The sequence below is a fragment of the Pogona vitticeps genome, chromosome 6, assembly GCF_051106095.1.
Source record: "Pogona vitticeps strain Pit_001003342236 chromosome 6, PviZW2.1, whole genome shotgun sequence".
NCBI lineage: Eukaryota > Metazoa > Chordata > Lepidosauria > Squamata > Agamidae > Pogona > Pogona vitticeps.
In genome coordinates, this window is record NC_135788.1 from 98,940,167 (window position 1) to 99,071,267 (window position 131,101).

The 131,101-nt window shown below is 42.9% G+C and overlaps 3 protein-coding genes across 7 annotated transcripts in view; 2 read left to right on the forward strand and 1 right to left on the reverse strand.

The window, feature by feature from the left end:
• The first annotated feature begins 2,109 nt into the window (after window positions 1-2,109).
• Window positions 2,110-82,266, forward strand: ITGA3 (integrin subunit alpha 3). Of its 2 annotated transcripts, XM_020794021.3 has the most exons (26): window positions 2,192-2,643; window positions 42,609-42,736; window positions 44,844-44,926; window positions 46,422-46,671; window positions 48,853-48,936; window positions 50,033-50,237; window positions 51,513-51,706; window positions 53,610-53,698; window positions 54,104-54,237; window positions 54,640-54,726; window positions 56,849-56,916; window positions 57,787-57,923; window positions 58,111-58,257; window positions 59,525-59,622; window positions 60,551-60,716; window positions 65,564-65,632; window positions 66,649-66,728; window positions 68,074-68,151; window positions 69,575-69,677; window positions 71,437-71,625; window positions 73,711-73,827; window positions 73,939-74,049; window positions 75,245-75,343; window positions 75,578-75,703; window positions 77,147-77,308; window positions 80,468-82,266. In XM_020794021.3, the coding sequence occupies exons 1-25, from the start codon at window positions 2,420-2,422 to the stop codon at window positions 77,255-77,257; spliced, it is 3,177 nt and encodes a 1,058-aa protein (XP_020649680.3). In that variant the 5' UTR covers window positions 2,192-2,419; the 3' UTR covers window positions 77,258-77,308; window positions 80,468-82,266. The 2 variants fall into 2 exon arrangements, with proteins under 2 accessions (XP_020649679.3, XP_020649680.3); XM_020794020.3 differs by lacking the exon at window positions 77,147-77,308 and having other exon boundaries at window positions 2,110-2,643.
• Window positions 82,267-85,919: 3,653 nt separating this feature from the next.
• PDK2 (pyruvate dehydrogenase kinase 2) lies at window positions 85,920-121,380 on the forward strand. 3 transcript variants are annotated; one of them, XM_020793965.3, is made up of 12 exons: window positions 85,920-86,176; window positions 93,037-93,178; window positions 100,655-100,726; window positions 102,103-102,287; window positions 103,135-103,224; window positions 104,493-104,570; window positions 106,864-106,893; window positions 109,213-109,289; window positions 111,144-111,242; window positions 112,200-112,307; window positions 117,308-117,421; window positions 119,381-121,380. In XM_020793965.3, exons 1-12 carry the CDS (start codon window positions 86,056-86,058, stop codon window positions 119,519-119,521), a joined length of 1,257 nt encoding a protein of 418 aa, XP_020649624.3. In that variant the 5' UTR covers window positions 85,920-86,055; the 3' UTR covers window positions 119,522-121,380. The 3 variants fall into 3 exon arrangements, with proteins under 3 accessions (XP_020649624.3, XP_020649625.3, XP_078234086.1); XM_020793966.3 differs by lacking the exon at window positions 106,864-106,893 and having other exon boundaries at window positions 85,921-86,176; XM_078377960.1 differs by lacking the exon at window positions 93,037-93,178 and having other exon boundaries at window positions 86,045-86,176.
• A 3,993-nt stretch (window positions 121,381-125,373) lies between these two features.
• The window catches only part of SAMD14 (sterile alpha motif domain containing 14), a 28,667-nt gene continuing 22,939 nt past the window's right edge, over window positions 125,374-131,101 (reverse strand). For both annotated transcript variants that reach the window (XM_020794065.3, XM_020794063.3), the window contains exons 8-10: window positions 129,907-130,026; window positions 128,260-128,415; window positions 125,374-126,424 (exon numbers count right to left, since the gene is read on the reverse strand). In XM_020794065.3, coding sequence (XP_020649724.3) covers window positions 126,269-126,424; window positions 128,260-128,415; window positions 129,907-130,026 — 432 coding nt within the window. In that variant the 3' untranslated portion in view covers window positions 125,374-126,268. The remainder of the gene's footprint in view (window positions 126,425-128,259; window positions 128,416-129,906; window positions 130,027-131,101) is intronic.

The following is a 131,101-nucleotide window of genomic DNA, read 5'->3' on the forward strand; positions in this document are numbered from 1 at the left end:
GGTCAGAATTGATTCAATGGCACGTTATTGTTGTTGTTATTATTGTTATATGGTTCTGTCTCTTGGATTTGAAAAATGTAAGTCTGAGAAAGCATGAATATTATGCCAAAGGGTTCAATGTGAACCAGAGATTCCTAGCTCATTGCCCAGTGTGAGACCCTGCCCTGATGCCCAGAGTTTACTGCTTTTATCAGTCATGCTATTGTTATCTTGGAAATTCATATCCAGTACGTGCTAACTGAATTGTTTACACCTTAGTAGTCCTATTCCTGTACTAATTTACTACTGTCACTTAATTCATTATCCGTATTCTCACCTGCTCATGGAGCATGTATAAATACGCCAGTCATACAGTTTCACTGTAATATCTGAAGAAGTAGACATGATCCATGAAAGCTCAAATTACATATAATAGTTAGACTATAACGTGTCACCAAGTTTTTGTCTTTTATTGATTTATTTGTTTTTGTCTATGTGGCAAATCCCTCTGAAGCCCCTATTCCCTCAGGTGTTCACGAGGTTCTCGCTCTTCTTCTTTCTTCGGTGCCACCAGGTATTGCTGCTTCAATACCATTCAATCAAGGAGACACGTGTGCTTTTAAAACTTATTTATTTGATCGAGGAAGTTAACATCAGATTAATATTCAATAGGTAAATCACAGGTTGCTAATCACTTGCATCTAAGTCAATCCTATTTTAACTTTAAAACTCTATGAACTCTCTCTTCCATTCAGTGTTCTTACAGGCCTCTAACTCACTCTAAGTTCACTTTTGAGTTTCACACTGTCTCTCACTCACAGAATCTCTCCTCATACGCCATACACCAGCCTTTATATCCAGCCCCCTCCCTCTTGGTCTCCACCTTCTGTCCTCTCATTGGCTCCTACTCCACTGTTCTGCTGTGACGGACAGGTGAGGGCAGGGCTGTTCGCTACAGTCTGATATAAAAATTATGCATTCTTTAAGTAATGCAGTTCATTACTATTTGTTAGAGACAGTGTTAGCAGGGGATCTGTTCCAGAACCTCGGAACTAGAGAGTGTGGGATGCTGGCCAGAGTGCTGGACCAAGAAAAGCTTACGAAATTCCTGCTCACTCCCAAAGTTCAGTGGGTACCTGTCCCTTGGCTTGACCTACCTCGCAAGGTTCTTGTGAAGTTAATATGGGCAGAGAAGGGAGGAAGCTCTTTTGAGCTTTCTTACTCAAAAGAGCAGGGCATCACTAGAATAATCACCTAAATAAGCCTTGCAAAATGTATGGCTTCCCCAGTAAATCACAGGCACTTGGGAGATAGATACATCTGTGAAATCTCCTTGATCCATTCTTGGTTCCGGAGGTCAGGCGAACTTCTGCTTCCTGTAGATAAGCTTTGCCGTTCACCAGGAAAAGTAACAAGAATGATCAAATGTGCCCAGGACTGGTTCTTATTGGGATCTCTCCAGACTGAATTAGTCATCCTTTGTCCCTGGGGAAATCAATGGGACAACTTAGTCATAACTATCTTAAGCTCCATGAATTTTGCAGGAGTTAAAAGCCCTAGAGCCAACCCACTATTTCCTTTGTGCTGCATTAATGAAAACCTGTGTCCCTGGTGCATGTGCAGAGTGCACTTCCATCGTGTTCTAAGCCAGCACCCTGCAACCAGCTCCAATGCATCTACGTCCAGTTGGCAGGGCTTCACATCCATCCATCCATCCATCCATCTATCTATCTATCTATCTATCTATCTATCTATCTATCTATCTATCTATCTATCTATCTATCTATCTATCTATCTATCTATCTATCTATCTATCTATCTATCTATCTATCTATCTATCTATCTATCTATCTATCTAATATACTACCCACTCTACCCATGCCTGAGGTTTGCAGATCAGCGTGGGACCATTGCTATTACCATCCTTATCGTCGTTTTTTTTCAGTAATGTAAAAACCGGCTGCTACCTTTAAAGCAGTAACGTTCTGGCTTGCAAGCTGGGCAGGTGTCCAACCTGTCGGGGCCCCTTTAAGGCGCCAAGTGCCGGTCGCTCCGGCTCGCTGCCACTGTTTTCTCTTTTCCCCCGGAAGAAAAGGGCAGCCAGTAGCGGCCGCTTATACGTTCTGTGCAAGGTAGGGGAAAGAGTGGGGAGGTGGGGGGGGGGAGACCCAGCGCGCCTCCCCTTTTTAACCCTCGCCGGGCCGGCACAGACGGCACCGTCGGATCCTTTGGGAAAGGGAGGAGAACTGGGGGATCCCCCTCGCGTCGCAGAGGCGAGAGCTGGGAGTTTGCAACCAGGACGCGGAACGGAGGAGGAGGAGGAGGAGGAGGAGACGGGCAGAGGAGGAGAAAGGAAAACTCCAGGCACTGCGTGCGACCCGCGATCCGCCGTCCTCGTCCATCCATCCAGCAGGCAAACGAGCGACCCACCAGACACGACATGGCCCTTGGTCCCTCTCATCTAGCCCAGACCGGCGGCCGAAAAAGTGGACCGAAAGCGCTGTTTTTTTTAGGGTGCACCTTGTGGATGTCTTTTTGCCCCTTCCGATCTCTTGCTTTCAACCTGGACACGACGTACGTGGTCCTCAAGAAAGGGAAAACCCCGGACAGCTTCTTCGGGCTCTCCGTGGCTCTGCACCATCAAGCGAATCCGCACAAATACCTGTAAGTGAAAGGCAGCGGCGGCGGGGGATGAAGCGTCTCAGGTTCCTTGTTCTGAAGGGGAGAGGGAATGGACTCTTGGGTGAGGTTGGAAACCTTCTTTTCCCTCGATTTTCTTTCCTTCTTTCTCAACCCGAGGCGCATTTCTGGGATTTAAGGGGTTTAAGAGTTTTAACCGAGCTAACGGTGCAGGCTTTTGAGTTACACAGAACTCTCATCTAACCGGAATCTAGTTCTTATTGAGAGAAGATGTGTTTGGATTGTGTGACCTTCTTTATTGCTTAGGACTGCATTATTTTACCCTTTTACCTGGGTGTAATCCTCTGCTAGATTTCGAGAGACTTGATTGAACAGAAAGAAAGATGATTGCCTTACAGTTACTCAAAATTAACTGCAAGGCAATTACCTTTCTTTATGTTCCTTCAAGCACTGAATATTTTAAGACATTGCTCAGTAGAATAAAAGATGTGAGAAGCTGCTATTTCTCCATTCATTTCAGCGTAAATTCTGACAGTCCCAGGTCGGCTTTCAATTAAACACCATGCACTAGGTTCTTTTTCTGGAGTTAGAAAGTTAGTTTGATTCTGAGTTTCTTGATGGTAAAAAAAAATGGAGAATTTTTTAAAGTGCATCCTAGAAAATGGAGAAGTTACGTATTTTCAGGTTTGCTACTCTTTGGGTCTCTTTGTGTTTCCCTTCTCAGTGTCACTGGGAGTGCGTGTTTTTACAGATTTTACCATAGAAAAAGACTGCATATTATGTGTGTCTGAAGCCATTTCTATTCCACTCATGAAGCCGTGAATGGGTGCATATATAGACTCTACTTTTTTTTTCTTTCCCCGCCCTAAGATGTTTCATTCATTCATTATTTTTTAGTAGTCACATATATACAGGTACTCCATCTTCCCTTCACAATGCACTCACCGAGAATTACTGTACAGTACTTGATAAGCTTGTGACGAAGCAGAGATGCCTGAGGGATATTTTGCATCAGGTGCCAAAAGGACTTGGCTGATTGTTGGTAATATTTATACAGGGTTAGATCAGGAAGGAAAATACATTTACTGTTCTCCTTCAGGCTTCAAAATGTCTTGGGATGATGTCCCTGTGCGTCTCATTCACTGAAGCTGGACATTCCTTGTAAATGGAGTTTGAAACTTCATCTCAACAACATGGGGGGGGGGGAGTCAGGGTGGATGCCGAAAGTGGGAGTCATCTTGTCAAATGGAAGAAAGAATTTGGAAAAATTACTCTTTTGGACTACAGCTCCCAGAACAGACAACTCTACTGGTCAGCCGGCTGGACTATTTTGGGAAGTTGCCATCCTAGAAAGTAACTTTTCCCAACGGGGGCTGAAAGCATGGCACCAGAGGAGTGTTGGTGTGCACATATTTATTTGTATTAATAAGAAATTGCATAATTGTTCTTTATCTTCAGAAAGGAATCAAAGCAGTTAACGTTAGTGCTTTTTAAAAACATATAGTTAAGAAAAATAAATGAGATCGCAAAAACAGCAGATGTTTCCTTAAAAAAAGAAAGCTATGAAATATAAAATCATGCCTCAGGATAGGTAAGGGGTCTATTTGTCAGGTCAAAACCTGAGGGAATATTTATTATCTTTCTGTTGCTATATTTATATCCTGCTTTTTTGCCAATGATCTGAAGGTAGTATAGGTGGTCCTTCTTCCTCCTGCTTCATAAGTTACCCTTCCAAGGACTCTGGGTGGTAGGCCAGGGTGAGAGGGAGTGATGGCCCTAAAGACATCCGGTGTGTTTTGGAGATTTGGAGTTCAGTTGCTCCAGTTCTAGTTTGACACCAATTGTTACACCCTCTGCTGATACTGAGAGAGCTAGATATGCTTTCCTGTGCATGGGTTGCAAAGGGTTAGAAAAGTAAATATTATCCATATGCTGAATTCCTTCATACCCACTGAATTAAATCAGGGGTGGGGAAACTTTGGCAGCCTGTATGTTGTTAGACTACAAATCCCATCATTCTTGTCTACTGGCCATCTGGTTGGGGCCCCTGAAACCTGCCATTCAGCCTGAACTAAACACTTGGAGCCAAAAGTGAGACACTGCTTAATTGCTATGCAGTGATCTTTAGGAACAGCCTCACTAGGTGGCTGAGTGTTAAGTTGTGCAAATGAATGCGATGGGGCAGGGATGGGCATCCAGCTTTGGGCAGGGGGGCTGTAGGCAAGGTGCCCTTGTTGCCTCGCTCGTGTTGCTGCATTTTTGGACATAAAGACAGAGATGACAGCAGCTGCTGCTTCGCCGAGGTCACTTCACTTCTCTGTTGGGTTCCAAGCTTCATTCCACTTCTGCCCATCCATTGCACCCAGGGCTTTCCCATGCTGGGGAGAATGCGAAATCTGATGCTGGGGCAAAAAGTGCCAGAAGAAGCATGTAAAGTAGGGCCAGCCCAAAATCTTTTGCTATATTGAATAAGAAGGTGCTGTCAGCTTTCCTGTCCTTATATAGAAACTGGCTGGATTAGTAGTTCAGCGCATCAACAGGATAGTGTCTTTCACTGTATCTGATGTGTCAAGCTAGTTTACGGCAGTGATCTCCAACCTTGGGCCTCCAGATGTTCTTGGACTTCAGCTCTCAGAAATCCTGAGGTGGTGGTGAAGGCTTCTGGGAGTTGTAGTCCAAGAACATTTGGAGGCCCAAGGTTGGGACCGCTGGTTTAGGGCAGTGGTTCTTAACCTTGGGTTAGTCAGGTGTTTTTGAACTGCAACTCCCAGAAATCCCAGCCAGCATAGCTGGTGGTGAAGGCTTCTGGGAGTTGCAGTCCAAAAACACCTGAGTAACCCAAGGTTAAGAACCACTGGTTTAGGGGACTCAGTGCACCTTGATTAGTCAACACATCTGTCCTTCAGCAGAGGGAAACAGCCAAAGAGTCCATGACGAACAGGCAGGAAATTCCTTTCTGTATTTGCTACCTGAGAGTGTTGATATACAATGCCTAATGGTAGGGCCGGTGGTACATCTTCCTTTTCTTGGAATGCCTCTGGATGGTAAGAGCATCATCCAGACACTGTGCTTCATACTTTTCTAATAAGCATCTGGAACAGAAATGATTGGTATAGGGATAAAGCTTGGGGAAAACTTACATTTCTGGACTGTCCAGAATTCTCTTGACTAGCATGGTCAATGATATGTCTTATGCAGTTTGTGCTAATTTGACATTTATTCCCAGAGTAAGCAAAACACAAATCTATTTATGTCTCTTCAGGATTAAGTCTCAGTGCAACAAGGCATGGAAAGCTGAGGTCAGTTTTGCACAGCAGTTTTCAGGGCTAAAGGTCATGGCATGTTTTTATAAAAAACCTCCTTGGTTTTTTTCTGGCTTAAAAAAAATCTATTTTCAGAAGTTTGAGAGCTGCATGCCCACTTACCTTTGTAGGCAAATCCAAACATCAGCACAGATTTCCCCAGCTCTGAAATGGGTGATAATAACAATGTGTCATCAAGTCAATTCTGACTTATGGAGACCCCTTTTCAGGGTTTTCCAGGTAGAGGATACTCAGAACTGCTTTACCATTCCTGTCTTCTGGGGGTGCCCTGGGACTGTGTAGCTTGCCCAAGGCCATGCAGGCTGGCTCTACTCGCAGGAAGTGCAGTGGCAAATCAAACTCCCACAGCCAGATACCTAAACCACCGAATGCAAAGAAACAAAACAAAAACCACGTTGCACTTTAAAGACTAATAATTATATTTAAATGTAAGCTTTCGTGGACACATTCACTTTGTCAGACATATGGAAACAGAGTGAAACCACTGATGATCCAGGTAATCGCCATTATTTCTAACTTTGTGTATAAGCTCATGCAACTCTTAATGTTATGCAAATACTGTATGTGACCTTATTTTTGGTGATGTTACCCCAGATGCTGTAAGCCGCCCAGAGACCTTTGGGTAGTGTGGGCGGCATATAAATTAAATAAATAAATAAATAAAAAATAATAATGTGATTAATTAGTGATACTTCTGATCAGGGCTGGCTATTATCAAATTCTAGTTCCTGTGCTGGTTCATAACAATACTGCCTTTCAGGTAATATGGGTATTTTTAAAAAGCAACTACAGTACCAAACTGTTCCAGCTCAGAAGAGTTTCTTTTCTGGGTGACAATGCTCAGAATCTCGAAGCTCTTATGGATACAGGCTGCCCAGTATCAAGGTAGGCAATGTTGCTTAGGACCCATGAGGATCTTTTGGGACATGTTTCTTGTCTCCTACTTGCTGTTCTAATGAGTTGGCCTTGCCATATTTGGGAGTACAGGAAAAAACTTGCCCAGGGGCCAGAAGAATTGGTGGATGGATTCTGTTCTTTTTTGCCTTTCTTCTTGCACGTGGCACATCATCTTTGTTTGATCCCTCTGGGTTTGTTTAAGCAAGCACACACGCCCAGTCTTGCAGGCGCTTCGCTGTGGCTGATGCCTTCTCATTCAATTCTTCCTGCTGCTTGTCTGTTCGCCATATATAATCACAGTTGTGATGACATGAACAGAGATGGTTGCTGAAGGGGAACCACTGTCTTAAGGCAAGTTGGATGGTACCATCTCCAGACCGAACCTGCAAAGATTTTGAATTTTCTGTGGAAGGAGCAGCTGCAGCACTTGGGAGTTCTTGTTTGAAAACTGCTTTCCATCTTCATTTTCAGCAAAGTGAAATGCAGTGAATGCGAGTCTCTGTTCTTTAATAAGACTGGCTCCCATATATTCTATGCTGGCATTGAAAAATCCAGTGCTTTCCTTTGGTCTTGCTTAAATGGGAATTTTATTTATGGGGTTTTTACCCTCTTTCCTCTGTTCTTTTCTCCCTCTGCCCATATGTCTCTCATAATAACTGTGTATGGTTGGAGGCTCTGGCAGTGTGGTTGGTCCAAGATTCCCTGCCCCTCCCGGACATCCTTGGCTTGGAAGGATTTTGAACGGAACTTCTCCCCTGACCATCCTTAACCGCTACTCTGGGTGCTAAGCTTCTTCTTCATGAGTGGAAAATCATTTTATCCCACCTTTCTTCTTAAAAAGGACCCAAGGTGGCTTACATTTTCCCCCTCCTGGACGTACTATAGCCATGCACCAGATTTTAATAAGGAGAGAAAGCATCTACTTCTAGTAGTGGCCATGAAGTCTGGAAATCCCATCCTTGTAGGGTGTTCATTTTTGAGTGGTCAAAGCAAAGGCTATTACTTTGGACTGATTCAGTGATTCATATCTGAGAATGAGGGTGGGAAGTCCAGGCTGCCAGGAAGAGATTAGGTGAGCAAGTGATCAGGACAGAAGGAAGGGAGCTGGCCTTTGATCAGGGGCAGCCATAAAATGCAGCCGGAGGCCAGAATTTCATTTCAATTACAGTGCTTGCAGGGAACAAAGTTGAAAGATGCCTAAAGTGCCAGTCCCTGAAGCTAGCCGTCTGAAATTTGGCACCTTTATTCCCCCTCTGTAAGGTCTATTAAGTCTCCGAGCTTTATGTATTCAATCAATGCAGCACTTATGGGCATGCAATTTATGTCCCACCATTTATATAAAACAAGATCTAGCAAATGACTGAGATGATGCTATTGAAATAACCCACTTCTGGTCGAAAAGAATCTAATTATCTTAACATTTTAATTTATTTTTACCTATGTTTCATAGATCTCCATAGTTTTAAATTGTGCAAAGCTCTGATGCAAATAAAGAAAAGAAAGTTTAGAAAGAAAAGCTACCTTAGGGTTTGTTAACACCTAGCTGCTCTGATTTTCTTTATTTGATCATTTCTCTTTAAATTGGGTATGAACTGGGCAGATATTCAAAGAGGACACCTCTAGGCTGAGGACTGCCCTGTGTAAAGTAGGACACATGGGCATTCTACTCCCATGTGAGGTCATGGGTCCTGCAACCACTTTTATCATGCAGCAAGGCTCATTCTGGGGAATGTGTGATGGGACAATTTCACTTGGATATTTTCCCTTTCTCTTTGATAAGCTGGCTTGCATCTTAAGAGGGTCTGAAGTGTCTGATATGAGTGCAGTGCTAGAGTGTCCAGCAAAGTTAAGATGTGTTATAAATAACAATTTTAAAAAGGAAAAAGAGAAGAAAATAAGAGGCAAAAAACAGCACAGAATTGCGTAACATTTTTAATATGTCATATGTGTAGCAGGTATGTTTTATATGCATAGAAGCAATTTTAAGGATAATTATTGTAATTTAAAAAAATGAGGCAATGCATCTCATCCAAGTGAAAAGACCTTGACCAGACAACCTGGTTGCCTTCTGTCTGCTAGGCAGGTACTGCTGACGAGTGGATTTAGGCCCCCTTCAGTTCTTCCATTTTATGTTATCCTTATCTTTTGTGAATGAGACCTAAAATGTGATTAACCTAGTCTAGACTTGCTCTCTATGCCATGGACTCTGTTTCCATACATGATCTCCAGAGATGGGCACAAATCAGAAAAAATTGTGATTTGTGATTCAACAAATTATAAATTGCAATTTTTTTTAATTTGTCAATTCATTTTTTACTTCAAAGTCCTATAAAACAGTCCCCCCCCCCAAGCACCTAGATATACCAAATTCACAGGGAAGCTTCCCCTGACTTTCCCCTACAAGCCCTACGTGGTTGGTGAAGTTTGGGTTTTGGACATCTGAAATATACACTCACAAGGAGAGTCCCCCCAGAAAAGTTTCCCCTAGGAACCTAGAGACATCAAACCTACTGAGAAGCTTTTCCTGAGTTTCTTCTACAATCCCTCCAAGTTTGGTGAAGAATGGGTGTCAGACATCCAAGTTATACACCCATAATATGGGCCTGTCCAGGAAAGTGCCCTTTAGGAGCTGGCGTGGGGAAACCCAATCTTCACCAAACAGGGAGACATTGTAGAGGAGAGTTACAGGAAGTTTCTCTGTGATGTTGGTGTCCCTAGGTGCCTGGGGGGAAAACTTTCCTGTGGGGCCCCTCATTTTTGGTGTATAACCTAGACATCTGAAACCTAATCTCCACCAACCTTGGAGGGACTGTAGATAAGAGTCAGAGGAAGTTTACCTGCAATTTTGGTGCCTTGGGGGCTCTTTTATAGCCCAACAAATCAATAAATCAAAAAGTGCTAAAAATTCATTGATTCATATTCATCAGGGGCATTCTTACGAATATGAATTGATGAATGAACAACTTTTGAACAAATGTGCTGATAAATTTTTTAATTCATGCCTATCTCTAATGATCTCATAAACTTGTACAGGAAACTACGTCTACATTCCACTCATCCAGCAGGCTCTCCTTCACACACATCATTCTGCACTTCTTCTTTCTTTCTTTCTTTCTTTCTTTCTTTCTTTCTTTCTTTCTTTCTTTCTTTCTTTCTTTCTTTCTTTCTTTCTTTCTTTCTTTCTTGCAGAAACATTCTCTTTTTTTCTTTTGATGTGCACCTAGTCTGATTTTTGTAGTGCGGGCTTGTGCCACAGTTAGGGCCCAGTGGGTGGGAGAGGGTGCCATTTATCCCAGCTGTCCAAATTAAAAATTACAGCTTTGCCAGAACTGGCTGTGGAGGTGTTGCATCTTCCCAATTCAAACTCGTGTGAGTTTATGTGTGCCCAAGACAAGTCCAGACATGGATTTACTTTTTTTTTATCTCACATTGAACTTACAAGAGGGAGCTCACATTTTTTTAAAAAAAATGTTCTTGGATATAGAAAAGTTGAATGCCAGGGGAAAGGGATATAGCTTGATATATATATATTTTTTTGCCCTTGATGTATTTATCTTTCTATCTGCAGGGAGTTTTCAATTTTGTTTTTCAGTGGAAGGCCATTTGGCTATGTGACTCATTCACCTGCAGTCCAAAGTGGTATAGCAGTTTACTTGCTGTTTCTTAAAAGAACAAAGCCTCTTGTAAAAGAACTGTATAAAGAAGGGGAGGATAAATTCCTTAGGAGTCAGGCAGAGCTTTCAAAGCCTTTATGTTGTTGTTGTTGTTTTTAAGCAAATTTTCCATTGCATTGCTTTAAATTCAGCATGATGGTCCTAAAGGCCTTTTACAACGCGGATTCACTCGGGCTGGTTGGGGCTTGTTCACTGCAACACAGAGGCCTACTGGCAGGCTCATCCATGGAGGTCAAGGTATGAGTTTCCCATGGACCTGTGAACATTCTTCCAGTTCTTTGTCAGATTGGCTAAATTCTGCTGTGCTTTACAAAAGACCTTTTCAACCACCGGATTTTTCCTCCTGATTAACTGAACTGCCTCTCTTAGCTAAGGTCTTGGTTGCCATGGAGATGTGTGTCATATTGTTGAAGAGGCAGTCTCTCTCTCTCTTTCTCTCTCCCTCTCTTTTTCCTTCTATTTTTACTTAACTGGATATAAATCAAAGCTAACTTCACTAATGTTAAGTGCCCTGAGACTGTATTTACTGTAGCTGATGGTGTGTTTGTGTTTGTGTGTGTACACACACACGTGCACATATGGGCTCACCAGCCACATATTTGGGGAGGGGGTCATGCTCCTCTGCCTTTCATAGCTATCAGCCTAGATGGAAATTGGTTGTGAAGTGGAGCTTTTTGTAATATGGCGATAGAAATAAGAGTGATAGCCCTAATTTTTCCAAAGGCACAGCAGCCTTGCCAAGAAGAAAAACTGGCAACCCTACTGATGCCCATTTGGCATTCAGTCAGTGTGGGTATTCTGTGCAGTTGTTCCAAATAGATTCTGTAGTTAATTCTGCAAAGTTCTTTGTGATTTTAGTTTGTTTCGTTTACTTTACATGACTGGATTCCTGTTTTGCTGACATTGTAAAGATTGCCGGCTGGGAGGAGAGAGACAACATAGGAAGAAGCATTAAACTGCGTTGTATGAGTACACCTTCTAGCTCAGTATTGTTTGCATTGTCCTTAATATGCTTTTATTAGTGCACTTTTATCATTTTAAATGTTTTTAAATCACTTAACAGATTTTTAATAAGTAGTGTAGTTTAAATGCTTTTTAATCAGTAATTTCTTGTGTTTTTAGTTTCACCTTTTTCAGCGTTGTGAGCCACCTTGGGTCCCTTCACCAGGAGAAAGACAGCTTACAAATGATAATGAATGAATGAAGGCTTGCCCATAGGCTATGGATGCTAAAGAATCTGCTTTATTAAACTGACTGAATATATGAAGCCCAAGAAGGCTTCTGAGCATATATAGAGTGCCTTTCAATTTCCCCTGGAGTAACTGCACCATATCTAGGATTAGCTTTGAGGGCTTCCAGGGCAGATGATTTGACATCAGAACTAGCTTCTCTTTGAAGTACTGCCTGAGACCAATTTGGAAGGCCCTTCTATTTTTATCATTTGACCATCCATGTTTTCCAATGCAGCTACTCCTGTTGTGGGTTTTAGTGTCAGCTTTGGAAAAGAAAAAAAAGCTTATTAGCACCACTAGAGCAAAAACACTGGGAGAAAACAGAGGGAAGACGGGAAGAGGGACCCAGGCTCAATGTCTTGTACATTTCCAAGACAGCTGAAGAATCTCTTGTCTGTCCTCTCACCCCCCCCCCCCCCCGCCGCCTTTCACTTGCTCTTACCCATTTAACAAGGATATCTCGTGCCCTGGAGTGGATTTTGGACAGCAGCAGCTGCACAATTTGAAAAGCCTCAATGGAGGCATTCCAAATACGTATTCATTTGAAAAGCTCTTGATGAAGTTCAGGATGATCCTATTTTTCACTCTTTTTTTCCCCTTGAAGAGCAGCCTTCCGGTAGGCGAAAGGGAAGAAAGAAGGAAGGGGACAGCTGCATTGCTGAACGTGACCGTGTGTGCCCAAGAAGGCTCGCAGATGATGTGAATTGTGGGTTGCATGTTAGGAAGTGTGGGATTTCCCTGGGTTCCAGATGTCCACATTCGTCATGTGTTCCTGCCAAGAGAGGAGAGTTTAACTAGAGTCAAAGATTAATCCCAGAACCAATTTTCAATGTTGGCATGCATGGAGATTTTTGCTTTCTAGTAAACCTGAAGAATGCCTGGCTTGGACTGGTTTGGGGGAACATAAGAGGTTGCTTTATCTTGAATGAAACCATTGCTCCATCAAGCCCAGAAGTTTCAACTCTTGACAAGCAACAATGGTTCTCCCAGGTTTCATACGGATGTTTTCCTAGCCCTGTCTGGAGATCCTGATGATCTCTTGTTCAAGTATTAACGTGTACAGTGGTGCCTCGCAAGACGATGTCAATTCATTCCATGAAAATCGCTGTTTTGCGAAAACATCATCTTGCAAAATGCGGTTCCCCTTTGGAATGCATTGAAATCCATTTAATGCGTTCCAGTGAGGAAAATAGTCATCGTCTTGCGAAAATCGCCCATAGGGAAAACTGTTTTGCGAGTCGTGGACCTAGCTGTCAAAATTGTTGTCTTGCGAAAAACTCCTGAAAAAAAACAAAAAATGTCTTGCGAAGCACGGACCGAAACACTGTCCAGCAAAAATCGCCCATAGGGAAAACTGTTTTGCAAAGTGCTATAGTGATTGCAAAACCTCATCGTCTTGCGAATAAACCGTTTTGCAAGGTAATCGTCTAGCGAGGCACCACTGTACTAATCAGCAGTATAAATTGAAGATGGGGAAATCTATGTGATCAGTGCTTACAGGGTGGTATGTGGGCTAGATCAGCTAGACTGCGAAGTGTAACTGTTCCAAACTTTCTGAGATGTGACCATAAACTCTTGTGGCCACTGAAATATATAAAAGCTAGAGAATTAGGAATGGTGTTTCATTTTGGTTTTTTACATGGCAAGATTTTAAACTCCATTCACTTCCAATACTCAAAACAATTTTTTTTCATCCATAATGCATCTTTTGCACCAAGTGAAACGAAGCAACAGAAAATCCCCAAACCTGAAATCTGCCCACTTTGGACTACGAATCTTTTTATCAGATGCTTGATATGTTGTTATGAGCTGGGATGTCTGGAACACACTCTGTATTTAGGTGAAGTGAATTCTAGTCTTTATAAATTTGGTTTTCTTTAAGAATCTTGGTGCTTGTCTGCATAGGGAAGTGAGTTAGGTCAGGTTAAATTGGGTTCCTTCCTGTGGTAATGAACTTTCTGTTCATTCCGGAAAGTTATATTTTCATTCACACACACTGTGACTTTGTAGAAAGATCCTCCATCACCACATGAATTATTATTGTGAACTAATATGGAGAAAATAAAGTAAATCCATGCTGATGAGCCAGAAAAGTACGAGTAGTGACTGGAAATATGCTTCAGGATTAGCTTTTCATACTGTGGTTGCTTAAAATTAGATTGAACTTTACTGTGCTGTGAGTGGACCAAAACAGGGAATAAAATCATGTTCTCGCCATCCTCTGAGCTTGTTGGAAAAAGAAGAAACAGAGGCATCACTCCCTCAAGATCACCTTAGAAACTATCAATGTGTTTCTCTCCTTTCTCCTCTGGAAAGCTCAGGGCAGTATATTGTGTCGCTGCTGGAGCTTTACAATAACCTTGCAAGCTAGATTAGTTTGAGAGGCTGGCTGAGGATCAATCAGTGAGTTTGTGTCTAAGTTAGGATTTGAACCCAAGTTTCCCTAACATGGCACTCTAACAATGACACTGTGTTGGAACTTCTTCCCTCTTTTTCTCACCATGAAAAAAAAATCATTCTGTACCTGCTATACAGTATATGTCTTATATGGGTTCTGCTTGCAAAAATGATCCCTGAGAAAAAAAGTCAGGAGGAAAGAAGAAAGGGCAAGCAGGTTTGTTTGAGAAGTGTAACTCTGAGGCTCTCGGAAATGCTTTTTTTTTTTTACCTTTGAGAAGAGATTAGGTTGCAGAAATCAGATGTTGAAAAAGTTGTGTTGTAAAGGCAACTCACGGGTCTTTTCTGCTCCTTTGCCCCCAATTGCTGCTTGACTCATATAACTGTCTTATCTGGACTGGGTGTAGGGGCTCATCTTGTATAATTCCACGCCTTTTAGAGCTCTCTGCATTAAAGCTTGTAACCTGGAGCCGATTGCAGATTCCCCCTTTCCACAGATTCTTGTGGTTTTCAGCTTTTCTGCTCTAGGCAAAGGTGCAAGTTCTTAAACCAGTGGTTCCCAGTTTTTGGGACTGCAACTCCCAGAAACCCCGGCCACATAGCTAGTGGAGAAGGCTTCTGGGAGTTGTGTTACCCAAGCTTGGAAATCACTGTAGTCCATATGGTTCAATACATATTTCAACAAATAAGAAGTCTTCCTGAATCTGAAGCCTGCCTGCAATTAATGTATTTTTTCCCTGTTTTCCCTCCCCCCATCTCCAAACCTTACCCCATCCCTTGGCAAAGCAAGTTGTTTCTCTTTCACCAGGGCAACCAAGCAATAACTTCGGACACCTTCCTTTTACCCGTTGCCTGGCAATTGGTGCTTTATCAGCCATGTGTCGGAAGGCTGGGTAGATTTTTTTTTTCAGATGTGTCAGTATGATCAGTGGTGTGCATGTGTATCGAGAGATTGGAAATCTGTCCGTTTTTGCTTTCACTCGCATCTCAATATTGGAACTCTCAGTTTTCTTCTTTCTCAAATGTGGAGGAAGTTGTAGACACGCACCAGTTACTGTATTTTCCCGTGTATAAGATGATCCCCACTTTTCTAACCCCACATTAGAAAATTTGATCGCTGCTTTCCCCTTCCACTTCTTAAGCCCCACGAAAGCAGGATTAAAGGGCTGCGGAAGTGGAGGGGGAAAGCAGCCATTTTAGGAAGGGGCAGGGAAAGCAGCCATCAAAGGGCTGCAGGATCAAAGGGCTGTGATCCTGCAGTGCTTTGATCCCTTCCCCCCTTACTTCTGTATATAATACGACCCTCAATTTTTAGTCTGAAGATTTTAGATAAAAGTCTCGTACATGGAAAAATACAGTATCTTTTAAAAAATGATATTCTCCTCTGTCTACCTGCAGATTAGACAATGCTGTACTTCCCCACCATAAGCTGCAGAAGACAGGGCTATAATTAGGGCAGGGCAATGGAGATTTTGTCCCAGGGCACCAAAATCTAGAGGTGTATCTGCTGATGAGCATTAGGAAAACAAATGGAAACCCTTCCCAGTATTATTCTATATACAATGGGGTCTTGACTTAAGAACGGCTCGAGTTAAGAACATTTTGACTTAAGAACCACTCTCATAGGAAAATATTGACTTGACTTACATACTTAGATTTGAGTTAAGAACTTAAAAAAAACCACGTGGGAGGCAGGGAAAGTGCAAAATGTGAACTTTCAGTTAACTGTTGGCCAGTGAAAAGGGTGCCTGTCTGCTTCCTCACTCCTCCCAGCGTTTAGAGAGTGGATTGGGAGACAGTCTTCAGACTGCCTGGTACTGTACTGCCTGGACTGTATTTTCCCTGCCTTCCCTGAACCTTTCTTGACCTAAGAAAAAAAGAAGCAAAATATCCCCCTCTAGTGGTCGAAGGCGGAATAGCAGCTTCCCATTAGTTTCTATGGACGGAAAAGAGCAGATACGGATCAAATGGTTTTCAATGCATTCCTATGGGAAATGCAGATTTGACCTGAGAACTTTTTGACTTGAGAACCGCCTTCCAATACGGATTAAGTTCTCAAGTCAAGACCCCACTGTATATATATTTAAATATACAGAACACTTTCAGTGGCACCACATCCTGCTCCTGGGTTCTTGGTTGGGGCTAGTACTCATGTGGGTAAAAGAAAGGGGAACCCTCAAGAAAAAAACAAACACGTGGTGGCAATTGTGATTAGGGGTGTGCCATTCATATCTTTTTCTCCTTTGGACTCAGAGAATTGTCCAGAAAAGCTGAAGGCAGAATTCTGGGAGTTGCAAGTCCACAGACACACCTAAATTTCACTAATCTGGGCCATATTCCATGCTGCATGGCTGTCTTGGGTCCACTGTTGTTAATACACCAAAGAAATGTGCCCCAAGGCTTTCTGGGAGGCCTAATAGTGGAGACTGTAGTCTCACTTCTCTTTAGGCTCTATTAGAAGACTCCCAAAAGAACGACACCTCCCACAAAGACGTAGTAGACCTTCCAGGAAACACTGGAACAGTTTCCTTTTTTGCATTTTAGCAACAATAGGTATGTATGGGTTTGCTAAAGATAATAAATAAATAAGACAAGTAGTGTAGAAGGTAGGCCTCATTCCAGGTGAGTGAAATATAGAGTTGTGGGAGTCTGTAGGTGTGTGTCTGTGGGCTGGAACTCCCAGAATTCTGCCTGAAGATTTCTTGGACAAGCCTGGGAGTTGAAAGGGGGGGGGGGAAGGAAAGGAAAAAGAAAGGATATGATCCAATTGTAATTCCTTGCTATCATGGTTCAATGCAGTAGGATTCAAACTTAGGCTTGCTCTAGTTGAATACTCAGAACTCTGGACCTGGATGGATTGATCTTTACATTTCAGTTTCTCCCACATTCAGTTTGTCAGGATCTGGGTGGTGGCAGGACTTGCCCTGCACCATTGCCCTGGCAGCTGCAGGATCGGGGCCAGCTAGGTGGGAAGGAAGAGCCCAACCTTTGCAGAATCAAGCTCTGTCGGGCAGCAGCTGCCCAGGCTCTCATGAGGTCCACCTGGGAGTCCCGAGGGAAGGACTACTTAAGGAAGGACTCTCCCTCCCAGAAGTGGTTTTAGCAACTTAGGTTTTTTTCAGATCCTGCATTCCTGCTCTGGCTCAGTGCTCACACTCCTGTGCTCTGGTTTCTGCTACTATCCTGACTAGTTGGTCCATGTGTGAGTTTGGGCTTGGCCCTCTGTGCTGTTGGCTGGGTCCTGGTGCCCTTGCTGTTGAAGGCAACTGTGCACAACCTGGACCTTGACATGTTTCTTAAATCTCAAATTCTTTCTGTCCAGAATATGAAACTATTTACAAACTGTAATTTCCTATTTTTAAAAAATTAGCTCAAATGAAATCTCACCTAGTCCTAGTCAGGAGCCAAACTCTGAAATATCTTACCTCCCCTCCCGACCCCACTTCCCCCCCCTTCAGTACAGGTCCACAAAAGCTGTGATCTGAAAGCTGTATCTCTAACTTAAAAATTATTTTTTGCAATCTCTGGGCAGGAAGCGCAGCTCCATTTACCATCTCCCACAAGGCCTCTGTCCTATTTTTAAAAGGGTCACCCAGGTTTTCCTATTGTGTACAGCATCTGATGCAAAGCAGATGCTGACTAAGGGGATATTTTTTAAAAGGAGGAGGCCTGGTGTAAATGTGGAGGTGACCCTGGATTTCACAACTTTTATATGTGGAACCTGAACCACTGGTGCACCGAAGTCTAGACATTGTTGTGAGATGGAGCTTTAATGACCAAGAATGGGACATCGTGGCGACTCACTTGATTATGAAGCTTTTTGCATTTATGGCTTGAGTAGCAGCCCGGGCTGTGGATTTAACTTTTCCAGCTCCATCAAGAAGCTATTTGTGCTCTCTCTCTCTGGCAAAATTTACAGAACCTTCAGCTGGTGGGGGAAGGGGGGGGTTACATCTTTGTTTTGTATGTTTGGATAGGGTCCAAAGTGGAAGGAGCAAATCGAAAGGGAACAGGTGCTCCGAGGAACTGCTGCAGCACCCACAGTCTGGTAGCTATGCTTTGGACTAATTGTAAAATCCAATAAAACAAAACTTTATTATTGTGGTCATTGACCAATATCCAAAATACAAACCAACCACAGATACATAAAATGTGTTATTATGAGGAACTGCATTGCTGTCATTCTAAGATCATAACCTAAAAATCTCCTAGCAGCATAATTAGTAATGTGGGTGTGTTTAGCTCTTAAAAGGCTGCTACAGTTAACTAAAACTGATTATAAATTTGCTAAAACCTTTCTTTCATGAATTTTGACTGCAGCTACACCACCTTTTGCAGCAATTAAAGAAAAGCAAAAAAGCATGCTGCTTATATATCACCCCATAGCTCTTAAAGCGCTCTCTGGGCAGTTTTACAATTTAATTAGGGAGACTACACAGTGCCTCCCCCCCCCCCCGCTAGTATTTGGGTACTCAGTTTACTGACCTCAAAAGGATGGAAGGATGAGTTAACCCCAGGTAGCTGGGATTGAACCCAGATCATGAGCAGAGTTTTTGTTTCAGTACTGCCATTTAATACTGCGCCATGAAGTTCCTTCATACTTGTATTCTGTCCTGAAACCAATACAGTGGACCCTTGACTTACAGACAGCTTGACTTACAGACTTTTTGAGTTACAGACTTCTCTGGCCGCAAAATTTAGGTTTGACTTGCAGACTGAGATTTGACTTACAGACCAGAAAAAAACCAAAATGGAACAAAAACGGCCTGTTACGGGATTAATCGGTTTTCAATGCACTGTAGGTCAATGGAGACTTGACTTACAGACTTTTTGACTTGAGAACCGCCTTCCAATACGGATTAAGTTCTCAAGTCAAGACCCCACTGTACTGTAAAAGGTTTTAATGTGCCTCTGATTGTCCAGAAAATTACTTTAAACATGGTTTGATAAAAGTTTTCTGAATATCCAGATGAAATGGGCAGCCCAAAAGAACATGAGTTATTGTTTCTGTTCCTCCTGAATTACAAGGACATTTGTGTTGGCATTATGGAATTTCTTTAAAACTTCCTCTCCTCGACTGCGGATGACAGAGCATTCAGCTGGGCAAGAGTGAAAGCTAAAGCAAAAAGCAAAGTGTGCTGCTTATATATACTGCCCCATACCACTTCAAGTACTCTCTGGGTGGTTTACAAGTTAATTATGCAGGCTACACATTCCCCCCCCCCCCAGCAAGCTGGGTACTTATTTTACTGACCTCGGAAGGATAGAAGGCTGAGTCAACCTTGAGCCGGCTACCTGGGATTGAACCCCAGGTCGTGAGCACAGTTTTGGCTGCAGCACAGCAGCCTTAACTACTAAGGACAAGAATTGCTCTCTTGATTTCTGTGCCACGAAGGCTCTCCAGTGTTTTTGTACTGAAAGTAAATAAAAAATAATTTGCTGGTTAAAAAAAGCAACAGTGCTGTATTGATTAGAATATTGTTTGACGTTGCACCTAGATCCTGTTGCTCTTGGCCTCTGCAATTTGTTGTCTGAAGGCTAATCTAGGTGCATCATATCCCATATGGACAAAGCCTTCCATAGAAAAGCCATACCTTCTAAATTTGGCAGGTACTGTAGTGTTTTCTTCCAAACCGGTGTATAATAGTTCTGTAATATTAGAGGGGTTAAACCTATTGGCAGAAAAATTAGCTTCCGCCAAAAATTGAAGATGACTAGTCAAACCCTAGTTTTCAACCTTCAGATATCCGCAGATATCCCATCTCCAACTGCAAAATCCAGTAAATGGATGACTCTTCTCCAGTTGTTGCTGGGAATTCTGGAAAGAAACCTTCAAAGAAAGAGTCTTGCTCCCCTCCCCCCCACCCCAATAGCTTTTTCCTCAAGCAAAACCTTAGATTTGTGTTTTAGGACTACAAGGAAGGCAGAAGCCGTGATCAAAGTTCAGATGAGCTGGCAAACATTTCAGCATACAGGAAGGAGATGTTACGATAGGTTTTTGGCTTTGAAGCTCCTGCTCCCCCATGTGCCATAAAGGTTGAGCTGAACAGATCGGCCAATCTGTGGTGTTGTCATGTGTTTTTACCCATGTTTCTGTTTCATTTTTACATCAATCAATGCTACCCTGTTTCCCCGAAAATAAGATCTAACCTGAAAATAAGCCCTAGATTTTTCAGGATGCTCATAATATAAGCCCTACCCCCCAAAATAAGCCCCACTTAAGTGAAACCCCGCCCTCCACCCTTGTGCAGCAACCAGAAGAAGAGGACATAACTGTATTTGAATAAATGTAGATGGTTGTCCATGGGAAAAAAAATCCCCTGAAAATAAGCCCTAATGCAGTTTTTGGAGCAAAAATTAATATAAGACCCTGTCTTATTTTGGGGGAAACACGGTACATTTTTTTAAAAAAACTTCTCCTTAGATTATATATTTTAAACAATTTATGTCCATATTAGTTTTATGAATAAATCTATAAAAAATATAAGCCTAAAAAAAAGTTAGCAGCCTGCTACAATACTAAAAGCTTGCATTTCCAGAAAGAGCTTTTGTTCCTCAGCACTTAGTATAGAAACTATTTGAGCAGAGGTGGGGGGGTAGAAACCTCTCTGTCACATTTCCTTGCCTCCATGAGGGAGTGCTTGATTGTTTCCTGCAATGAGATGATTTGATAAATTGCAAGAGTGCTCTAAAACGTGCATTTAACATTTTTCTACTTCTAAACTGCCAGCATTTTTGAAAATGTTAAATCTGGTAGGTAACTAAATTCTGATCTTTGATATTAGCCCACAAGATGCAGATTAGGCAATTTCAAATAGGAACTGGCAAAAATTAAATACAGTACTTCAAACATTCCTACTGGATCTGTGCTCTCCATATCTCCTTGCTTCATTTTTATGGCTCTGAATTACTGTCTTGTCCTTTACTTTTCTTTCCACGCCTCCTTCTTTCCCACATGGAATGATCACACTCCTCTTTTGCACAGTAAACCAGGCTGAACTGAGATGTGGAATGTGGATTTTATACACAGCTATAATAAAGAGATTTTATACACAACTGTAATGCAGGGGTGAGGAATCTGTGGTCTGCTTGGTTTAAGCCTACAATTCCCATCAATCCTAGCCAGCAGATCCAGTGGTGGCAAAGGATGGGAGTTGCAATCCAGCAAAATCAGGAGGGCCAGAAGTTGTTGCTTCTGCTCTTATGTATATTTTCCTTTATTGGTAGTATCCTGGGGAGTTTTAATGGGACCTACTTTTGAATGGTTAATGGGTGCATTGTCTGCTTCGTGTCAGATTCAGGTCAATCTTTTCCTGAAACAGATAGCCACATCTGGTTGTTCCAAAGTGACACTGACAGTTGCCATAAATCTTGGAGGATTTCTTTTAAGACTCTGTATTAAATTTTCATTTTTGTTCCATTAGCAGCTTCTAGGCTTCAGCTGCCTTTTTGCAGAATGCATCTTGCTTATCTGAACTAACCTGTAGAGTGAAATTTGCAAAGTACTATAGCCTGGTGAAGATCATTTCTGGAGAATTTCTTGACAGATCATAATGTTACACTTCACATTTTGACCTGTTATTATTAATGCCTTTACATTTCAGTCTTGGGTGGGAGGAAGGGATCCTGGTATTTAAGCAATGGATCCAAATCTGTTATTATAATTTGGGATTTTAATAAAGTTAATGTTGGCCTAATCATGCGTTTACAAAGGATAGTCTTACAAAGCACACTACTTCAAGTCTTGGCAAAGCCTCTGGTTTACCTCAGATAGTAGCTGCCTCCAGAAGAATTATACTCCTACCAGCTGGCTGGGTAGCTTGGTGAGATGGAGCATCTGGCTGTGGGGCCAGGAATTTTGATTTCTGAGTGTTCAGAAACACTTTCTGATTTCTGAGTGTTCAGGCAACATTGGCAAGAATTACGAGAATTTAGAATCAACTTGACAGCGTGTTTTTGTTGTGGTTATATATTCCACCCATCTCTGGTTTTGAGTCTATGGCTCTGGGAAACCCTTATCTCCCTGTTTGTTTTGGGGAAATGCCTATTTAATTTTAAAAAATTGCTAATAATGCCCTTCAGCATTTAACTCACTTTCATTGGAAAACTGAAACATAAAGGTGGTAGATGCCTCTTGTTTCGAATGCACATAAAGAGAAATGCACTTGCATGGTCACTTAGGCATTCTAGCACAGTGGTTCCCAAATTTGAATCCCCAAATGTTCTTGGACTGCAACTCCCAGAAATCCTGGCTAGCACAGCAAGTGTTTTAGGCTTCTGTGAATTCCATTCCCAGGAACATCTGGCGAGAACCACTGCTCTAGCATACCAGGTGGAGGACTACAGCTCCAGGAGTTATTTTGCTTCTATTCAAGGGGGGAATGATCTGTTTATCTGCTGGACCATCAGTGCAACTGAGTCTTCCTTGCTGAGATGGTAAAGGAGCTAATAATGAGGCTTTCACATTTATGACCCCCCCAACCAGGAAACATAGAGATAAGAGAGTGTTAAGAAAAAAGGAACAATAGAACTGAGGATGAGCCCCCTCCCTGCCCAGCCTGGACAAGTCAGTGCCCAGGCATGACCCTCCAGCTGGCATCTGGCCCTGCTGACCGCAAGTTTTCAGAGTAGTAGTAAAAAAAGGAGGAACTTTTCCAAGCTATGCTTCCTAGGGTCAAGTGCAGATCTTAGGGTTGGGTGGAGAAATTTCCCACTCAGCCGGGAAATTAATGCCCCCCCCATCTACCAAACAAAGTTGTGGTAAGGAAAAAGACGAGAGGAGGAAGACTTGAGATCTGTGTAGAAACAGTAGGATTAAAGCTAGAACAGGACATTTTGCTGCATGAGGCGGAGAAGGAAAAGACACTCCATGCCACTCTACCCTCCCCCACAATCAAGGCACCTGGAACCAAAGCCAGTCAAGTTATTTTGGCAGATGAGGCCAAAATCAAAGAAAACCGAACCCCCTGCAAAAGTGCCTCTTCTTACCTCTGGCCATTAAAAAAAATCTGTGAAAACAAATTAAGTAACTACAAATTTGTTCCCCTTTCATGACATTCAAAATCTCGCGCCTGAGAGATTTTCCTTACTTTGCCTAAATCCCCAGTGTTGTGTAGTGGATAGAGTGACAAATTAGGAATCTGGAGAATGGGGTTCAAATCCCAGCTTGACCATGGAAACTCACTGAAGGGGTTTGATCTCTCTCTCTCTCTCTCTCTCTCTCTCTCTCTCTCTCTCTCTCTCTCTCTCTCTCTCTCTCTCTCTCTCTCTCTCACACACACACACACACACACACACACACACACACACACACACACACACACACACACAGACAGACAGACAGACAGACAGACAGACAGACAGACAGACAGACAGAGAGAGAGAGAGAGAGAGAGAGAGAGAGAGAGAGAGAGAGAGAAGGGGGGCAGCTTTGTGTGGAATATAAGTGTAACTAACACTGCTCTCTACTTGAATAAAATGCACCAGGAATAAGAGAAAGATGCATGTCATAATTCCTCCCACCCTCACCCCATGCGCCTCCTCCCTTGGCGCCAGGGTGGCACAGCTACCCAGCCAGTCACAAATAAATATGCAGCAGCACCAACAAAGCCAAGTATAAACATAGCAAAGGAGCTGCGTCAAGCAAAGCCTCCCTCCGGGAAGCACAACCTCTGGGCAGACATCAGTCTTCATTAACCTATCTGCTCAGAAGGCAGCCCGTCTCAGTTAGCCAGGGAATCTCCTGTGAGAGGAGAATACTGCCTGAGGAGAAAAAAAAATGATAGACAAGGGCGAGAGGTTGCAAGGTAGGAAACGAGAGAAGGCAAAAGATTATAGGCGGTAGCTTGGAAATGGCAAAATGCCAGCCCTACCACCCTGAATATATTGACCACATCTATCCAGGTCTATAGAGCTTGTGTCCTGAGCACACCCCTGTACTGCAGTGAGTCCTGGACCCTTTCTGCATGGCAAGAGAGGAAGCTGAGCACCTTCCATATGCGTTGTCTCCGACGCATTTTTGGTATCACCTGGCAGGACAACGTTCCAAATAGATTAGTCCTAGAATGAGCTGGGATTTTTAGCATATATACGTTACTGAAACAGCAACATCTATGTTGTCTTGATCATGTTGTGGGAATGGCTGATGGTCGGATTCCAAAAGATCTCCTGTATGGAGAATTAGTGCAGGGAAATCGCCCCAGAGGGAGAGCACAGCTGCAATACAAGGATATCTGCAAGTGGGATCTGAAGGCCTTAGGAATGGACCTCAACAGATGGGAAACCTTGACATCTGAGTGTTCGGCCCAGAGACAGGCGGTACAGCATGTCTTCTCCCAATTTGAAGAGACGCTTGTCCAGCAGGCCGTAGCAAAGAGGCGGTCCCAAAACCAGCAAAATCAGGGAACTGCAGAGGGGACAGATTGTATTTGTCTTCAGTGTGGAAGGGATTGTCACTCTCAAATTGGCTTTCTCAGCCACACTAGACATTGTTCCAAGACCTCTATTCAGAGCACGTTACCATAGTCTCTTGAGACTGAAGGATGCTTACTATCTGGTTTCAGAAACTAAGCACAGTTGGGCCTGGTAATTACATCAGCGGGATACCATTAGGGAATCCCAGGAATCTGCAAGGAGGGACAGGAAAGAATCCTGTCTGAAACCTTGGAGAGATGCTGGCAGTCAGAGCTGGTAACACTCGGTCGGATGAATCAACGGCCTGACTCAGTAGAAGCCAACTTCCTGTTCCTATGCAATAAAGTCATGCCGTCTTCCTGATGGGAAGGTAACTATTGGAGTTTTTACAACCTCGAATGCTGCCTGGACAAGATATGGCTGGGAGGGAACTTTCTGTGCTGAGATGACTGTTAATCTGTCCAGTAGTAACCAATCATTCCATCCCAAAGAGAGCTGTGCTGAGCTTCACCCCTTTAGAGTCCATTGAAGGCAGTCATGTTTATCAGTTGCTGTTTGATCCATTCAAAGAATTTTTTAAGTAAAGAATTTTTAAAATTCTTTCTACTACTAATGTTTCAGAGTGAGTTATTCAAACTGTAAACATCAGTTAATAAGAAAAGGAGTGGACTACTCTGTGGAACTTGAAGCTATTCTCTTTTGAGAATCCTTGCACTTCTGCAGCACAGCTAGAGGAATTTAACCAAAAATTGAAAACTCTGCAAGAGTAACAAGGAGTAACCATGTTACATTTGAAGTTACTGTAATAACAGTATTCAGTAAAGTGAACAAAGTTACTTGATTGGTACGACTAGTAACATTTTAACTTTTCAAAAGTACATTTTAGAGGGGACTTTCAGAGTGATTTTGGCAGGACTTCTTTTTTTTCTTTTTCTCTTTTCAAGTCTAAGATTTATTTTACTTTATTTTTAGAATAGCAAGAAGTGAAATAACAACATCACAAGTAATTTAACAAGTTATTCACTGAGCTCCGCAAGGAGAAATAACCAAGTTAAGGGAAAAAAATCCTTATACAGTAATCATTTCTTTTTGATCTAATTTCCCATGCTCCGCTATTAAGTCAAAAACCGTGAAGTCACAAGACAAGTATTTAAGTCAATGTACTACAAGGGAAAAAAGTAAGCCAGGAATTAAAGAAAGGAAAAAACCCATCCTTCCATCTCTCCAGTCCAAGAGGCTAAAAATGTACTGTATTCCACTACCATTCCTGTTTCTACTTGGAAGCAGGTCTTCCAGCCTATGTCCTGGGAGAAATCCCTAGCACAGCATCATTTCTCTATCTTTTCCAGAGAAGGAAGGGTGGTCCAAAACTTCAAACAGATTCAGATACCCTGGCTGTTATTGGTTCACACTAATCCCTGCCCAAGTTTATGGGCATGACTTAAAATTCATGCATGACAAACTAGAGAAGTAAAGTGGGAATTAGGAGAGGTCTCACTGACACCATTAGCACACATCTTCATACTTCCTCCTGCAATCCATATATGTTTAAACAAATGTCAGTATATTTACTAAATATATTTTATATTTAAATAAATGTAAACATGATTGATATTTGAATGTTTAATATTTAAGCAAAAGAAAACATATCTCCTATTTACTATGATCTTAAAGAAGTATAAATATATCTAAATAAATACTTCATCCTGGATGACAGGCGAAACTCTCCTAAGAACATTGAGATCAAAGAAACAATGCCTATGAAAAGAAAGGTGAATATGGAGCCAGGGAATCTGGTTCTGGTGGTCTCTATGAATGATTGATCTCTATTAAGATTTTCATGAGAGGCCCTATTAAGAATACCAACAGTTTCTCAGGGCCACCTAACAAACACAACTTTCTTCTTCTGTGTGGGTCCCAGGCTGGAATGAACTAATAATGGAGGTTTATGAGCACCAACATGCAATACAATAAAAGTCTGGGTTTTGTCATTTATGTACTACATTTCTGTTGTGGCAGGTTTATTAAATTAATCCTTTTGTTTATTTCACTTTGTTTAACATTTGGTTACGAATTGTAAGTTTGAATTATTTTCAAATGTGATATTGTAGGCTGATGTTTACTGTGAGCTGATGTAGGAAAATTCCAGAGCAGAAAACAGACATAAAAATAAGCCAAAATAAGCTAAACTGCATCAGCCTCTCGCCTCTTTGAGTTGTATGAAAATCAAGGAGATGAAGATTTTTAAGGGGAGAACTGGAATAAAAAGAGATGGGAGGAATTGTGGTTAATTCCTCCAACTTATGCTCTTCCAATTTCCCTGCCAAGCACATATTTGGAGTGAAATCTTGGACTGCTGGGCAGTATGAACTTCTACCCAAAATTTAACTGAGTGCTATTATCTAGATTATTGCTGATGTATACATGGTAAACATGCACTATAAATGGCAATTGCTGCATATTAATGAAATGTTGGTTGCATTTTTGAATATGCACTCAGTTGCACCTTGTTAATAAGCAATAATTCCAACCAAAAATATACATTTCAGTTATGCAAATACAAATCAACAGCAGGATTAAAGGCATTATGTTTCAAATGTACATTATTTATTTTATTTTATTGAGTTCTTTGCTCATTAAGCACTTTTGCTGTGGTGCACTTGCCATTCAAAAGTGCCTGCCTATGTTCATAGGTGCTGTGTGGCTGAAGAGAGCCCTGTATTTAAGGCTTAGCTACAGATTACCCAGTCTTCTGGCCTCCTCCAACCATATGATGCCATAAATCAATATTAGGGCATTTAGGAATAGGCCCAGGTTTGAGGGAGTCCTCAGTGAAACATCCTCTGGTGTTTCCCCCTCTTATGTCACTGAATCCCTCTAGTAGACTTACCTTGCTATTATCTGAACTAACAATAATGTCCCCTACTCCCATGCTAGGGTCTGAAAACTGAGATTTCAGTGTCCAGCAATGGCCTAGACTGAGTCATGTTATATCAAGGACATGTGGGAAATTAAAAAGGCAGCCACACATCCCGGATAAAATAGTAAAAATGTACCTAAGCCAGAAATCATTACCATATTTTCTAGGCCTCCAGTAAAAATGATTCTGCTTGTGTACCAAGGAAATTTGAATTCTTGGCGCAAAGCATGGGTAGAATCAAAAAGACGTTATAGTAAATATGCCATTTGGCATGCAAGAGGTCCCACTATGCTTTCATGTTGTGCCTAAATGGCAGAGCCCTATTGTCTGCCATCTCATACAAGAAAAAAGAAAGATGAAAGAAGGCAATATTCCTTCTTTCAGACTACAACTCCCAGAAGCCCTCAGGCAGTACAACCAAGAATGCAATGGATCCTTTGTTTGGTGATATGCAGGGGGTGGGGTGGGTGAACGTTGGCCAACAGTTTTTTTTATCAACAGCTCAGTGTCCACGTTGGCAGCTTTAGAGTGCAAATGGCAGAGCAGGCACTGCATGATGATTTCCAAGCAGTACAGTGGGGTCTCTACTTAAGAACTTAATCCGTATTGGAAGGTGGTTCTCAAGTTGAAAAGTTCTTATGTTGAATCTGCATTTCCCATAGGAATGCATTGAAAACCATTTAATCCATATCTTCTCTTTTCCGTCCATAGAAACTACAGTACAATGAATTCAGAATGAAGTTACTTATTCTGATAGCATCCCCCCATTCATGTCCCCATGGAAGAGCTATAGTTAGAGCCCCCGAGTATGTATGTGTACACATGTGCATAATATTATACATGCATTACTGTTATTTACATGGGCCACAGGAAAGGGCCTTCTCTGTTGCTGCTCCCACGGTCTGGAACTCCCTCCCACAGGCGGTCAAGCTGGTTCCATCTTTGCTGTCTTTCTGAAAGCCTTTCTTTTCTAGCAGATTTTCCTTTAGTTACTGGTCATCTGAGAGGGTTTTTTTTTAATGGATTGTTGTGCTTTGTTATTTTTAAATGTGTTTTTAGTATTAAGTTTATTTACCCTTTATAATACATGTGTTTAATTCTTTTTAAATATTTGTATATTTAGTTTTTGGGCTTTAAATATTGTCTTTTAATTATGTAAGTTGCCTTGGGTCTTTTTTAAGGAGAAAAGTGGAGTTTAAATATTCTAAATGAATGCATGAATAGCTGAGCTAAGGTTCCATTATAAAACAGGTATCTTAAAAAAGACATAAACCACTAGTAAAAGAAGATATTTACAAGGCATAACCACAGTCTTATGTATAAGACGTTCCACTGAATTCAGTGGTGTTCACTTCTGTCTGCGTAGGTTCAATTTGTGAACCACAACATGAATGAGCAATCCATTCAGCTCACAGTTCAGTGAGAACTTATCAAATACGTCCTTCCCAAAGCAAACATAGACTGGAATGCATTTAAATCTTTAAAATGCATTCTTTTCCAATGTTTGCAGTGCAGTTCATTCCCCTCAAACCATAGATAATTTTGAAAAAAAGTGTGCCTTTGGAAAAATGCAGATAAAATGCATAAATGTAAAATACACATACAAAAATACACATAATTTGAAAACTCTGCACAAAAATATACATTTTTATGGACCCCCCACATTCCCTCAAAAGTGGGTAGCTGCATAAGTGTGTTCGACTCCAACCCCCTCTGTTATACATTGAAATACTCCTGGGGTTGCATCAAATTTAAAACGCTTATCAAACCCCATGTAATCCCCTCAACCAATATACAACACAACTTAAAATGGATTAAAAGTTGTCCCAAGAGGGTGCACACTCCGACTCAAAAACCATGTGACTTTAAACCAACTTCAAAACCCATGATCCACTTCCTGATCCATTTTAATAGTGTGGCCTTGCCCTTAGATTATTTTCTTTATTTTGTGACTTGCTTTACACCCTGGGTGGTAAAGTGCAGCCCTGGGGTCATATGAAGCCCCAAAGCTCTTTTTGCACTTTCTATGCATCCCTTTCAATAATACTGGAGATAAGAAATTGGTCCCAGCATGGATGCCTATACTGTACCAGCTTTATAGATTAATTTGCTACCATGTTTCCCCGAAAATAAGACAGTGTCTTATATTTTCTCCAAAAACACATTAGGGCTTATTTTCAGGGGATTTTTTTTTCATGTACAACAATCTACATTTATTCAAATACAGTTATGTCATCTTCTTCTGGGTTGCTGCCCAAGGGCGGAGGGCGGGGTTTCACTTAATTGGGTCTTATTTTTTGGGGTAGGGCTTATATTCGGAGAAACTGCATTCAGTTGAGCCAAAGGGACAGATCTGTAATCTTTGAGAAGCCTGGCCTTTGAGTAAGATGATGATCTGTTGTGCTGGAATCTGAATTCCACAGTGTTTGAGGACAGAGCAGGCTTTTTCAGCCTACTCCCAGTTATAGGGCGGACAGAATTCTCCACATTACATACCGTAGCATTCCCCCCCCCCCCAACAAGCCAGCTTTCTCAGTTTGAAAAGCCTGCCGAAAGGAGGCTGCAGCAAAAAGTAACTGAACTGTGGCACGCCCAGGCCACCAAATGCATCTGGCCAGAACCATAAGGAGGACTTTTCTGGATCTATGGGTAGGTTTTGAAACTTGAAAGGGAATTCTGTCTTGCTTACAACTCTGTTGGCGGTTTGTCACAGTGGAAGTCTTGATCTTCTTGAAAGTCCTTGCAGGTGGGGAACCAGGGCTGTGCACCGTAGGATATTTTGGAGATCACATGTTCATAATGCTGTGAGTCAGAGGTGGCATGTAACAACAATAATTTAAATAAATTGGCCTTGTAATATACCCTCAAGTTACTTCTGACTATTTAAGGAGTGCTTTTACCATTGCTACCCCATCCTCCCGTGAGTTTCCATAGCCAAGCAGGGATTTGAAGCCAGGCTTCTGAATCCTAGTCTCTGGTTCCTCTGCCCCTTCGAAATCCAGCTTGTACTTCTGGGAGTTCTCAGTCTACATACTGCTGAAGCCTGCCTTGGAGGAGTTTGAGCATAACCTTGCTAATGTGTGTGAAATGAGTGCAATTCTATGGTAAGGTAAAGGTTCCCCTTGACAATTTTTGTCCAGTCATGTTCGACTCTAGGGGGCGGTGCTCATCTCTGTTTCCACGCCATAGAGTCAGCGCTTGTCCGAAGACAATCTTCCGTGGTCACATGGCCAGTGCGACTTAGACACGGAACAATGTTACCTTCCCACCGAGGTGGTCCCTATTTATCTACTTGCATTTGCATGTTTTCAAACTGCTAGGTTGGCGGGAGTTGGGACAAGCGATGGACACTCACTCCGTCACGTGGATTCAATCTTACAGCTGAAGATCTACAGACCTTACAGCACAGAGGCTTCTGCGGTTTAACCCGTAGCACCACCACATCCCTCTGCAATTGTATGGTAGTTGGAGCATTCTTTGGCACTGCCCTTCTTTGGGATTGGGATGTAGAGTGATCTTTTCCAGTCCTCTGGCCACTGCTGACATATTGAGTGTAGCACCTAACAGCGTCCAAACTTGCTGGCATATTGAGTGTAGCACCTTAACAGCATGATATTCTAAGAATTTAAATAGTTCGACTGGAATGCCATCACCACCATTGGCCTTGTTGTTAGCCATGCTTTCTAAAGCCCACTTGACTTCACTCTCCATGATGTCTGGCTCAAGGTCAGCAACCAAACTATCTGGGTTGTCCAGGACATCCAGATCTTTATGGTACAATTCCTCTGTGTATTTTTGCCAACTCTTCTCGATGTCTTCTGCTTCTGTTAAGTCCCTCCCATTTTTGTCCTTTATCATGTCCACCTTTACACAAAATGTTCCTTTAATATCTCCAATTTTCTTGAATAGATCTCTGGTTTTTCCTTTTCTATTCTTTTCCTCTTTTTTTTTGCACTGTTCATTTAAGAAGGCCTTCTTGTCTCTCCTTGCTATTCTTTGGAAGTCTGCATTCAATTTTCTGTAGCTTTCCCTATCTCCCTTGCATTTTGTTTCCCTTCTCTTCTCTGCTGTTTGTAAGGCCTCGTTGGACAGCGACTGCTTTCTTGCATTTCCTTTTCTTTGGAATGGTTTTTGTTGCTGCCTCCTGTACAATGTTACGAGCCTCCATCCATAGTTCTTCAGGCACTCTGTCCACCAAATCGAGTTCCTTAAATCTTCCACCGTGTATTCATAAGGGATTTGCTTTAGACTATACCTGACTATTAGCCCTCTTGAAATTGGGATTCTACATAATTTGAAAATCAGATTCAGATTTTGCCTGACAGATGTTTGGGTGAACTCCAAGGAACACAGTCAGTTGTAAAGGATTATGGGAGTTGTAGTTCAATATATCTGGAAGGCTAAGGGCTCCCCACCCCTGTTTTATACCAACTTAGAGTCTCTGTGCCTTACTACCTAATTTGACTGGTACGTGGGTTAAGGATTTTTTTATCTGCCTCTGCAGGGCCAGCAAAGACTTGGTTTTCCTCTTGATCCTTTGGAGAGAATACTGTGTCATTGCATGTCTTTAAAGGCAATGGATCAACAGAGGCGGAACAGAGGTGTCTCTGAAGTCTAAAGGGTACAGCTGGTGAAGGACACAGCTGTCTGCAGAAATAATTTGGGATGGGTGGGGCAAAGTTCATCAGTGATACCTATGGATCGTTGACCAGACTGTAGTTTTTACACTGCTATGTTATCACTGTATGTATAAAGGAGTCCGTATCTTATAAACCTTGCAGCATCATTTGACCAAAACTAAGCTGGCTCATTCAGTTCTCCACGGGGGGGGGGGGGGGGGGGAGGTCTGCCTGCTATCTCTCCCTGATCACTCTACCCACCATTTTGTGTAGTTGGAGTGTGTACAATTGTTTAATGTCCCAGTGTACTGTTAGATAAATAATACATTTAATATTTGGGTGCTCCATCTGTTGACACTCATGAAGGAGGCTACTTTTTTTTTCTTCCCTAGAAGCTTATCCAAAGTTGTTGTGGTCTATTAAGCCACAGAGAAACAGGTACAAGTGCCCCAGCTGCCCCTGCTTCCTACTGGAGGAGAAATATCTGCTGTTGCCAACAAGATCAAATGCTGCAGGGGGCTACCTGAAACCCCTGCCCTGAAGAAGTCTGCCCAATTCTATATTAGACTGATATTTGAGGACCCTAATCAAGCCTGTAATCTCCTTTGACTCATTCCTCCTCCCCTTCCCCTCTTTTCAGCCGTCTTCACCTCGTGTTGGAACACACAAAGACTGCACAACTCTTGCCCTGGGAAGATTGAATATACCGACCGAGTCAGAAAAAGTCCCACTCTCTGGCTCCATCCTTGGAATTCCACCTCCCCTCCTTCCTCTCCCCGCCCTTGTATGGGGTGGGGGTTGGTACTCTCCCAGCCTGGCACTTGCTCAAAGCTATTGTGTTTTGTCCCAATGACTTCCTGGTCATGCCAGTTGGACTTCCTTGAGCCTTGCCGCCACTAGATTGATTGAGGGTAGAAAGCTTTTCTTGCTTGTCTTTGAACACTGCTTAGAAATACAGGATCAGAGGGAGCCCTGAAGTCTAGTTCTCTCTTGTAAGAAAGGCGTGTGTGTGTCAGCTGAGTTATTAGAAAGTGTGAAACACGTGAAGTTTTGAAAGGCTCCTAAGAAAACAAAGAGTCCTCCCTCCATCTCCATGGGCCTTAGTGAACTTTCCTGCCACTTATTATCTTCACCTATACATATCTTTGGCTCTGTTCACGTGCTTTCCGATGGGATCTATTCGTTTCTCAGGCACAAGTAGGGCCTTTTCCGTGGTGGCCCCATTCTTGTGAAAAGCCCTGCGGCAAATTGGTATGGGCCAACTGTGAGTTTAAGGTTGTAGGGGTTTGTCCTGGGAGAGATCCAGTAGATTGGAAGGAGAAGAAAGGAGAAAAGTGAAAGAGGAAGAGGGCCCCCCGCTGTTGTTCAGGGAGATATTTTTTTTTTGCGAGGAGCTACAACTTCCAGAATTTCCCAGCTATCCTGGTGAGAGGGTTCTGGGCAATGTAGCCCAAAAACGTAATATTTTGAAGTGGTGCTATGTTGACAGTGTTCTCTGAAATATAATTGGAATCTCTTGCTAAGAAAGGGGTAATAGGTGAAACTCACTGGATGATCTCGACCCATTCATATTTTCCTAGTCTAATGTACCTCATAGGATGGGTGTGAGGATAAATCAGAGGAAGAGAGCCAGGTACATTGCCTTGAGCTCATTGGAGAAAAGGCAGCATATAAATCTAATGAAACAGATAATGTCAGAAATGGTTACTTTCATGACTGTTTTTAAATGGGCCTGTTAAAAAGACACACAAAAGCGTGCTGCTTGTATAGCACCCCATCGTGCTTAAAGCACTCTTTGGATGGTTTACAATTTATGCAGGCTACACGTTGCCCTCCCCCACCCTCTGCAAGCTCATTTTACTGACCCCGGAAGGATGGAAGGCTGAGTCAACCTTGAGCCAGCTACCAGGTTGTGAGCAGAGGCTTGACTGCAGTACTGCAGTTTAACCACTGTGTTAGAGGTCACACACTGCAAAAGGATGCAGTATCTTGGGGAAGTCAGCAACTAAACCCTGGTTTCAGATCTTCATCTGGGTGTGAAGCTTGCATTTGGCAATTGCGCAGTTTTACCCTAGCTTAATTTCCAAAGGGTTAGCTGTACTGTAGCAAAAACAGTAAGAAGTCCCGTAGCAGCTCAAATCAGTGCAGCCAGATGCCCTCCTTTACAGAGAAGAATCCTCTGATTGAAGGCTGACAGATGACAGTCTTTTAAAGGTGTCTTCCATTTAAAGGCTTACCCAATCTGATTTAAAGATTAAGAAACAGAAGGAGGGCAATCAAAGACCTTGGAGTTTCCCATCCCAGAATCAGTACATGAATAGTTGTACCTATGGGCATGCAGCTTATTTGGTCACAGTTTTCCTCTCTCAAGTGAAATGCACTGTAATTCCATTTTAATTGTAAAACTCATTTCTAATTTTGCGTCTGTACAATTTGCAGACTAGCATATGCAATTGAGTGCAGTGAGCACTCAAGCCTGAGTGCTCACTGGAAGGACTGATCCTGAAGCTGAGGCTCCAATACTTTGGCCATCTCATGAGAAGAGAAGACTCCCTGGAAAAGACCCTGATGTTAGGAAAGTGTGGAGGCAAGAGGAGAAGGGGACGACAGAGGATGAGATGGTTGGACAGTGTCATCGAAGCGACCAACATGAATTTGGCTCAGCTCCGGGAGGCAGTGGAAGACAGGAGGGCCTGGCGTGCTCTGGTCCGTGGGGTCACAAAGAGTCGGACACGACTAAACGACTAAACAACAACATATGTAATTTTAAGCAAATACATGTTGTCTTTTGTCTACCCTCTGCATGAGCCATAAATGACCATGTTATCTGATTTAAACATTAAGATCCAAACCCAGCTGTTAATTCCAGCCAGAGTAGACCTACTGAATCAATGGGGCTTTGGTAATTCAACAATTATGTAACATATGCAATGGGTCTACTGTAATTGAGCCTATCAATTGAATGTTGTCCGAACAAATTTATTATAGCATGAGCTGTTGTGGACTCTGGCCCTCTGTGTCAAGTACATAAAGGATTATCTAGAATTTCAGGTCTGTCTACTCTACACATTGTTGGGAGGAAGGGTTGTAAAGAGGGAGTTTAGAAGGAAACTAAATGCAGAACATCCTAATGGCGACCTTGTGAACATCGGCTTCTCTGTGTTAACCACAGAAGTGTTACAAATCTGAAATGAATGACAATGTCAAGGTTGCCCCCTCCCCCCGTGGAGGAAGGGTGTGACACAAATGTGACAAAGGCCACTTCCTGTCTGTCACTTCCCAGAACTACTGCCAATCACTGAAGCTGAATAATTTGTTTAGCGGCAAATTGAGTTTGTCATCAAGGGATTCAAGTGCTTTCACAGGCTTTTCAAGGAAGGGCCTGTAGCTCAATGGGTGGTGCTGACTTTTAAATCAAAATAGTTCAGTGCTGATTCCTAGAAAGCCACCTATCTGAAACCCTGGGGTACAATCCCCAACAGTACAGTACAGCCATCTCTAACTGTCTGGGAGCTATTGGGAATTGTAGTCCATCAACTTTGGATAGCCCCTGCTTAGGGAAGACTAGTATAGGCAATATTTAATGAGATAAATGATTGTCTGACTTGACAGGAAGCTGCTCTCTTTTCAGCATCTTTTCTTTTTCTTACTTAATTTCATTTTAATGCTTATAGCATCTGTATCCCACTCCTCAGTCAAACAGGACATACTATCAGTAAACAGTAGTCCTTGCTTATAGGTTGACAGGGCAAAAAGATCTGATGCAAAAGTAAAAGAGGATGGGGAAGAGAGGGGGGGAAGGCAAGTTGTAATATGAAATATAATATGAACAGGCTTTTTGAAAATCTGGACCTGCTCTGGATTATTTTCCTTCCTCATTTGAGTTACTTCTTCCTACGGCCACTAGCAAAATACATGTAAGCTTGCTTGCTGTGTTAATCTAATGAGCTATAATTTTGTTCTGTTGTTTACATCGGTGGTTCTTAACCTTTGTTACTCGAATACTTTTGAACTGCAACTCCCAGAAACCCCAGTCAGCAGAGCTGGTGGTGAAGGCTTCTGGGAGTTGCAGTTCAAAACTCCTGAGTAACCCAAGGTTAAGAACCAGTGGTTTACATCACTGGGAACCTCTGAGATCCCATCTTCCCAGGGCTGGCCCTGCCACTAGGTAGAATGTAGCGGTTACCTTAATTGCCGAATATAATTCATTCATTTGTTTGTTCGTTCATTTCTTTGTCACATTTATATACCGCCCATCTAGTGGCAAGCCACTACTCTGGAGCCCGCAACAGATATCGGGAGCCAGCAATAGAAGTGCGCTGGCCCAGTCTCCTGAGACCCCTCCCCGGGGCCTTCTGTGGGCACTGTGGGTGCCGGCTGCCTTCAGCTGCGATGGTGGAAGCTTTTCTATTGCCAACAGCGTCATGAAATTCAGCTGCCAGCCCACTCCATTTCTGAATGAGGAAAGGGATGCCTCATTGTGTCACACTTTCTTATCATTTGTGCTATTTAACATGTACATGAAACCTTTCGGAGAGGTCATCCAGAGATTGGGACTCCAGTGCCAACTCTGTCTGTCCTTTCTGCCTAAATCTGAGGAAGCTGTTTGGGTTCTGAACCAATGCCTGGTATCAGTAATGGACTAAAAATGACAAGCAAGTTGGAGTTTAATCCAGAAAGGAGAGAGTCGTTTCTCATCAGTCGGAGGAAAGAGGCGGGAGGGGGTTGCCACCATTTCTACAACTGCCTCTGCCTCACCTTTTCCGTCCTTACCAGAGGAAGTGGTGAAGTCTCACTTGCAGCGGGCTGGCAAACAAAGAGCCTTCCTCTTACTCCCCTCCCCTCCTTCCCTGGCAGAGGAAAGATGAACACACCTACATGCACAGGGAGAAGTAGCACACTGGAACTGGAACTGGAAAGTAATTTCCCGCAGTAGAGGAGTGCACATTGGCAAGTTGATTCACAAAACGGTGAGTTTTAACTGGATTAAAATGAACAGCTGCTGGTGAAGGTGTTAAAATAATCCCCTTCTGAACAGAAGAAAACAAGTTTGGGGGTTAAAAACCTGAGTTTTCTTACACATCACTTAGATGCCTTTTTTTTAAAAGCAAATAAAAACTTGCTAGACCGTATTCAGATCCCATTTCTATTATTAATGAGGTCAAGCTCTAAGTCAATTTGCATAAAGCATGGAAAGCATGGTGGCAATTTGCTACTAATTAATAAGTTGCTGCTTGCATTTGTGGTCACATGTCGATTGCATGATTTGACAAGTGACCATGAACGCAAGTGGCAACTGATTAATGAGCAATGAATCACTGCCGTGATTTATGCAATTGGACTTGCACCAGCACAAATCCCTAATAGGATTCTGACCGATAAATAAATAAGCAAAAATAATTATCCTAGGGAAATGTTATGAGTGCAGCCTTCAACATCATAATAATGTGTATATCTTAAGAGGATGGGGAGCCAATGGCCCTCTAGGTGTTCCAGTTTCCAGTAGTGAGATATAATGAGTGCAGTACTGCATAGATCTCTAGAGCAGCAGTCCCCAACCTTATTCGGACCGCGGACCCGTTGGGGGGTGCGGTCTCTGTGCACAGGGGAGCGAGGCACCGCTGCGCTCGTGGGGGGGCGTGTCACCCTCATGGGTGGGCGTGCCGCGCTCGTGTGCATGCCTACAAACATAACACGCCCCTCCACAAGCATGACATGCCCATCGTGCATGCGTGGGGGGGGGCAGAGATCCGTGTCCACAGCCCAGTTCAAGGAAGCCCACGGACCAGCACTGGGCTGCGGACTGGGGGTTGGGGACCCCTGCTCTAGAGGCCAAAAACTCTAGTTGACAAGGCCTGACACTTGACTCTTACTTGTACCATAACAACAGGATACTATCCTGCAATTCCTCAAATCTCACAGCCATGGTTTTGGAAATTATACTCCACAAAAGGAGCTTTTCAAAACTGGGGTTGTGTGGTGTGCACAGCTCCCAAAAGAACAGAACCCTTGGAAAACTGAGGGAGATTTCGGGGAGGGCAGGCTATCACTGGTACCTTCCTTTTGCTGCCTGAGGCAGTCGCTTCATGTGCCCAAATGGTGAACCCAGCCTGTGACTAAATCACCCCCCTATACCTGTGCCTCTCTGCTTGGGCAGGATGTCACAGACTAGATTACTAAGTGCTGGCAGGAAACAGTGAACGTTGCCACTTATAAATAGTCAACTTTATTCACTCCTAGACATCTGAGGAGGTTGGTGCAAGTAAAAAGCGCCCGATCATTCTACTGTTTCACTTCCATTGTTGGGAATGAGGCTGACGATGATGAAGCATCCTGGTGGGAAGTGGCAAAGCATCCTTTCACTCATGACTCAGGTGCTTTCTATCCAGGAAGTGAAATATTTTCCATACTAGTCACAGAGCACAAGCAGGAACACAAGGCTGGGCTGAAGGGGGGGGGGTCATCCGTGAGTCATTGAGTCAGCATCTTCATGCCAAGGTCTCTTGGCAAAAGCTTGCAGGGGTGGTGCCAGAACCTGAACAGTTTTTTAAGCAAAAAAAGACGTCATGCATTAGCATTACTGGGTACATTCTTGAAAGCGTGATACTACCTGTTACTTCTTTCTGTATGACTAATGTTATGCCAACACATGAATTTTAAGTTAGTGTTTAATTTTAAAAAGCACACAGATTCTCCCTGTGTCCACCATCACCACCACCAGTGGCCATCCCAATATTACTTCAGAAGTAATGAATAATCACTATTCATGAACCCCCCCCCCCCAAAATGTAAAGGCATTACTACAATGGTAATGGTGCTGGAGAAATGTTGTTACGTGCTGTCAGGTCATCTCCGACTCATGACAGCCCTATGAATGATGGATCTCCAAAATGCCCTTCCTCGACCCTGAATTATCTCTGGAGGCAAAAATGTTGAAGCTGAGGCTGTCCTACTTTGGGCATCTCATGGGAAGGCAAGATTCTCTGGAATAAGACAATAATGCTAGGAAAGGTGGAAGGAAGCAGGAAAAGAGAAGAACCAAATACAAGATGTACTGAGTCCTTAAAGGAAGCCATAGGCTTGATTTTACAAGAGTACAGCAATTGAGGACAGGACCATTTGGAGATCGCTTATTCATAGGGTTGCCATGCGTCGGAGGCAAATTGACAGCACATGCCAACAACAATGATGGTGGCTGGTGCCCATTGTAGTCTACAGCAGAGGCCCCCCCAACCCCCGGTCCGTGGCCTGAGCGGGACCAGGCCGTGGAGACAGACCTCCCACCCCCTGCACGCATTCTCCCCTACATAGCCCCTTTGTGCATGCATGCACCCATGCAACCGCTCCCCACCCTTTTGCACATGTGCACAAGCGCTGTGCCATTTGCGCATGCACACAAGTGCCCGAACAAGCACCGCACCACCGTTTGCGCATGCGCATGAGTGTGCCTGGACAAACACCCTCCCACTCCTTCATGCATGTGCGTGAGCACAAGGGGGTCCCCCGCCTTCCCCAGCCAGTCCGCGGGGTTCAAAAGGTTGGGAGCCTTGGTCTACAGGACAGAAAGCACACCAGCTAATGTTGGGCAAAGCCAGGGGCAAAAGAGGGTATTCATGCACACAAATACAGGTACTTTTACACAGAAGTAGGCAGTCAGAACTTGGCTCAATCCCCTTCCCCTCATTCATTCACCCTACAACTCAGCTAAGGAGGAGGAAAATGCATTGGTGCCCACAAAGGTCATCTATCCTTGCCTCCTGCTACTGCTGTTCTTTTCCTCCCTTCTGTCACCTAGTCTTACAAGTTGTGTGAGGTTGGAAAGTCAAAAGGAGGGGAACACAGATGGTGCCCTTCTCTTCTGCCTCAGGCAAGGAAGCAGGCAGGAGCAGTCTGGATGGGACCCTGTGTTACTTGCTCTCTATTGCAATACTAGCCAGATTGCTTTAAAAAAACCCAAACAAATCAATATTCCAAATCCATTCAGCACAGTTTATCCTCCTAGGTCACTTTTGGGAGCTCCCCTTAAGAGTTTTTCTTTCTTTTTCCTTTCTTTACTTCCTCACTTCTGCAGATTTTACAGTCCTGCCCTCAGGTCTTCTGATATCCCCCTTTTATGTGTGGGTTTTGTTGCTTGGCTACAGAATAATTCAGGGAACAGAGGTTGTTATTGTGTATGGTTCTGTAGTATAAGTAATTGTTGTTGTCGTGGTCTTTAATCTTTTGCACTTTGACTTTAAAATCCCTACGTTTTGTTCTGAGATGTATACAAAGAGTGTGTGTGTGTGTGTGTGTGTGTGTGTGTGTGTGTGTGTGTGTGTGTGTGTGTGTGTGTGTGTGTGTGTGTGTATCTGGTAGTTGCTGAAGCCTTTTGACAATTCCCTTTTTCCTGTTTGTGTACATTTCTCTCTTTCGCTCTCTCATATTTTTTGCTCCTAATGTTTTCTTCCACCATGGCACCTGTCACTGTGAAATGTTGCCTTGGCACGTATTTGCTTGTTTCTGTCTTAACGCAAGAGGTGTCGTGGTCACAATGCTGAAAAAATACAGCTGTGTTTTAAAAATACAATGGAATGTGCATCCCAGCTGCTTCTATAATCAGGACAGAAGTGGTGTTTTGCTAAAATGCAAGAAGCCAAACAGAAGAATAAGCTAGTTGATGGCCCACTAGCAGAGCTGTCTTACCATTAGGCAAAGTGAAGGAGCTATTTTAGTCAGCCAATGCACTGGGGCAGCAGTGGGGGTCCCCCCTGCCATTCGCCTCTCTTGAAGACCAGAGAGGTCTTTTACACAGCCTGTCTTGCACCTCCTAAAATGGCCTGATGCACATAGGTGCAACAGAAGAACTTACCCATCTGTTGAGGTTCAACTGCCCGTCCAATTGACTTCTCTATATAAAATGGAATGTGGAAGTGTAGCGTGGATCTTGTCTTTTGCTTCAAGCAACAAAGTTTCTTTGGCCAATCCTGGTTAGCTGATGCACTGTGATTTCAGGGTGTGTTTGGTCACATTTGAAATCAAGGTAGGCATTGGGATGAAAGAGTGGGTTTCAGAAACCAAACACCAATGTGATATACAGTAGTCTCCTTGGACCCAGAAGATGTGGGTTCCAGTCCCCCACTTAACCATGAAACTCATTAGGTGTGTATGTACATTGTGGAGGGGCTTCTCTTGATCTACACCAGGGGTCTCCAAACTATGGCCAACGGGCTACATCCAACCTGCCTTGCCTTTTTATCCAGCCCGGTGAATGCCACAGGCTCGGGTCCATTTCCTTCAGCCCGTGCATGCGCGCAGTGTGCCCCTCATGCTGAAAATTTTGGAGACCCGTGATCTACAATGATGAGGATATTTCAGTCAAGGGGGTCATGTTAATCATGCCTAATTGTGGTTTGATGTGATGTCAAAATTGACAAACCACAAGCCAAAGTTCAAACAGGACGTGGCTAGCTACAATTCTGCGTGATGCCAGAATTAAGAAAACAGAGTTATGCCCATTGTCCTGTCTCCAGAGGCCACCATGTCTAGAAACTAGATGTGCTGCACTAGTTTGTTTAGAAACTTAAACCACGATTATTGCAAATCATTCTTTGGTTTCTAAACTATAGTTATCGCACATGAGTTAGTGTGCCACTTCTGCTGGCTCCCTGTAAGCTTCCAAACCTAATTCAAGATGATGGCTACTTCTCAGTAATTCCATTAACAACCTAGTGCCGACAGCTTCTAGCCGGTGTTCTTCTGCATAGAAGATCTTTAAGGTGAGGCTTTCACCCATATGAACTGTTTATTAAAGATGATTTTTATTATATGTTGGAAACTGGGTCTTTGATGCAGAGTGCAATTACTTTTCCAAAAGAAAAAGAGGTGACTCCAAGCCTTGGCTGGAACTTGCACCTCTGGGGCTGGGTGTGCTTTCCTACAAGATTTTATGGGGTCGGCAACCTGTGGTCACATTTCTCCTTCTGCCTCTATTTACAGCTCACAACAGGGTTGCCAGATCTCCATCCCTGAATTCACCACATTGGCAAAATTGCTGGATATTTTGTCCATCTGCTCCCCAAAGACTCTTAAGAAGCCCTGTTCTCTTTCTGAAAAGCAGGAATAGTGGCAAATGTAAGGCTAGATTCAGGAGCCACTTGTTCCCTGACATGAAAACTAGACATGAGTCAGCAGGTTGGGCCACCTCAGTGACCAGAGGAAGGCGCTCTGCTTGTGATAACAGAGTTATCTTTCATGGCACATCTTCCAAAATGGAGATTGGCTGGCATTGAAAACTCTGATCCTTGCATTTGATCAGATGAAGCTCTGGTGACTTATAATGTGTGGAATAGTTTTGTGACTTTTGCATTGCCAGGTGGCTGTTCTCATAAAACAAAGTCTGTCCTTTCACCTCTTCCTGACTGCAATTAGAAGAGGAGTCCTATAGTGAAATGGAAAACAGCCAGTGGTTTTAGGAGGTTAAGAACAGTCTGCCTTCTACATTCTCTCACCCAACATGAATTTTCCCTCCTCTCTAGGCTGCTTACTGGAGCTCCACGGGATGTGGCTGTAGAGATGGAGAACAGCACGCGGTTGGGCGCCATGTACGCTTGCCCTTTGACAGCGGCCACTGACGACTGTGAACGAGTGGACATTGAAGTATCAAGTACGTGAACGGCTGCAAAAGAGGGCTCCTCTCTTTTCTTGGCTCAGGGACTGTGAATTTTGGATAAAAGATCAGAGCCCATTTGTTATCTAGCTGACAGAACACAGAGATCTAGTAGGTGTGTGACTGGGCAACTATAGGCAAATGTCTGTCCCTAGATTTCCAGTTACTTATTTGATCTTAAAACTCTTTAGCTGTGTACTAAAGATCTTTGCACACCAGCCTTACTGGGTAGCGCACTCAAATAACCAAAAATAGCAAACAAGACCCTTGTGACTAAGGCACTTTCTTTAGGCATTCTCACCCTTGCCTCCAAGAATCATGCTTGGGTAAAATATAAAATATTTATTTAAAAAGATGTAAATCAAAGAAAATACAAAAAAGATATACTTGTACTGGTTAAATGCAAAGCATCTAGGTATTAAGTAAGCTCCTGTAAGGCTTTCCCATAAAACAATAAAATACTAACTCATAGCTTTACTGCTTAATTACTAGGCTCTTCTCAGTAACTATGACTAAGTCTCCAATTAGTCAACAAAGGATGTAAACCTGTCGTCCATCTTCTTCTCCTTCTCCAACTTCCCCACCCACACCAAAACCCATGTACATTTAAAAAAAACCCCTCCTTTCTATAACTTAAATCAAAGTCCTTTCTTCACGATGTTTTCCAATCAGCATATAGTCCTTTGTTCACAATTCCACACCCATCTTGTAACTTTCCACAACTCCTTCTCTCATCCCAGGCTGGTACACTGGTACACCAGTAGCAAGGAATGTTACGGTTATCAGTCCTGTGAAGTGGCCTTGACTCCTCTTCACAGGAACAGTTAAATCTCTGGTCAAGATGATACACCTGCAAGGCATGGGAAACAAGCACTACAAAACCCATATCCTCACAGACATTTTGTGCTTTCTCCCATTGGCTATACTGCTAAGGGGTTCTCAGAGTTGTATCCATCAGCAATTGTGGAGCCTCCTGCTTATCGTTTTGTGTTGGTTCCTGAAACCAATCTGGCAGTAAAAATACAATAATAGCTGTTTGAATAACTCGTAATGTGATGCTTTTCATGACAGCCAAACTCTGTTGCCTAACACCATAACATCTCTAAACCTACTGCTAATCAAGTTCAGTTGGTGACCCCTGATTTTAGCACTATGAATGATGGAAGAATCTCAATCATCTCCTCTTTCCATCTAGTAACCCAAATGTTTGCCTTTTCTTCTTCAAGTGATTTCTGCTCCCCATTTGTAGAAAAAAAAAGCAAACCATTTGGGAATGCTGTGAAGGTAGTTGGTGTCTATCAAACCTATTTTGCAGGTGAAGTGGTGTTCACCAGTCTGTTATTCTTCACTAAATGTCTCTCAGGTACCCAGATGCAACCCACCATCTGTCAGAAATATTTTTCTTTTATCTATAGCAACTAGAGAGTTTGATTATTTGTTTTAAGTAAGGTAAAGGTAAAGGTTCCCCTTGACAATTTTTTGTCCAGTCGTTTTCGACTCTAGGGGGCGGTGCTCATCCCCGTTTCCAAGCCATAGAGCCAGCGTTTTGTCCGAAGACAGTTTCCGTTGCCACGTGGCCAGTGTGACTAGGGAAGGCTGTTTTACCTTCCCGCCAAGGTGGTCCCTACTTATCTACTCGCATTTGCATGCTTTCGAACCGCTAGGTTGGCGGGAGCTGGGACAAGTGACGGGCGCTCACTCCGTCACGTGGATTTGATCTTACGACTGCTTGGTCTTCTGACCCTGCAGCACAGGCTTCTGCTGTTTAGCCCGCAGCGCCACCACATTCCTTCAAATCCCATGCTCCTTTTCAACATGTTTCTTTGATGGAAATTCTAAAATTGTTCCCCCTTGTGGGAGGAAAGCTGGCAACAAATGGTAAGAAGGAGCCTCTGGATCTTCAGATGTTTTTGGCTTACAACTCCCATCATCAGTGATTGTTGACCTTGCTGGCTGTGGCAAATGGGACTCCCCCCCATATCTGGAAGGCCAAAAGTTCTCTGTCCCTATGGAGGATTGATGGAAGGGAGGGAAGGTTGTAGGAAGGTGGAGCCTGTCCTAACTAGATCCACTCCCTAATCTTTGTCCACTATTTTCTAAACAGGCAACCCCCGGAATAACATTGTTGAAGACATGTGGTTGGGGGTGACAATTGCAAGCCAAAGAACAACATCTGGGAGAGTGATGGTGAGTAAGTCGGCTTGTGGAGATGGGAGGGCTTCAACTGCCCTAACCCTCTCTCCACTAAAACCACTCCTTGGGATGAGGACCTCAGTCCAAGCAGGATCGTAGGCTTTCTCTTGGGAGGAAGTTATTACATGTATTTATTTATTTTTTGCATTGGGTCACTCTTTGATTTTTGTCAATGCTTATGTGCTCCCGTGAGCAGAATTGCATTTTAAGCATACAAAGAAGATGCCACTTTTCTGTTTTTCCCAGTCCCTGTAAAAATGTCGGATCATTTATCCAATGTTATGATACTCCTTGCTCAAATTAAGGAAAACTTAGAAAATACATTCTTAAAAACAAATGTCAACAATTTTGCTTTGTGTGTATTAGTGAAGGGCTTTTGTTCTTTCATTCTTGACTAATAATCTTTCATCATTTGGAATGTTAAATGTAACAACTTGCTTAAATGGATGTTACAGTTTTTCTTACCATTAACGAATTAATTGTTCATTTTTTTTCATTTTAACATTAATGCATTAATTATTTATTCAATGTCAACACATTGCTAGCTCTAATATTTTCAAGATTTAAGACTTATGCAAGATACTTTCTAATTCCATAGTACCATGACATCTGTTCTGTGCATGATCAGAGGAATACTTATATTTTTCTTACACCTTGGGTTTTGGGATTTGTGTTGGGCTACAACCCTGCAGCAGGGGGCTGTGTCCTAAAGCAAACATTCAACCTCCACCGCAGTGAGCCCATTGAATCCATGGGAACTCGGTAAGTCGACACTAACATAGATCCCATTGATTCAGCGGGGCTTCTCTAGATGGGACTAAAAACTGGATTTTGGCCCATGCTGGAAACTAGTTTCTGTCATAGACTGGGAGATTTAAAAAAGGAAGGGCACACAAGCAACAATTGAGGGAGATCCTTCAAAAAAAAATGAAGCCCACCAGAAAAGGAACCTTGTGGTTTGGTTCTTATGGGAGAGACAATCAGCATGGCTGGCATATGGCATTTTCTTTCCAAGGCGCCTGGCTGTCTAGCTTTTGCTGCCTACAGCTCTTTCTTGAATTTCATTTAATTCCACCGAAAATGGTTTTTGAGGCATTTAAAGGTGCTGAGGGTGTAGAGAATCAGAATAGCAACTAGGAGAAATTCGAGGAAGGAGTGGTTCTTTGGTGGGAGATGGAAGGGGGTTACGTGAGGGCCAGGGTAGGGGAAGAGATAAGGAACTGAACACCTAGATGGACTATAGCTGGTACCTCTTTGAGCTTTTTGTTTTATTTCTTTGTTTCATTTATTTCCCACCTTTCCTCCCATGAGCTCAAGGCAGTGGTTGAGGTTTTCCTCCAGCCTGTTCTATCTTTACAACAGTCTTGTGAAATAGATCAGGCTGAGTAAGGGTTTGAACATAGGTTTTATGCGTCTCTGTCCTACATTACATTGCTTCTGCCAGAGTTGGAGCTTGCCCTGTAAAGTCTTAGTGGGTTGCTTTTTCCAGGCTTGTGCTCACCGTTACACCAGGATCTTGTGGTCCGGCAATGAAGGCCAGAGGCGCATGGTGGGGAAGTGCTATATCCGTGGCAACGACTTGAGCCTTCAGGAGGAAGATGAGTGGCAGACGTACCATAATGAGATGTGCAATGCCAACACTGACATCGAGTCGACCGGCATGTGTCAGATGGGAACCAGTGGTGGCTTTACCTCCAACAGTGTTTATTTTGGAGCCCCTGGTGCTTACAATTGGCAAGGTCTGTGGCACTGCATGTCTCACCTCTCTTGTTTTCCTTTTCATGAATGTGACTCAAATAAGTGTTGTAGTTTAATTTAGAGAGTTATAATGGAAGTGCCAGAAATGGTCAAAATTAGAAGGGTGTTTTTTATTGTTGATTTTTTGTTTTTGTAAAAAGAAACATCTCCAGTGGTAAATAGTGATGGATTTAGGCATTTTTGTGGGTAGGTGGAAGAGAAAATTAAGAATACAAATATTGTATTGGAAAGTTGTTACTTAAATAGAAGATCGAGGCAAGATCAAGATTTGGGCATATTAAATTTGCTTAAAGTTGTCAGACAAGAACATTTCAAAAGGCAACAAGTCTCTGATCTCCAAAATGTACACATTTAAATCATAAATCATAATTTGAGACTAATATAATTTTAAAAATCTTTGCTTATACCTTTACCCCAAAATCAAACTTGTTATTTCCAGAGAGTTCTTTGCTTTTAATACTCCTTACTTTTCCAAGTCCTTTCCCGTGAACAGCATCAACCTGTTCTTCATCTTTATAAAAGGTTTTCCCCAAGACTTCTCTTCCCTTCCCCCACCACTGCTCTTGACTTACTCAACATTTTTCCTCCAAGGCTTTTGCTTCCTCCAGCTGTTTCCTCTCAACATCCTTGAACTCACTACCATTCTTCTAGAACTCTGCTTGCCAATCACACCCTTTCTTCAGATTCTCCCTGCTCTTTGCAGCTCATTATATTGCTAGTCTTTTTCTTCCTCCGCAGTTTCCTCAGTTCTTTTCCTCCTCCAGTTCACCTTCCTTCCTTCCTTCCTTCCTTCCTTCCCCCACCCCACCCTCTTGTTCTGCCTGCTTTCTTGCAAGCAAAGGATGATTGTTTAAATGTCACCAAAATAAAGGAAATGCCAAAAAGACCACAAAAGAGTATTCTGATGTACAGTTTGCATAAGATTTAGAAATAATTGTTACAGATCAAAGATAAATATATTTCAGTTTAGTAAGGAAGACTGTGTCCCAGAAACTTGGGTTTCCGGTCAGTTTACGGAACATCATCATCATCATCATCATCATCATCATCGCAATAATTATGTGCCATCAAGTCAATTCTGACTTATGGCAACCCTTTTCAGGGTTTTCCAGGTAGAAGAATACTCAGAAGTGGTTTCCCATTCCCTTCTACTGGGCATCCTGGGACTGTGCAGCTTGCCCAAGGCCACACAGGCTGGCTCTACTCACAGGAGGCACAGTGGGGAATTGAACATCCAACCACATACCTAAAGCCACTGAACTATCCAGCCAGTTACTGACCATAGAGTGATATAATGTTATAATGAGGTAATTTTTAATACTTCACTCTGGGGATACTGAGGAAATAACATTGTTCCTTTTGAAAGTATCATAATGGACTTGGTTTTAACTGCTGTTGGGCAGCTTCAAGGCCTCTCCTCTATTTTCTTTATTCATTTTAAAAAAAAACAGGCATATATTAAACAGGCCCTCAACCAGATGATACTTTTAAATAGAAGATTGTCCTCTGTAAAGTATGACACATGTGACCGTAAGAAGTACAGTGGGGTCTTGACTTGAGAACTTAATCCGTATTGGAAGGCGGTTCTCAAGTCAAAAAGTCTGTAAGTCAAGTCTCCATTGACCTACAGTGCATTGAAAACCGATTAATCCCGTAACAGGCCGTTTTTGTTCCATTTTGGTTTTTTTCTGGTCTGTAAGTCAAATCTCAGTCTGCAACTCAAACCTAAATTTTGCGGCCAGAGAAGTCTGTAACTCAAAAAGTCTGTAAGTCAAGCCGTCTGTAAGTCAAGGGTCCACTGTAAGGCGAATTGCTTTGGGCACATTTAGTAAAAGTCTTTGACCATTTAATGAATTCTCCTCTAGTATACAATGCAGAAGGTGTAGTTTCCGTCAAGAAGTCATAACAATTACTTTTTTTGATGGCACTGTTCATGCTGGCAGAAGAATTCTGGGAATTCATGTCTAGAAAAGTAACTTTACAAAGCTCTCGATTCCAGGCTCACCTTGGCCCGAACAGCTCTCTTTGCAATTAATTCTTGGCTGGGGCCAAAGATTGATCCTTGCTGATAAAGGCAGGTAGAGACAACACAGTCCCAAAGGATGTTGAGAGGTTTTGCTGTATTGGTTTAAAATAAGGCACATTACTTTTGTCTTGCACAGGAACTGGTTATGTGATCCAGCGCGAGGGCTGGGAACAACATGATTTCTCCTATCCCGATGAGAAGCATGGGAACAGCTATCTGGGTAAATATAACTAATTTTAATAATCATAGGCTGGCAATATGAACCCAGCTTCCCTACCATCAGAAGACAGTATAAAATATTTGTTTCTTTGTATGTATGTATGTATGCATGCATGCATGCATGCATGTACCCACCTTGTTTCCCTGAAAATAAGACCTAATCTGTAAATAAGCCCTAGTATAATTTTTTGGGATGTTTTTAATATAAGCCCTACCCCAAAAACAAGCCCTAGTTGAGTGAAACTCTGCCCTCCACCATTGTGCAGCAACCAGAAGAAGATGAGAGGGCCGTATTTGAATCAACTTAGATTGCTGTACATGAAGAAAATAAGACATCCCCTGAAAATAAGCCCTAATGTGTTTTTTGGAGCAAAAATTAATATAAGACTTTGTCTTATTTTCGGGGAAACATGGTATGTATGCATGTATTTCATTTCACTAAAAGATAGGTGGCTTACAAACTTTCCAAGAATAAAAGAAAGATTCTACAGTTAGAATCACATTTCGTTGAAAATCAATACAATCTTTATTAAAAAGTAATAAATCTTTATTAAAAAGTAAGGAAAGTAAGCAGCCTAGAGTGGTCGTATAGACCAGATGGGCGGGGTACAAATCAATCAATCAATCAATCAATCAATCAATCAATCAATCAATCAATATATTATGTGTGAATGTTATGCACCATTTACTGCGGTTTGAAGTTGGTTTAATATCCTGATCTGTTCTGAAGCTGTTACCTTCAATTCAAGTGTTAGTCCTAACTAGAGTAAACTCACTAAATGAATGAAACGTAAGTTGACATAAATGTAAACCCGACTAATTTAATAAATTTATTCTAGTAGGAATTAACAATAGGATTTAGCACATAGATTTCCAGTACAGATACAATGGGAGACTATTGTTAAAAGAAGTCTTCCTTATTGGTTTGCCAAATTATAGGAAGGCAGGAAGGATGGCACTTCAGGTTTAAGACATTTATTCATATCTCATCATATGAAGCTCAGGATAGCTAGTGATGGAGATGGTTGTGGTGATGGGAGATAAAGAAGGACAGAGTAACGTATAACCCCTTCTTCTCTGCCATTTTATAATTTTAGGGTATACCATTGAGGCGAGCACTGCTGTCCTACACAGACAGATTACCACCTTCGTCACAGGAGCCCCCCGCTTTAATCACACAGGAGCTGTTTTCCTGATGGTAAATGGCAGTGAGACACTTCAGAAAAATCAGATGCTCTTTGGAGAGCAAGTGGGCTCCTATTTTGGTAGTTCTGTTGCCCTGGTCGACCTCAACAATGATGGGTGAGTCCTGGCGGTGTTTGCCTCTATTTGACCAGGGGATTGGAAAGGACTATTAAAGGCTAACTGGCCCTACTACCTCAAGTGGCAGGTGCTGGGTGCTGGTGGCAAAGTGTTGAAAGTGAGAACTCTGTACAGTCGTGCCCCGCTTTACGATTACCCCATTTAACGACGAATCCGCTTGACGGTGAGGTTTTTGCAATCGCTTTTGCGATCGCAAAACGATGGTTTGAATGGGGTTTTCCCGCTTTGCGATGATCAGTTCTCTGCTTCGGGAACCGATTTTCGCTTTACGACGATCAAAACAGCTGATCGTCGGGGTTTCAAAATGGCCGCCGGGTGTACAAAATGGCTCCCCGCTGTGTTTAGGAACCATTTTTCGCTTTACAGGCACCCGGAAATGGCCGCCCCATGGAGGATCTTCGCTGGACTGTGAGTTTTCAGCCCATTGGAACACATTGAAGGGGTTTCAGTGCATTTCAATGGGTTTTTTAGTTTCGTTTGACAACGTTTTCGCTCTACAGCGATTTCGCTGGAACGAATTAAGGTCATCAAGCGAAGCACCACTGTACTGTTCTGCATATCCAACAGAGCTTGGAAGGAATATATTGCAGATACGTACTTTGTTGTTTGTAATTCCTTTCCTCGGTAACAAAGGTATAGCTACATTACATTACAATTTAACATAAGGAGAGATACCACCACTCCTTGTGTAACTGTAATTTTAATTTCTTTTATAATTACAGGGGTGTGGCCTTATTAAAAGGTGCAGAAGTATCACATGATTCATATTCTGGTTTATGTTGTACCATATGTTACTACCTTGTGCTGTTCAAGGTGTTCAGGTGATACCAAGCTAGACAGGAGAAGTATGCAATACATACCATTGGCTTTGGCTTGCAATATTCAGTTGTTACAAAACCCACAACAACCATTAGATCCCGGCCGTGAAAGCCTTCGCGAATATATTTAATTACTCTTGGAAAATGAAAAAGAATTGCTTAATGTAACTGTACAGTGTAACTGTAATAGCAACTAAGTATTTTTAAGGCCTTGAAATTCTCTACTTTTAAAAAATAACGTCCAATGTTCTGTCAGCCTGCTGCTTTCAGGGGCACAGAGAATGCTGTCCTCATCACTGATAAAAAGAGAATCAACCCAGTCATCTTTTGTACATAGAATGCCATCTTGTTCTTTGTCTCAGGCAGCAAAATACTTGGGGGTCCCTGCATCCAATATACAGATGACGATTCTTCTTCTTATTTCTCTCTTTGGTAGGTGGAAGGATTTGATCATTGGAGCCCCATATTACTTTGACCGGAAAGAGGAAAAAGGTGGGGCTGTCTATGTGTACATGAATCTCGGTGGGATCTTCCACACCAGCCCAAATCTCACCCTGACGGGCCCCAGCAATTCTTCCTTTGGCCTTGCTGTGGCCAGCATCGGAGACATTGATAAGGATGATTTCCAAGGTTAGGCTGCTTTGCTTTCGGCTTGACTTTATGTTTTGGTGACCAGCCTCTTCTATCTCCTGTCCAGATGCTAACTGTTGGTAGTCAACTCTCTATTGTCTTGGTAGTCTTTAAACTGGTGTTGTCCATTCCTTCAGATATATGAGGTCTTCAACTAAAGGAATATCTGATGGTTGCTGTGGGTTTTTTGGTCTGTTTGGCCGTGTTCTGGAGGTTTTTCTTCCTAACATTTCACCAGTCTCCGTGGCCGACAGAGACTGGCAAAACGTTATGAAGAAAAACCTCCAGAACACGGCCAAACAGACCAAAAAACCCACAACAACCATCAGATTGTGGTGGTGAAAGCCTTTGAGAACACATTAAAGAAATATCCTTTAGTCTTCAAATAGAGGAATTTCCTCTTAAAGCAGGGTAGTTATCCATGCTGCATATCAGTGGAGCCCAGAGTTTTATTGCAGAATAAGGTGCCAGCTGTAGTATTCTTTCTATTGTTTGGCTCTCAGGCAGGGTGAGGAAAATCTTTGCCCTCCAGGTATTTAAGGCCACAGCTTCCCTTACCATTGGCCATGCTGGCCAGGACTTCTGGGCTCAAAATAATGTGGAATCTTAAAATTTGGTTGATTCTTTTAGTTAGCAGAATATCAAGTACAAAAATCCAGCACACATGGAAAATGTGAAGAGAAAATTGCTAAAAATACAGCTTCCAACCCAGCCCCTTTTGTCTGTAAAAAATTACGCTACAACTAGCTTAAAGTAGAAAAAGAAATTACCTTTACTGATAGTTTGCAGTATTCATGCACACAGCCCAAAGCACAAACCAACAGGAAGAGGGGAGGGGCAAATCTCAAGCCCAGGAAAAAGAAAATTTGCTGATTGATTAGTGGGAAAAGACAGTAATATTAGTTTGTGAAAGCTCCTTCCTCCCACAAAACCAGTGTTAGGTTGCATGTGAGATTTTTTAAATTGTTCCAGCACAAAACATATGAAGGGCCTAAAGGTAAAGGTTCCCCTTGACAATTTGTCCAGTCATGTCCGACTCTAGGGGGTGGTGCGCATCTCCGTTTCCAACCCAGTGTTTGTCCGAAGACAATCTTCCGTGGTCACATGGCCAGCGCAACTAGACACGGAACGCCGTTACCTTCCCACCGAGGTGGTCCCTATTTATCTACTTGCATTTTTTGCGTTTTGCATACTTTCAAACCACTAGGTTGGCGGGAGCTGGAACAAGCGACGGTGGCTCATTCTGTCACATGGATGCGATCTTACGACTGCAGGTCTTCTGACCTTGCAGCACAGAGGCTTCTACGGTTTAACCCGCAGCGCCACCACGGCCCTCTATGAAGGGCCTAAAGCTTCACATTAATAAAACAGCAGAAAGTCCATTTACCCCAAATCCTCATTCTGTGAGGAGTTCTGGACCTTTGCCCTGCATGTTCTTCAGCACAAACTGGGGCTCCCAGTTCCCCTGCTCCAGCGTGAGGGGTTTGAAGCAACTTTGTCAAACTTTAGCTTTTCAGCAGAGTTTGGGCAAGTTCCTTTGTTGGACTACAACTCCCAAAATCCCCCAGCCAGCATGGCTAGAGTTGGTTTGCTGAGATTGGCTGTACTGACAGGGAAATCCTGAGGTCCACAAACATAAAATTTCCAGAGTTCAGTGCTGGTCTGCTGGGCCTGCACTAGAAACGCAGCAGAGAAAATGGTTTTTCAGCAGGGGTTGCAGCAAGTCAGGGTCAAAGAGAAGCCCTTTTAAGCCTTCTGGGATTTAGAGTTTATGGCTGGTGATTGGGAATGCTTGAATGCTTGGTTGTGGAAAGGTACTTTAGAAATAACAAGTTATTTCACACATCTACACTACGAGCAAGTCGATATTTCTTTTTCCTTCTTCCCCCTGTTTTCCCCACAGATATTGCCATTGGGGCTCCATTTGAAGGTTCCGGAAAAGTATATATTTACCACAGCAGTGTGGGAGGACTTGTTGATAAACCCCGGCAGGTAAATGACTCCTTTCTCTTCCTCATTGTTTTTATTTGCATGAGGTGAGGAAAATGCTTCTGATGAAGCAGCCTCCTGTTTTCCCAAGGATTTATATCTTTGGCAGTATGGTATAACACAGGAGATGTCTTCCGGCTGCCCTTTTAATGTTCATAACCTCTGAGCATGACTGTGCTGGGTGGGGCTGATGGGAATTGTAGTGTAACAATCTAGGATAGAGCACCAGGTTAACTACTACAATTATAAACCCCAATGGCTCTCTCTCCACCCCACAATCTGCGCTGGGCCACCCTCAGCCCCTGGAGCACTGTCACCACAGAAGGCAAATTCATTCCTTGTTCAACAGAGTTCTTTCTCACCTTTGCAATTGCCCTCAGTCCTCTCTCATTTTATCCATTTCTGCAGATCATTAGTGGAGAAGAAATTGGCCCCGGCATCACCACCCTGGGCTACTCTTTCAGTGGTGGAATGGATGTGGATGGGAACTCCTATCCTGATCTTCTCGTGGGAACCCTCTCTGAAAATATATTGCTGTTCAGGTGAGATGTGCGTGAACCAAAGACTTGGAGAAATAGCTTTCCAGAGACCTCTGTGGGAGAGGTGGGGAGCCCCCATAGGTTTAAAGAAGACTACAGGCAGTTTTCAATCCTAAAATCTCTTTTCTTCAAAAATAAGTGTCAGATCACACAGTAAGGAAAATGTATATTTTTTGGTATCATTTTGGTTACTAGAAACTCTGTTCCTTTAAAGCTCCATGCCAGAGCAGTCAGAATTGCAAATGAAACAAACAAATGTCTTCTGCTTTTTAAAGGAGTTCAACTTTTAATGACATGCTGTCATTGTATACGTAGTTTGAGCCTGAGAGGTTGGGTCTATCAACCGTGAGGTGTTGATTTCCTCCTCCTCTATGCTACCTTCTACTTGTCTCTACCTTCCTGCAGAGCCCGCCCAGTGATCAACATCGTATCCAAGACTTTTACAGTTACCCCCAGCACTCTGGACCCAGCCAAATGTACTAAGGACTCTTGGTAATTGTCTTTGCTCAACATGTTATTGTGCTTGTTTTTTTCTTTTGATCCACTCACTTGACTGCCAGGGCATTTTGGAAGGCATGTGACAGCGCAGATGTTGGGGATATGCTGGGTATATTTAGCCTACAGAAAGGAAGATGAAGGGGAAACACCGCCAGTTTTCAGCCTATTGAAAGAGGATGTAGGAAAGAATTGAGAACAATTGTTTACCTTCCCTACCAAGTATAGGAGGGGCAGTAGTGTTTACATAAGAGAGGAAAAGGTTCCGTTTAATTTTTTTAAAAAACACCAAGCAGTGAAAGCAGGAGAACACATTGGAACCGGCTGTATAGAGAAGCTGGACAGATGTTTTAAAGTAAAGCACCAGAGGTTGTTGGAGTAAGCTTTTGGTACAGAATATCCTGCCCTTAGGAGGGAAGATAAGCTATTGGTTTCCTACTAGGAATATTTACACCTCAACTTTCCTCCATTGCACTAAAAACTGTGAACTTGATGCCTCTTCTCACCATGTAGTCATCACAACAGGCCTGTGAGGTAGGCCAGGCTGACAGACAATGGCTACCTCAGTCTTACCCAGTGAGTTTCATGGTTCAGATTAAGGAATGAAGAGCCGAATCTCCCATTCAGTCCATTCCAGCAAGATGAAGCCAAAAGGACGACAAATCTTTTAACAAAAACGATCTGTTTGGCAGTTGCAAATTGTGTCTGAAGGGGGGTCACCTCCATAACAGAGTTGGGTAATTAATAGGCACCATACCTATATCATTTTAGCAGTGCTAGTAAAGGTATAACCCAGTGCTTACAATTATATTTACTTATAAGCCTACTTTGTTTTTAAATGCTTTGGAAAATGCAAATAGAATACTTTGGAATTTGCAAGTGTTATGCAATGTAGAGGAACCACCAGCTGTGTCCAGTCTGTGACATACTGACTGGCACTTTCAGGGTTAATTAATGTGGGTATGAAACAGGTTTATAATTCAAGCTGTAATGCACAATTTTGGCACCTAAGCACCATTCCCTATCCCCAGCTCTATGTCAAAGCATGGGATGAGTCACCCATGAAAACAAAGGAGAAGAATATGGTCTTCTTTGAAGGAAAGGGAATACAGTAGGACCACAGGATTTGTAGGATCAGTGTCCACGATTTCACTTATCCACGGTCTGAAAATATTAAAAATATTAAATGAAAAAGCCCCAAAATATGTATTTCCACAGTGTAATTACCAGAACCTGCCACTAGAGGGAGTCATAGACCATGCTGTGTACAGTGGTGCCCCACTAGACGACAACCTCGCTGAACAATGAAACCGCAGGACGATGACTTTTTGCGATCGCTATAGCGATTTGCAAAACAGTCATTCTTATGGGGGAATTTCGCTGGATGTCGATTAGGTCCATGCTTCGCAAACCGTTTGTTCGCAAGATGACAATTTTGACAGCTCCCTCCGCGCTCTCAAAATGGCTTCCCTATGCTTTTAGGCCCATTTTTTGAAAGAGCGATTAAAAACAGCTGGTTGGCGCTCAAAAAATGGCTTGCCTATGGGGGATTTTCGCAGGACAACGAGGTATTTTCCCCATTGGGATGTATTGAATGGGTTTCAGTGCATTGCAGTGGGGAAATGCTTTTCGCATGACGATGATTTCACAAGACAGCGATTTTGACAGAACAAATTATCATCGTCATGCAGGGCACCACTGTATAGAGTTCAGTATTATCCACAGTTATCAGCATCCATGGGGAGTTTAGAACCGATTCCCGTGGATGCTGCAGTCATACTGTATTTACGATTTCAAAAAAGGGAAGTAAATAGGTACATGAGATGTAGCTGTGTATTTTCCTAATAACCACAAGTACATTCCCCTTTAGATTTTGGTGCCCTCTTAATTTAGGTATCCTGGAGCAAAACCCCTGTTGCTTCATTGTAGTTACAGCCCTGCTTATACGACGTCCCTCCTTTTAAATGTAAGCCTAGGCCTGTTTTGCTTGTGTTTGGAGGTCTTGGTGCCTATTTTATCTGTGATTTCTGCCCCATCTTACAGTAAACTCATCTGATCATCACCATCTCTCTGTTTCTTTCTTACTCCTTTCCCCATTTCCATGTCTTCTCATTAACAGCATCAACGTGAAGTTCTGTTTTTCCTATTCCCAAAGTGCTGGAGACCCCAATTACAAGGAGACTATCAGTAAGTCAGATGTTGAAGCCCTGGTCCATTTCTTGCCATATCTTTTTGAAGGAAAGAAGTTGAAGGGCTCAGCCACTTAAGCCCCTTGACCTTGACACCTTTCTCCCTAGCCTTAGATATGTATGTGCAAGCTGTGTGTGGCAATATGGAACATGCCCAGGGACGTTCCCATCCTCTTTCGGTCTTGCTCTTTCCTGAATTCCAGTGATGCAGCGTGATACTGCATCCCTGGAAAGATGGGGAACATGTGACCTTCCAGATGCAGCTGAACTATAAATCCCATGATCCCTCACCATTGGCTATGCTGGCTAGGGCTGCTGGGAGTTGCAATCCCGTTAAATCTGGAAGTGAATGTTCTTCATCCCATTGTGAAACATGTCCATTCTTCCAGGAATCCTCTATATTTTGGAGTTCTCTTTGAACTTAATTTAAGCTGGTCCTTGAAACAGCTTAGGCCAGTGGTTGCTTATCCATTAGGGCAAGTAAGACACTGAGCCGCCCCAGTCTCAGGCTGCCCCCCCTTGCCTGCTCCTGCCTGCTTCCTTACCCAGTGACCAAGGCTCTTGTGTATGTGTAAATGAATACTTGCCTGCCGGCTTGTCTATACGGGTGTGTAAGAGCAAATGCTTTTGTATGTGTGTGTGTGTACCTTTTGTCCCTGATCCCACACACCATGGGTTGTTATACCTTTCACAGTGAGCATCAACCTCTTTTGGTTTGGCTCCAGACATAGCTCAGTTGTGCCAGAAAACTCGGGGAAATGTAGTGAAAGAGACGTTTCTCCAAGCACAACCTCAGTTTTCCTGCTGAAACTCGACCCTTCCTCTGATTTGGGTTTTCTTCCTACTTCCTTTTCTCTCCTCGTATCAGAACTGAACTATGTCATAAAGGCTGATCAGGACCGTCGTCCACCTCGAGTACATTTTGCTGGGAGGCAGTCCGCCGTCTACGAGGGAACGTTCTCCATGCCCAACAAGCAGTGCCAGACTCTGAAGGTCCTCCTATTGGTGAGGAGAAGGCAGCCTGGCTGGTAAAATTGGGCAGCAGGGAGGGTGCCGAAGGCTATCTAGTCTGTCCTGGGTGTATCTGCGCTCATCCTCCTCTCCTGTTCCCACAAGACAGAATTCTTCATATTGCACATGATGGCAATTTATTTAAAGTGCTCTCTGAAATTAACTCTCACCTACCCTCCAGGATAATGTGCGAGACAAGCTTCATCCCATTAGATTCTCCATGAACTATTCTCTGAAAGAAGAACGAAGGAGTTTCCTCTTGGGTCTGCACTCCCTTGATGCCTTTCCTGTCTTGAATGAAGATCAGCACCATGAGAATCACACAGAGGTTAGCACTATGTAAAAATTAAAAGGATTCCTGTTGTTTCCCACAAATTCTTTTGCTATGGAGTCTCTGTCTTTTCTAAGGCTGCTTGGGGAGAGGGGCTATCTTGATTCTTGCAAACTGCTTGTCTTCTCTCTAGGTGGAGTGAGGATCCCATTTTTGTCTCATCACATTAACCTTTCATTTCTCTCACAAATGATGCACTGTTTATCAACAGTCTTTTACTGGCTTCTTCTGTTCTTCTGTTCATCCGTTAGAAAATCAGCAAACAGTCCACAATAGTGCAAGAGATCAGCTAGTGATGAGTTGAGGGGGTCTTGCAAATGGGCTGCCATATCATACATACACGCTGAAGTGAGTTGTTATTATTTCTGTGTGTATACAGACGCACTCACAGAGAGAAAGAGTGTCTGTAATGCCTTGTGTCCAGTTTTTCATCATCAGTTGATAGTACCATCATCCAAGTTCCACACTGGCACCATCTGGTGGAAAGACTATTCATCACAATTTTAAAAGCAGACTAAAATAAGAGCATTCATGCTGTACCTATGGCTAGACTGGTTTGATGTAAGCATGTGTCAATATCTATGTCTAGTTATCGTGCAATGGCTTTGGCATGCAATCACATTTCATTGTGTGCCACGTTAAAGTTTTGAAGTGATGCAACCCAATCCAGGGAGTTGCTTTGTGGGGCATCATATGGCTCTAGCTATGGGGAGCAGGACTGACATTGGGGGCCAGCATCAATAGGGACTTGCAAAGGTCTGTATTTAACAGCAGGGGCCCCACTAGGAAATTTTGGAGCTCCTCTGATCAAGTTTCCATCGCCTCCTCCTCCTAGTTGTTCTACCAAGTGCATGGAAAAGTTACATGGGAGGCCTATAACTCTCAGAAACGGATGGATGGATGGATGGATGGATGGATGGATGGATGGATGGATGGATGGATGGATGGATGGATGGATGGATGGATGGATGGATGGATGGATGGATGGATGGATGGATGGATGGATGGATGGATGGGCGGGCGGGCGGGCGGGCGGGCGGGCACACAATTTCATTTGCATCTGTTTTTCTCTAAGGAGCTCAAGGTGGAACACAGCCAGTTCAATCCTCAGGATAGTGTTAAGAGGTTATAAGGTCAGGAGCTGACTCCATGCCACTTAAATGCATCAAGTATGAGGGTGGCTCTGAAGCTCCCTTGTCCCACTCTAGCACTCTGCCTCTACAAGACAGTTTCTGTTGGGCTGACTTGGAAATTCTATTTTCAGATCCAGTTCCAGAAAGAATGTGGGACTGACAACAAATGTAACAGCAACCTGAAGATTCAAGCTGTTTTTCTGAATGATCAGAACAAGAGGCTGCCCAGGTGAGAAAGCACCACTTGCTGATAATAGAGAGGAGTCAAGGGTCATTCCCATTATCCATATCTTGTGTGAACCTGCATGTTTTTTGTGAAAGTGCCAGGTCTTAAGCCGAGAAGATGGGAAACAGTAATCAGAAATAGACTGATCCTAAGCATGAACAAATGTGGATTGCACATAGCTGATATGAATATAAACCCTTGTTGAGTTCTATAGGCTAAAACTGTGCACCACCAAAAATGGGTCTTTCCTGTGGAATTTATCCCAGGAGGATGAAAAGCCTCCTGTTTCAGGCAGCTGCTGAGCAATAGCTAGAACCCTGTCATCCCAAACCAAAAGGGATTTTCTGGTTGCCCAGAAGTTCCTTATAATCCTTCCAATCTGGCTCCATGGGACATAACTCCATTCCTGGTGCATAGGAATGCTGTATAAGATGCTGTGCAGCTCTGGTGGGAACCCTCTGACATGAACTCCCTCCAGCTCACCACTAGGGGTAGCAACAGCAGCACACAGACCTACATGCCCCGAGCATGTCCCAGAAGCTAGACAGGAAGAGGGAGTGGGAAGGGTCCAGGGCCAGCTCCGTAATTGTGCAGAGTGAAGCAAAAGCCTCCAGCCTCCTTTGGCTGTTCCTCCTGAGTTCTCTGGCCATTTTTCCTCCATGAGACAGCTCTGGGGATGCCACACAGCCTGGTTTATTATGCCCCTAAAGCAACCTGCTGCCCTCAGATCTGGCAGAAGAGGTTATCTCATCACCAGTATCAAAACAAGATTCATCTTGAAGTCTGGTTAGGTTCTGTAGGTGGCATGAGCAAGAAATGTAATATCTTGCCATTTGCCTTAGGTAGCAAGTTCTCGTGAGTTGGCCTTGGGTGGAAAGGGAGCCCTGCCATTTACAACCTCTGCTTAAGTGTACGATCTTCCCCATGACAGGCGGAATGGTGTGCAGGTGTTACAATACAGCCGTGATGTCAAGAAACTGAACCTGAGCATCAGTGTCACCAATAAGCCAACATCGCCTACTAATGGAGAGGATGCTCACGAAGCCCTTCTCAACATCACCTTCCCGCCCTTCCTGCTGCCTTCCTCTGTTCGGCCGGTAAGAGATGCTTCCTCTCATGTACGATTGTCTCTGCTACACCAGGGTCCTTCTCTATCAGTCACTTCTCAGAAGCAATGGGGAATCTTGCAAACTCTGCACAAGGGCAGTGGCTCTTCCAAGCATTTGGTTAACGCTGTTCTGCCAGGAATGGGCCATTTGCAGTCCTCTAGAAAATCCAGCCCCTTCATGGATTGCTGCCTTGTCATGGCAAAGGGGCTTGAGTAATTCAGAGAAACTATGGGCTATGCAGTGCAAGGACACACAAAACGGACAGGTCATAGTGGAGAGTTCTGACTAAACGCAATCCACCTGGAGCAGGAACTGGCAAGCCGCTCCAGTATCTTTGCCAAGAAAACTCCATGGACGGGAAAAAAAGATTAAAAGATACGACACTGGAAGATGAATCCCTCAGGTTGGAAGGTGTCCAACATGCTACTGAGGAAGAGCGGAGGACAAGGACAAGTAGCTCCAGAGCTAATGAAGTGGTTGGGCCAAAGCTCAAAGGACACTTAGCTGTGGACGTGCCTGGAAGTGAAAGGAAAGTCCGATGCTGCAAAGCAAAATACTGCATAGGAACCTGGAATGTAAAATCAGTGAATCTTGGTAAGCTGGATGTGGTCAAACAGGAGATGGCAAGAATAAACATTGACATCCTGGGTGTCAGTGAACTAAAATGGACAGGAATGGATGAATTCAATTCAGATGATTATCATATCTACTATTGTGGGCAAGAATCCCATAGAAGAAATGAAGTAGCCCTCATAGTCAAGAAAAGAATGGGAAAAGCTGTACTGGGATACAATCTCAAAAAATGATAGAATGATTTCAATACGAATCCAAGGCAGACCTTTCAACATCACAGGAAACCAAGTCTATGCACCAGCCACCAATAAGGGAGAGGCCGAACTTGACCAATTTGACCAAGACTTACAACACCTTCTAGAACTGACACCAAAGAAAGATGTCTTCTCTTTCTAGGGGACTGGAATGCTAAAGTAGGGAGTCAAGAGATAAAAGGAACAACAGGGAAGTTTGGCCTTGGAATTCAAAATGAAGCAGGGCAAAGGCTAATAGAGTTTTGTCAAGAGAACAAGCTAGTCATCACAAACACTCTTTTCCAACAACACAAGAGGCGACTCTACACATGGACATCACCAGATGGGCAATACCGAAATCAGATTGATTATGTTCTCTGCAGCCAAAGATGGAGAAGTTCTGTACAGTCAGCAAAAACAAGAGCTAGAGCTGATTGTGGCTCTGATCTTCAGATTCTTATAGCAAAACTCAAGCTTAAACTGAAGAAAGTAGGAAAAAAACACTGGGCTAATCAGGTATAATCTAAACCAAATCGCTTATGAATACACAGTGGAAGTGAAGAACAGAGTTCAGGAACTCGATTTGGTGGACAGAGTGCCTGAAGAACTATGGATGGAGGCTCGTAGCATTGTACAGGAGGCAGCAATAAAAACCATCCCAAAGAAAAGGAAATGCAAGAAAGCAAAGTGGCTGTCCAACAAAGCCTTACAAATAGTAGAGAAGAGAAGGGAAACAAAATGCAAGGGAGATAGGGGAAGTTATGGAAAATTGAATGCAGACTTCCAAAGAATAGCAAAGAGAGACAAGAGGGCCTTCTTAAATGAACAATGCAAAGAAATAGAGGAAAAGAATAGAAAAGGAATAAACAGGGATCTGTTCAAGAAAACAGGAGATATTAAAGGAACATTTTGTGCAAAGATGGATATAATAAAGGACAAAAATGGTAGGGACCTAACAGAAGCAGAAGACATCAAGCAGCGGTGGCAGGAATACATAGAGGAATTATACCAGAAAGATCTGGATGTCCTGGACAACCCAGACAAAGTAGTTGCTGACCTTGAGCCAGACATCCTGGAGAGCGAAGTCAAGTGGGCCTTAGAAAGCATGGCTGACAACAAGGCCAGTGGAGGTGAAGGCGTTCCTATTTAAAATCTTGAAATATGATGCTGTTAAGGTGCTACACTCAATATGCCAGCAAGTTTGGAAAACTCCGCAGTAGCCAGAGAATTGGAAAAGATCAGTCTACATCCCAATCCCAAAGAAGGGCAGTGCCAAAGAATGCTCCAACTATTGTACAATTGCCCTCATTTCACATGCTAGCAAGGTTATGCTCAAAATCCTACAAGGTGGGCTTCAGCAGTATGTGGACCAAGAACTCCCAGAAGTACAAGCTGGATTTCAAAGGGGCAGAGGAACTAGAGACCAAATTGCTAACAGGCGCTGGATTATGGAGAAAGCCGGAGAGTTCCAGAAAAACATCTACTTCTGCTTCATTGACTACGCAAAAGCCTTTGACTGTGTGGGCCACAACAAACTATGATAAGTTCTTAAAGAAATGGGAGTGGCTGACCACCTTATCTATCTTCTGAGAAATCTATATGTGGGACAGGAAGCAACAGTTACAACTAGATATGGAACAACTGACTGGTTCAAAATTGGGAAAGGAGTATGACAAGGCTGTATATTGTCTCCCTGCTTATTTAACTTATATGCAGAATACAGCATGCGAAAGGCAGGACTGGAGGAATCGGAAACCAGAATTAAGATTGCCAGAAGAAATATCAACAACCTCTGATATGCAGATGATACCACTCTGATGGCAGAAAGTGAGGAGGAATTAAAGAGCCTCTTAATGAGGGTGAAAGAGGAGAGCGCCAAAAATGGTCTGAAGCTAAACATCAAAAAAACTAAGATCATGGCCACTGGTCCCATCACCTCCTGGCAAATAGAAGGGGAAGAAATGGAGGTAGTGACAGATTTTACTTTCTTGGGCTCCATGATCACTGCAGATGGTGACAGCAGCCATGAAATTAAAAGACTCCTGCTTCTTGGGAGGAAAGCAATGAGAACCCTAGACAGCATCTTAAAAAGCAGAGACATCACCTTGCCGACAAAAGAAAATCCAACCATTGGCTGTGCTGGTAAGGGATGATGGAGCAGCAGCCTAACAACATCTCAGGGATTCCCATTGACTTTATGCCTGTGATCTACTCGGCATCATGTCCCAGTGAATTCCATAGATTACCTACATCCTGGTGATAATAAACCTATTCTATCTATTTTTCTTCAACCTTCTGACCTTTTTGTCTTTTTTTAAAATGGAGAGCGATTCAGTCATTTCTCCCCTGTATCCCTCCTGTACCCCATTCAGTCATCAGGGTGTGTTCTTTCTCATTCATTCCCCTCACGCAGCTTTCTGATATTCTCTGATCCATATTTTTTGTGAGCTGATGAGCAGTATTACCTTCTGTATTTCCCGTTCACTGTTTTACTCTATTCAACAGCAGCAACTAGGTTTAGGTAGGGGAGGATCAATGGAAAACTGCAGGCCCCATCAAAAGCAAGCAGCATTTCATAAGCAGAAGGACTTGTTTTTGTCAGTAGCTATTCCATCCCCTCTTTTTTCCATTCACTTTGCAAAATGCAAGCTTTGCATTTGTTGTAGAAAACAGTAGCCCGGGTCTGCCTGTCTGTTTTCCCAGGGAGGGAGGAGAGATCTGCACTTTATACTGAATTACTTCCCACCTAGAGTTGTATGAATGAGAGGATGTATTAAATTTTAGAAGATCCACCCATCTTTCTTACTCCTTCCCTCACTACCTCATCTCTCTGTCTTTCTTGTTTTTAAAAAGGCAAGACTTGTAATAAAGAACATTATTTATAGCTCCCGTGAGCAAAGCTTTAATATCTGCCAGGATACCTACAAGATAGGAAAAATGTATCAGCTACATGCGGAGTGAAATTTTGCTGAACCTTTTCTGCCACATGTTTCCTGTGGGGAAGACATTGTAAGGGTGAATTTCTCAGATGAATGCACTGCATTGTCAGTACACTTGAAAATATTCCTATCCCAGTGATCCTGCAGAACAAAAAGCACAGAGCAACTGAAAAAATATATGACATTGGACTGATCAAAGACCTAAATTCCCAGTGTAAGCAATACTGATACATAGCTCTGCTGTCTATACAGGAGGTATGCAGGTTTGAACCCTGGCATCTCCTTTTAAAAAGATTTTGACAGAAAGTCCTGCTTTTGTTCCTGAAGAATGGATATCTGTCTGGAGTTTCTAATAATGTTCTTGATAGGCTAATCATCTGGCCTGTGAGTTGCCTGGAATACAGATACAGGAAACATTTGGGGGAGGAGGCAATTACAATTCCCAGAATTCCATAGTTTGTGGAATTCTAGTCTCCTAAAGTAAATGTTTCCCATCTCTGACAGAACAATAAAATAATTTATATTCTCTAGCTCTAAGGTCTCAGGGATGTGGTTAAACCGCAAAAGCCTCTGTGCTGCAAGGTCAGAAGACCTGCAGTCGTAAGATCAAATCCATGCGACAGAGTGAGCCCCTGTCGCTTGTCCCAGCTCCTGCCAATCTAGCAGTTCGAAAGCATGCAAAATGCAAAAATGTGAGTAGATAAATAGGTACCACCTCGGTGGGAAGGTAAATGGCATTCCGTGTCTAGTCACGCTGGTCACGTGACCACGGAGGATTGTCTGCAGACAAAACGCTAGCTGTGTGGGTTGGAAACAGAGATGAGCACTGCTGCCTAGAGTCGGACACGACTGGACAAATGGTCAAGGGGAACCTGTACCTTTACCTAGCTCTAAGATAGGGTAGTCTGCTGATTTGCTTTAGGCCACAGTCAGAGGGGATCTCTGTTTGAACACATCTCCCCCCTCCAGCTGCACCACTCCCAGGCTTTCTTTGTAAAAAAAAAAAGTCCTATCTAATTTGATGTTAATGAAATCAAGGAGCCACCAGTCAGACAGTAAAACTAATTTTTTTCCCTTTTCTTTTTTTCAGAGCGGCGCCTGCACTTTTGAGGAGACAGTGTTGTGTGAAATAGGAAACCCTTTCAAAAAGAACCAGCAGGTGAGCTGTTTCTGGCTATAAATGGTCCGGGAAGGCTAGTGCTTTTCTGTGGGTCGCTCACTTGAAGGGATATCATCCCACAGAGGACATAGGTTTAAATTGTGGTGTTACTGGAGTAGCTGATGGCCCAAGACATTCGCCCCGACCAGCTCCCTTCACAAACCCTTTAGCAGTGCTATCTCTGGCTCATTTGGAGTTCCTTTGGGGTTTGAAGTTCAGAGAACGCTGGAATCCCTACTGAATAGTCCCTGTTCCCAAGGCAGCCATTTTGGAAAGGCACTCAGTGTGGTTTCAGAGGCAGGATGGCAAGTATCTGCTACTTCAGTGCATTGTGCCCTCATTAGTGGGAAGTTTAAAAAGTAACTTTAACAAATGGATAGATTATTAGCCACCCTGGACTAAATCCATTTATTAATCCCAGCTGGAGTAGAGTCCTTGAAATGGTAACCGTAAGTTTACAAAAGTCCCCACTGGTTCAATGAATCCACAGTTGGGATTATCAAGATGGATTCAGCTCTTCCCAGGAAAAAAAAGTGGGGCAGAAAAATAAACAGTATATATTCATTGTTATAGAATTATATCTTGTTTTTCAATCAGACTTCCAGTGGCTAAAATGTTAAAATAAGTGGAGCTGATTTGATGGATGCCTTCACTATGAATATACTTCTAAATCAAACACTTTTTTTCTTTCACCAATATATTTGCCTAAAACTCAGTTGTAACATTCACACGTGCATCCTAATAATTGTTCTGTTACTTAGGGGGTTTTGCGGGGCAGGGGGCAAAATGGGTCATCTCCCACTCTTTCATATAAGAACTGTCTAATGCTAAGTAAGTGTTTGCTAAAGATAGCCTGTTAAAGTTTCTTCCCCTTCTTCATGGCATATTGTTAAATTAATAGATCTAAGCCCTTAGGAGTCACAAGAGTATTTAAGTGCGAAAGTGAAATTTGCTTCTGCCATTTCCCACAAAGCAGGTTGGATTAACCAAGTTATGCAATGTTGCCTCTCTTCCAGGCAGAACTCATTATCACATTTGAAGTTACTGCAATTTCGCTGTATACTCAGAATGTTACTGTACAAGTGGAACCGTCCACGTGAGTCTTCTGGCTAGAAAGCGGGGGGATAGAGCAAGAGGTAATGGTGGCCAGCTCAGGTGGGAGAAATTGGTAGCAGTGGTGGCTCTTCCTTTGCACCAGTGTTCCACCACCTGAAGCAACCGCCTGAGTTTGACTAATAGATGGGCTGGCCCTGCTGCATTGGAATGTACCACAATATTTGGAACAGAGGGGACAAACAAAAAACGTGCATTACAGATGATACATATGGTAACAAAGCTAGCACAGGAAGAGAAAAAGGTCTGGATTCCTATGTGTAGGAAGGTTCTCCATGTTGTGATTAAAAATTCAACAGATGCGTTCAAAAAGATGCTCCCTTTGGCAACTTAAAGTGGTCCTGTCCATTCTAACTCCTCATGATTCAACTTTTCCATGTGGAAGAGTGGGCTGCTCCAGTTGACTGTCATCAGTAGTGCTGGGTTCATCACAGAGAAGCCACAGCTGCACCACTTAGATGATGATGGTGACAGTCCACTTTTTGTCCATGAAAGCTCATGTAAAAGCTCATTTTATATATATATATATATATATATATATATATATATATATATATATATATATATATATATATATATATATATATATATATATATATATATATATATATATATATATATATATATATATATATAATTAAAGAAGAACAATAAGAACAATACTAACATAAAATGTGTGTACATATATAAAATGTGTGTATATATATAAGAACTGCAGCGTTGGAAGGGACTTTATGGCTCATCAAGTCCAGCTCTTGTCAAGGAGGCACAGTGGGGAATCGAACTCCCAACCTTTGGCTCCATAGCCAGATGTCTAAACCACTAAGCTATCTTGCACTGCTTGGCAATGCAGGAAGCCCCAGCATTCCAGAAAAGGTTCTTCTGCTGTCACGCCATTCCTCCCCAAAGGAACTGGAATACAGTGTCTTGAGTAGTGATGCTGCACCATTTCTTACAGTACCTCACTCTGATTCACTGAGATTGGTTTACACCAGATTTTTAACTACCAAGGCCATCAAAATGTGGTCTGCAGATCACTGAACTTACCATACTGAAAGAAAAAAAAATAGTAATGAATGAATGTGAATGAATGAAATTTCTAAAAAGCTGGTGGTTCTCCCAGAAGGTTCCAAGGCATGCAGCTGGACATTTAAAGGCCATTCTCCCCCTCCAGCTTGCTTCAGGCCCCAAATAGTTAAAAATGGGTAAGTTTAGGCAACTGAGGGTCCATGGTGCCTGCCTTCTCCTGGTTTACACTTTGCTGAAATACCTTGAGAAAATCACCTGATGGGCTCAAACTGAACTATGAATATTATTTTCTCCGGCAGGATAAGTATTCAAGCGGATCTCGTGCCTGTGTCAGCAGTTCTATTGGTGGACTACACTATTGATGCATCACTAAGGATGTGAGTATTTACTGACATGTTGATTCGGGTTTTGTAAAGAAAAAAAAACTTGGGAATGGCCTTTTTGTTGCAATGGAAGCGAAAATGCTAAAATATGACAAGTGCTGTGTTGGTACATCTTTCTCCTTGAGAAAACCTCCTCTCAGAGCATGCTTGATGTCTTGATAAGAGTGGCTGTGAGACTTGGACAGTTTTAAAAGAATACTGGATAAATTCAGGATGGATACATATTCCTTTCAGTGTCACAAGACAGTATGACACCTTCATATTTCAGTTGCTGGGAAGCACAAACAAGGGAGGCAGATGTTCTCATGCTCATCATGAGTTTCTTATGGGCTCTACATGGGCATCTAGGTGGTCACTAGATGGAAAAGATGCTGCTGGACTAGAGAGGCCTCTAGTTTGATACAGTACTGCAGGTTTCTCCTTAGGTTCCTCGGACTTTGCTTCTAAACAGACCAGTGACATCCAGCTGGCCACTGCTGACAACAAAATGCTAAACTATAGGTATTGCTGGTCTTATAGAAAACAGAAATTATTTGGTTTCTGGCATGCAACCTTGATTATGTTTGTTTGCCCATTAAAATACAAAAGTGGAATGCAGGATGATGATGATGATTAAATTCAGTGCTTACCTGCAAAAATGTTCACATACAAAATCTGTGTTTGATTTCCTGGAGTTTTTGTTTTGCTTTTGTTTTAAATTTAGCAATCTCATTTATGAGGGATTTTCATGAAAAAGTAATTGCCGTTGAACCATTGGGAGTTGGAAATTCATTCTGATCGACTGTGAATCGTCCAGTAGATCTCAACATCTGGGGACCCAAGATTGGGAAGCACTGCAAAATAATACACATAAAACAATTTCTATCTTAAGAATTAGCATGTTTTGCCTTAAGTGCATTAGCATACTTTGCACTACAGAAGGAGATGGAACTCCAGGAATATTCTGTGTACAAAAAGTGGACATGATATAGCCTTCCAGATGTTGCTGGACTGAGTCTCCCAGCATTCCTCTCTACCAGTTATGAAGTGTGGGACTGATGGGTTTTTTAGTCTGGCAGCATCTGGACGGCTGTGTTGTGCTCTGTTGTCCTAGTAACCACTGGTGTCATGCTGGCTGAGGTTGTTCTACTCTTCCTCCACCTTCCCTGTGCCTTCTAATGTTTTTAAAGAATGATGCCATATAAAATCAGTTTTAAAATTATTTTTAACGATTTTAAAAATCTTTTTTTTGGGGGGGGGTGCATAGCATTGTGAGCCCTAATGGGCTGAAAAGTGAGAAACACTTCTAATAAAGAAATGAAATTTTAAAAAAACACTGTGTGATACAAACAATTAATTACCTAAGAATGCAGCCTTCTAAACTTTCGAAACCTCTCCCTCACTCTCAGTTTTCTCTCTGTTCTCCTCTCCGTGGCAGAATCCAGTCATGGCAGCAGTCATCTTTTAGTGGGACAGTCGTAGGTGAGTCAGCCATGAAACACGAGCAAGATGTGGGGAGTCCGATCAGCTTTAACTTCCAGGTAAGTTACTATTATTGCAACAGGCCAGAATCCTATTACCTATAGCCCCTGGCATTAAGTCCAGTGGTGTGAATCTCAGGGGTCAAGTTGCTACCAATTAGGATGTTGTATTTTGTGTTGCACGCCAGTCATGTGATTTGGCACCGAACAAGAAACTTAAATAGCGACTTCTTAATTTGTGACAATTTCCTGTATGAAAGAGGGAGTTTGACTGTACCTTCCACAAGGCCCCTGCTAGCTTTGGGATTCTGTGTTTCTAATTTGCAAGACTGTAGACAAGTCCAAGAATTCTTGAAGGCTGCACATGCCCACTTATTTTTCTCTGTGCAGAATCTTAGACAAAAATGCCTAAAAAACACTTTATCTTTTCTAGTTCACATCCAAGGTTAGCAATCAGGCTACAGCAGGACCCCCCCCCCTTATCTGTGGAATCAGTATCTGCTGATTCACTTATCCACTGGCTGAAAATACTAAATTAAAAAAACCAGAAATACCTATTTATATGTATTTCCAAGTTATATATACCAGAACTGGCACTAGAGGGAGCCAGGGACCATGCAATGTACTGTATATTCGACCGTTCTTCATATTTCAGCATTTGCGGGGGAGGGGGCTTGGAACCGATACAGGGGTACTGTAATTACACTGCTTTGCTTGCAGTGAAACTGACCAGGTCTTTTTATACTGCAGATCTTTGGAGATATTATTAGACTCTTTAATTACTATGTTAAGCTATTTGATTCTGTTTTGATTGTTGTAATTGGAAGCATCCCTCTTCTACCCAAAATTTGGTAATAAAGATGGACTTCATTGCAAGGCTGAAACTGTATGTGACTTGCAGTTGAGCATATCACTCCATTCCATTAGTTTTAAAACCAGAAACAGCCTTCAGCGGAAGCCAAGTAGAAACTGGGGAGGGTGTTTAACCCCTTTTCCTCCCTTTATTTTTTTTCAACTCACAGTGCCCTTAACTGTTTCTCTTTCCATAGCAGAAAAAACTATTGATAGTTTTACCTTGTCCCTTGCAAGTGAGCGAAGCAAGGGATGGGGTGGGTGAGCATTTTGATCTGAAAAACAGTCCAAGGAGAAATGGTTAAGTTCTCTCAGCTTAAGGGTCTGCCTCCAGAGGCTGCTTTGTATTTTTAAAGAAAAATAAATCAAAGATGTATATAGGTGTATGTGTGTGTGTCTAACAATAAGTGGTTAGAGGAAAAGTTCTACAGTGGTGCCTCGCACAACGAGCGCCCCGTAGAGCGATGAATTCGCTCTACGGGGACGTTTTTTCGATCGCTAATGCGATCGCAGAGCGACGGCCCCAATGGGCGAAAATCGCAGAGCGAAGGTCGGTAAGTGGTTCGCTTACCGACCTTCGCTTTGCGACCCGCCGATCAGCTGTTCCGCAGCTTCAAAATGGCCGCCGGAAGCAGCAAAATGGCCACGCGCAGCGTTTTCGAACCCTCGTTAAGCGAGGGGAGGGCGCGAAAATGGCTGCCGGCCATAGAGGAACATCACTGAACGGTGAGTAAAGGAGCCTTTTGGAACGCATTAAACACTGTTTAATGCGTTCCAATGGGCTTTTCTGCCCCGCTCAGTGATGTTTCACACAGCGAGGGTTAATCCGGAATGGATTAAACTCGCTGTGCGAGGCACCACTGTATATTTACTGTATATTTATGAGGAAAAAACACTTGTGGTTTTTTTTCTGCCCAGGTAAAACACCTTGGGCTGGTCTCATCAGGAATTTCTTTTGATCTTCTAGGTGCTCACCAAGGGCGAGTCTTTGGGTTCCTTGGGCACCATCACATTAGGCTTTGAGTGGCCCTATGAAGCCAGCAATGGGAAATGGCTGCTGTACCCGACGGACATCCTGGTGAAAGGGAATGGGAGCTGGTTCTGTGAGCCCCCTGGTCAGGTCATTAACCCCCTCAACCTCAGCCTCAGCCTCAATGTAAGCCTGGCCTCCATTTCCTAGCCCTTTCTGCTTTTTCTTGCTTTTGTGTTCTCATCTCTTCATTTATGTTTTTAGATGTGCCACACCACCCACCCTGACCAATCACTCTTTTGGCTGTCAATATTTGGGTACTAAACCCAATGCCATGTTTGTGTGCTACACCCAATAGATACCAGTAGCTCTAAATTTACACACATGCTAAGAAAGCTGTGGTTTATAGCAGGGATCATGTAACCCTTGGGCTACATGTGCCCCCAGGTTGTTTTTCTGGTTCCTGGACCACTTCTCGACCGATCAGACTCCTCTGTTTTCAAACACACACACCAGAGGTTGGCTGAAAGAAAGGTGAATTGCCACTCCTGGACCCCTCCAGTCAAGATGATCCACTTTTTATATCCCTTTCTTTCTTCTCACCCCAAGCAGTGGAATTCCGTCCACTTCCATTCTTAATTTGTTTTTACTGGGGGCACTCTCATCTTCCCTTCCTGTTCCGTTTCTTTTTCTTCCTTCCTTTCTTTGTGTTAACAGGTTGCTAACCTAGTGCTGGGGCAGCTGGGTGATCGAAGGGGGCAAAAAGAGGAGAAGAAGTTTTGAGGCAGCTGTGCTCTAACTGTGTCGCCTGCAACTCTGGATAGCCATAGGAGAGGAGAGCTTCCTTAAGACAGAGCAGCAGCTTGCACATACTGAAACAAAATAAATACTCTGGGAGCTGATAATTAGTAAAAGAAGCTTACATTTAACTTTTATTCGAATTCATTTGGAGGTACTGTAGATCAGAAGATAACTCCTTATTTAGTTTACACTTCTAGGGCTGTTTTCATAAGTGCAGGTACATTTGCACACTGTTGAGGGGGAGACAGATGGTGGTGCTTTTCTAAGACTATTGTTTTGAAATAGGAAGAAACCACCGCCTAAGAATCAGCAGTCTACATATCAGATAGGCAAAGGTTCCCTTTAACATTTAGTTTAGTTGTGTCCGGCTCTAGGACGCGGTTCTCATCCCCATTTCCAAGTCGTAGAGCCAGCGTTTTTCCATAGAGAGTTTCCATGGTCACACTGGCCAGGTTCACATGGCCAGTGCGACTAGACACGGAACGGCGTTACCTTCCCACCAAGGTTTATCTACTCGCATTTTACATGCTTTCAAACTGCTAGGTAGGCAGGAGCTGGGACAAGCGACTGGAACTCACTCTGTCATGTGGTTTCGATCTTACGACTGCTGGTCTTCTGACCTTGCAGCACAGGGTTAACTCACAGTGCCACCATGTTCCTTCACATCAGATACAAGCACATATTTGGATGGCTGGAAAGGGAGAGATGCCTAATTCTGTCTATCTTTCTGTCTCTCCCTCTCTCTAGCAATTTAGTTTATGAATCATAAGTACAGTGGTGCCTCGCATAACGAGCGCACCGTTTAACGATGAATCTGCATAGCGATCTATTTTTTTAGATCGCTGATGCGATCGCATTGCGACGTTTTAATGGGTACAACATCGCATTACGATGATCGGTAAGCGTTTCGCTTACCGATCTTTGCATTGCGATGTTTTTTGAACAGCTGATCGGCGGTTCCAGAATGGCTGCCGAGTGCCCAAAATGGCCGCCGCAACCAATTTCTCGCCCTGCCCTCGCTTACCGAGGGCGCGAAAATGGCGGCGCTATGGAGGAACTTTGCTGAACGGTGAGTTTGGGCCCCATAGGAATTCATTAAACGAAGTTTAATGCGTTCCTATGGCTTTTTCCATTCCGTTTAGCAATGTTTCCTCATAGCGACGATTAATCCAGAACGGATTAACGTCGCTATGCAGGGCACCACTGTATTAGAGCTCAATTTTCAATGATGTTCCTTGTGTCTGATAGAAGCTGGGATCCAGAATGATAGACTCAAGCCTTCCACTGAGCTCTTGTCTCTTTATGTGATTCTATCATCTTCTTGAGCTTGTAGAATCTCAGAAAGAGAAAGCTGGCCACTTCTTTCTTTGATTTATATTTCTGCATTGAGCAGGTTGTTGGACTCGGTGGCCGTAGAGGCCTCTTCCAACTTCATTATTCTATAATTCTGTGATTCCTCTCCTTTTCCAGGGACTTAACGGCAGCAACATAATGACACGGAAGAAGCGTGAGCTGGAAGCATCTGCCAAAAGTGAGCTTCCCATCACTTTGGCATCTTCAAAGAAAGCCAAGCCAGAAACATTATTGGTAAGCATTTTATCACATTTGTCATTTCTGCTCTCCGAAATAACCATCTTCCTGCCCCCTCCGCCCCGATATGCTGTCTTCTTTCTTTTAAAATTCTGCCTTTGTTTACAGAACTGTTCCAAAGGAAGTCGCTGCATTTGGTTTGAGTGTCCCTTGAGGGATATTGGAGCTGTGACAGAGGTGATAATCCGAGCACGGGTGTGGAACAGCACATTCATTGAGGTGAATGCTCTTTCCTCTCCAGTCCTCTGCAATGCTCATAGTGCTGCAGAAGAGCAGAGTATTGAACTAGAATTGCACCCCATCCTCAAGGATCAAATTTGCAATTTCAGACAAACCACTCACTGAATAACCTTGGGACAATCACCATCTGTTTGCCTAGTCTACCTTGCAAGGTTGTGTATTTGGCATAAAGTGGGAGTCGGGGAACCACTTAAGCGGTCCTGAATTCCTTGGACAAAGATGAAAATAACAGTCTGGTGGTCATGGTGCTGGTGCTACTGGTGATGATGATAAACTAAGTATAAATTAGGCAGTGGCTCAGTGGTTTAGGTATCTGGCTGCAGAACCATAGGCTGGGAGTTCGGTTCCTCACTGTGCCTCCTGTGAGAAGAGCCAGCTTGTGCAGCCATGGGCAAGTTGCAAAGTCTCAAGGCACTCCCACAAGAAGGGAACATGTCTCATGCTGAAATGGTTTTCCCCAAGGGAAAGCCTGAAGGGGTATACTGGCTGAGGCAACGTCATATAGTGTGCTTGACATAGAACTGCTGGATAGCTTAGTGGCTGAGGTATCTGACTGTGGAGTCAGAGGTTGTGAGTGCGATGTGCCTCCGTGAAAGGGACTGTACTTGATTATCCCTTCCAGCTTTGCAGTTCTAAGATGATGATGATGCCTGTTTCAAAAAGGGGCTCTAATGGCAATTCCCTCACCTTTGTGAGTAGGCCTGGTTTCCTCAGAAAGCCACCTGTTTGGGATAAATTGGTGAGTCCAAGGTCACTGTTTGGCATTTTAAAAAAAAAAATCTTTTGCCTTCATTGTTCAATAAGTGTGTGTTATATGCCATCAAGTCAGTCCCACTTATGATGACCATAGTAAGGTTTCTGAGGGATGAGAGATATTTAGGGGGTGGTTTTACCTGTGCCACTGAGTTTATCAGTGTCATCATTATTACTAAAGCCAGAAGTTCTTTCCCCAACATTGATGTCTCTGTGTTCTTGGCCAATAGACTCCAGATCATCATCACCACCACCACCCTCACCATGGCCATCCATGTAAATTGTGTAAATATTCTGAAGAGTTTCACAGCTTGTCAAAATGAGCATCATATGCTACATATCCAGTAGTTAGGAATATTCTGGAAAAAAGCGTTGAAGTTGGCCATTTTAATATGTACTTTCTTTCCCTGCGGAAATGCAGGATTACCGTGACTTTGATCGTGTGCAAGTAACTGGAGAAGCCACACTGTTTCTCAGGACAAACGTCTCAACAATCAACATGAAAAACCATACAGTGAGGGTGAGTGAAGCCGGATGTGTAGATTCCATGCTGAACTGATGCCTTTATAGACCAACCAGAAAGGCAAAAGAAAGTGTTTAAAGGCACAAAAAATGCACAAAGTTTCAAGAGGATTATCTTTTTATCAGGCATAACCGTAAAAGTAAACAAAATGGAAGATATTTCCCATATTTCCTGCTCTTCTTTTCCAATAAGATGACTTCTCTTTTCTTCGCCCTTCTTGATTTACTATAGTATACTGTGAACATTGACTCTGCACTGAGTGAAGAACAGCCGGCCGAGATTGAGCTCTGGGTGGTACTGGTCGCAGCTGCAGCTGGCCTTCTGCTTTTGGGAATCATCGTTTTGCTACTGTGGAAGGTGAGAAAAGAAGGCTTTTTCAGTCAGGGGAGAGAAGGAGGCAAGGAGAGAATGTCTCCTTCCTTTCCTTCTTATCCTGGTTTACAACGACCACAACCACAGAGCTTGAAAAAAATTACTTTATTGGACTTCCTCATTGAGAATTCTCCAGCCAGTTATAGCCAGTGGCCATGCTGACTAGAGATTCTGGGCGCTGTAATTTAAATTTAAATTTAAAAAAAAAGAGAGAGAGAAAAGCACTTGAAGCTGTGAGGGAAATGATCCAGAAATGACTGCTAGGAAGCTTCTCGGTGACTCTTGTTGCAGAGGGAAAGCAGGGGAAAGATTGTTTATGGGAAGTTAACTGACTGAGCAGTATTTTCAGAGCTGACAAAAATACCTTGGGTGGATTGGTCTGAGTAAAGAACAAAGTGTTCATGCATTAAGCCACAGTATAACTAGCTGGGCCAGTTTCTAATGTGGGCCAAATGGAAAAAAAAGCTTGGCATTCAGCTGTATCTACAGTGACGTAATACATACTCCCAATTAGGATGTTGGCCTTTCAGCTCAAGCCCTTAATTCTGGAAAACAGCCAAGGAGCTCATTTTCACATCAGGGTGTAGAGGATGCTTGTTTTGCCTCACGCAGAAAACTTGTTGAGCTGCTTAGGAAACCATATTTAGATCCTAGTTAACGCTAAGATGAAATGATAATATCAGTCATCGGGGTTGCAGCTGAAACCCCTCCACCACCAAAATGCCCACCGGCTCAATGACTTGTTTAGGCTTCTTAAGCAATTTACTGTACTTGGTTACCAAAGGCCAGAGCCCAAACAGGAGCCCTGAGACTTCTGGATAACACATGTTCCTGAGACTTGAGGAATATTCATGACAGGACAGTTTCTTGGGGCAACTAGTGCAATCCTTTAGTCTTAAGGAAATTTATGTATTCATCCCCTTTGTGCTTGTATGTATCTCAACAATACTGTCATCAGCTACGGTGGTTGGGAATGACAGTACAGCATAGTCCAACACATTCAGAGGACCCTAGCTTGAGGAAGGCTGCAGCAGTATGACATTTTCATATGGAAGCTCTTAATGGGCTCAACATGGGATTCCTTTGCACTGGAGAATGATGTGTAAGAACCTAGTTTGACCTAAACTTAGAAAAATTACTTTTTTGGACTGCAGCTTCTACAATCCCCTGAAAAGCATGACACTGGCTCCAGGTTCCAGGAGTTGTAATGACAAAAAAGAAGCATTTTTTCAGGTTACTGTCGGCTTGTTTCATGCTGGTAGATATTGACTGAGGAAAGAAAAGCCTTCCGCAAGGTAGACAGTGAAAGTGATACCTCTTTGAGCAAGAGGGCCTGGAATTCTTGAACTGGCTCTTTGACCCCCAATGACACCCCACTGCTGACTGTTTCTCTGTTGCTCCTGACCTTTGCCCCCTGCTTCCTCATAGTGTGGCTTCTTCCGGCGGGCAAGCACAAGAGCCATGTACGAGGCCAAGGGCCAGAAGGCCATGATGAAGATCCAGCCATCTGAAACTAAGCGGCTGACCGACAGCTACTAGTTCCTGTCTCGGGTGGGAGGGACACTGCCCACCCCTTTGCCCTGTGTCTTGGTAAATCAGTGTGGGGCGGGTGGCTGGGTGGCTGGCTGGGTAAGGCCTTCCTCTTGCTCACTTTCTCTGTCTCAACTCCCTTACTAATCCTTCCCACAAGACCCTGGCTTGGACAGCTATCACCCATTGCTGAGGCATAGAAAGTGGAACCGGGAAACGACAACTAGCTATGTGTAGCTGCTTCGTACCAAGTAAGCTTCTTTGTCCATCGAGCCCAGTATTGCCTGCTCTGACTGGCAGCGGCTTTTCGGGATCTCCAGTAGAATCCTTCCCATGACCTGCTCCTTGTTCCTTTTAATTGGAGCTGCCAGGGATGGAACTAAGGGCTTTCTGCTTGCGAAGAATGAGCTCTATCTCTGATGGTCCCTTGATGAATACCCGAGTCTGGCCATCAAGAAAATGTGGTATTATTTGACCTCTGAGAAGGTCTTCATCCTCATTATACTGAAAGTCTATGTGCCACTTGCCAAATCAAAATTCAGTTTTTGGTGTCATGAGAGGGAAAGATGAACAAGTAGAGCCTGAGGTGACAGAGAACAAAACTAAAACGTGTTCACTGGTTAAAGTCTTTGCTGCTGGATGAGGCTGCTGGTAAATCCTCTATGTTGCAGTGATCAGCCCTGTCAACACCAATATGTCCCCTTGGACTGTGAAGCACTGAAGGCAGGGGTTTCCCAGTATATCAGATGCTCTCCACCAGGTGTCAGTCCGTCTGTCAGCCTCTCAGTTTTACCTGTTTGTGTTGCTAACTCAAAAGTTTTCTTCTCCTAGGCTTTAATAACCAAATCTTTTGAGGGTGGCTTCTGAGATAACACCTACCATAATAACAAGGGCCTTTCTCTTTCTCTTTTCCCCTTGTTCTTGATCAGTCCAAATGACCATTCTGACCAGTGGCATGTTGTAATGGCAAAGCCAGTATAATGATCAGTCTTGGGATCACTGTGCTGTGAATAATCAGGACTTGGGGACATCATTCTTTTTGGACTACAGTTCCCAGAAATTCCCAGTCAACCTATGATTATGGCTGGCTGGGGATTCTTGGAGTTGTAATCCAGACAAATAATGTATCCAAGCTCTGATTCTTATGAAGTGATGGTGCAGTCCCTGTGAAGAGCAACATTTTCACTTATTCACTCACACAATATAGGATCACAGCATACACACTTGTGAGAGATTACCATTTTAACAAGATGGTTTAACATCTTGTTAAAGATGTTAAATGGCAAAAACATGGCAAAACATTGTACTACTATAATATTTTATAATACCTTTTAAAAATTCAAAAACAGCTCTTTCTAATCATACTATTAAATTCCTGAATTGACAGGAGGTTGAAAGGGGTTATAGTTTAATTTTTTCCAAGGATTATATTGTCTACTGTGGCACTATAGAGGTAAAGCACTATGCCACTCTAGCCAGAATTCTGTGGTGGATTTACACCAGCATAAGTAAGTGTTATTGCTGAAATTGTGATCAATGAGTTGCTTGGCACATTCTTAGTGACTTAGGAAAGTGAGTGGCAGCTCATTAATTTGTGGCAATTCACCACTCTGATTTACATTGTCACATTTACACAATTGGATTCTGTCCTCCTTCATTTTAGTACCATTTTGAATTATTTCAATATATATTATTTTTAGATATTGATTTTGATAGCAATGGTGTCTACTGCGATGGATGCAGTAGCTTAAAACCTATTGTGCATTTACACAAATGGCGTAATGTGCAGAAGTGAATTTCCACAAGTTAAGAAGTCTCCATAGACATTATCTGTAATATATAGAGTTGTACACCCTGGTGTACAACAGGGTAGGTCTTACCCTACAGCAGTGATGGCGAACCTATGGCACGTGTGCCACAGCTGGCACACAGAACCCTCTCTGTGAGCATACAAGGCATAAGTTGCCCTTGAGAAATGCTTACCTGTCCTCGGATCCCAGATTTTGACACTCCTCTCTAATGGTGCAGTGGTCCAGCAATGGCGACCATTACCAGTCTAGCCCAATGGGGGACTGGAGGGCCAGTAAGTATTTCTTTGTTAATACTGCCTTTAGGAAAAAACAAACAAACAAAAAACCCCCAAGCATTTAACCCTTGCAGTGCAGGAGCAGTTATTTTTTTCTAAACTAAAACCTCAGCATTTGGGTTTTAATTGCAGTACTGGCACTTTGTAAATTGATTTTGTGTTGCAGTTTGGGCACTTGGGCTCAAAAAGGTTCACCATCACTGCCCTACAGCAACCTGCCTCTAAAAGTTGTACCATTTCTGTAACTGCTACAGGATTTTAGCCATTGAGCTATGGTAGATTTAAATGACCTCTAAGTTATTGCCTGTTTCAAAAGCCTACATGTCTCTAGCAAAAGATAAAAGAGCAGTACTAAGGTGGCAGTGACTTGATTCTGGAAGTCTGGCAGCTGCACATTCATCTTTTGAACCTGGAAAACTGTGTCCATTCCTGTTTCTCCCATTCTCTTTTCCTTTTTTAAAAAAGATTTCTCGGAAGAGTGAGGAAAGTTATTTTTAAGTGAAGTTATTGTTTTAGATTTCCCAAAAGTAATCAGTTATTATTGCAACAAATTAGAAGTAATTATTGTTTCCTGTTTCTCAAAAGCAAGTAAAATAGTTGCTTTTGGGTTGTTTTAAAAAAATCTTCTGAATGCCATAAACCATTAGCCTATGATATAAACACATACATATTCATGCTCTTCAGCACATAAGATTGTTGTGTTCTTCCTCTTCCATATAAAGAAACCACATACCTATAATGATAAAAGTAATTAACAAGTTACAGCTTCCCTCCATAAGGTGTGAAGTTTATCTCTTGCTAAGCTACTGTTGCAATGCAATTTAGGTACAGTATAACTTCTTTATTGGATGAAGAGGAACTTGTGATTACTATCTACTTACTTTCAAACTCCGCTTTTTAGTTCCCAGACCTAGGCTGAGACTCAGCCACGATGGTCTGCCTTTCAACCATTAGAAGAAAATGGTCAGTTCAGTTGGACTGCTTTGCTATCTTTACCAGCTCATCTTTCATCTTGTCTCTCCACCTTTGGAATCCTTTTCTCACTCAAATTCTCAACCTTGGTTTGTTGGAGTGCTTTACTTTCTCCGGCTAACTTCTCCTCTCTCTGACCTCATATTCCTTTCCCTGCACAGTGCAACTTTTTCAAGAGAACCCGCTATTATAGAATCATGCCAAAGTACCATGCCGTTCGGATCCGGCAGGAGGAGCGCTATCAGCCAGCGGGTGGTTTCCTGCCTCCAAAGCACAAGAAGCACTGGGTGACAAACTGGCGAGAAACGGGAAGATACTACTGATGCCTTCACTCCCACCGTCGTCTCCTTTTCATGTTCATGGGCTGCTTTGCTTTCTTTTGTAAATAGTGCTGGACCAACAAAGGAACTGTTATTTAAATCTAAATTATATGACTGTAGGTCAGGGATGACCCAAAGCTTTCTCCTCCAGCGACACTGTGATCTTAAGCAGAACACGCTCCTTGCAAGATGGACCACCTGGTAGGCATTTATGGGACACGAGGCACAAAACAGGCAGCTTTTTTCATTTCTATTGATGGATATCTCTCTTTTTAAAATCACCATTGTGTGCAAGAAGGGGACGGATTAGAAAGTTAGCTTAGCTTTGCACTGGGTGCCTACGTAACCAAACTGACTGCATTTGTGTAAGTACTTGTGTTAGTGACCCAAACACTAGAATGTTTGTCCTCTGGCTACGATTTTTTGGAGCTAATTATGATTTCATGAGGAGATGATTTATATTGACGTTCATTTTCCAGTCAAATGAATTATAATCTTAGAACTCCGGAGGTGGAAGGGACCCTATGGATCGTCAAGTCCAGCCCCTGTCAAGGAGGCACAGTGGGGACTCAAACTCCCAACCTTTGGCTCCACAGCCAGATACCTAAACCATGGAGCTATCCAGCGATTCAATGCAGCTTCTCTACTGCTCATAGGTAGTCGTTTTCAGAACCAACCCTGCTTAACGGTAGAGCTGTGTCTTGTGCCTTTAGACCCTCTTCTGGCCTTTCAGAAGATTCCTGCTGCTTACAGCAGTGATTATTTAGACAATTTCATGATGCCAGAACACAAAGGAATGTAGGAACCAGCCTTATACTGGGTCAGACCATTGGTATATCTGGTCAATACTTAACTGACTAGTACCATTAACTCTCCAGAATTTCTGCCATATGCCAGTCTTTCTCAGCCCCACCTGGTGATACTGGGGATTGAACCTGGGATCTTCTGCATGGCAAATATGTGCCCTACAACTTTCACACACTCTGGTTCTTTCCCTCCTTTTGATAGGACTGCCATACAAAGCCACTATAATTTGCCTGCTTATGTGAAACCAAGTTTTCTTGCAGAATTTGCACAGAAAATGTTGGTGCAAGGCGCCTCCTGGGCCTGCACCAAATAGCATGGAAACCAGAATTCTTACCCACCTTTTAGAGCCTCACACAACACCTCAGCTTGTGTAAAGGCAGTCTTTTTTTACCATTGGGTTAAGTTGCCAGCTAGTGCAAACTCATCTATGGAAGGCTGCTTATAATTTTCACAGCTTTCCTTGTCTCTAATACATGGACATTAATTCCCCCCCCCTTTTAAAATATGTTTATTTTGTTCAGTGCCACCATTAATTTCTACATTTTTTTCATTCTGTCCCTGGTGAAAGATTAGAGCTTTCTGTCATTGTTTTCCTCTAAAGCTCTTGTTAAAGACTTCTAAGGAGGGGAGAGTGAATGGATTTCACTCCTCTCGCTTTGACTGCAGGATTGCAATTACCTCATTATCCTGCCCTATATTATTTTACAGTAAACACTGGATTTAGCACCACAAAATCTGCCTGCTGAGAACTACTGATCCTTTTTAGCTACTGTTCTATGTCCTTCCTACGTCCTTCTTTAGAGGGACGGGTTAGTTTTACTCCTACTGTACTCCTGCATGTTAAGAAGCACCATGATGATCTCAGGTCTTGAAATGTAAGAAGGGAAGCAGGATTTTATTTCAATTCTAGAAATTATTTTCTGCAGTTTGGGAAATGTCAGTGACACTGATATCGTATAGTCAAGGCTTACAGGTTTAGGAACAGTACTTTTCCTTGCACACACTCCCCAGCTTCCCTTTCGCCTGTGTTGTTTCGATTTGTACACTGTGCCATAGTGTTAGAGCACTCTGGGCAGTTTACACCATAATTATGCACTTTGCCCTTCCACCAGCAACCTGGGTGTTCATGATACTGAACTTGGAAGGATGGAATGCTGAGTTTACCTTGAGCAAGCTACCTGAACCCGTCAGAATCTAACTCAGGTTGTGAGCACAGGCTTGACCGTAGTGCAGTTTAAGCATTATACCATGGGGCAGAGTGCTCAGCTATGGTCTTCACAGTAGTGTGTGGAAGCGGGGATTACAGCAATTACATACTGTGTTTCCCCAAAAATAAGACAGGGTATTAATTTTTGCTCCAAAAATGCATCAGGGCTTATTTTCAGGGGATGTGTTTTTTTTTCACATGTACAACAATTTACATTTATTCAGATACAGTTATGTCATCTTATGGTTGCTGCACAGTGGTGGAGGATGGGGTTTCACTTAACTAGGGCTTATTTTGGGGGTAGGGTTTATATTACGAGCATCTTGAAAAATCATACTAGGGCTTATTTTCGGGGAAACTGTATTTTTATGGGGTCTATACAATGGCCTGTACATCACAATTTCCAGTTACACCCCTAGCTGGGGAGAACGGCACTTTGTAGGCAATGTAGACTGCAAAGGCTTGACATCATCATGACTTAAAATCAGGTTCTACCTGAGCAGTGTAAATTCTCCCTTGAAAAAGGGGGTCACATGTCTAAATGTTGCCGGCAGGAACACGAGTACTATCTTAAGATAGAACCCTAGAAAGAAAGATCACATGCCCTCTGTAACTCACTTCCCATCTCTAAGCTGTATATTAAATTATTAAGAATGTACCTATCTTTAGCTATGTGTACAGAATAAATGCTATATATGTATTATATATATATATATTTGTTGCTTACTGAAAGTTATCACTGTTCATGGTACTGGAGGTCTTGAAACATTGTGCCTTGGTTGTAAATACGCTTGAACTGAGTTATTTTATGAATAAAAAAAGAATATAATTTGTAAAATTATGACTGAAGTGTTTTCTTTATTTTCTAATTATATGAATTAACTTCCTTGAACCCCTTTGTCAAGGAGGCCCAGTGGGAACTGAACTCCGAAACTCTGGCTCTGGGCATAAACCACTGAGTTACCCAGCAGTTCACGAATCAATAATTCCCTTCAATCCATTTCAGGATCTTAAATCGTTGAAATAGCTAAGGTTGAAATAACTACAGGGTGAAATAGCCAATCAATCTGGCAAAACCAAGTGCTCTTCGTTTTACTTTCAATCTCACAATAAGTAGATGTACTGTATAAGTAGCAGGGACTGGATAGGTTGGGTGCAATCTTTAGCTGAAAGGTATCTCTGTCTAGCTAGATTAGGAATGGGAAATTTAGCAGGATTGGGGGCAAGGGACCCCCAGCACACTCCACCCAAAAGGGTATAAACACCTGCAGCTCTGAAATCTAGGATGACCACAAATCAGTCCCCAAATATCTGAGGGTTCTGCAAATAGCAAATCACAGTAAGGCGTTCAGAAAGTGTTCTGGGGAGCAACACAAGTTGGACAAATAACCAGAATGGTGGTGGAGGTGAGGAAATACGCGATGTGCTTCAAACAGAAATTATGAGCCGATATCCCGGTGTGTAGCACTGCAAGTCACAACCACAACCAGACCACTTGAAGCAGTGGAACCTATAGAGTTGAATCACCAGTCAAATCCCTGCTGTTTCAGTGGGCCTACTCTAGTGTATCTTACTACATTAAGCACCAGGATTTTAAACATGGATCTTGATAGCATAAAGAGGCCTTCTGTAGCCTTTAATCATCATATTCTTTAGAAAGACAGGCTAAAAAAAATCCACAAAGCAAATGTCCTGTATTTTTTTCCGAATCAGATGTGTATCAGAAAATAAACAGAGCTTTCCTGGCTGCTTCGAAAGCTATGTGCGTTGCAGGTGGGAGTGAACCATTACTTTTCTTCTTTTTGTATTTTTTGGTATTCTGTCAGATTCAAAGACTTTGTATTGCTTGGTTTGCATTCTCCAAGAAGCATAATCTTGTTCCCTCAATGCCTGGGGTATGACTTCTGAAAATATTTTTAGTTTTACTTTGAGATCTCCTGCTGCAGCTCTAGTTCTATTACGATTTTGCAAAGTCCTAGCTAATGGTTGATGTCACAAATCAGAGGACAGACACTTTCCAGAGATAGATGTTGCTATCTTCTTCATAATTATCACCTATAATTTCCTCTTGTCTTCTGAGCTAAAAATGCTATGACATCTGTATCTACAGGAATTGCCTCCCATTTTTCAACGCAGTCTTTTTTTGCAACACTTCCTACCCAGTTTTACAAACAGCACTCTAAATGGGAGTGTGGATTTCACGCAACGACACTCTTTTCTAGGTGTTCTCCCAGATTGTGGAGTGCTCTGCCTCAAGAAGTTAAATTAGCCCCTTCTCTTTTTATTGCTTCTGTAACAGTTCAAGACCTGCCTCTTCAGGCAGGCTTTGAATAACTGTGACTGAGCCCCATCTTGAATGCTGGCTTATCTTCTTTTTAAATGTTTTCAGTTTTCAAAAATTTTGATAATCTTGTAATTGTTTTTAATTATATATTTTAAACTTTGTAATTCATGTTTAGCCTAACTTTTAATTTAGTTCTGGTCTAACGTGTCATTGTGAGCCTCCTTGTTCCCCACTGGGAGAAAGGTGGCTTAAAAAGGAAATGAATACTGTATAAAATAAACTTGGCCTTCTGAAGACAACGGTGGTGCATAAATAAAACAAATGACGACGATAACCCCCTATCCCCCTTCTATTATTATTATTATTATTATTATTATTATTATTATTATTATTATTATTATTATTATTATTATTATTATTATTATTATTATTATTATTATTATTATTATTATTATTATTATTATTATTATTATTATTGTCGTCATTGTTATTGTTGTTTTGTTGTTGTTGTTGTTGTTGTAAATTACCAGACACAGACAATCAAAACTATAAAAACATTGACTGGTGCAATATAACAGATACAAGTATCTGTTCAATATCAGCTTAGTATATATGCTGTTCCTAAAATTGCTGGGTTGTGTTTTTTATTATTATTATTATTATTATTATTATTATTATTATTATTATTATTATTATTATTATTATTATTATTATTATTATTATTATTATTATTATTATTATTTCAAGCTGCGATGATATTATTTCCGAAATCTGCAACTGCTTATACTACTGCACCTTGAGCCTCGCGAATAAGGCGTTAAGTGGGCGTGTCCCCAGAAGGAGCGCACCGCCTCTCCCCCGTCCCCACGTGGTGATAGCCACCGCCTATTCGCTGGAAGGGACTTGTTTTTTTAACTCGCAATTGGCCGGAGGGGGCGGGTCTTGCCGCGGATTGGCCAGACCTGCGACAAGGGGGCGATGCCTTCGGGCTCTGAGTTTGGCAGGGGTGCCAGTCGGCCGCTGGACGGTCCCTCTCTAAGGCGGCAGCGGGGAAAGAAGCCCCCGTTGCCGACAGTCCCTTCCTCCATCCCCGGGAGCGGCCTGCCCAGGCCTGGCGGCGGCGGCGACACCATGCGCCTCCTGCGGTGTTTGCTGAAGGGCCAGTCGGCGCTCGCCGGGGCTCCCAAGTACATCGAGCACTTCAGCAAGTTCTCGCCGTCGCCGCTCTCCATGAAGCAGTTCCTGGACTTCGGTGCGTGGAAGGGACGGCCGGGACGGGGGGGGCGCGCAGGGCCAAGGACGGAGCGGGTCCCCCCTCCGAGGCGATTGGAATTTACCTCTCCGGCTCCTCCGCCTTTGCCTTTTCTTCTTGATCTTTGAATGCTCCTCCTTACCCCCCTTCCCGGCAATGGCAACGTGGTGTCTGGGCTGGTAAACAAAATCGTGTCGCAGTGCAATCCGATACGTGTCAGTTCAGGGCGAAGCACCATAGAATTGCATGGGGCTCCTTCCCAGGCAAGTGGGGTAAAACGAGAAGGGGCGCCGCCTGCCTTGTGGTTTTTATAGTTAGCCTCCTTGGGTACTGGGCGTTGAAAGGCTGTCCATGGAGGTGAACCAGCAAAGAAATCAAACCGATCAGGAGCTAGGCTCGTCCTGATTTAAATGGCCACGTCTTTGCCCTCCTCCCTAGCAGAAGCAGCAATGGGATTCCCCGATGCTGGTCTTTAAAAAAGGAAAACAAAAGAGACCCCTGAGCTGGCTTTAAAGATTACTTGGGTTTGATCTTACTCAGAGGTAATGCCCGTTGAGTTGAATGGAACTGACGACGGGGTTAATAGGATTGCAGCCTAACATGGTTGTGGCATTCGGTGTTGTGGACGGGAGCTCACGTTGTTGAATGCGTCTAGTATTATCCTTGGTGAGCAAACAGTTCATATCTGATGTGATGGAGGAAGGGAAGGAATGGGAAATGCAAAGGAGATGAGGCAAGTGGCTGTGAAATGCAAGAGGCGGGAAGTATCTTTGCAAAGCTTGTGGGTCACAAGGTCAATGGCAAAGTTTAAAACAGTAGTTCCTAAACGTTTTGACATCACACTTTTAAAATATATTTTTGAGAAACCCTTGTATCTCCCCACTTCTCCATTGCCATCATCCGACCCCAACAAATTTTACTAATACAAAAAGACTTGGAAACAGTGATGTAACAGCAAATCATTGCCACCTTATAGTGAGTATCTGTGGCTGAGTTTGAACCTAGGTCTCCTTAGTCCTGCTATAACACCCTGTTCACAACACCACTTCGAATTAACTTTGTGACATGAAGTTTGAAAATCAACCCTGTTGATCAGAGTTCCATAAACTTATCTAATTACTTTATCTCTTCTGCCCTCTAGATTGCTGTGGATTTGTGAGAGGGGGAAAAGCTTAATGGTTAACTACTTATTTTGCATATGGATGTTCCAGGTTTATTCCCAAGTATCTTTGGTGAAAAGGAACACATAGCAGAGGATCAGGAAGACCTCTCTCTGATGTCCTGTATGCTATTTCCTAAATGCTTTGATGAAGATGGTTAGCATCTCAGGTATTTTCCTGTGGGAGTTCAAGTGGTTAGAGTGTTCCTTTTACCTTAGGGAGAGGAAGGTTCAAATTCCTGCTTCGTTGCCAAGCAGACCTTAAGGCAGTCTTTCTCAGCCTAGCCTACCTCACAGGGCTGTTTTGTAGCTAAAGTGTGGGTGAGGAAAGAATGGATGGCAGTCCATAAATATTCCCAGATAAGCACACACAGACTCACCTATCCCCCCATCTTCCACAAAGCAGTATTCTAACAAGCCAATTTAGCATGTTCTCATTTTGGCTTTCTGTGTCATCTGGTAAATACATTTCTCTTACATCTTCTTGTAGTACTTCTTTCTTGTCAAAGGTCAGAAAGCAAAAAGGTTGAGTGCACGTGCATTTGAGATTATCTGTTCTGTCCTATATCCAGGTGGGCAAAATGTTGCTCTCTGGTTGTTGTTGAACTATGTTTCCCAGCAGCAATAGCCAGTTGAGCCAGTGGTGAGAAATTTTGGGAATTACAGTTCAGGAATATCTGGACAGCTGCAATTTGTCCATCCCTGCCTTAGAGAAATGCACACCTCCCAAAAGGGACAGATTTACAGCATTCCTATACATGGATCTTCACTTGACTAAATAATGCACCTGGCATTCCAGTTCTGTTTAATCCAGGAATGGGGAACCTCTGACCCTCCAGATTTTCTGGGATTACAACTCCCAGTAGTTCCAATCAGAATTGAAAATGATCAGGGATAACAGAGCCTTTGGTTGAACAAAATCTGGAGTGTCACAGGTTCCCCATCTTCTCTCTGCCTGTGGGATATGGAGCCAAGTTAAACTAACCACATTCTGATTTCGTAAAGCCCCTTTGGACAGATTTTGCAACCTGCCTCCTGAGTCAATACCTCTTCCCTCTCCTTCTGCAATTGCGGAGTGGCAGAAATCTGGAAGTCAAAGATCATGAATCCGAAGGAAAAGATTAAAATCAAACAGAAGCAGACATAACTTGTTTGTGGCAGAACCAGATCCTAATCCCTCTCTTGATAGTGAAAGTGTTGCTGCCGCTTTCAGAGTTTGTGCTGTGAATAGGAGGAGGGAGTTTGGGATGTCCTTTGAAGGCTATGAAGGACAACTGGTGCTGATTGGGGGATCCTCAGCGTCAGAGGGATTGAGGAACCTCCCCCAGCCCCAGATGCCCCCTCCCTGCAACTGCTTTTCCTGCAATGCTGTGTGTCTAGAGCATGATAGTCATGTCTGATGCTCGTTCTAATGGTAATGTTAAACCTGTTCCTTATGTGGTTGAAAAATAGAAACCTGGAATAGGGACCGTGAGGCTGTTTTTCTGTCTTCCACAGATTATGTGCATGTTTGTCTCATTTAGTTCGGACTGTGTGCTGCTTTGCTTTGCTGGAGAATGGAAGGGTGGCAGGGGAAAACCTAAAGTTGCCCTAGATTTCAGCTTGACTTTTGCATTGGTCTGATCTGGCATTCTCATACTGTTTGTGACATAAACACAGACAGCCCGCATCCATATGTTCTATGGCTCTTTTGTCCAAGCTCGGACAAGGATGTAGTCTGCCCCAACACAGTGATCAGCAATATTACCTTGTGGTGCCTTTGCACCCCACCTTTCAGTTATGTTCACGTTGCCATGCCAGCTCCATTGGTAAATGTATTACATTTCTACTGCTTTTGGAGTTGTAGCCCTGTTAGTCTGTGCAGAATTTCAGACAGAAACTCAAAACAAAGCAAAAGGGGGGGAAAAAGCACCTTGAAGACTAGCTGGTGGATGTGTTCTCTCCTGTTTGAATGAGACAGCGTTCCACAACTAGGTGAAGGTTGTTTCAGCTGGCCTGATGGGGATGGTGGGCTTGCCCTCTAGCCTTGTAAGCTGCCCAGAGTAGTGGCCTAGCCACTAGAGGGGTGGGATAAAAGTTAAAATAAATAAATAAAGGTGCAATACATCTGGATAAATTGCTAACATCGATAAATTGCTAACATGTGCTGGATTATGGAGAAAGCTAGAGAGTCCCAGAAAAATATCTACTTCTGCTTCATTGACTATGCAGAAGCCTTTGACTGTGTGGACCACAGCAAACTATGGCAAGTCCTTAAAGAAATGGGAGTGCCTGACCACCTTATCTGTCTCCTGAGAAACCTATATGTGGGACAGGAAGCAACAGTTAGAACTGGTTGGTTCAAAATTGGGAAAGGAGTATGACAAGGCTGTATATTGTCTCCCTGCTTATTCAACTTATATGCAGAATACAGCATGCGAAAGGCAGGACTGGAGGAATCGGAAACCCGAATTAAGATTGCCAGAAGAAATATCAACAACCTCCAATATGCAGATGATACCACTCTGATGGCAGAAAGTGAGGAGGAATTGAAGAACCTTGTAATGGGGGTGAAAGAGGAGAGCGCAAAAAACGGTCTGAAACTCAACATCAGAAAAACTAAGATCATGGCCACTGGTCCTATCACCTCCTGGGAAATAGAAGGGGAAGATACGGAGGCAGTGATAGATTTTACTTTCTTGGGCTCTATGATCACTGCAGATGGAGACAGCAGCCACGAAATTAAAACACGCCTGCTTCTTGGGAGGAAAGCGATGACAAACCTTGACAGCATCTTAAAAAGCCAATAAAAGTCCGAATAGTCAAAGCTATGGTTTTTCCAGTAGTGATGTATGGAAGTGAGAGCTGGACCATAAAGAAAGCTGACCGCCGAAGAATTGATGCCTTTGAATTGTGGTGCTGGAGGAGACTCTTGAGAGTCCCCTGGACTGCAAGGAGAACAAACCTATCAATTCTAAAGGAAATCAACCCTGAGTGCTCACTGGAAGGACAGATTCTGAAGCTGAGGCTCCAGTACTTTGACCATCTCATGAGAAGAGAAGACTCCCTGGAAAAGACCTTGATGTTGGGAAAGTGTGACAGCAAGAGGAGAAGGGGACGACCGAGGATGAGATGGCTGGACAGTGTCTGCGAAGCAACCAAGATGAATTTGACACAACTACGGGAGGCAGTGGAAGATAGGAGGGCCTGGCGTGCTCTGGTCCATGGGGTCACAAAGAGTCGGACACAACTAAATGACTAGACGATGACATCTGGAGGACTGCAGGCTGAAGAAAGCAGCCATAAAAGAAGTGTACCACTACTGTTTTAATTTTTTAAATGAGGCATCAGGGCTTAGTGGCTACTTAGGAATAATATTGCCTTGCATTCTTTGAGATCAAATGAACTTTTAAAGGTTTGGTTGTTTTTTCTGGGGATTTTCCCTAGTTGCAATCTAATGCCTTTGTATTTTTTAAGTATTTTGGACCTTTGTAAAATAAGCTGGGTATTTATGGGAAAACACCTAATTAAAAAAATATTTTGTTTCAGGACAGAGTCTTGGTGTTGGGGGAAAAAGTTATCTAGAGTTCACTGAAGGTTTAAGCTGCTGCAGTTCTGTTCTTGTTCATACTGTCTCCTCCCATGACTGTTCTAGATTCCGGGTTTTATTTCTAAGGAAAACAGGATTCATTGAAATATGAGATGACCATTGGTGTGGGTTGCCCAGACACTTTTGATTTGACATCCCCCTTTCCCCAGACACCCTAAATCAAGGGTGTCACAAAGTAAATTATAATCTACTGGTACATCTCTGGGTGTTTGCAGTAGATTGGAAAGAGCCCCTGACTCCAAATAGTTTGACAGTAGCAACGAATTGGGGAATGGGGGAGGAATCTTAGGCACATCTGATCTCATACAACTAGCTCAGCTTTTAGCCTCAGTGTGCCTCATCTAGAGAATGGAATCATCAATTAGTTGCTGCTTATCACACCTCTGTGTAACTCTGATTATCATTAGAGGTATTTTCTTTTGTTTTTGGATGCTTTCGCAGGGAGCCCCTCCCAAAATTTGACTGCAAAACACAGAATTTTCCAAGAATTCAATTTTGGGAGTTGCAGTCCATAAACACTAGCCTGAAGTCTCTCCCATATCTCTGGTGAGGACATACAGTATGACACTAGAAATCACGTTACTCATCTTAAGATAGGGCAGTAGGAGTCAGATTTCAGATGGAGACATAAAAGAATTTCATCAGCGCTAAGGCTAGTTTGTGACCTGAGCATCAGAGCAGGCCATTCTTGAAGCAAAGGCTCTGTATATGGTGGATGTCATAATGAGCAATATAAAAACTTCCACTGCAGATAACTTGAATCCACCACTCAGCCCCCTTTTGATTTGTAAAAAGATGTCCCCCCTTTTCAAGCTGTCCTCTGTAGCCATAAGGTCTAAACATAGCCGCTTCCACTCTTGGGTCGCCAGATGTTCCTGAACTACAACTCCCGAGAAATCCTGGTTAGCACAGCTAGTGGTGAAGGCTTCTGGGAGTTTTGGTCCCAGAACATAAGGGGACACAAGGTTGGGAACCCTTGGTCTAGCAACTTGCTATTAAAGATGTAGACTCTGATGTTTGTATGGTGATATTCCATGTATATTATCTTATTTTATGTAGCAAAACCAGCCAAGAATCCTGTGACACTTCAAAAGGCTAACCAATTTAGGGTGGCTTCAAGGTGACATCTATGAGTTTTCATAGATGTAATTTGAGGTCTCTGTCTTTCTCTGTGTGTTTGAGAATTCCAGTATGCTGCAGCTACAAGGAGCCATTGTTAATTATAGAAGCATAATTGTTATCTGGTTAGAACCCTAAACATGTCCCAAAGGGAATGGTAAACCATTTTTGAGCACTCCATACCAAGGAAAGCCTGGAAAAAGTTGTCATTATAGATGGGCATGAACCTTCCATGTTCCCTTCCCCCATCTCCCCACCCAACCACCCACTCACCCATAGGAGGGCACTCCTCTCGTCCTCCTCCTCTTTGGCTGTTCGACCAGTCTCTGGCAGGAGTGGGGGTTTGCCTATCCTGCCTCCTTGTCTGAGTGGTCAATCAGCCAAAGAGGTGGGGCAGGGAAGCCCGTGCTCCTGCTGGAGACTGGTAGAAGAGCCTAAGAGGAGGAGGAGAGGAGCGCATGCTGGCTGGTGAGTGGGGAATCCAGCCAGGGAGGGGGTTGAAGAGAATGTGTGGCACCTGTGGTGCTGAGGTTCATGCGCATCTCTAGTTGCCACAAATCGGAAGTACTTGGTGGCACATCATAATCACCATTATGGTGGATAATAATATTTCTGCATTGATCTTTGAGAGGGAGTACAGTGGACCCTCTACTTAAGGAATTAATCCGTATTGGAATGGTGGCTGCAAGTTGAAAAGTCTGTAAGTCGAATCTCCATTGACCTACAATGCACTGAAAACCGATTAATCCCATAACCAGTGGTTTTTATTCTATTTTTTATTCCATTTTGGTTTTTTTCTGGTCTGTAAGTCGATTCTCTGGCTGCAAGTCGAATCTAAATTTTGCAGCCAGAGAAGTCTGTAACTCGAAAAGTCTGTAAGTCGAGCCGTCTGTAAGTCGAAGGTCCACTGTACCCTAGCTGATATAATCCTCTTTCCTGGCCATGTGACATCAACTGATAGCAAGGGCATCTTTTTCTTGTCTTTCATTTTAGGATCCAGCAATGCCTGTGAGAAGACCTCATTCACTTTCCTCCGCCAAGAACTTCCTGTCCGGCTGGCCAACATCATGAAGGAAATCAACCTTCTCCCAGATCGTGTGCTGAGCACCCCCTCAGTTCAACTAGTGCAGAGTTGGTGGGTTCATGTGAACTCTTTATGAACTGATAAAAAAACTACCCTGTTTCCATGAAAATAAGACCTAACCTGAAAATAAGCCCTAGTATGATTTTTCAGGATGCTCGTAATATAAGTCCTACCCCAAAAATATGCCCCAGTTAAGTGAAACCCCGCCCTCCACCATTGTGCAGCAACCAGAAATGACTTTAAAATAAAACATCCCCTGAAAATAAGCCCTAATGTGTTTTTTTTGGAGCAAAAATTAATATAAGACCCTGTCTTATTTTCGGGGAAACATGGTATATAGAATTCTAGAGGTGCACTGGAACTTGTGTATTGTCTAGTTCAATCCCTTTGCTTTTAAGCCTGGACATTGTATATCGAAAACAGCAAGGGAGATAGGAAAACCTATGTCTTAGCTGAATAACTTTGGGCTCTAGATCAGATCTCTGTTGATGAAATGGTGCTCATGGGAAGGAAAGGAAATTGGGGGTTTGAGGTGTTTTCTTTTTACCTACTAAGAACTGAGATGAAGTGAAATTATCCTTTTTGAAATTAACAGATTTGCAAAGACTGAAGTAAATTGGCAAGAATGAAATGTATGCAAAACCATGTACAGGCATACCTCCGTTTACAAATGCCTCAGTTAACGTAATTTTTGGTTTATGAACCAAAATCCATTGAAAACAATGCCTTGGTTTATGTTTTTTTTCTGGGTTTTTTTGGTTCGTGAAGAAAGTTTCCCCAGGAAGCATTGTGCCTGGAGGTTTGTTGCGGCACCCCCATTCCTATGGTATTTTGGTTTAAGAAATTTCCTCATTTCTTTCTTTCTTTCTTTCTTTCTTTCTTTCTTTCTTTCTTTCTTTCTTTCTTTCTTTCTTTCTTTCTTTCTTTCTTTCTTTCTTTCTTTCTTTCTTTCTTTCTTTCTTTCTTTCTTTCTTTCTTTCTTTCTTTCTTTCTTTCTTTCATTCTTTCTTCCTTTCATTCTTTCTTTCATTCTTTCATTCTTTCATTCTTTCATTCTTTCTTTCTGTTTATTGTTATGAAGGAACATTTATTGGTATGAGCTGTTGTGTGCACCCTAAAGTGGTACAGGCGAGGAACAGAGTTTACTACTTTATGTCATGGCCCATGAGGTCCATATTGGCCCCATCCCATTGCTCCAAGAGAGACAGTTTCACAAAGTTCATCATTGATTGATTGGTTGATATCCCACTCCCGTTAGTGCCAAGGATTGGGAAATCTTTTTTTCATAACTAGAAAATGTGCAAGTATTCATTTTGACCTTAGCAAGGTCAAAACATGTTGGGAAGGGTGTCAGGGAAAACACCAGGGACATAGATGGCTCTCTGAGGTCCCAGGTGAGCATGCTTTAGCTTAAGGTATGGGTACCTTCTGGCTTAGGAGAGGAATGTCTGCCTTCCGGAATGGGAAGAAATTGAGTACAAAGCTGGAAAAGCCATTACATACTTTTGTGTGGAAAGGGGTAGGAAGAAACCTAGCAAAATTGGATTTAGCCTCTAGGACCTGAGGTTCTTCACATCTACTCCAAAACAATTGACTGTGTTTTGGAGTATGATTTTGGAACTGAGAAAATCTTGATCTGAGGCTTCTCTAATTCACTCTGTCAGAACTTTGCCCCCACATCCACGAAGGACTATTTTATTGAGAATGGAGAGAATGTGAAATGCAGGAAGTTGAAACAGAGTATTAAAAATGTAGACTATTTTGTAGATGCAGTGGTTGAATGCTGGACATAAATCTGGAAATAAACAGATGGACAATGTGAGGGGTTCTAGTCAATGAAAGTTTATGTGCCAATGACTGAAGTCCTGTTGCGCTGTTATGCAAAAAGTGTAACCTTCGTGGCAAAATGCCATAAGCTAAAAAAAATTCCATAGGCGTTATCACTTGCATACCAAGTCACACAACTCAGTGCACATCAGATAAAGTTTTCTTGCTTGCTCGCTGTAACAAATTTAATGCTGGTCCTCCTCTAAAATGCTTGGTTTCTAAGAAATATGTAGCTCAGGACTGGGAAATGTTTACTCCCCCAGATGTTGGATTGAAATTCATTCCATCCATGCCACCAGATGCTCTGCCTTAGGGCTGACAGACCCTGCAATCTGGCAACATGTGGATTAGGTCTCTGGCTGCAGAACCAGAGGTTGGGAGTTTGATTCCCCACTGTGCCTCTTTGACAGGGATTGAACTGGATGGTCCATAGCAGTGGTCCCCAACCTTGGGCCTCCAGATGTTCTTGGACTACAACTCCCAGAAGCCTACACCACCACCTCTGCTGGCCAGGATTTCTGGGAGTTGAAGTCCAAGAACATATGGAGGCCCAAGGTTGGGGACCACTGGTCCATAGGGTCCCTCCCAGCTCTCCAGTTCTTAGATAACATCTGGAAAGTTGTACTTCACTCAGACCTGTTATAGAGCCTGTTGGGTTTCCTAAGCTGAACTGGAAGGGTGTTGTGTGCTCAAGCACTTGTTTGTTTGTGTTAGTGACAGTTGAATTGCTTGTTTTCTCCTATGTCTTTGTATTTTTCTCACTCTTTTTCTTTAGAGTATGCTGGTAGGCCCTGTTAGTCTGAAGTTGCTACGCTTGCTAGTAAGGTTATCATGCAAAAAGTACCATAGGGCTTCTGTCCTTTTAATAGTTGTGTGGAAAATGAAACCTGAACAGGTGCAGCTTGTGTGACAAGCTGTGCCTGATGGATTTCCCCTTCCATGCAACTATTAATGATACCAGCAGCCTTGTCATGTGGCCACTTTATTCCCTAAGGACATGACGAGCACTCACAGATTTTCTTGTCTTTGAAGGAAAAGGGCCCTTCCACTGGACAAGAGACAGGGTCAACCCCTGTGACATTTTTGCTCCTGCATGGAAAGACCAATACTTTCTTCTTTAGCATTAGCAAAACAAAACGCCCTGTGACTTTTGTACAAAAAAAGCAATCTTTGTTTAAAACCCTCCACACCCTTGTCTGCTGCGGCTGCAAAAAACCCCCCGCCTTTGTAGACTTTTTTTGGGGAAAACATGTCCAAATATTAAGAATGTGCAAAAGCTCTTGAAATCTTGATCAGCAGTGAGAAAACTTCAGAATTTTTTTGTTCTCACCAGTGAGAATGGAAGAAGCTAAGATTTACAGCCTCTTCCCTGCCAGCTTTTGGTCTTCACATTTAAAATTTAGGAGATAGAAGACTAAATCAAACATCGCTCTTTAAAAAGCTGGTCTGAACTTTATGGATTAGAAAAACACACACTAAGCCTTGTGCTCCTCGCACAATACAAAAGCAAGGGCATATGGTACTTTTGTTAAATCACCATTTTTTTAAAAAAACACTAGCTTTTGAAGTATACCAGTCTTTCTTTCTTTCTTTCTTTCTTTCTTTCTTTCTTTCTTTCTTTCTTTCTTTCTTTCTTTCTTTCTTTCTTTCTTTCTTTCTCAGGCTGTCAGCAGAAGTCAGGAATGTAAGTTTGCTGACTGATGAAGACTGGTATATGTCAAAATAATAATAGTAGTAGTAGTAGTAGTAGTAGTAGTAGTAGTAGTAGTAGTAGTAGTAGTAATAATAATAATAATAATAATAATAATAATAATAATAATAATAATAATAATAATAATAATAATAATAATAATAATAATACTGTAGTAATAGTAATAATAGTAATAGTAATAGTAATAGTAATAGTAAAGGTATTACCTGCCCTTGCTTTGTGGTGTGAACTTTGTCCCACTTCAGGGAAAGCATGTGACTGGTGACTGGCTTGTTGGTCAGTTTAGCTCTTTGAGCTTTTCTTCCATTGCATAGGAAATGCAATCCGATTCCTGCTGCAGGGCAAACAGCCAGGTCAATTGTTTAAATGCCCCATTTCGGTTCTTTTTCTGCACCCCCCACCCCCAAGTGCCTTTGAAACCTTATTGTTTCTGTTGCCTCCTCCAGGACGACTCCCTTGTTGACTCTTGGCCCGTTTACAGATACTGTACAAATCTAACTCCTTTCCAGGCTACTCTTCCTCAGCCTGATTTTCATGTTGGCTGGGGACGATGGGGATTTAAATTCATCTGGAGAATGCCAGATTGAGGGAACCTTTCGTTGTCTCAATGAAAGCATAGTCACACATAACTGTTTCCATTCAGGAAATGCTTTGGTTACTTTTTCATTCCTACGTACCTTGCCATTGAGATTTAGAACCAGACAGGGGTCACACTGGTGATTGCTGAAGGTGTACAACACAATTTAATATGGGATTTGGCAGTCTTGCCGATTGAGGCCAAGGTTCTCATTTGGCAAATAGAATTATCTCCTGGCAGATGTTTTGGCAAATGAAATTGGAAAGCTAGAGAGACCCCTGCCAGGAAAATAGCTGTCCCAGTCAGTAACCTGAAGTACAGGTGCAGAACTAGATACAATTGGGGGTGTGAGCGCACACATACACATACAAGTCTTATGACAAGAGAAAGATTACAGATGTCTTCATTTGTTTCAGGGATAAAGCACTTCATGCCATATCATCCAAGTTGTTGGCACGGCACCACCGGTGCTTTGCGTTAATTCCCCCACTGGCTGCCTGGCTGCCGGCGCGCACGGCTCCTCCCCTCCCCGTCGCACAATCTTCCGTTCCCGACGGGGCAGGGATTCCCTCAGCACTGCCCGTTAGGGACCAGCTGCTGAAGGAGGCAGAGAAGGGCAGTCCCATAACTTAGACAACACAACACAAAGTGCTTGGTACCATCTGTAATTTGCTATGTTTAAGGGTTCAAAATTTTTGCGAATGTGCTCAAGGTGGTTTACAGTTCTTTTAAAAATTTAGAAAAGGGAGTTGATTTTTTTAAAAAATGAAATTGTTTCTAGTGCCTTGGTTTTCTGTTCGGGATCAGATGCCATACGCATCCTAACCTGGTCACTTGCCTTTACCTCATGGCAAGACATTGTGGGTTTGATGTTTTTAAAGGTAATAATGAGCAAAGGAACTGCATGGGTGAGGACTGGGTGGGTGGGGAGATGCCAAGTTAGGTATTTTGGGGGCATTTACACCTCTCCTGGCCACTCCCTCCTCTGCTACCTGGACCACATTTTAAATACGGGCTGCTGCCCTTCTTCTTCCTTCTGTATTTGCTTCATGTCCTGCTGTCTCTCCCTCTCTCTCTAATTCATGAACCTTTTAATATTGGCATTGAAGCACAGGGCTGTACTGACCAGCTCAAAGCTGCAGCTGTCTGCCATTTTGATCTGACCTCTTCCTACCTGGGGGATTGGATGTACATTGAGTCACTCTTGATATATGTTTGATTTATTTAATATAATTAGATGTTACTTTAAAAGTGTTCATGAATTTATCATTTTAGTTGTTGTGAGCCTGGATCCTTGATGAGGAGAAAGGCAGCAAATAAATAAATAAATATATACATTTAAAAAATAAATTCTTCTCATATGGCTTCAATCCATTCCCCTCATTGGATTTTGCCTCCAAAAGCTAGCTTTGAACTGGCTGACCTCACTGCCAGTCTTTCATGCTGAGAAAATATATCAAATCACAATGGTGCAGGGCTGCCTTCTTAAGTTGCCTGGTGTTGTGCTCTGCTTTTCAGCACACACCAGCATGTGACTGCCATAGTGTTGTTATCTCACTGGCCTTGTGTGTGGTCCTTTGAACTCTGTGAGCTTGGGTCACTGTCCACTGGTCAATGACCCTGGCCATAGAGGGAAGAGCTGCCTGAAACAGTTAATGTCAGGCCATTGTTGAGTCTTTTGAGAATCAGTGACATGAGCACCCTGATAAGGTAGACTTTTATCTTTTTAGGTCACCAAAATCTTTTCTTCCCCTGCAAGCTGGTCTGTTATCACAGCAAAGCTAGGAAGAATGTTTACGAATCACTGCTCTTGTAAATGCTCCTTCTGCTTAGCTTCTTTTTGCTTTTGTAGAATGCATTTAAAAAATAAATATAAAGTTGATAGAGGGAAGCTGTTACAGTGGTGCCTCACTTAATGATTGTCCCACATTACGACAAACCTGCTTTACGACGATCTTCCTGGAATGGATTATCGGCGTTAAGCGAGGCACCACTATATTCCTGTCAGGCAGTACCAGAGCCAGGAGACATCCACTCAAACTGAGTGTTGGGAGAGTGAGAACAGACAAAAGAAAATATTTATTTACCCGGCAAATTGTTAGTCTGTGGAACTCCTTGCCACAGGATGTGATGATGGCATCTGGCCTAGATGCCTTTAAAAGGGGATTGGACAGATTCCTGGAGGAAAAGTCCATCACAGGTTACAAGCCATGATGAGGATGTATAATCTCCAGGCTTAAAAGGAAGGTACCGCTAAATGCTGGTTGCAGGGGAGGGGTATCAGGAGACAGGTATCTACGGTAGTTGTCTCGTGTGCTCCCAGAGGCATCTGGTGGGGCCACTGTGAGATACAGAAAGCTGGACTAAATGGGCCCCTGGCCTGATCTAGCAGAGCTGCTCTTACGTTCTGGGGAGGAGGGCTAGGTCTCTGCATTTTCTAGTGCCTGATAATAAATACTCGTGTCCACCCAATCCCCCGCCCCTTGGTTGTTATTTTTATTAGTTTTAGGGCCTAATGTTTATTTGATCAATTTGAGAGCTCTTAAGCAAATCAATCAAGTGCATTTGTTAAACAAAAAATTGTGTCCACAGCAAATAAGGCTACAAACTGTTATTCTTCAAAGAAATCTCCTTGGGTATTATTTATGGCTGAGGACCATAGCAACAGGGTTATCCTTGGTTGTTGTGGGTTTTTCGGGCTCTTTGGCCATGTTCTGAAGGTTGCTCTTCCTAACGTTTCGCCAGTCTCTGTGGCCGGCATCTTCAGAGGACAGCAGTGAGTGGCGAAACGTTAGGAAGAACAACTTTCAGAATACAGCCAAAGAGCCCGAAAAACCCACAACAACTATTAGATCCCGGCCATGAAAGCCTTCGCGAATATAGGGTTATCCTTATTTGGGGGGAGGGGCAGAGAAGGAAGAATTCGTGGGGGAGAGATCATCACTTCCTAAACCAGAGGGGTGGGAGTCCTTCATTCTAGGAAGAGACATAAAGCCACCCATCCATCCACTGCCCACTTTTTTAAGCCTTCCCTGCTTCAGGGGTTTCCACTACGGGATACTACAGGCTTGAGAGATGCCTCAGATGCTATGCAGATATAATCCACTAACACTATCTCACAACAGTATCTCCTTACTCAGAAGTAAATTCCACTGTGCCCAATGGGAGTTTGTGCCTAAATGTGTTTATTGCACCATTAATCTTGTGTTTCTGATCATGCTGTCTTCATTTGGTGTGTGTCAGTAATGCCCAGGGAAATTCACATATGGAAAAGTGGGGGTAGGGATGTGATTCTTACATTTAAAAATGACCGAATTATCCCTATTGTAAGTGGGGTTTGTGTTGTTCTTCAACAGCTATGAAAGTGCTGGGATTAATCTAGCATTTCCATGTCTTCTTTTCCTTCCACCAGGTATGTGCAGAGCTTGCTGGACATCATGGTGTTCCTGGATAAAGACCCTGAGGATCAAACAGCACTCGGACAGTGAGTTCAGGTTTCAAGAACTGCTGGTGCCGGCCCACGAAAGGCCCTTGTGTATATGTTGTCTTTGAGAACCGTTTCTTTCCTTTCTTTCTACCTGAGAAATGCCTATAAGTGTGTCATTGTATTTGGAGATAACACCGGCTTGGTTCTGCCAACTGATGCTTCCCCACTTCGAATGTGACCGAATTGATGTTTATTTAATTATTTAATCTCTAAATAACCCACCTTTCTCCTTGTAGAGGGACTTAAGGTGGCTTGCGAAGGTTTGAAAACACAAACATTAAGAAAATTTTGTTTGTTTGTTTGTTTGTTTGTTTATTTATATGCCACATTTCTCCCAACAAGGCACCCAAAGCCGCTCACAACATTAAAATTCGCACAACTTAAAAACACAACAAGTTAAGTATTAAAAGATAAATTATAGACTATATGATTTAAAATACAATTTAAAGATTAAAACATGAAAACATAAAAAACACAGTGTTAAGAGCAGTGAAACATATTAATGATTAAAAAGCACAGCATAAGACTTGGCGAAAGCCAGTCAAAACAGAGGAAATAACATTTCTCCCCTTAAAATCCCTTCCTTAGCAGCAGTTTCCATATTAAAAGCCTGCCTGAAAAGGAAGGACGGAAGGGAGTTCCATAACCTGGGAGCAGCTACCAGAAAGGTCCTGTCTTGTGTCCACACCAAGGGACAAAATTATGTGGGAATCCTTAGTTGCTATAATTGGTTTGGGTGGGAAAGAGAATGAGCTTTGAAGGATGTCGTCTATGCTCTTTCTAGCATATAGGTTCTTAACCTGCCATCCACAACCCCCCCCCCCTCCCGGGGCTGCAATGTCTTTACAGGAATCTGCAAAAGCTTGAATAAATTTTACAATGGTTGTTGTGGGTTTTCCGGGCTGTTTGGCCGTGTTCTTAAGCAGCCTGGAAAACCCACAACAACCATCAGTTCCCGGCCGTGAAAGCCTTCAAGAGTACAAATGTTATGATCTTTTGCAATTAAAATGGAAAGAATGAATTAAAGAAAAAGAAACATAGAACAAAATCTTAATTTCTCTTGTTTGTTTGTGTAAAACCTGGCTTTTCTAACCTACTTCCTCAATTAAAGATGAACAGAAGTAAAAATCGGCTTTGAAAACAACTGTTTGATTGAAAATGACTGTTTGATATTTCTCTACATGGTGAGAACATGCAAGCGAATGATGCTACCTTTGTTGGAGGAGTGAATGTTGAAAGTGACCGTCAGACAAGATGTTGTTGCTGACAATTGCCTGGCTGTATGTAGGTGTGCTTTTAGAAGACAGATACATGGGAGGAGGGGGAAAGCATGCTGTTTGATACTCTTAATGGAAGTGTTCAACTTCCTCCAGGTTCACAAATGCCCTGGTCACAATCCGTAACCGTCACAATGATGTGGTCCCCACCATGGCGCAAGGTGTGATCGAGTACAAAGAAGCGTATGGGGATGACCCTGTCTCCAACCAGAACATCCAGTACTTCCTGGACCGCTTCTATCTTAGCCGCATCTCCATCCGTATGCTCATCAATCAACACAGTGAGTTATTATTGTAACTGCCTTGGACCTTCTTTTCCACCCTTCCTCTCCCTCCATAGCTTCTGTTAGCACTCGGTTGGTGCCCAGCATGACTTTGTAGTTACATAATGTGGGTATTATAGTCCTGTCCTGAATTCTTATGTTCCAGCTCTTGGCTTTTGGCTATAATAAATAATATATAACCTCCAACTTGCAGAGTCTGCACACAACACTTTAAAGCGTATTGATAAAACACTACTTTGTGGAGCAAAATCTTCCTTATGTGTGTTTGTGCCAGCAATTGATAGAAATATTCACTTTTGTCTTTGTTAGGACATTAAATAATGTTTACTGTTTAGAAGCATATATAAAATGTAAAATAACTCACAGTGCTTAGATATTTGGTATTTGTTATACATATTCTTGACTTATTGTCAGACATATTTTTGTCTAGTAAATAACTAACTCTCTCATCCTTCTACTATTTGTGAACTTTATCTGGCCCTATCAAATCCTGTCAGCCCTATCGCATATTAGTCCATGTCACGTGCTTGCCCCGTCTGTGTCTGACAGACGTCTCAACTGGTACCTGCCTTATATATCTGCCTGGCTGATTCCAGACATATTCTGGTTGGTCAGAATGCATACTGTGTTATATAATTGTATCTACCAACATCAGCCATGCCTGCCCCTCTCAACTTGTGTGTGTTTTATCACATTGCAGCCTTCTCCAAGCTAGTGTGCTTCCAAAGTGTAGCTCCCAGAAACATAGCTGTCTGGGGGATTCTGGAAGTCGAAATCCAGCACATCTGGAGGGCGGCAGCTTGCCATGTTGTGTCTTTATCGGCCTCTTCCTTTTTCCCTTTAGCTTTGCTTTTTGATGGCAGCACCAACCCAGCCCACCCCAAGCACATCGGCAGCATTGATCCCAACTGCATTGTCTCAGATGTGGTCAGAGGTTAGTGAGCTTCTGCAGTTTGTGTTTACACACACTAGCTTCTCTTTTGCTTCCCTGTTCTCTGGGTTTATCTTTTTGATTCTGTAGGAGCCCCCATGTTTAGAGAGAATGGATAAAAGGCCCCTGGAAAAATTAAGTCTCTTTTAAAATAGTCATTATCTTATTATTCTGCTGTTTCATTTGTATGTTTACATATATGCTTTCCCTGCCTCATTACCTTGGCTAAGTAATTTTTTAAAATGTCCAGCTACTAAAGATTATAATGAAGATATGATGCCAACCACCAGCTTAGAAAAGTTAAAAAGGCAATTTGGCAAATTAATGCTGGAGATATTGATTTCTGGGTTTTGGCCAGTACTACCAAAGCAGAGGCTCTGGGTTCAAGCTGGGGAAGCAAGGAGTAGCAGAAGGCTCAAAGCTTGATGGTCTGTTTATGGGTAGGTTATGGAAGCAATTTATGGAGATCAGACTTCATAGGCCATTGGTCTGATCCACTATGACTCTTATTACCGTGGGTGTTTTGAGGAGCTTACTGATGAGGGAATACAGGGCACGAAGCCTCTTTCTGCCAAGGAGGGAAGATTTAGGGCAATAGCCAACTCCTCTAGCTAGTGGATTGGACCGGTTTAATCTCGGTTTCAGCAGGTGTTCTTTCTGGCACAGAAAGGCAGCCATTTTGTCTGTGGCCAACTATCAGGGCCCTGCTCATATCCCATGTGCTATGGTATTCTCCTTGGGAGACTAGGGATATAGCTTCTCTTGACCCCTGGCTGATAGAACAGACTAGAGTGTCCTGCACTTAAGCTTTGAAAATCAAAGGCAACTACAAACTGTGCGTGATGTAGTCCAGTCCTGGCTTCTTCTCGTGTTCCAACTCTGCCTGCCTTCTCAAATTGTTTGTAGTTGTCATGTTGCAGCTTTCTCCCAGCTGCTGTCCTTCAGACATGTAGGATTGCAACTCCCAGAAGCATAGCTGGCTGGAGGATTCTGGGAGTTGAATTGCCTCATTAAAAAAAACAAACACCCAGAACAGAAGCAGGTCCATTTATCTTTCAGTTCCTGCAGGAAGATGAGGCCTAGAAGAGAAGGTGATAGAAACGGTTCTTTAGTCCGTCCTGTAGCAGCTGCTTTTCCCACTAATTTCTATTACAGTAATTACTGCCCCCTAACCTCAGAATAGATAATGCAGGAAGGAGGAAGCACCATATATCTGTGATACATCAGGTTTTGTGGGTTTCTTTTTCATTTCTTCCTTTTCCTTATTCCAGATGCTTTTGACATGGCCAAGCTGCTGTGTGACAAATACTACATGGCTTCTCCCAACCTGGAGATACAGGAGGAGAATGGTAAGCTGTGCATGGGCCAGAGTGAAAGCAGAGAGCGAGCAGTCAAAGTTCAGAATAGACTTGCGGATGCACGGGGTGGTGGCCAAGGGACAGTGGGCACTCCCTGGGCAGCTGAGGAACTTGAATAGATAGGAGCAGATTTGTTTCATAGGAACCAGGTGGGCAGAATATGGTTTGCCCATTGTTCCAAAATTCACAGAAAGAGCCTGGAGTGTCTTGGGAAGACATATCTCTGTGGCCGCTTTGTGTAGTTGTGGCTGCACATGTGTTCTCATTCATCTGTGTGTGCAAGAGAAAGAGAGGCTGCCTATGTGACAAGTCACCCCCATTTTACCAGAATTTGCCTCACATTTGGTTTCTAGCTTATCCCACCCTAACCAGGATCAAGAGTAGTGAAAATGGAGTATACAAGAAGTGTGACATGTTAATCCCATCCTTTCTGCAGGAAACTATGCACAATACACACAATCTGTCCTCCTTCTCTTACAACAGCTGTGGTGGATAAGTCAGATTGAAAGATGGAGACTAGCCCAGGCTCACTCACTGAGCTTCATTGGGTGATGAGAACAGATAATATTCATCTGTAGTAATGCTTTAACCTTACTCAGTTATACGGTTGTTTGGCTCGTTGCCAGCAGCCTACTGACGAAATTCTCTGTCCACAGGAGGGAATTGGAAACCTCATGCTGAAAACCTGTGGCCCAACCAAGGGGTCCAAGCTAGAGGCAGAGTCTGAACCAACGGAGTTTCTTGCGTTGAAGTTCCATCTCCTTATCGTTCACAAAAACACTTAACTTGCCACTTTAAAACTGAGAATGGATGGAATTTTCCCAAATATTTTTCTTAATAAGCGAAGGTTTAGTAGTTACCAGTTGTCCTCGGGCTTCCTCTTTTGTTAGTTAAAAAAAAAAAAACCTAGACTACAACTCCTGAAGGCCTCTGAAGGTGGCATTTTGACATTCAAAGAGGCCGTAGCCACCCAGCATTGTTTCGTATAACAATTGTGTGCAACTAAGTCAATTCTGACTTACGGTGATCCTCTTCAGGATTTTCTAGGTAGAGAGTCCTCAGAGGTGGTTCATCATTCATTCCCTTCTTCTGTAGCATCTTTGGACTGTGCAGCTTGCCCAGGGCCACACAGGCTACTTCCTGTGGGGTAGAAAGTGGGGAACTAACTGACCAACCTCTGGCTCTTCTGGGATGCATACTGGGGATTGAATTCCCAACTTCTGTTTCTACAGACAGAAACCTAACTCACTGAGCTACCCAGTCAGCTAGCTTTGTTTAATAGCCCCAAATATCCATTTTCTGGAATTGAAAGTGGACTTTCAGCCACTTTAGGTTCTGTTATTGGCGTATTAGGAGACAAGTGCAGCTGCCTGTAGGTTCCAGGGGCAGACAGTTCTCCCTTACCCCTTGTTTAAAACATCACCGCTAAAATATAGAGCCAACTTTCAGCTTCATTCTAGCCTCTGAAGCTTTGCCCTAGATGGAAAGGTTATGCACATATTGGTGTATGAGTGCATGTATACTGTTTCATATAGGTGCATGTTCATGTGTCAGAGAGAAAATGTAGGGAATGTTGCACCATTTATGTGTTAGCTGTTAGCTACAGGGTGTTGTTACTGTAGTTAAAGCAAGTTATTTTATTTTTAGCATGATTGTTGGTTACCTTATTTTCACTCAAGAATGGAAGAGAAACAGCCCAATTCTGTTTCAGTCATAAGCATAACATGGGCTTAAAATCTATTGTGATCATACATTTTTGTTGAACTGTACACTACCCTCCTGTGTTTGGTGGGTAGTAAATGCTTTTTTCCCCTCTGCCTCCCTTTTAGGGAGCTTTAAAAAAAAAAAAGTAGTCTCCATTATTTAAACCTTTACAGTCCGAGAGGGAATCATGCAACCCCCCAACTTTTTTTTGACTCTATAATAATAACATTTTTTAAAAATCTGCCAATAATCAAAAGGCAATCCATGTCTGAAATTTGGCATGGCAGCTTCCAAGCTGCTTCTAGGCTTTACTGAAAGAGGGATGTGATTTATTTGAGGGCACTTTATTTGAAGGTACTAAGTCAATAGCATTCCACATTTTCCTCCAGAAATCCATTTTTTTCACTCATTGTTTTAATTAAGTGAGGAAGTCTAGTCTTCAGTGAGAATATTTGTTCCTCATCGTTGGAAACTGTTCCTATTACTTGTCTCAACAGTTAGTGATTGTTTTGGCATCAGAAACATAATAGAGCACAATATCGTTGTTAGTTTCATTCATGTTTTCCCCCCTTTAATTCAGCCATCGGAACAAGACCCCATCTGTGGCCTAGTAAGTAGCCAAGAAATGATATGATGAGCAGCTGCATTGTAGTTAGCATTGCGGCTTGGCAGCTAAAACATTGCTAGAATCCTGGCTTTTTGTTCCCTGGGCTTTCAAATGGAATGATAGGGGGACCTCTGCCTGGAACAGTAGCATGGAATTGGGCATCCAACAGGTGCAGCCTTTTGGATCATTAGATTGTGGTGGCTGGAGATTCCCTAAATGAATGGAAAATGAGATTGTATTACTTGGTTTTTCATCAAGGCTTGTGCAGTTTTCAGAAGGGGTAAGAGCCACCGACCTCCTCCAGAGGCTGCATGTGGACCCCACCCCTTGCCCTTGCTAAAATTCAGTGGGAGAATGGCAGTCTGGGAGAGGGAACCAGAATCTGCCTTAAATATTTCTCAGAAGCTTCCTACACAGAGTAAATAGCTTGTCAATAAGGTACATGCTGCCCACACACTTTGTTTCAAAGGTAAATCCTGTCTAACTGCAATAGCATGACTCTAGCTGAAGGCTCTGTTAGCAGCACTGTTATCCAGGCTCATGTACATCCAGATAGAGGTTAGGAATAATTTAGTGTTATGCCCAATCCAGTGCCTCCAAAACAAAAAGGCTTCACTTTTTCTAACCCAGCTTCACCCAGCCTGTGCCATCTGGAACTCATGAAAGATCTTTAACTCTTCATACCTCACTTCCTCCCCCCATAAAGGCCACAATTCAATCCCCACGGTCATAGGTGATTGAGGGTGTCATTAGTATCTGTTTTATTTGGTTAAATATTTTAATTTTGTTGTTTATTGTAGTTCATTTGTATATGCTTTGTTTGCTGTTGTAAACTGCCCAGAATAGTGCATTGCACTAATTTGGTGGTAACAAACGAACAAACAAACAAACAAACAAACAAACAAATAAATAAATAAATAAATAAATAAATAAATAAATAAATAAATAAATAAATAAATAAATAAATACTGCACCCATCCTGTACTCCCCACAATGAAATTGGATAGTTCTATTCACATAGAATAGGCTTGCAACTAGTTACTGTATTGGAATGGAGAAAACCTCCTGAATTAAACACCGTATACCTCTGAATACAAGTTCCTGGCCAGCTTCTCTGCTGGCTACCCTGGGAACAGAATTCTGGGTCTTCTACAGAATTGGAAGAGTTAACTTTTGGACTACGACTCCCAGTCTACCCCAGCCAGCATCCGCTGGGTCTTTGGTCTGATCCCTCTGATTCTTCATATAATATGTTTATGGTGATTGCACATCCCTCAGGTGGACCCCTTGCTCCCCAATTCCAGTTCACAAAAGACTTCTCACTCTCTGAAACATGCTTTGAATCCTCCAGTCAGAAAATGGTATTTGCATATTTTCATAATTGCATTTCTTTTCTCACATTTCTATGTTTACCAGTTGCAAGATTTGGAGGTTCTGCAAGAACTGGAATTCTCTGGGGGCATTAGAGGTTTCACTAATGGGGAAAATGGGGGAAGGAAAAAGAGGAGGCGATGGTTTTGTTTTGCAGAGAGGAGGGACTTGAGAGGATAATAGGAATGCAGCTCTGATTGCATATCTGAACAAGTGAAGGCTGATGTTGTACTGACTAGAGAAGCAGTTTTGAAACCTCCAAGATAGTCAGAAATGTGGGGAGCTTCTCGGGCTTATGAGGCCTTAATTGAGTGGTCAGGGACAGTGGTTTCATGAAGCCTGGGGGCACAGCATCAGCGCTGGTGCTTTGATTCGGCATGCATGATGCCATCTTTCTTCAGCTTTTCTATTCCCTTGTAGCTTGGCTGCACGGAGGGTGGGGGAAAGCTTTTCCCACATGCAATATATTTTGGTAAGTGATTCCTGCTATGTATTTCAAGGTGGTTTGGTCCTGAAGAGGTAATTCATTAAGATCCACTAGCTTTAGAAAAGAACTGCTCTCTCTAGGTGAATAATGTGAAACCTGGATTATGATATGGATTAAAACAACCACATGTATTTTAGACCCTCTTTTGGGCACAGCTATCAAAATTTACCACTACACAGCTGTCTGAGGCACCACATCATTTGACTTCAAGGAACTGGAGTATATTCTATTTCAGGCCTCTCACCAAACATAGAGCATCTAAGCTTTCTGATGTGACCTCAGACATGGCTTTTAAAATCCACCTGGATGAATCATATGTCTGAAAATCAACCCTCAATGCATTTGGGAGCAAAAGAATGGAGCAGGAAGCATGGTGTCTTGCATGTGAGAAGTGGGTAGAATGAGGACAGAAAACGGTTACAGCTTAATCCTGCTCTTAATTATCTCTCTTGTCCTATTTCTAGCTAACCAGCCTGGGCAGCCCATCCACATGGTTTACGTTCCTTCTCATTTGTACCACATGCTCTTTGAGCTGTTCAAGGTAATTCTCCTCTAGAGTGGGGATTTTTCCTCACTTTGTGTATTTTGTCCCCCTGTATTCCAGGGGAGAAATCAACAGGGTAACTTTAGATCAACTGTTGGACTGGGAGATCAAGAACCCGGCTCTACCCTGATGGGATGTGACCCATAAATAAAAGCATTGCAGGAAACGGTGGACAAAAGAAGATCACAGCTGCTTGGACAGTCTCTGCAAACACATCTTAGGTGTTTGTGGCCCTAGTGGGGTTTTTGCCAAGAGCGAGTGAGTTATTTTAGCCTGGATTCCAGGGAGAGCTGCAGGAAAACTGCTCGGCATATGTGATAGAGACCATCTCTCAGTTTTGACCAAGAAGGACAGAAGGCTGGTTAGCGATGGGATTTTTTGGATTTCTTGGGCCACAAACTTGGTAATGTTCTATTCCAGGGGTTCTGCTTGACTTACAAACACCTTACAGTCTAATATCTCATTGTAGCTGGGTAGGGAGAAAGGACCTAAACTGGAAGGCACTGAGGCTTAGCTAGGCCAGCTCCGCCAAGCTTCCTGTTCACATTCCATTAACTTTGAAAATGAGAAGCAATTGAATGGGTGTCTGATTGGGGCAGAAATGACAGATTATCACAACCCTTCGCTATATGGCTCCTTAAAAGCAAAACTGGAAAGCATGGAGTAGAAATTTCAGGGTAGCATGTTTGGGCTAAGTCTTAAGAGAAACTGGAGTTTGGAAAGTTGTTTCAGAAAATTAGTGTTTGTTCCAAGAAGTACTTGGTTGTCATTATGGTCACAGTTCTTGAAAAAGTAACCTTTAACTTTTATATTTCTGAAATGAAACTATAGAATGTTACCACCAGTTATTTTTAATGTGGATACTATAAGTTAATGGCCTGTGATGATGACACATTTTGTTCTATCTAGTGTGTTGTCACCATGACAAGGTAGTAGGAGCTACTATATGAATCTTGTGACTTTCTGCCACCCCCTTTTAGCAAGACATCACCCTCCTAACTACAAAAGTATCTAAATAGTTAAGAAATACACTACAGAAATACTGGAAATCTTTCTTGTTAAGTTAGAATCATAGTGTGACTTAGTTAAGCAGTAGTTATTTCAAGGAGGAATTGAAAACAACTATTTGTGCCTGTTGACTTTCAGGCTTTAGGAGAAATTTCTGAATACAGTGGTGCCTTGCATAGCGATCACTCCGTATAGCGATGAAATCGCTTAGCGATGCTGTTTTTGTGATCGCAAAAGCGATCGCTTTGTGATGTTCCATATGGGGAAATTTTGCTTTGCGATGATCGCAGGGAAGCGATCATCGCAAAGCCCCAATTTTCAGCCAGCTGATTGGCGGTTTCAAAATGGCCACCGGGTAAACAAAATGGCCGCCCGCTGTTTTCAGGCACGGATTCCTCGCTTTAGAGGCACCGAAAATGGCGGCACTATGGAGGATCTTCGCTTAAAGTTACGTTTTAAGCCCATAGGAACACATTAATCGCGTTTTAATGCGTTTCTATGGGCTTTTTATTTTCGTTTAACGATGTTATCACTTAGCAGCGATTTTTTCTGCACAAATTAACATTGCTAAGCGAGGCACCACGGTACTAAGAGACATTGAACAGTGGAAACGTTCTCTTACTGGGGTTATTTAAGCAGAGGATGGGTGGTCATTTGTCCAGGTCACTGTCCTTGTATCCTTTTTTGGGAAGAGGATGGGGATGTAATTTGCAAATCTTTATGATTCATAATTATAGGCAGCAAACATGACCAAGAGTTGGTTGGGACAAGAAACATTTGTTCTGTAAGCTGTCTGAGGACAAGACCCTTCTCTTATTCTCCTTGTCTGCCATTGCCTTCCAGAATGCTATGAGGGCCACTGTTGAAAGCCATGAGTCCAAACCCACATTGCCACCCATCAAGGTGCTGGTGGCCTTGGGACATGAAGACCTTTCCATCAGGGTAAGTGAGGTGGCAGAAAGAGGACACCAGCTAGCAGCTCTGACTATCTGTGCCATGCCCGTCAGTAACAGTTCCCATTTGTGTATAGAAGCAAAGTTCAGTACCTTAGAAGTATTGGACTGATAGCTAACTTCTCACATTTTCTCCCTTACTGTTCAAAATCTAGAACAAGAACCCTAGAAGAGCCATGCTGGCTGAGACCAAAGGCAGATGTAGTCCAGCATTTATTTACATATAAGCTAACTAGCTTCCCCTTCACGCCATAGCTGCTAGAATTCAGAAGCATAGTGATTCTGGTGCTGTGCAAAATATATAGCCCATCCCAATTAGTAACTGTGATATCTTCATCAGCAGTAATTTGTCCACTCCCTTTATAAAACCATATGTGTCAGCAGCCAGTAAGAGGTGACATTGGTACCAAGTTGACTTTGCGTTGAGGACAGCCACCCAGCCATGCTTTGGAATGCCATAGCAATATTGGCAAAAAAAATTAAAAAATTAAAAAAAAGCAGGGAGGGGGGATAAAGGAGGTCCCAGGTACATAAGCCAATTTATATGGACAAATACAAATGTTGTTGTAATTTCTGGAATGGCAATAAATCTACCAGAAATATCTCCATCTTGGTTAAGACTAACCAAGTGATGTATGTAACTGCTTGGTTTGCCATTCAGGTGCTCATTATTGGTGGACGACTTCCAATGCTTCCCCCGCTTTTTTATTTTTGTTTCCTTTCTTTTTATAGTGATTTATTTTTAAATCAGACTTGGATCAGACAGCCATTTAGATGCAGGACTGTCCTTAAAAAGGACACCAAGATAGACCAGATATTGTTCCCAGCTGTCAGAACAAAAGGCTGTACTAGATAAAGGCTATCCTTCCATAAAAGACAACATGGCCACTCAGCTCATATCTCCTCTCTACTGATGGTGTTTTATTTTTATTCAATCTTGGAGCAGATGAGTGACCGAGGAGGTGGGGTCCCTCTCCGCAAGATTGAACGACTCTTCAGCTACATGTATTCGACAGCTCCTAAACCAGAGTTGGGCAGTGGGGGGACTCCCTTGGTATGTATAACTGGTCTAGAGGTGTGGTGGGGGCAAGGGGTCAGACTGCTTCAAATCACAACCACTACTTTAAAAAATATTTCCACAAGGAGAAAGGAAGGGCACAACATTCGGCTTCAAACACGTTTACATATGGAATATGATTTTTTTTTTTGCATGTGGGGGGGGAGGGTATACATGGCCAGCCAAAATTAGAATTATGTTGTGTTTTATTTATTATTGTGTATTAATGTTCGAGTGTTTTAAAATGAGCAGTAGATCCGGTCACAAATTATACCATGTTGCGTCTCTTTCAGCTCATGGTGCCTTTTATGATTGCTGAAGAAGTGCTAGTTAGATGCAAGTGAAGAGTTAAATGTCATTGGGAGGAATGCATATAACATAATGGCTGAAATCCTGTTGGTGTGCACATAAGGTTTACATAGCGCAACAAGGCGGATTGTGACTACTTATGAGCTGCTGAGGGGCATTTCAGTTGGACCATTAAGCATGTCAGTTAGCCATGGCAAGTTACACAGACACCAACAGGATTCTGGCCAGCACAGCATTATGCTAGCAGACTGAAATCTACATTCATGCAGTTTTGCAACTGGTTGCACTAGTTCTACAAGTGGTTATGCAAAACTATCAGACATCCTCCTTGTGCTAATTATGAATACACACAACTGCTAGTGCCCAGACATTGTTGAATAAGGATGTGCCATTTGTTCTTTGTGTTTTGTTTTTGGACTTCAACTCCCATACCAGTTAGGCATCCTTCAGTCTTGAAAGACTGTGGTAATGTGCTCTGTATGGAGGACTTGGAACAGCATCTAGTGTGGCTGAGAAGGCCAATCCTTTCCACACTGAAGACAAATGCAATCTGTCCCCTGTCTAATTCTCCAAGAATTCCCAGGTAGAACTCTGGGAGTTTCAAACCACAGACCCACACCTATAGACACCTACAGTCCATTCACCTGGACCAAAGCCTATCTCAAATCATGTGTCCTGTTAGCAGTGTGGAAAAAAGAAAGCTGCCCTAGGACTTCCTGAGAGACATACAGTCATGTGGAAAAGAAAGTACACTCTCTTTGTCCTTCTTGGTCAAACTTCTATCAGGATAGAATAAAAATCATCTGGTCCTTAGCAGGTTTGAAAATTAGGTAAATGCAACCTCAGATGACACATGACATATTACCCCGTGTTGTGATTTATTTAACAAAAATAAAGCCAAAATAGAGGAGCCACCTTATGATTCAATAGCTTGTAGAAACACCTTTGGCCGCAATAATTTGACTTAGCCATTTTCTGTATGATTTTATAAGTCTCTCACATCATTGTGGATGAGTTTTGGCCCACTCTTCTTTACAATGTTGCTCCTGCTCATTGAAGTTTGCAGGCATTTGTTTATGTGCAGGTCCTTTAAGGTCCAGCCACAGCATTTGAATTGGGTTGAAATCTGGACTTTGACTGGGCCATTGCAACACCTTGATCCTTTTCTTTTTCAGCCATTCTATTGTAAATTTGCTGGTGTGCTTGGGATCATTGTCCTGTTGCATGACCCAATAATGGCCAGACTTCAGCTGTTGGCCTCATATTTGACTCTAAAATACTTTTGTATACAGAGGAGTTGATGGTTGACTCAATGGCTTCAAGGTACCCAGGTCCTGTGGCTGCAAAACAAGCCCAGATCATCACCCCTCCTCCACAGTGCTTGACAGTTGGTATGAGGTATTTGTGCTGATATGCTGTGTTGGGTTTTCAACAAAGATGGTGCTGTGCAGTATGGTCAGACATCTCCACTTGGGTCTCATCTGTCCAAAGGACATCCCAGAGTTTGTCCGGATGTAACTTTGCAAACCTAAGCCATGCTGCTGTGTTCCTTTTATTTATTTATTTATTTATTTATTTATTTATTTATTTATTTATTTATTTATTTATTTATTTATTTATTTATTTATTTATTTATTTATTTATTTATTTATTTATTTATTTATTTATTTATTTATTTATTTACAATATTTTTAGCCGCACCATTACCAGTGGCTTCTGGGCGGTGTACAATATTAAAACTTAAAAACATTTTAAAAGACAATATAAAATATCATATATTAAAATAATTCTTAAAACATTAAAATTAGTAAGTCCTGCTGCTCATGTGGCCAGCTAGGGAATACTGTTTAATTAAAATCCTGGCTAAACAGAAAGGTCTTTGCCCGGCGCCGAAAAGCCAAGAGGGTTGGAGCCAGGCGGATCTCTATAGGGAGGGCATTCCAAAGTTGGGGGGCAACAGCCGAGAAGGCCCTATTTCGACATGCCATCCCCCTCACCTCTTTCAGGGATGGCACCTTCAGAAGGGCCTTCTGGCCTGATCTTAGAGTATAGGGAGGCTCATATGGAAGAAGGCGGTCCTTTAGGTCTGTGGTCCCCAACCTTGGGCCTCCAGATGTTATTGGACTGCAACTCCCAGAAGCCTTCACTACACCTCTGTTGGCCAGGATTTCTGGGAGTTGAAGTTCAAGAACATCTGGGGGCCCAAGGTTGGGGACCACTGCTTTAGGTAACCAGATCCTAAGCCGTTTAGGGCTTTATATGTCAAAGTAAGCACTTTGAATTGGGCCCAAGCAGCAACCGGCAGCCAGTGCAAATTTTTCAGAATCGGTGTGATATGAGTCCGTGCGATGACACCACTTACCAGCCGTGCAGCCCGGTTCTGTGCCAGTTGGTCGTCGGACTGTCTTAAAAGGCTGCCCCACGTATAGCACATTGCAGTAGTCCAGTCTGGTTGTAACCAGTGCATGAGTGACTGCTGCCAGGCTCCGCTCATCCAGGTAAGGGCGAAGTTGATATATTCTCTGCAGCTGTAAGAAGGCACCCCTGGACACCAAGTCCACCTGGGCTTCCAAGGTCAGACTGGGGTCAAGGAGCACCCCCAAGCTGAGGACCCTGCCCTTTAGGGGGAGTGTAATCCCGTCTAAGGCAGGGCAATGGCCCTTTAACCTATCTGGCAGGGCACCTACCAGCAGCACTTCAGACTTCTCTGGATTGAGCCTCAATTTATTGACCCTCATCCAGACCATTATCGAGTCCAGGCACGAGTTCAGAACGGTGACTGCCACACCTGGATTGGTAGAGAATGAGAGGTAGAGCTGGGTGTCGTCAGCATATTGCTGACTCAGCCCAAACCTCCTAACGACCTCCCCCAGCGGTTTCATGTAGATATTGAACAGCATGGGGGACAGTATAGAGCCCCGAGGAACCCCATGACGCAACCGCCATGGATCAGAGCTACTGTCCCCCAGCACCACCTTCTGGACTCGATCAGCCAGGTAGGAGCAGAACCACTGTAAAACAGTGCTTCCGATTCCCATCCCAGCCAGTCTGTCCAGAAGGACACCATGGTTGATGGTGTCGAAAGCCGCTGAGAGGTCCAGGAGAATCAACAGGGATGCATTGCCCCTGTCTTTCTCCCGGCAAAGGTTGTCAAACAGGGCGACCAAGGCAGTTTCTGTCCCATAACCCGGCCTGAAACCCAATTGAAATGGATCTAGATAATCCGTTTCATCCAGGACAGTCTGGAGCTGCTCAGCCACCACATGTTCCAACACCTTGCCCAGAAAAGGGAGGTTTGCTATTGGTCGATAGTTGATCACTAGACCTGGGTCTAGATTAGCTTTTTTTAGGAGTGGGCAAATCACTGCCTCCTTTAATGGAGCAGGGACCACTTCCTAACAAGGGGAGATAAGAGGCCTTCTCCTGGCAACTCTTCCAAACATCCCATACTTGTTTAGTATTTTTCTAATTATACTGTAATGAACTTTAACATTTAACATGCTAACTGAGGTCTGTAGAGTCTCTTGGGTTTTCAGCAATTTTCTCTGAGCATTGCATGGTCTGATCTTGCGGTGAATTTGCTTGGGCATCCACTCCTGGGAAGATTGCCCAGTGTCTTGAATGTTTTCCACTTGTGAATAATCTTCCTCACTGTAGAATTATGACTTTAAGTTGTTTGGAAATGGCCTTATAACCCTTCCCAGATTGATGGGCAGCAAAAGTTGCTTCTCTATGATCATTGCTGATGTGTTTCCTCCTTGGCATTGTGAACACACACCTGAATGCTTCAGACCAGCAAACAGCTAAAACTGGCTTTTATAGAAGTGGTCACACCTGCTGATGATCAATTACTCAAGAGCATTTGCCTAACTGCACCTGGCTGCTACTTAGTCTCTTAATTCCTATGGAAGCAGTAAGGATGCACTTAATTTTCACATGTGGCTTTTCCATTTTGGCTTAAATTTTGTAAAATAAATCAGGACACAGTGTAATATGCCATGTGTTGTTGTTCATCTGAGATTGTGATAGGGCCTGGTCCTGATGATAGAAATGCAAGTGTTTGGAGGTATGGGTTTGTGGACTGGAATTCTCTTCCTGGAGAATTCTTGTAGAATTATGGGAGTTGAAGACCAAAAAATCCACAACAAATGACACATCACTGTTGTTGGGCACAGGTCATGATCTACAGTCATGCTGTCCAGGAAGGACAACAGATGGCTGTCTCACTTTTCCTGCGGCCCCTATATCCCTCGCTGCTAAATTTGAACACATTTTGGCAGCATGCCAGTACAACAGATGACACTGCCCCACCCCCCTTACACACAGTAAGGTGCTTGGGGAGGAGATGCTTTGTCGTAGTGAAAATGCCTAGTGGGTTTTTCCTATTCTGTTTGTTGCCTATTGCCAAATTTCAGCTTTGATCCCATGGTCTGTGGTTTGATTCCAGAGTCGAGAATTACAGGATAGTGGTGCTGGTGGAGAAGGTGAATGACCAGAATGCCGGCTGGGTTACTAAGTAATATACTTTGAATGACTCATAGACTCAGCTACCTCAGAGGCTCATTGTGAAGTTAAAGTGAGGAGGAGGGCCATATCCACTGACTTGTGTTCAAAGGGGAAAGGTAAGACATAAACGCAGTAAACAGTCAGTTACTGACCTTCTGTCTGTCCTCTTTCTCCAAAATCAGGCTGGCTTTGGCTATGGACTCCCTATTTCCAGACTGTATGCCAAGTATTTCCAAGGTGACCTTCAGCTTTTTTCCATGGAGGGATTTGGGACAGATGCAGTCATCTATTTGAAAGTGAGTGGGCGCCTTCCCATCCACCAGGACTGAATTTCTGCTTTGATTGTTGCATTTTTTTCTGTGTCTGGAACACTCAGTTAAAACCACAAAACAAAACACCCTGCCTCCAGCCACACAGTTATACTGCTAATTTAAACCTATTAGTCTTTCATGAACCTCCAGGCAAGAATTTAGGGAGATCAGTTCCAGTAAAGAGGTTAAGGATGTTCTTTTCGAATCAAGAGGTTAGGGGTGTCAATTTACAGGTTCCACTATATGGAAAGGGTGTAGGTTTTGAGGTTATTCACTGGAGCCAGGGTTGTGAATTTTGCCTTGCCTTTATTCAGCCTCCTGCTCTTGAGGTCATTTGCCTTCAGTAAAACAAATACAGAGGGTTCATTGGTGAACCCAGCAAGGTCACAGTCCCATCATGCTCCAAGTGGGAGGAAAACCTGTCTCCCCATTGGCTGGTATCCCTGGCACCACTGCCCCATGGAATCCTTCCAGATTTATTGGGCTGTCCTGGTTAATAGCAGCTGTTCCATTGTAGCATCTGAAGCCTTTCCTTTTACTGCCAGATAGCTAAGAGGAGGAACAGCATGCTGAGAATATGTCCACAGAGTCCATGCAGAGCCTTCAGGTCAATTTTGACTTATGATGACCCTTTGTAGGCTTTTCTAGGTTGAGAGTACTCAGAAGTGGTTTGCCACTCCCTTCTTCTGGGGTCATCCTGATACTGTGCAACTTGCCCAAGGTCGCATGGGCTGGTTCTTCTGGGATGCACAGGGAAGAATTAAACTTCAAACTTCTGGCTGTATAAAATAAAAGCAACACACTTCTTAAGGATCTGCTTTTTGAGGTGTTTAACCCTAATCCATATTTTCAGTTGACAAAACTTGTTGCACTTTGGTCTGGGCTTCATGTTTTGATTAAATTTTAACACAGCAGTGCTAACTTGGTAAGTCATTCCTCCCCCTCCCTCACCACTCCTGGAAGCTCTGAAATATCATTAAGAACTCTTGAGGGGAATTCAGCTTGGAGCAGTAAATCTCAGCCTTTGGCTCTCCAGATGTTTTGGACTTCAGTTCCCTCCACCAGTGGGACTTTGGGAGCTGAAATCCACAGTTTCTGGGGGACCAAAGGTTGAGAACCACTGGACTAGAGGAATAGTTACTTAAAACTGCCCAAACATATATATGAGCTAATAGAATATTCTTGCCAGTTTCTGCATCCTTGTTTCAGTTCCAGCCCACGAACATGCATCATGTCCCAGCCTAATCTTAAATTGGAAGCATGAGATTATCATCTTTTAAAGAAACACCAAATTATGAAAGACAATGTGCCATTGTAATGTGGTATATTGGTACTGTAGAGCAAGTTCAGGAAAGCCTGTGATATTTCCTGTGTTGTTGAACTACAGTGCTGTCTCAGGATGGCTACTGATCAAGGATGATGGGGATCATAGTATAACAATCTTTGGGGAATAACAGATTTGCCAGCCTTTCAATAGAATGAGTAGTCCTTGAGGAGCCAGTACTGTCCATACATTGTGCAGTGTGAAGTGTAGTGGGATCAGAGGTTGCTGAAAGGCTGGGCAGGGCTTGGTGTACTGGTGGTTTTGCTGATTGGCCACATCTGGCCAAACTCCCTGTTTGGCCATTATGAATCAGGTAGTCTCATGCACCAGCCCTCCTTCTCTCCTTATAGGGTTCTTTGCTGACCTGACATAAAAGGTGACATCCCACTTTGTTCACAAAGGTTCTCCACTTAGGAAAGTAGAAATGTGCCTTCCAATGGTTTTGAAGTTGTAAGCCATGGGTTTCTGTTACGGGGCTGACTTCTCCACCCCAGAAGAAAACCCAAGAGGTGCCCTAAGGGAGGAGTCATACTTGGTGCACTCGTGGTCTGCCTGGATTGATAATGCCTGAAGAGGGCTCCTGTCAAAAGCGTGACCTAAACAGATTTGTATCTTTCCAGGCCTTGTCATCGGACTCTGTGGAGAGGCTTCCAGTGTACAACAAGTCAGCATGGCGTCACTACCAGACAACCCAGGAGGCAGATGACTGGTGTGTGCCCAGTACGGAACCCAAGAATACCTCCACTTACAGGGTGACATAAATTAAAACTTTGTTTGAGAAAAGGCATCTACCCCAACCTCCTAAGTGCAGAAGCCAAACTTGTTGAGGAGAGGAGAGAGAGAGAGATGATCATCACCAGCACGAATGCACTTCGCGGACTATTCTTATTGGCTGGCCTGGACAGTGCACCAGCCAATCCAAAGCCTGATGACGTTCTCAGTTTTGTTTTCAGAAGTATGTTGTGTAGATCCATTGCTGTCCTAACCCTGCATGAAACATCTCCTTGACCTATCTACCCCAATCCTATCTAGCAGATGAGAGTTTGCCTTCCAAAGATCTGTTCTCATCCTGTTTGGTGGTAGCTTGCATCACTTTTTGTTGAATCATAACACAGATGAACTTTAGAGCTTCAAGACATGGGCATTAAAATTTTGAGATGAACCAAGCAATTCTACAGAAAAGAACGGAGGCAGAAACTGACATGTGTGCTGGTTGTGTTATATTTCCTGGCCAGGAGGGGGGGGAAACAAGGGAGAAAGAAGCGGAAGAGATACTCAGATGTGCTAATTGCAAAGAGTGAGTGAAAGAGAAAAACTGGGAGGCTGTTTGCTTTTGATTGAATATAAGCACCAGGAGAGAAAATTGGTGCACTGGTATTCTTGCGTTCTATTCTATGTACTTTTCTCAATACAAATATGAATATCTAGGTTGGCTGGAAAACAGCTTGAGAATTAGCAGTATTGTCAAGAGGATGAGCTAGGTATCAAAATAAGGGCCAAACTTTAGATGTGCAATAGAATATGGCGAGGCTTAGGGAGTTTGCTGTGCTGACATTGTTGGAGGTCCCATTAATTCCTCCCTTGGCTCTTGGTAGTTCCCTGTTTATCTGGCTTGCTTGCCAGGGCAGAAGGGCCATATTTTGCTTGGCACTGTTAAACGACTGCTGAGGGTTGTGTTTGGTGGGTAAATCGGAGGCATCTGTTTGTAATGGAAAGAATTGCATGTCTGGCTCTCTGAGAACCAAGTTTTGCCATGCCAGCACGTGCTCTGTTCTTGCAAAAGCAAAATTGTTCAGAATCACAGCAGGTGACATGCAGACCAGTTGGCTGCTTTGAGATGTGCTGGTAGCGCCTGTGAAAAAACATGGAGGAGGAAGACCTGCTGGACAAGACTTAAATCTAATTTGCCTTCAGGGTTATTGAAACGGAAGCGCTAAGGGCTTCTTAGGGTTTGCTTTCATGTAGCAGTGGGAGAGGAGTATGTGTGTGTGTGTTCTGGAGAAGACCTGCATAGCTGTGCTGAAGCACCTACTTCCTCTGGGAAGGACTGACAAAAGGGAAACATGGCTTGTTTAGACCATAATTCCCAAAACCCCTCAGTCAGAGGAAGGATTCTGGGAGTCACACTTCCATAAAGAATGTCCAAGCTCTGAAAATGAGAGACACTGAGACCAACTGGTTTCTCCCTTGCTCCTCACTTTTTTTTCTTCTGCCCCTCCTGTGGCTTTTGTTAGGATCTTTCTGGTCCTTATTTAACGCAAGTAGGAATGGAGAAGCAGATGGGCAGATTGGAAGCCATTGCTTTCTGTTTTTTAATCATCCTAAGTAAGTGGCCTTCCATATCCCTCAGTCCTTCTCTTCTGCACCTGGGCTTGGTTCCCTTACCACCTTAAGCACTTCCTGAACAGCCTCTCGTTCTTACTAGACCTTCTTTTCCTGCCAGCCCCAACAATGTGCTCTTGAATTGGCTGGGAATTGTCTACGTATATGTAAATAGATATATTTTTATTGTCTGGGTGAAATCATGTACACATTGAACACACAAGTGCTGCCATAGTATTCTTTGTTCACTGGTCATTTAAGGGGGAAAAACTAAAAATAAAGAACTGTTGAGTTTGAACTTTGCCTGGTTGTGTGATTTACTTAATTTTTTTTCTGGGAATTAACTGCATTGTGTTTGTTCTTTTAAGCCTCCTCATCACCTATACCAACTTTTAAGAACTCGTATAATGGTGAAAATGCATTTGGCTGTACTTTTGAAGTCCAGTTTCAAGGTTGTCCTTGCAGACTTTTCTTGATAAGTAATGTGGGGGCTGATTGCTAGCCACCCTTTAGATCTCTCTGTTGTTTTTAAACTGATTCTTTCCTTTCCTTCCTCCTTTTAGCCTAGGAAGCAAGCAACTTGTAGGACTATCATGTAAGTAATTGGTCCCAGAGATGGCTTTACTACCCAGACAAGGATTTAAATAATAACTAGAAGAAGGGTGGATGGTTATTTATGTATGGTCCAAGGGAGCATGAATTCCCTCCCTCCCTGCAAACCAAGACCAAGTGCAAATGGAGAGTGACATGTTCTACAAGGTTCACACAGAGAAGCATCTCAGGATTAGCACTGTCCATATGGGCCCCCTGCATGAGACCAGAAGGAAACTTGAAAACAATCACATATGTGAGTGAAAAAAAATCCTCTGTCTTTTGGGTAGCAAAAAGCAGGATTCTGCAATGAAACAGCACAAGGAGATATTTAAAGGATTCCTACAATGAATATGCCAGGGTTTCCAACTGCATGGCCACTTGGATAAGAACTAAATTGTTTTGGTTTCCTTTGTCAGCTGGCTGAGGGGTAACATCTTTTCCCATATTTCTTTGAGGCAAGAGAGGAGGAGGCTACCAGGGGCATGGCTGTTCTCTGGTTTCTGTTAAGGCCAAGCTGTCTTTTTTTCAAGCAAACAGGAGGACTTTTAACTCCAAAATACATCTGGCTACAAGCACACCTTTGAGCAAGCAAGGGGGGCACCCTCAGGAATATGTCCATCAGCGAAGTGCTAGTGCAGTCTGTAAGGTATAGTTTCGGTTGCTCGCATTTCCCAGCTTGGTAGCAAGGTCAGTGAGAGAACGCCCAATCCTGGCATATTTTCCTGTACAATGTACAAGCTCATGCAATGTTGTGAAATGCTGGCAATGTCCTTGGAAAGCCCTCCTCTCTTCCATTCCCCCCCTCCTGCTCCCAAATCTGACTTTGTGCTTGAAGGCGGACAGGAATTGGAGACACTGTGTACTCAGGGAGAAACGATGCCTCATCTTCCATAACTGCCTGTGCCAAATTGTGTCCATCTTACCTGCCAGCCCTGATTGTGGTTAGTCTTCTTGAGACCCCTTTTCCTCAGACCAGTAACTCTGGTGCCTGTTCTCCTTGGACTAATCAGTGGGTTGAGGAGAGCTTTCAAGGTAGCATTGATCTCCAGCTGTTCCATTTGCCTGGAATAGCCCCCCCTCCCCCAAATTGCTTAGAAGAGGGAGCTCACATGGATGCCGTCTTCCACCATATGGGCATACATTTATAAATATGCATAGAATTTACGCTCACCATGTGGCAACATTTCCCTGTGAAACACTGTGTCCTGCTTTTAAAACAGGGAAAACCAAGTTTCCCCAGGGACAAAATGGATTTGATGTGCAGCGGCTGGCATGGGTAGATTGCAAAAGCTGAGTGGCAGTTGGCAATTGCGACATTTAAACCATTTCCCCCAGACCACAAGAACATATGACATCACTACGTGACATTGAAGCAGTCCAGCCTACTGCTAGGCCCCAGAGAGAGGCTGCAGCCTCCCTAAAATCTAACTGTATTAAATACACCGGATATAAAACACAGTGAAGTTTCACATTTCCACTTGAAAAAATGAATTAGGGCAGATTTCACACCTTACTATGTGAACAATAAGCTGTTCTTGCTTGCCTATGAGTAAGCTTTTTATATATAAAAAATCCTACTAATTTTTTAAATATTTTATTCAAGAAAGACTTAATCTGGTTATTGCAAAAAGGATCCTGCTTACAATACTTCCATTTCCTTTTAACAATTAGGTGTCTACTCCTCGTGGTAGCTAAGGATATTGTTTTTGAAGTAATGATGTGTATGTTAGCAGTATAGGAAGAAGGCAAGCTTTTGGACATCCACAGTCATTGCTCATTGTAGACGTCTAATAGTTCATGCTAAAAAGTGGTTGATAGGGACCTTCTCTCTCCCAGAATCCTCCCTCACCAGTCTGCAATGCATATATGCTGTGTTTCCCTGAAAATAAGATAGAGTCTTATATTAATTTTTGCTCCAAAAATGCATTACGGCTTATTTTCAAGGGATGTTTTATTTTAAAGTCATGTCATCTTTTTCTGGTTGCTGCACAATGGTTGAGGGTGGGTTTTCACTTAACTGGGGCTTATTTTTTGGGGTAGGGCTTATATTACGATCATCCTGAAAAATCATACTAGGGCTTATTTTCAGGTTAGGTCTTATTTTGGGGGAAACAAGGTAATAGACATTTAAGGAAATATAAAACATTTAGTGATGGGAGAGGGAGATTTGAGAGGGCTGTGTGTGGTTTGTGGAAAGAGAATTATCAAGCAAGGGTGCTGGGAACATGAAAGGCCAGGATGCAGGCAGTTCTAGGTGGGGGTCATGGAAAGGCAACCCTGCCCGAAAGCTTGTGTTCCCATAATTGCACGATCAAGATTGTTAGTTAGACCTGCTCTGTTTCTTACATAACAAGAATGTACCCCTCAAAATTTGATACATGAGGTTATAACCACTTCAGTCAGCCTCATGGTAGGCCAAGCTTCTTAGGGGTGGTGAAAGCGAGTGATTTTTGTCAGAGTTATGGGCAGAAGACTGATTAAGTGGTTGATTTAGTCAAGAGAGTTTAAAGGATTTTTTCCCTAAGAGTTCTGTGATTTCCTTTGTCCCTTAGGGCCTAAACATGTGCTTGCTTCTAAAGAATTTATTTCTCACTCCTTAAATGGCTTATAAATATGTTGGGAACAAATTCAGCCTCTCATGGCATACTTCCCCGAGCACCGTTGCCTGAATCCTTTGCTTTCTTTCACCTGCGTCACTTCCAGTAACAGAGCTAGGTGAGAAGGAAAAAAATGTGTGAGTTTTGCTCCCATTTCTTAAGTACTTCCATTTGGCTATGTTAAAAATAAAGCGTACACTGTGACATGTAAACTGCCCTCAAACACCAGATGGTGGAGTAGTGGCTGTGTTCCCTCAGACATGAGACTTCTTTCATGACCAAGAAGCAATACATGTATTTTTTTTTTCCTTCAGGTTTTGGCTGCACTTAGAAGTCACACAATATGCAAAGGTGTTACCTTTAATGCAGTAATTCTGGGGCAGCCATGGCCTGAACCATGGTGAGGTAAATTGCTTGTGCTCCAATCAGTTGTGCAAGTGACTCAGCATTTTCTAAACATGGATATTTTCCAAACATCTAAACTCCTTCTCACCCCCATACCCTCCCTGTGTAAGCAAGCAGGAGACCCATTCTTTGTAATAGGGCATTCTCTGCCCGTGCCAATAAGTTTCCAGGCTACATTACTACTATTGTTTAATAAAGTAATGTAATAACATTTTAAAGAATGAGTAATAGTTGCAAAATGTTTTTTGAGGGTTCTATTGTGGATTTGGGGCCATTCACTGTTAAATGTGAAAGACAGAAGGTATCGCAGGTTTCTTCATTCACTAGGCAATACAGGTGGTTCCTTCCTGAGTTCTTTCAAAGATTTGAGCTCATTTCTTCAGTGTAAGAACTGCACGCACCCATCCTCACCAAGGAATAAACTCCCTCCTGAGATTCGTGTGGCCCTTCACTGGGCATTTTCAAAAGCCAATTGAAAACTTGGCTGTTTAAGCAGGCCTTCCCGCCAGCCACTATTTGATTTTACATTTTTCCTTTTTTTCTTTCCATTTTGAACAATTGATTATTGATGTTATATATTGATGTTATATTTACATTGTTTTATTTTAAGTGTTGTTAACCGCCCAGAGCGGTCAATTGATCAGATAGATGGGTGGGATATAAATACAATCAATCAATCAATCAGTCAATACAAAGAATTTCAAATTGCTTTTTATTCCATTGTGGTTTCCCATTGTGAATCTCCAGACATCTGCGGCTCACACAGAGTTTTCTCTCTTAGCTGAGCTACGTGCAACCAGCCTTCCTGCCCACCTCACCCCACAGGGAAGTTTAGAGCCAGTTAGATCTGATTGTACCTGATGCAGAATCTGTTTGGGAGGGAAGGAGGTGTGTATGTGTGTGGGGGGGGACAGGGGACAGACATGCACTCTTCTCATCCTGCTGTATTTTGGGAGACATTGTGTATGTGTGTGTGTACACGCTTGTGTATGTGTGGTTGTGTGTTGTGAGGCAGCTGTGGTTCCCTCTCTTCTCTGGCGGCTCGTGGGAACAGGACGGTGTGACAGGACACCTAATTGGCACACTGTGAACATATCTGGGCCTTTTAGGCTGAACAGCATCACGTAGAGGTGTGGAATTGATAGGAAAGTCAAGAGGTGTTATATATGAAGGGTTTCACAGGGCGCAGGATCAGTGGGCCATTTCACCACCAGCCTCCCCACAGCATAGCAGGATGGGGGGGCTTGTCAGACCACTGAAAATGCAGTTGGGCAATCCAGGCGTCAGAGAGACAGAGGACACAATTTTGCAGAGGCATTGCCTTCTCTGTCCATGTGGTCCACCCAATCACTGTTGGGAATGCTGAGCTGTTGCTGCCTCTCCACCTTGCCTGGTCACCTAGCAAGTTCAGCCACGTTTTATATCCCCACCCAAACCCATAACCTTCAGCAGGCTCCTACCTGCTTCTCGTTTCCCCCCCACTTGCCTGGCTGCAGATGGTCCATCCCTCCCACCCTAGAGACTCTCCATGGGTGAAGAGGGAAGGTTTTTAGTCACGTGCACTGGGAAATGGTCATCCCCATGCTTTGCCTAAGTCTTCTTCTGTTCCTGCTCTTTCTTCTTCTGTTTTTCCTTCTGCTTCTCCACCTTTTCCTGAGCTTTCCTCTCTTTCTCAACTGCTGCATTCAACTCTTTCAGCTTCCTCTTTAGAAGAGAACGGTCGTGGGAGTTGCTGACTCCAAGAGCCTGAGAAGTAGAAGGAGGAGGAAGAGAGCTGTAGAATTATGAGCATCTCACTTTCAGGAACTCATATCCCTAACACATTACTTCCTTCCATTCAATTTTTCAGCCCAAGGAGCAGAGCAAATATTTTGCAACCAGAAGGCCGCAGGTACTTAAAAAGCTCCAAGTAGTATCATGGTGGAGCATGAGGACATAAGGGGAGGAGGCAGATGACCTCCCACAAGAGGCGAGAGGACCTCAAGTGGATGATCCACGTGCTATGGAGTTCTGCACTTTTTCCCTGCTGGGGAAAGCATCTATGCAGTAAAGCCATTTCTGAGACCCAACCACCAATTATAGGGGTGTTTCAGCACCTATTGCCTAGATGGATTTGCTCATCCCATTGATGAGGATGTGGGGACAGCAAAGTAGACCCCAAGACCCAGCTGCAGGTGCATTTCCACACTGGCACCGGTGTCTTGCAACTTCTCACGGGGAAGAATAAGTCTGTTATGGGGGAGTGTAATCTTTCTGTTATTTCTGATAACTGATTGGTGATAACAGGGATTCCTCCATTTCACTTGTATTTCCAGTTAGGAGGGTGAGTGGGGCACAGTGGTAATCCAAGCAGGGCTTTTTGGGGGGGGGCACAGGCTTTTGCAAGTATTGTAGGTCAGGCTGGGGCTGCTTGTGGGCCAGAAATTTGCAAAACTCAGGAGTAAATAGTTACAGGTACATTTTGGGGTAATAAGTATAACTAAGTTGCATTTTAAAAGGAGTAAATGTTGAATAACATATTGACATTACTTCCAAAGTTACTTTTGCATGACATTTTGAACTGTCTTAGAGGCATTTTGAGAAGAATTTTTAAAGTTATATGCCATTCTCTTATCAATAGTTAAGCAGCAAAGGAAGTATTACATTGTTTTGTTTTTAAAAAAAATATTTCTGTAATGTGACATCAAAACTGGCCACTACAATATTTACCTGGAGTGCTGATAACAACAACACAACAACACAACACACTCCAAATGTATCATGCATCAAACTTTGTTTCAGAATGGAGAAACCATAAAGATTACTTGGTAAAACAGAAAGCAATGAGTAACACAAATAGTTCCAAAATACTCTGGATTAAGAACCTAGAATAGTGACTGCAGATCAAAGTAAATGACTAAAAAAATTAATCTGACTAGGTATACAGCAGCTTCCCATATTTGTAGATTCCTTCATTGAAAATGTTTTCATTTTCCATGTGTTTTCTCTTAAGATTTGTTTTCAATGAGTCCTTTCATAGCATACTGACAATATGATGAAGTACATGTGAGTAACCTCTTGTACTTTAATTTAGTATTTATATACTAAATTTCATTAATGAGAAGGATACATGTCCTATCAGACCTAACCTTATAGTAGCATCACAACTAGCATCAATAAACGTATACCTCTCCATCTGTCTTCCACCCACAAGCCTTCTGCGGAGTGGCATCTTCACATATCGCCCAGCTGCTTCCAACTGGGAGCATCCCTAATGAGATTATTTAGGTATATGGGGTTTTCAAGAATTGGTTTACCATTGCCAACCATCAGACAGTTTCTATGGCTCACCAGAGTTTCTGAATCCTAATCCAGAACTCTTTCTGCTATATCACACTGGCTTTCTAAAAAGTGATGGCTGAAGCAATAGCATTTGGCAATGTTTTTCTTTTCTTTTCAGGATTACAGTTCCCAGAAGTCCTTCGATGAGTTCCTCTGGGGAATTCTGACAATGGTAATTTTGAAAAGAAAAACCATGCCCCAGCTCTGGGAATTTCAGAAGCAAGATTTTGGAATAGGGTAGAAACCCCTTCCTCTCTTACCTTGAGCTTGGTTCCATCCAAAAGCAGCAAGTGATGGCCATCCACCTCCTGGGCAGCAAACTCAGCCATGTACTGTTCCAGGTTCAAGCTCTCCAACCACTGGCCCACTTTCTGACTACTCCATGTCGAAGCTGCACTCAAGGGTTCGTCCAGGAACTTTAAAGGGGGAAGTGGGGCAGAATGCAAAAGATCTTGAATTTGCAGGCTGTTCTCCAAAATCTAAACTTACCTTCTACTACAATCTGACTGGCAGTTGAAGATTAAACCACATACTAACCTAAATACAGTCACAAGACCCATCTAGAAAAGATCCACTGAATTCAGTGTCTGAAAAGTGAATTAATATTTAAGTTCTATTGATTCAACTGAGCTATCCTAGTTGAAACAACCCACTGGATTCAGGTTTAATGGATACTATGCAGCTGCAAAAATTACTACTTTTTTATTTCCAGGCAAAGTATGCAGGGCACCATATGAAGCAGCTCCAGAGTGGTGAAGGGGGGGGGGGTTAAAGCTTCATCCCATAAAGCAGTGATTCCCAACCTTGGGTAAGTCAGGTGTTGACTGCAATTCCCAGATTTGTGCTGGCTAGATTTTCTGGGAGTTGCAGTCTAAGAATACCTGACTCACCCAAGGCTGGGAACCATTGCCCATAAGGTGACTTGTTCAACCTAAGTTACGAACTTCACCCTTTCCCATTTCTCATCTCCAGCACTGAGGCTCAGCACTGGAGATGAAGTTTAAAATGGTCAAAAGCTCCAGCAGCAGCAATCGAGGTTTTCTTTCGATTTTCAAAGCTCTGGAGAGCTTACAGGCCCTAGATTTAGATGAAAAGGTTGCCTAGAGCAGAAATATCAATCTTCCTTTTCTTGTGCACAATGGGCCTGCTCCAGACTAGACTCTTGTGTGTTCACTTGTGAATTTAAAAGAAAGAAAAATAACTCTTAGCTGCAAGCCTTGTATTTGTAGCATGTAGTTTAATCCTGGATCATCACTAATGCAACCAATGTGCTCTTCAGAGGACTTTATGGAACTCTTGTATCCATCCCACATTTTCAGCCAGTTTCCTTCTAATTTCTTTCAAGCAGCTGGTATCAGCTTTATATCAAGAGTTGGTGGTTCAAATATTTTGCAGCTGCCTGCTACTCCCTTGATCATTGCTATTTGCCATCCAGCCAGTTCCAATTTATAACTGCCCTGTAGATTAGTAACCTCCACAAGGTCGTATCATTAATGGCCTTGCTCAGCTTTTGGAAACTCAAGACTGTGGCTTTCTCTGTTGAGTCAATCCACCCCATCCTTGATATGACCTTCCTTGATGCAACCTGATACATGATAGGGAAGAAGACACCTTGATCCAGATATCGTAGATTGGTTGAAGTCATTCACAGTAGCAACAGTGGTACTCCTCTGCATATGCTTAGATGTTCTCATTTATTTACTTACGTGCATGATGAATGATTATTCCTCACCCACACAATGCAAGTGACTATGCTTTGCGAGTAGCAACTAAGTTGTGCCACTTCACCCCAAAAATGAAGGTTCTAGTCCTCATTAAATGTAAAGATTAACTTTGTAAAGATGCATTCACCATTATGCAGTCAGATACACAAACGTAATACGGGCACTGCTTGGTGAGGAACGTACCTCATCAGATGACTGTGACAGTGTGTGGTATGGATAGGAATACTTGGTCTCAGGAAGGGCTGCGCCCAGTGTCTTAGGGCTACTGCTAAGAGGAGTAGAGTCATCACTCAAGGTAGATTCCTGTCAAAGAGAGAGGAAGCTTAAACATAATATAATCACTTTCTTAAATGAAGTTTTGTGATTAGGATTCCTAAAGGAACCAGAAACAAAAACAGAGTTGCCCATGTCCTTTTAACGAGACCAAGCTCTGCTGAAATTAGCAGATAAAGACAGGTGCACATAAAATGCTGCCTATAAACTGAAAGTCTTCCTCCTCTCATTATCACCTTGCTTTGCTGACAGCAGCAGCGCCCTTGTGCTAAGGCAGCCACCTACCCTCCAGGTGTCCCAGCGAGGCAGGAAATCCAGCTGATGATACTAAAGGACACTTTCCTCCCACATACAGGAAGCCAGAAGTAAAGAATGGGTAAGGAGTGCAACAAAGAGAAGGAGGAGTTTAGGGCAAAGGGATGAAGAAGTCAGGGGTGAGAAAGAGTGAGCATTTCCCTTCTGCCCAATAATGTGAGTGAGGGTATGCTTGCCACAGTGCAGAGCTATATATGGTTGAACATCTACAGGAGAGTGCATGGGGCAAAAGGAAAAGATAGAAACAATATGGTGCCAAGTTTGGAAATGTTGCCATTTTTTTTAAAAAAAACTATACCTCCCAGAATTCCCTAGGCAACATGTATGGTGGCCTTGGTGTCCAGGGGTTATAGTACCTGCAGTCCAAGCTTTGCTCTAGTGGGTATAATTGTAGATGTCTTATGACCAATCAAGATGCTATGTGAGAGGCTGTCACTGCATTTCTCTTCTCTATATACACTTTTTAGAAAAAGTGTGGGGATAAATTAATCCGGAAGGCCTGGCGAACCATCAATGCACAGGGCCCTTCTCGGAGAAAGGTCAGAAGCTTCTTCACAGTTGATACAATGGCTGGGCAATGTATGTTCTGTGAATCCACCTTCTGCTTAAAGTGAGAAGAAAGAAGTTCTCTTTAAGGTTCATCTTAGCAGGGGGAAGATGGTGCCTGTGTCACAAATGTGCTTCCACAGACAGCTCACTGTTGATTTTATGGACACGCCCACAGAATCCAAAGATCATATTTTAAAGTTAGTGGAAGAACTTTCTTAAGCCACAGTGGAAAGCAGCCAGT

Excerpts from the sequence above, each read along its gene's own strand:
- ITGA3 (XM_020794020.3), top strand. The coding sequence starts at position 2,420 with ATGGCCCTTGGTCCCTCTCATCTAGCCCAGACCGGCGGCCGAAAAAGT. Across the intron at positions 59,623-60,550 it reads CAGAACAAGAGGCTGCCCAG|GCGGAATGGTGTGCAGGTGT; the intron begins GTGAGAAAGCAC and ends TCCCCATGACAG. Across the intron at positions 71,626-73,710 it reads ACCTCAGCCTCAGCCTCAAT|GGACTTAACGGCAGCAACAT; the intron begins GTAAGCCTGGCC and ends CTCCTTTTCCAG.
- PDK2 (XM_020793965.3), top strand. The coding sequence starts at position 86,056 with ATGCGCCTCCTGCGGTGTTTGCTGAAGGGCCAGTCGGCGCTCGCCGGG. Across the intron at positions 109,290-111,143 it reads TGCTCTTTGAGCTGTTCAAG|AATGCTATGAGGGCCACTGT; the intron begins GTAATTCTCCTC and ends ATTGCCTTCCAG. Across the intron at positions 111,243-112,199 it reads ATGAAGACCTTTCCATCAGG|ATGAGTGACCGAGGAGGTGG; the intron begins GTAAGTGAGGTG and ends ATCTTGGAGCAG.